A 129923-nucleotide genomic window follows, 5' to 3' on the forward strand; every position below is an offset into this window, starting at 1 on the left:
ACATATGTAACAGGGAGAAGGAGGCGTGGCAGACCCCACAAAGTATATATATTCTTGATCAGGGCGACAAGCTGAGTTGATTTGGCCCTGTCCGTCTGTCTGTCCGTCTGTCCGTATGTATGATTTGTGTTGAACAAATGTATGTGGTCCCTCAAAGGCCAATCAACGGTAAATTTTGGGCAATACAATTTGCTGAGGCAGCAAGAGTTACGCACACAGGCCACAAATGCTCATGCATGTTTCCAGAGACTGCAAGTGTGTGTGTGCTTGCTCGTCGCGAAATCATATTCTTTATGCGTATCAACGCTTTCATACCCTTCCCACGAATAGCCATCGAAACGCTTACATTTTGTTTGCATGAGCGTGACAAACGCTTTTATGATTTCGGTATACACGTGTAGGATTGCCAGATTGTCAGAAGACGACTCGGGGCAGATGACTTGCATCTTGAAAATATGAACACACGTACACGATTCACGCAGCTCCAGCGTTAAGAAGAATATGTCGGCAAGGGGTGATAGAAAAGTGACGACTATTCCATCCGATGATGAAATAGTTAACCTCGAACATGATAACGAACACCCGACATCAGAAGTGGGATTAGTCCAGCCTAACACTAATGCTGACTCACGTTGTGCCGATTTAGAAAAGCAAATCAGAGATTTCAAGGAAATGGTCACAATGCTAAGTACTCCATTGCGGGCACAAGCTAATGCAAAACAAGTTTCTCTGCCAAAATTTAATCCAGATACACCTAGTGCAGATGCCTTCTCCTGACGGTTGGCTTAATTATTGCAGATAATCCTCTACAAGGTAGCGATCTCGTTATGTTGCTTAGTCGAGCTCTGGAAGGCAGCGCTTCACAGTGGCTGGCACAAGTAAGCTTTGCTGGCATGACGTGGGCGCAATTTCTGGAATTGTTCATTCTGCGCTTCGAAGGATTGGTGACAACAGCTGCAACACTAGTGAAGGCGCTCCCAAGGAGGGTGAAAACTTATGCGTTTACAGCGGTCGTTTGGTCACTTCGCTGTGAACCAAATGGAGATCTACGGATGTTGAAGAAAGTGCATCTGTTGTTTTGGCTCATCTTGCACAAATCGACAAGAAATTAAGTAAGCTGCTATTTACCAAAGAGCTAGTTTTAATCTCGAACTTCAACAACAGTTGGCAGCGTTTGCGTTTGAAAAACACAAAGATCGTGCAGATGATTCAGGTTCGACAGTTCCAGCAAAGAAATTCAACTCAGGCATGCAGGTGAAATGCCATTGTTGTGGCAAAAGTGGCCATAAGATCGCTGACTGCCGTTTGAAGAAAATCAAGGAGGGAAGCCAATCTAAAACAAGCGGCACATCATCTGGAAGGGACTGGTCATCTATAACATGCTTTACTTGTGGAAAACAAGGTCATCTAGCGTCGTCCTGTATCAACAGCAAACAGAAGCAAGGTCGTGAAGGCGCTCGCCAGAAGCATGTAGCTGTCTGTTCGGTGGTAGAGCCTCTTGCACAATTAAGAGTATCTGGTGAGACTATGCCATTTTGTTTCGATTCTGGTGCCGAGTGCACTTTGGTAAAAGACTCTGTAGGCAAGAAGTTTGCAGGGAAAAGATTTTGTAATATGGTAGTTTTAAAAGGCATTGGAAATAGTTCCATCTGTAGTACAACTCAGATTCTATCTATGGTTATGATTGAAGAATAGGCATTAGGTGACCTTGCTTATTATAGACAAAAGAAGAAGCATACGAAAGGTTGCAAACGGTTATAGACATTTTGTCGAAAACGGGGTTCACTTTCAACATATCTAAGTGTTCGTTCTTGAGAACCACTAATACCTATCTAGGTTATGAGATCTCGTGTGGACATATTAGGCCCAATGAACGAAATATAGCAGCACTTGTGGGGTTACCTCCACCGCAATCAGTCACACAAGTGAGACAGTTTATAGGACTCGCCTCCTATTTTCGTCATTTCATTCTAAAGTTTTCAGAAATAATGAAGCCCTTGTTCCAACTTCTCACTAAAAATAGTGAATTTGATTGGAAGGAACAACATGAAGAAATCAGACGACAAGTCATAGCAATCTTAACAAGTAAGACTGTACTAACTAGTGCTGCAAATCCATCGATGGAAATATCGATAGTATCGATGGACTTTCTTTTGTTAGATAGATCGATGGAATTTTCTCGATGTCGATAGATCGCTACAGACGCCAAGCCACAAGTAAGTTCATACGTTGATACTCAAATTATTATTAAAATTAGAATCTATTTTACACAAACAATTTGATTTATTTTTTAACATATAGCACATAGATACCTAATTACCACATTATTTAATTGTTGGCGGTTCCTCCACGGAAAATGGAAAAATTTTTGATCCCATCTGGTAAGATTCATACAATTAATAGCAAACACGTTTTTTCTAATTGTTTTGGATTTTAGATAAAAGTGCTTCTTCGCCTGCAGACGCCAATAAGGAATCTTCATTTGCTGTTACGGTAGACACTGAAAATATTGCGCCTCCGAATAAGCGAAAGAAATTTGAGAAATCTCAAGTATGGAAGTTTTTTGAAAAATGCAAAGAAAAAACTTTGTGAAATGCCTGTTGTGTGGGCAGCAATATAAAACGAGCGGGAACACATCAAATATGCAAGAGCATTTAAAGCGTGCACATAATGGATTTTTCATTTCAGTTTTAAGCTCAAGACTTTTGTAAAAGATAGGCAAGCTTTGTTTTTTAATTTTAAGTTAAATTTTAAGACTTATTAATTACAGTCGTACTTTTTGTTTTTATACCCTGAACCCATTGAAAATGGGAAATCAGGGTATAATGGTTTTGTTGAAATGTATGTAACAGGCAGAAGGAGGCGTGGCAGACCCCAAAAAGTATATATATTCTTGATCAGGGCGATGAGCTGAGTCGATTTGGCCCTGTCCTTCTGTCTGTCTGTCGGTCCGTCCGTCCGTCCGTCCGTCCGTCTGTCCGTATGTTTGAACGCGTCGATTTCCGAAGATATAAGAGCTAGAGACTTGAATTTTTTTTTTAAATGACCGTATATACAGCGCGGACGTCGAGTTTGCTTTTAAAATTCGATAAATCATCCCGTTATGTTTTTACCGAGTAAAAACATTCAAGTTCAAATCAGATGCCACTATAGCTAATTGTGAATGATTTTTCTTTTGCTTTAATTTCTCAAATATTCAATATAATATGTAGATCATATGCTGAAAGTTTCATTAAATTCCGTTCAGTCAAAAATTAATAAAAAATAATTAAATATTTGGCCAATTAATAAACGCACGTGCAGCAGCTACAACAGAAACATTCGTTGAATCACATCAGCTGTTAGTTTCGTTTAGTTTTGGTAGATGGCACAGCAGCAGTGAATCTATTTGAGTTTTGCCAGCGCCACTAGCAGGAGTGGGGTGGCCTAGTGTGTTAGCTGCATGGCGCTCGATCGAGAAGTCGCGGTTCGAATCCCGATCGATGCAACTGATGTTAATTTTTATACCCTGAACCCATTTTCAATGGGAAATCAGGGTATAATGGTTTTGTTGAAATGTACATATGTAACAGGGAGAAGGAGGCGTGGCAGACCCCACAAAGTATATATATTCTTGATCAGGGTGACGAGCTGAGTTGATTTGGCCCTGTCCGTCTGTCCGTATGTATGAACGCGTCGATTTCAGAAGATATAAGAGCAGAGACTTCAAATTTTTTTTAAAATGTCCGTAATTACAGCACGCATATCAAGTTTATCATTAAAAATCGATAACTCATCCCGATCTTTTTTTTATCGATAAAAACCCTTATCGAAAACCAGTTATAAAATTATATCTTCTACACCTTTATTGCTAGAGTCTCCAAATTTTTAATGTATGCTTATATGCAATTTATACAATTTCGATTTTTGTTAAAATTTACCCCTCACCCTGAAATTCACCCCCTCACCCACACTTTTGTAAGAAGCGTATTTCAAATACTAGAGACTTGTGATTTGGCAATTACATGCATATTCATGTTATAATCATAATCTAAAAGTTTCATGAAGATCGTACGTCCATAAAAAACGTTATTAAACAATTAAGTTCTCATAGTAAGCGCACACTGCAGCCCATGCGTGTTTATGCGTGGGTGCTTGTGTGTGTATGTGTTTGTGTATGTGTGTGTATGTGTTTGTGTATGTGTATGTATGTGTTTGTGTATGAGTATGTGTATGCGTGTGTGTGTGTGTATGAGTGTCTGTATGCGTGTGTGTGTATGTATGCCTGTGTGTGCGTACGTGCCTGTGTGTGTGTGTGCGCGTGTTTCTTGTGTAAGCTGAAAGACGCGAAAAATTATTGAAATATCTATTGCTCCAAGGGTTCAGGGGATCTCGTAGTCGAGCAGTCTCGACTAGAGCTTTCTTACTTGTTGTGTTTTGTTTTGTTTAAAGCTTGTGTTTTAGTTTTACTAACAAAATGTGTAGTTGTGACCGTCTATATATGTTTCCTGTGTTGATATTTGCAGATTTAATATTTATTTGGTTTCAATATATAAAATTTAGGAGAGTGCGTTGCTTAAAAGCGACGAAATAAAAAAAATGCTACAAAGTGGAGTGTACAGCTTAACAGATAAAAGCGGACGAAGCGAAGTGTGGTGATATTTTGCCAAAATAAAAAACGAATGTGGAATCGAGTTCGATGGCCTTCTTTCTTGCAAAATGTGTTTCTCGGTTTTGAAGTTTTCAGGTAGCACATCAAATTTGGTGAAGCACAAATGCTACAATGTGAACTGTAAAACAGAGAAAACTTTACTATTCGAAACAAATTCTGCAACAAAGCATGAAGCTGTTAATGTTGTTACCAAATGGGTAATAAAAAATTGTCGCCCGTTTAAAATTGTCGAAGATTCCGGACTCAAAAACTTTGCATCATTTTTGATTAAAGTAGGAGCAATTTTTGGTAGTAATGTCGACGTCGAGAAATTGCTACCGCATCCAACAACTATATCAAGAAACATAGGTGCAATATACGACACACACTTTGGCCCGATTCAAGATGAAATTAAAAAATGTAAGAGTTTCGGATACGCCATTACCAGTGACATATGGACAGACAATTTTTTAAAATCATCTTACTTGTCCTGTACCATACACAACATTAAGGATGGAGCTCTTGTTGACCTATTATTAGCCATGAAGTCGATGAAGGAAGTCTCCTGCACAGGTATGTATCGATATTTAATCTATTTGTAAAAGTTTTAAATTTATTATTCTTTGTTTAGGTGCAAATGTACATGCAAAAATCGCCGACGTTTTAAGAGATTTTGGATGTGACCTCGAAAATGACAATCCAGTTATTGTTACTGATCGTGGGTCAAACATGATTAAAGCCTTCTGCAACTTAGAAAAAATTAATTGTGTCAATCATTTATTGAACAACGCCGTCGAGAAATCAATTGAGTCTGTTCCTGAGCTTGCAAATATTGTATCACATTCTACTAAGCTGGTGAAGTATTTTAAAAAATCAGGAGCTAATTCTTCTTTGGGTCTCTCGTTAAAAAGCTTTTGCCCAACACGATGGAACACAGTATACTATTTGCTTAAGTCGGTAGATAGTAATTGGACGCAAATAATTTCAATTTTGAAAGAAAAAGAACAAGAATATAGAATAGAAGGAATCAATAAAAATAATTTAGCTGCCATAGTCTGTCTCTTAGAAGCATTTGAAAACGTTTCCAAAAAACTAGAAGCAGTTAAACGCCCGACTATTCATTTGGTTCTACCAAATATATATAATTTAAAAAAAAAATGTCAGTCCGAGTACAGTGATGTTCAACTAATTGAATCAATGAAGTTTTCACTACGATCTCAAATTGTGGATACAATTACTCCAAATTTATCAAAATATCACAGCATTGCATTGTTTTTGTTTCCACCAACAAATAAGCTAAAACAATTTTCGCAAAATGAAAAGGAAACAACAATAAATGACTGTAAAACTATTATGAAGCATTTTTTAGTAGACTCAAGTTGTGAAACGTTTGAAACTCAAACAGCTAGCGATGAATTTGATGAGTTCATAGAAGCTGCCCAGGTTGACTCCAATAAAGATCAGATTGAAATGGAAATAGCAGGCTAACAAATATAAATGTTCCATACTCAACCAATTTTGACGTTTTGGCATGGTGGAAAATGCACAAACATTTTTTCCCAATACTGCATAAAACAAGCTGCCAAATATTTTGACCTCCAGCCAGAAGCGTAGCTTCTGAGAGAACGTTTTCAATTGCAAGAAATTTAATTACTGAAAAGCGATGTTCAATAGCTTCCAACCCTGATAGAATTAATAAAATTATGTTTTTAAATTCGAATATTATTAATTAATTACTTGAAATACATATATAAGTTAAAAAATCCACAACAAAAAATACATTGCACACATATTTCTTTAGTTTTCCCCTTTCTTTTAACAGATACACACAGCAGAAAACAGCTGACAATATTCGAATGTATTCAATATACAACATTTAATAGCTTCTGCTGCTCAGAGAAACACTTCAGTCGCTCACTCATTCTAATTTCGTTTTGTACAAGTTTTCACTCAATTCAATGATGACTTTGTACAGTTGAATGTGCTTTTTTTGCCATTCATGCAGACGTCTAGTCTCGACTAGAGCTTTCTTACTTGTTTTTGAATGATGGAGCTATTTTCGATGGAACCATCGAGACTATCGATATTTTAATCCATCGGACTCAAACAAAATCGATGGTTTTGCAGCACTAGTTCTCCTGCTGAATCAAAGTAACACTCTTACGAGTTAGAGACATTGTCAGTTTTTAATGCAGTGAAACATTTCCGCCATTATTTACTTGGCAATGATTTCGTACTATTCACGGACTGCAATTCGTTAAAGGCAATCTTCAAGAAAATCAATCTTTCTCCAAGAGTCCATAGGTGGTGGGCATATCTGCAAGCTTTCCAGTTTGAATACCGAAAAGGAGAGCGCATGTCTCACGTAGATTTCTTCTCTCGAAATTTGGTTCCAGATAGCTCTCAGTCTTTTGAGAAAGTTATAAAAAATTAATTAATCTGGCAGAGATATCTGAACATTGGCTCCTAGCGGAACAGCAGCGTGATCAGGAGCTGTCCGCTATTGTAGCAAAGATACGTGAGGGAGATATGGGCATGGGAGAAAATACCAATGAAATTAGAGCAGGTGTCTTGTTCAGAAAAATTCAAAGGAATGGCAGAAATTGTTGAAAATCTATCGATATTAAGTATTGGCAACACTAAAAACTATAATGCCGATTATTGAGATGTCTGGCAACCTTACACTTATATATAAGCGAGAGTTGAGTTTTAGCACGCGTAACGGAGTGTCGCGCATACATATTATTTTTCTATGAATAAACGTTAATATAATTACAAACATATCTACTGTAAACTTTTAGTATGGGCAGTGAAATTTACAACAGGTTATGGGCCCAGGTCGCTGAAACAGATTATTAAAAGTATACAGTTGCTAATGTGGTGTGTCCAGCTAATTCTTATTGTGTGTCAATAAATTAGTACAAAAATGGCAAATAATAATATGTACTCAATCGACAAGTTAGACGAAAAAAACCATGACGTTTGGTGTGTCCAGATGCGTAGTGTTCTGGTTCATTCCGAAGTATGGAAAATTACAAGTGGTGTGGAATTAAAACCAGAAGAGGACAACGGTAATTGGATAAAGAAAGACGAAAAAGCGTTAGCATCAATTACATTGTCAGTGAAACCAAATCAATTAAATTACATAAAAAATTGCCAAACATCGGCAGAAGCATGGCAAAGACTAAAAGAAATTCATGAACCAAGTGGACCGGCGCGTAAAGTGTCTTTATATAAAACATTGTTAGGTCTCCGTTTGTCGGAAGGCGCAAATGTAGTTCTATATGTGAACGAGTTTGAAAGTGTAATAGACAAATTAAAAGTCGGAGTTTCATTAGGTGATGAAATTATTGTCATTATTTTGTTGTCTAGTTTGCCAAAATCCTACGAGAATTTTGTAATTGCAATGGAAATTCGCGATGAGCTGCCGAATTTCACCATAATGCGCAATAAACTATTAGAAGAGGCAGATCGCAGAAATCAAACGAAAAGCGAATGCAGTGAACAGCAAGCATACATGATAAAGAACAAGACAAACCGCGATAAAGAAGGAAAACGAAACAACAACGACGGTAAATGCTTTGTGTGTGGCAAGCGCGGACATTATGCAGCGAGTTGTCGGCAAAATAAATTTAAAGACAAACAACGGAAAGAAGAGGAGACAATAAAGCAAGAAAAACGAAATAAAAACGAACAATCGTTTGTGTGTGTGTCACCGAATATTGCTCTTTTTTCATCGAATCAAAGTGTGAATTGTGACGTATGGTGCGTAGACAGTGGCGCAACCTCTCACATGTGTAACAATCGCGCGCTATTTCACCAATACACAGAAATACACGAAAAGGTGTTAGTTGCAGGAGATCAATCGTTAAACGCAATAGGCATCGGTACAGTGCATATTAAAACCAAAAATTCAAGTTTCAACCTAAAAAATGTTCTGCATGTACCAGACTTACAAGTTAATTTTTTCTCAGTTGGAAAAGGTACGGAAAACGGTTTACAAATAAACTTCAATAGTAAATGTGCGATAGTAAAAATAAAAACCGATAACGAATTGATTGCTATTGCAAAAAGAGACAAAGGGTTATATTATTTTGAAAATATAGTCGAGTGCGTTAATATGACGTGTGTCGAAAACGTAATCAAATGGCACAACAGATTCGGTCATCTGAATATACAAAGTTTACACAGACTTGCATCGAATGAAATGGTACAAGGCATAGATAAAATACAACCAATATCGAACATTACGTGTGTGTCATGTATGAAAAGTAAAATCTGTTCTCAACCGTTCAATGAAGCAGATTATCGAGCAAAGAACTTATTAGAAATTGTACACTCAGATGTTTGCGGGCCTTTTAACACAAATTCGATTGGTGGTTCAAAATATTTCTTGACATTTATCGACGATAAATCTAGATATGCTACGGTCATATTTATGAAAAATAAAAGTGAAGTTTTTGAACATTTTAAAAAATACAAACAATACGTTGAGAAACAAACAGGCGCTAAAATAAAAGTAATTAGAAGTGACAATGGTGGTGAATACGTAAATAAAGAGTTTGACCAATACTTACAGAGTCAAGGCATAGAACGGCAACTTACAGTACCCCACACGCCCCAACAAAATGGTGTGGCCGAACGTTTTAATAGAACACTGGTAGAAATGGCACGTTCTATGTTATTGCACGCAGGTCTCGAAGAAAAGTTTTGGGCTGAGGCATGTGCATGTGCTCTTTATATACGGAATCGTTCTACAACAAGAGCCTTAGAAGATGCAACCCCTTTTGAAATCTGGTTTCAAAGGAAACCTACAGTTAAGCATTTCAGAACATTTGGTTGTTTAGCAGTTGGCCTGGATAAGACGCAAAAACAGAAGTTTAGAGCTAAAGGAAGAGAATATATCTTTGTTGGTTATAGTACGGCAACGAAAGGTTACAGGTTATATGATATAGATCAGCACAAGGTGGTTATCAAGCGAGATGTAAAATTCCAAGAGTTTATGTTTATGGAAAACAAAAATAGAGCTGATTTTTCTGACATGATCTACAAAAATAATTGTCAAGCTGATAAAGAATCGCAAAACGTAAGTGCAGATAAAACAATCAATACTAATTGTTCTGCAAGTCCTCAGATAGATTACGAAGATGCTGAAGCGGAACCTAATCACATGGAAAATATACCGGAATCCAGCAATGACGAGGAGCAATTGCCTAGATATGGTCCAGGTAGACCACGCATCGTCCGAACAGGTGCACCCGGCAGACCGGCAAAGCAGAAAAACAGACTCAATGTGATACAGACAACAGAAGAGGTTAAAGTTCCTGAAAACGTTACAGCAGCTATTAATGATACGCATTCGAGCAAATGGAAGGAAGCTATGCAGGAGTTCAACTCGCTCGTGGCTAACAATACTTGGTCTTTGGTAGATTTACCAGCTAATAAGAAAACTATCGGAAACAAATGGGTTTTTAGCTTGAAGAGAGATGCAGAAGGAAACATTGAACGATACAAAGCAAGACTCGTCGCAAAAGGTTGCAGTCAACAGTATGGAGTTAATTATGAAGAAACTTACTCACCCGTCGTACGTTATGCAACAATACGTATGGTTTTTGCACTTGCAGCCGAGCTTCAATTATACATGCACCAAATGGATATATGCACAGCATATTTAAACGGCGAATTAAGCGACGAAATATATATGGTTCAACCGGAGATGTTTATCAATAAAAGGCATCCCAATAAAGTAGCAAAACTAAATAAAGCTATTTACGGATTGAAACAATCTGGTCGAGAGTGGAACGTCAAACTGGATAATGCATTGAAGAAATTTGGGTTCATTTCATGCAGTAGCGAGCCTTGTTTATACACGAAACTGATGGACAACAATATAAACATCATTGCAGTTTACGTCGATGATATATTAATTGCAAGTAAAAGCAAAGCGGACTTGGAAGCTATCAAACAATATATCGGAAAACAGTTCAAATCTGTAGACAAAGGCGAAGTCAACAATTTTCTGGGTTTTTCGATAGAGCGTACTGAAGAGACTGGAGATGTGTTTGTGTGTCAAACAAATTATATTGATAAATTACTCAATCAGTACAATATGCAAAGCTGTAAGTCAGCCGCTACACCGTTGGATGCGGGATATCAAATTAATCCATCCGACGAATCTAAGAAAGTTGATGCTACAAAATACCAGACTTTAATTGGAAGTTTGATGTATTTGGCAATATCTACACGCCCGGACATATTGCATTCAGTATGCAAATTGTCACAGATGAACAAAAATCCAAATAGCACTCATGAGGCAGGAGCTAAACATATATTACGATACCTATCTAGCACAAAGAATATGAAACTACATTACTACAAAACTGGCAAATCAATAGAAGGCTATACAGATGCAGATTGGGGTGGTAACATAATTGATCGCAAATCTTTTACAGGTTTCATCTTCTTCTTGGCAGGAGCAGCTTTTTCTTGGGAATCACATAAACAAACAACTGTGGCATTAAGCAGCACTGAAGCCGAGTATATGGCGTTGGCAGCAGCAGCAAAAGAGGCGGTGTATCTAAGACGACTTGTTAATGAAATTGGATGTTTTTCTACAGATCTTCCAATATGTGTCTATGGTGATAATTTAAGTGCACAACAACTAGCCAAAAATCATATGTATCATGCAAGAAGCAAGCATATCGACATAAGATACCATTTTATAAGAGAGTTAGTAGAAACTAAAGAAATTGTTTTAAAATACATTGATACATCTAATATGATAGCAGATATTTGTACTAAGAATTTAAGTAAACAAAAACATGTAAAGTTGTTAGGCATGACAGGTTTGAAAATATTGAAAAATTGACATGTAATTTGAAGAAAAGTTTTTGTGTTGAGAAGAGGTGTTGAAAATCTATCGATATTAAGTATTGGCAACACTAAAAACTATAATGCCGATTATTGAGATGTCTGGCAACCTTACACTTATATATAAGCGAGAGTTGAGTTTTAGCACGCGTAACGGAGTGTCGCGCATACATATTATTTTTCTATGAATAAACGTTAATATAATTACAAACATATCTACTGTAAACTTTTAGTATGGGCAGTGAAATTTACAACAGAAATCTATGTTTACCGATAATGCCCAAAGCATTTAGGTGGTCGGTCATAAGCCGTGTCGGAGAATTATTTGAATGTAGATATCGATTGGTAACATCAATAGTTATATGCTGTGAGTGACAATTATGGTTACTGAGTGTAATATTGAAGGGAAAATAACACGAGGACGTATTGTTGTCAGTATGACCGTGTCGAAGAGTGATGGTAGATATCGATTGGTAATATCGATAGTTATATGCTGTGAGTGGCAATCAGGATTACTAAACTTCCTGATTGATGAAGGTAGTCCGTGTCACGTAGTGTTATGAGGTGGAACGTATAGGATCGCCAGATTGTCAGAAGACGACCCGGGGCAGATGACTTGCATTTTGAAAATATGAACACACGTACACGGAATTCACGCAGCTCCAGCGTTAAGAAGAATATGTCGGCAAGGGCTGATTGAAAAGTGACGACTATTCCATCCGATGATGAAACAGTTAACTACGAACATGATAACGAAGACCCGACATATGTAATTTGAATGCAATGATCATAGCAATAGCTATCGATGATTTTCCAATTTTAATGGGATCATGACCTGTTTTTTGTGGCGCACTGGACTTGCAGTGTCGGCCTGGCGGGCAACCGTATAGGCCGCCATATCTCTTCGGTGCCCGCCGGTGACTCCAGTGGCGTTGGCGGCGGTGTTGGCGGTTGTGTCGCCCGCTGTGAGGTATGCGGTAGCTCTTCCAATGTGAACCCTGAGGGGTTCGCTCCAAGTGATGATCACTTCGACGCGGTGCTCTTTGCGACCCTACACCACCTTCTTAGCGTAGCTGGCACTTACCCGTGGGGGTTCCGCCGTCTCCTCGTCCTCAGAGTCATATATGCGTGGACGTGGCGGGCGCCACAACGGCCGCGTCGGCGAGTATCGGCCGTTGCGCACATAGACACTCATCAGCGTTCGATCCTACCGTTCCTCTTCCATCTCATCTCTCATCTTCCTCTCCCAGGCTGGCGTCTGCATGAGTGCCGTCGCGACACCGAGCAAGCCCACGGGCGACCATGGTCTGCCGACGTCCTCTGCGTCGCTGGTCTATTCTAATCCCACGCTGATCGAGCTGTCCGGTGACCACGAGCCAGATGTGGCCGCGCTCGCCTCCCCACTGCACGACGGGTCCAGCTCGAGATATGGGCGATGATGCCGCAACGTCTCATCGGCTGCATCGGCTGAATCATGGCTAATGTTTTTACGATAAACTCCGTTTTATATAAGCTAACGTGGATCATGTGCAAATTGACACTTAGGCTGCAAACATAGTGCGCGCTGAGACGAAGACGAAGATGAAGTCGAAACGCAAGCAATCAGCTTCAAACGCTGCTGTACTGATTTTGAAGACGAATCGCTATTTACAGTCTGTCAAGAATGAGTTGGCACACTGAAAAAAAATTGAATTTTTTGACTTTGGTTGCAAATATCTAAGTCAATAATGCATAAAAATTATTTTTTTCAAATAGGAATATGTTTAATATTATTTCATTAATTTAAATATAACAAGTAAGAAAGCTCTAGTCGAGACTACTCGACTACGAGATCCCCTGAACCCTTGGAGTAATAGCTATTTCAATAATTTTTCCCGACTTTCAGCTTACACAAGAAACACGCACACACACACACACGCACACACGCACACACGGGCATACATACACACACATACATACACACACATACACACACACACACATACACAAACAATTACATACATATACACACACAAGCATATACACGCATGGGCGGCAGTGAGCGCTTACTATGAGAACTTAATTGCTTAATAACTTTTTTGTGGACGTACGATCGTCATGAAACTTTCCGATTATGAATATAACATGGATATGCACGTAATTGCTAAAGCACAAGTCTCTAGTATTTGAAATACGCTTTTTACAAAAGTGAGGGTGAGGGGGTGAATTTAAGGGTGGGGGGTTAATTTTAACAAAAACCGAAATTGTATAAATTGCATATAAGCATACATTCAAAATTTGGAGACTCTAGCAATAAAGGTGTAGAAGATATAATTCTATAACTGGGTTTCGATAAGGGTTTTTATCGATAAAGAAAAGATCGGGATGAGTTATCGATTTTTAATGATAAACTTGATATGCGCGCTGTAATTACGGACATTTAAAAAAAAAATTTGAAGTCTCTAGCTCTTATATCTTCTGAAATCGACGCGTTCATACATACGGACAGACGGACAGACAGACGGACAGGGCCAAATCAACTCAGCTCGTCGCCCTGATCAAGAATATATATACTTTGTGGGGTCTGCCACGCCTCCTTCTGCCTGTTACATACATTTCAACAAAACCATTATACCCTGATTTCCCATTGAAAATGGGTTCAGGGTATAAAAATAGAAAGCATAACATTCAATATGTAAAAAAAAAATCAACAAAAACAAAGAATACTCATAAATAACAGTGTCAATAATGTGTTGGCACACTTACAATCTATGAATCTTAACTTAAAATTAAAGATAAAATATGATTAATTAACATAATTTTAATATTTTGTGTGGCCTCCCTGGGCATTTAAAACATGTTGGAGACGTTTTTTCATAGAAGCTATAAGGTTTTTAATTAAATCAAGAGGGATTTTCTCCCACTCCTCAATTATAGCTGATTTGAGTTGTGTGCGGCTCTTAGGATTCCTTTTTCCAACTTTCTTCTTCAAGTATGCCCACACATGCTCAATCGGGTTAAGGTCAGGGCTCTGGGGGGGTGTGTCAATCACTTTGCCACAGTTGTACAGCAGCCAAGTGCGAACAGTGAGTTCTTTATGCTTCGGATCGTTGTCCTGATAAAATTTAAAATTTGGCTTATTGCCATTCAGAAAGCCGAATTTAGCCGCACTTGCTCTCAAATTTGCTCTCAAAATTTGGAGGTACTGCTCTGCATTCATTGTGCTTTCAATGAATGCAATTTCTCCGACTCCCTTGCTTGATATACACCCCCATATCATCACCGATAATTTGCCAAATTTAATAGTGGGAATAATATTTTTGCTGTCAAGAGCCGTTAATGGCTTGCGCCATACCCTGGGAGGACCATCATTATAGTACTGCATCATTTTTGTTTCATCACAGAATATGACGTCCTCCCAATATTCTGCGGGGTAACAAGCCATGTTAACAGCAAAAGTTAAACGCTTTTCGATATTTGCTTTTGATAACAGAGGCTTTTTCCGCGCTACTCTCGAACTGTACTCATGGCTCATGAGGGCTTTGCGTACCGTTTCATGTGAGACATCTATGCCACATTCTTGCTTCAGCTCTTTAGCAAGACATCTTACAGAAATATGCGGATTAGCGTTCACTTTTCTGAGAATAAGACGCTCTACTCGTCCAGTGATCTTTTTTTTCGGCCCTCCTCCCGTCTTTAAAAGCAGCCTATTTTCTTTTTCGGCCCGGTTTATAACGTTATAAACCGTTCTCCTGGGCACAGAAAACATGTCCATCAATTCTGGAACGGATTTGCCCATCTCGTGGTTGTAATAGATGAGCTGCACCATCTCAAAGCTTAATCGCTTTCCAGGCATTTTAAAAAAATATGAAATTTGTGCTTAAATGCGTAACTAGCGAAAATTGACAATCAAATGGCAAGAAATGTAAAAGAAAACGTTCATAGATGCATAAAATATCAACAGATAACAGTAAAATACCGTTACTTCTAAGAATTAGAGCAAAGCAGATGTGCAAAGCGCTCAGTGCCAACACATTATTGACACTGTTATTTATGAGTATTCTTTGTTTTTGTTGATTTTTTTTTTACATATTGAATGTTATGCTTTCTATTTTTATATTTAAATTAATGAAATAATATTAAACATATTCCTATTTGAAAAAAATAATTTGTATGCATTATTGACTTAGATATTTGCAACCAAAGTAAAAAAATTCAATTTTTTTTCAGTGTGCCAACTCATTCTTGACAGACTGTATTTACTATGTACCGGTGTTTTTTTTATACCCTGAACCCATTTTCAATGGGAAATCAGGGTATAATGGTTTTGTTGAAATGTATGTAACAGGCAGAAGGAGGCGTGGCAGACCCCACAAAGTATATACATTCTTGATCAGGGCGACGAGCTGAGTTGATTTGGAAGTTTTTGAAAGTTTCATGAAGATCGTACGTCCACAAAAAAAGTTATTAAGCAATTAAGTTCTCATAGTAAGCGCTCACTGCCGCCCATGCGTGTTTATGCTTGTGTGTGTATATGTATGTAATTGTTTGTGTATGTGTGTGTGTGTATGTGTGTGTGTATGCGTTTGTGTGTGTATTCATGTGTGTGTGTATGTGTGTCGCAGATCGCAGTTTGTGTCGTGTTTCTTATGTAAGCTGAAAGACGCGAAAAATTGTTTAAATATCTATAAATTGTCAATTAAAATTTTTGAGTACATTTGTTTAATTGGCTAATTGTTCAATGTTTTGTTGTTGTGTATTTTAGCTAAAAAATAACAAAGTAGTTCGTGTTTCGTGGAACATTACTTACAAATAGAGGAAAGTAGTGATTAAGTGAATTGTATACGTGTTGTCTGAACCCTCTATCAGAGACTATTAACCGTTTTTGCTTCTTTTTGCTCCATTTCAAAAAATAACGTTTTTATAGCTAAGTATGAGTTTAAGCGCTCAGAGCTTCTAGACGTATGGGCAAGCAACAATCGCCAAGCAGACGCGGTGAAATTGTTTATGATTGAAAAAATTAATAATAATGTGGATGAAAATGTAGAAAACAGTATTTCTACCCAAGTTGCCCAGTTTATTGCTTTTGTTAAAAGATATTTGCCCAGATGTAACCGTAATCTGCATAGATTTAAAACAACACATTCACGGTGGGTCGAGGGCAAAATATTTATCAACTTAAAAGAAGTTAAGTCCTCGCAAGATAAAGCTGGCCGTAAATAACTTACTTATGAAGAAGCAGGCAGTCGGCTGAAGAGAAAATTAGCTTCTGATCTTGCAAGTCAAGAAGAACACACAACCCAACTGTTTATACATGCTGTATCGGTTTCAGAAAAAAATGCAAAGAAAATGATATGGCATCCGTTCTACGAAAAACAACGCACAGTGAGAATGCGAGTGAGATAAGAAATAAAATAGAAGTCAATTTACCAACTTCTATAGAACCATCTGAAGCATTGGCTTTTCTTATTGAAAACGTATTAACAAAAGAGCAGTAAGGAAACATTAAGTTGATCTATAATCAACACGGGTGTGATATTTTCCCTTCTCATTTGGAAGTAGTGAAAGCTAAGTTGAAATGCAGGCCAAACGGAATATCGATTTGTGAAAAAAGCGGAAGTGCCTAAGTAAGTAAGTAAGCTCTGACTAAATCATACAAAAGATCGTATTCTAAAACTACAAGAGGATGTTTTAGATGTATTTCCCAATGCAACGCACTATAAATTAATAGTGAGCTACGGTTTCGATGGATCAACTGGGCAAAGCAGTTATAAGCAATATTTTCAGAGTGATGAGTTGAATACTCTGGATCATTCCCTTTTTGTTTCCACAATAATTCCCCTAAAATTAACGGATTAACATAACCGAATAATTTGGCTCAATAGAACTCGAGTTGTAGCAATATTAATTGGGTACATGTCATAACGCCCAGTGTCATAAGGCTCATGGGCGCTAAGACACACATTTTTGCGACATAAAGCCCACGGGCGCAAAGACACTTTTAAATGTGAGCTAGCGCCCACTCCAAAAGCGAAATAGCGCCCGAGGGCGCTACGACACAATTGAAGAGGGTCATAACGCCCGAAATTTCTAAAAACTTGCAAAGCTCATTATCAATCGATGAAAGAACCGTACCAAAAGTACCGTTTAATATGTTATCTCTTCTGTTTTGGTGTTTTTCACGTTCTTGGCGCATTTGCTAAGAATAATTGTCATCAGTTTGTCATTAATCTTCAGGCAAAGTGCACTTAATATGGAATATAAATATAATTTTGTTGCTGGCTTTCGAAAAAATTCAATGTTATTGCTTCTACCAAGCCGCAACAATTATTTAAAATTAAAAGTACTTCGAAGAATAGTTCGCGGTATATTTGTCATATTAAAGATTGTAATGTGACCGCGAGCTTGTCCAATGCTGGCGTTTGCACTCAACTGAGTCTCGAGTGCATCCATAATCATTCGTCTCCTCAAGATTTAATAAAAAAGCTCGAACTAATTCGAAAATGAAGAGGAGGATATTGATAGCAATTTGCACTTCAGTCAAATGACTGATGTATTAAAATGTATAATTTGTGTTGACAAACCGAGAGATGTGGTACTCCTGCCTTGCAACCACTTCAAGATATGTTTGGAGTACCACACAAATTTACAAAATCGAACTGCTAACTCTTTATTGCTCTGCCCGTATTGTCGACAAATAGTTGAGAATCACATTAAAATTGTTCAATAAAATATTTAAAAAATGTAATTGTTTTGTTTTCTTATTTTTTAAAGCCCTTTAATCGTGTAATAACGCCCATAAAAAAGTGAAATAAAGTCCGGTGTGCTTTATGTCAGATTTTAAAGTGTCATTGCGCCCGTGGGCTTTATGTCGCAAAAATGTGTGTCTTAGCGCTCATGGGCCTTATGACACTGGGCGTTATGACATGTACCCATATTAATTACCGTAAAGTATCAATAAGGGGAAACCAATATTATATGGGCGGCTAGGAAAGGCGGGGTCAGATCGGTCTGAAACTTAGATATATTTTTATGTGCATCGATACTATCATATGTATAAAATCTCAAGAGCCTAGCCTCAATTTTCGTTGAAAATCGTCTCGCTGTCCCTATGTGCCTTCCTAGAAATAATCATGAAAACGCTAACATTTTGTATGAGCGTGGCAAACGCTTTTAAGATTTCAGTATACCCTTCACTCAATAGGAAAGAGCTGGAATCGTTGCGAATAATTTTAAATTTTTGTGCGCTGCTGCTATTTGAGAGACCACAGAGAGAGAGAGAGAGAGAGAGAGAGAGAGAGAGAGAGAGAGAGAGAGAGAGAGAGAGAGAGAGAGAGAGAGAGAGAGAGAGAGAACATAAAGAGAGTGAGGGAAAAAGAGAGAATAACCGCACTGCCCAGTGGCGACGACCTGAATCAGGTCTGTTGAAATAATGCATTACATACGAGAAAAAAGTAATGCATTACCTATGAACATTTTTTTAGCGCATTTGTAATGTACAAAATAAAAAGTGCTACTCATTGGACAGAATCGAGCTCTTGTCAACTTCGTTTTTGTATGCCCCTTCCCCACTAACCAACAAACGATTTTCGTCTTTCGTTGCATCGTGACGAAATCGCTGAATTTCGTTTTGGACTTTACCGTTTTTTGCATGGAATGCGTGCAAAATTGCTTATGTATGTGTGATGATTTCTGTTTTCGTTTTACCCTTCGCGACGCGACACTTTTCTGATTTTCTTTGTCTATGTCTATTCCTTTTGTGTGTATAGTGTTAATGTATGTGCAAATTGCATATGTGTGATGATTTCTGTTTTCGTTTTACCCGCCGCGACGCGTCACTTTTCTGATATTGTTGAGCCGTGCGGACGTAAATTTAAAGGGAAGTATTATTCTACAGTAAGTTATAAATATACATACATATAATATATATAATAAATTGGCTTGTTGCATTATATTAGTGAAAGCAGTTATTTGACTTAAGTGTACATAGTATACTTTTCAATTCTGGCTATTTATTTGCCAGTTATTATTTTATGTTCAAACGATTATAACCACGTGCAATGTACACACATATGTACATATACATACATATGTAAATAAATACATACATATGTATGTATGTTATTATTTGCATGCATATTAATTAAAACACTTGCAATCAAGCCAATTTTAAGAGTTTCTTAATAATAAATAAGATTAAATTAAATAAATAATATACATATATACATATAAATGTATAATAAATCATATTTTTATATATAAGTGTGCTAATAAGTGTGTTTTAAAGAGGCCCATTTTGAAGTGTGTGTTTCGATTAGTGATATTCTGCAATATGCCTACAAAAAGAGGATTTAGTGATCGCAACACACGCCGACTTATTGCCAGAGAAAGAAGTGAAAATAATGTGTTAGCCAATGAAGGCAGCAGCTTATATAGTTCTAGCAATGCCAATGAAAATGAAATTTTAGAAGATGTTGCCATGCCCATGCCTGAAGGTAATAGCCAGCAAGACGGTAGTGAAAGATTAAGCTTAACAGAAAAACTTCGGGATTGGTATATCAAGTTCTGCCCACCTAGAAGCTGTGTTCGTGGCCTTTTGAAAATTTTTGTCGGTTCAGGAATCGATGTTCCTGGCTCTGTAGATTGTTTAGTTACCCGTCGAGAGAAACCAGTTTTAGGCATCGAGAACTATGTAAAAAGAAACAAGCACATTTTTGAGCAATATCCAAATCTTGAAATGGATGTTGGATTGATAGCCTGCCTCTGTTTGAAAGCTCCTGCATGGGACATTGGCCAATATTAGGACACTTCTCAAATGTTGAAGACAGTGAAGTTTTCATGATTGGAACCTTTGTAGGGAACCAAAAACCTGCTAATCCAAATGTCTTCTTAAATGATTTTGCTCAGGAGTTGCTCAGTTGCAACGCATACAGTTAGACGGGATAAAGGTAGGAACAACTGAAGTTAAAGTTAAATGCAAATTATTTATATGCGATGCCCCCGCTAAAGCATTTATATGTGGGTTAAAAGGTCATTCATCCTTCAATGGATGTATGAAATGCACACAAGTAGGCATAGGCATATTAATTTACAATAATTCAATCAAGGACTGCAAAATTTACAATAATCATAAGATAGAAATAAATAGTCGCAGCCTTTCAATAGCAGCTTTAATTCCGTCCGAGTTCTATAGAAAACCCCTATGTCTTGAAGAATTAAGTATGTGGAAAGCCACCGAATTCAGGCTGTTTATTTTATACACTTCAGTAGTTCTCCTTAAAGATTTAATACCAGAAGATTATTATTATAATTTACTTTTGTTGCACACTGGTTATAGGCTGTTATTAACAAAATCAGATTATAATACTAATATAGATATAATTCAAAAATTTTCGAATACTTTGTGAGCACGTTTGCTCTTAAATATGGCAATCAAAATGTTTCTTTTAATGTTCATAATTTATTGCATATTTGTGAGTCTATCCGAGAAATGGGATATGTTCAAGACTTAACTGCATATAAATTTGAAAATTTTATGCAAGAAGTCAAAAAATCTATTAAGTGTTCAATTAACATTCCGCAGCAAATTTATAATAAATGTTCATTTAAAAAGAGTAAAAATGTCAAATGCAGTAGTACTTCGTTCCATAGGAATAAGGAAGGTCATATAACGAAGTGGGTTTCTATAAAATTCACTCTTTCAATTATAGCTCCCAATAATTATTACTGCATCCCACCTTGTTATCTGGCCACCATAGTTAAATTCGTAGAAATAGAAAATGAAAAGTTCGCTCAATGTCGACGCTTTGAGGATCCTCAGCCTTTTTACACTGAGCCCATTTATTCAAAAACAATAGGTCTTGTTCAAACAAGTACAAAACTGCTAGAACAAGAACTTGTTCCTCTTAGCAAAATTAGTTATAAATACACTTGCTTGCCATATAAAGAAAATTGAGTTTTTATTCCTATTTTACACTCGCAGACATAAGTTTTATTTACTAATCCATGTGTGTTTAAGATATGTTTAAGCAAAATTTTAATGTAAGTCTTTCGGAGTTTGATGACAAAGACGAGCGCTTTGCAAAGGTGTAGGATATAGTGGCAATTAAAAAAACACTGAACAATATAGAAAAAAGGCAAATAGAAATTCTTACTATTCTGAAAAAATTGACCAACGAGGACATTGCATCAGAGTCGCATTGGTTTCCCATATTGATTTTGGGAGACCTACAAAAGGTAGATGAACAAATAAAGGAAAACAAAGAAACTTTTGTAAGTACCTTATGTCTTGTATGTAATATAATTCAACTTAACGATTTCTTCTTTAATGTATACTTGCAGGTGCGTATTCTTCAAAAAATTGCTAAAGGAAATGTAGCTAAAAACTTTGATATAATCATATCAAAGAATATCATCCCTAATTTAAATTACGACGGCTTAAACGGCAAAGAGCCATTTAAACAGTTCAAATATTTGAACGATGCTCTATCTGGTATGTATAAATCATCTTACATGTATTTATAATGACAAAAAAATTAATAATGTTTAATTTACAGATTCTATAAAAACCGAAGGATCCACTAAGAAGACCTATATGACCTATATACAATAAGAAACTGCTTTCGGGTCCAGATAGGTCGACTGGCAAAGCAGAAGTTCGATAATAAGGATAAACTAGATAATAAGACATAGCTTAAGATTTAGATGTAGATAGATTTAATAAAATAGTAATACGACATAGACTATACATTTATTCATAGATGTTAAGAAATAATAAATAATAATTTTTAAAAATGAAAACATTACTCAAGCGTTTCTATCTTTCAATTAGTAATCAATTATTTCTCCAATTACATTGCATTAAGAAGTAAATCATTTTATATAGTGGGAAAATGGGTTGCAGTTATATTGTGTTGTAATGTACGCATATTACTAACCCATAAGCGATTTTGAAAATGTATAGGGTGTTTTCTTCAGACTGCGAAATTTCTGCATTACAAGTGCCGAACGAAACTTCGTCACCTCATTACTTTCTGCATTACAAAATTAAATAATTTCATGCACCCGGGAGAAAAAGCGGTCATTCCTTAAAAAAGTAAGACAGCTTGTAATCGACCTTTTCATGCACAAAGGCGACAAGTAATCCATGAGTAATGGACAAAATAATGGTCATTTCCGCCACTGGGTTCATTGGGAATCTGTTCATTTAGTGCCAAGTCGAAGTGGAGAACAATCGATGTCGCTATCGAATTTATCGAATTTAAGGCACCATCACTAACCACAGAACACATAGACCGGACAAGTACGAGCCCAAACCACTATTAATTCGAACAGCACGTTTTTTTTTTGCAGTGCGCAATGTTTAACACACTATATTGTCAATACTACTAAAGATAACACATACCAATGCATTTCGTCTTAAAGAGAATTTTATTCTCTCCATGATGAAAAAAAATAATAATAATAATAATGCTCTCTTTCCAACAACAACAAAAATATGAGTAATTTACTAAAACGGTATACTTAAGAGATAAGAAAAAATTTACCACTATTAATTCGAACGCTGCGTAATGTGATTTACTACTACTCAAAACAATAATTTAATTAATATTAGAATTAGAACGTCGCCCTTGGCCTGAATTACACATTTAACTCGTTTTGGCATTGATTTTAACAAAGTTTTGCAATGCTCTTGAGAAATTGAGTCCCACATCTCTTGCAACTTTATTTTCAAGTCAGCAATATTCCGTTGTGGCTCATTTCGAAGCTGGTTTTTCATTAGCCATCAAATATTTTCAATTGGGCTTAGATCTGGACTATTTGCTGGCCAATCTAAAACCTCCATTTGATTATATTGCAGCCAATTTTAGGTTCCCTTAGCTGTGTGCGATGATGCTCCGTCCTGCTGACAAGTGAATTCACCGCAATCTGATAGTTTTGGTATTGATGGCAACAAACTATCTTGTAAAATATTAATATATTTTTCAGCATTGAGTGTGCCTTCAATGAAATGAAGTCTTCCTAATCCCTTGGCAGACATACATCCCCATACCATAGTGCTCGCAGGAAACTTTGTTGTTCTTTTAAGGTCTTTATGATATGTTTCTGACCTTTTACGGATGACGCTTTTTCTCGTATCGCCGACACTAACATCAAATTTAGCTTCATCGCTGAATATGATGGTATCCCATTGCCTTTGAGTCCAAGACATCCTTTCCCGAGCCCATTGCAAACGCTTCTTTTTGTGACGAAGAGTAAGCAAGAGTTTTTCCTTGGCCTACGAGTAAGATTACGAGTAAGTTATTGGGTACGATGCACAGCTAATAACAAAAAAAAACTTTATAAAAACCATATCCAATACTTTTTAATTGCAGTCGAGTCCACTCTCGGTGGACAGTTTTGCCAATTGTCTGCGACCACTCAGAAGCCAAATTTCTTAAAGATTGGCGACGATCAACCTTAACAATTTTGGCCAGTTGTCTTTTGTCGCGCGGTGTTATTGCTGATGTTCGGCCTCTATTCGCAATGTTATTTTCAATATTCCCATTTTTTTTGAAAATTTTTATCACCCCATGCACAGACGACTTAGGCAAATTTAATTGCTTGCTTATCTCCGTAAGTGTCTTTCCAGATTTAAAATAATCCCTAATCAAAACTCTGATTTCTTTACAAATTGGTTTACCACGCACCATCGCGATCGTTGCTAAACTTTCACTGATCTGCAGCAATTCTAAAATTTTTTTGCATGCTGTATTGTGACATTATTTGCAGATCATAACTAGATAGTGATTCTGTTACATTAGATTCCGTTACATTAGTTGCTTTTGTTTTGGCTCGGCCGAGATGGTCGACTGTTGAACAAAAGATCCCTCTGTCAGATCTGTCCTGTTTTTAAGGGCCTTGTCCGGAAAAAATATCAAACATCCTCTATCCAGAAATATGTCCTTTTTTTGTGATTGCGAATCGTGTTCATATTTTCCCAGTTGGTTGGTTGTTTTTCCAGTTGATCGGTTGTGGTGTGGATGCAGATTTCTATTAATTAACATTACCGAACAGTTGAACAGAACTTTAGCATAAAATATACTAAATTGTGTACCAATATTTGTTTAAGAACAGTGCCAAAAGGAGTATAACAGTGATAAATTGAATTGCTTAAATGCCTTGTATGTATTATCGATATCGTTATTAATTGCTTTTTGAATTGTGCTCCATGCGAAAAGTGTAATAAAATGCCCAAAGAAACGTATAGGCAAAAATTTCGAGATTGCTGGCTACAAAAGCCAGATTTTAAGTCGTGGATAGCCCGCGATGAAGAAGACTATAAAGCGTACTGCAGAATCTGCAAATGCAGTATTAATTGCAAAATAGACCAAATGTCCCGAATCTAGTCGTCAAGAAGCTGCATTAGCTCTGTTCATAGCAAAGCATTGTGCGATTGAGCCTGTAGATAATCTCACAGAACTGTGCAAAGTGAATTTTGAAGCTCACAATTTAAAATTGCACAGAACAAAGTGCACCAGTCTAATTAAAAAGGTACTGGCTGTGCACTTTAAGGACGATTTACCTTGAAATGTTTGGAATAACAAAGAAAAAACACAAATTAACAAACAAAAAATGTTTATCCTGTTTTCTGTCTTTTTTTTTTTTTAATTTTCATCGTTTTTTTCGTATTTTCCGGACATATTTGCCTTTTTTTCAAAAAAAAAAAAAAAATGGCATCACTGCTCTACGCTGAATCCCAGTGGCGACGACCTGAATGAGGTTGGTCGAAATAATGCATGAAATACGAGACGTAAGTAATGCATTACCTATGAGATTTTTTTTCAGCGCATTTGTAATGGGCAAAATAAAAACGACTACTCGTACGAAAGAATCGAGCTGTTGTCAACTTCGGTTTTGTATGCCCCTTCCCCTCTGATCAACAAACGATTTTCGTCGTTCGTTGCGTCTGTCGAATTTCGTTTTCAATTTTACCGATTTGCGTGTGGCACGCGTTCTTCTTTCGTTTGGTTTTTTGTCTATGCCTATTCCTTTTGTGTGTATAGCATAGCTCGCAAAAAACTGTTAACACTTTTGCGTTGTCTGCAAAAAAGTGTCTTTCACTGACACAGTCAAAAAAACTCAGACAGAAACTGTTTTTGTCGCGTCTGGCTTAGCTCTCTCGCGCTCTGAGGGAGACAGTTGTTTCTGTTTTCGTTTCCTCAAGTCAAACACTGATCGTTTGCTTGAGTTAAATGAAGTAACGGTAAGTTGCGTTTGTATGGGTAATCACGCGCGATTGCTGCGTTCTTTTTATACCCTGAACCCATTGAAAATGGGAAATCAGGGTATAATGGTTTTGTTGAAATGTATGTAACAGGCAGAAGGAGGCGTGGCAGACCCCACAAAGTATATATATTCTTGATCAGGGTGACGAGCTGAGTTGATTTGGCCCTGTCCGTCTGTCTGTCTGTCCGTCTGTCCGTCTGTCCGTCTGTCCGTATGTTTGAACGCGTCGATTTCCGAAGATATAAGAGCTAGAGACTTCAAATTTTTTGTAAAATGTTCGTAATTACAGCGCGGATATCGAGTTTATCATTAAAATTCGATAACTCATCCCGATCTTTTTTTATCGATGAAAAACCTTATCGAAAACCAGTTATAAAATTATATCTTCTACACCTTTATTGCTAGAGTCTCCAAATTTTGAATGTATGCTTATATGCAATTTATACAATTTCGGTTTTTGTTAAAATTTACCCCCCACCTCTAAATCCACCCCCTCACCCTCACTTTTGTAAAACGCGTATTTCAAATACTAGAAACTTGTGCTTTGGCAATTACATGCATATTCATGTTATAATCATAATCTGAAAGTTTCATGAAGATCGTACGTCCACAAAAAAAGTTATTAAACAATTAAGTTCTCATAGTAAGCGCACACTGCAGCCCATGCGTGTTTATACGTGGGTGCTTGTATGTGTATGTGTTTGTGTATGTGTGTGTGTTTCTTGTGTAAGCTGAAAGACGCGAAAAATTATTGAAATAGCTAGCACTACAAGGGTTCAGGGGATCTCGTAGTCGAGCAGTCTCGACTAGAGCTTTCTTACTTGTTGTATGTATGTATGCGTGTATTTACATGCACACGAAGGCAAAAACATTTTCTGCTGAGTTTGTTAGTCAAAGTGTTTCTTGCTGAGAGGCTTTGTGTGAGAGAAAATCGTGTTAGTTTTACGCGACACTCATGTGAGAGCGTCACACGAATGAGTCATCGCATTGCGTCTGAGCGAAACAGATGCTAAAGAAACAAGTAAGAAAGCTCTAGTCGAGACTGCTCGACTACGAGATCCCCTGAACCCTTGTAGTGCTAGCTATTTCAATAATTTTTCGCGTCTTTCAGCTTACACAAGAAACACACACACATACACAAGCACATACACATACAAGCACCCACGTATAAACACGCATGGGCTGCAGTGTGCGCTTACTATGAGAACTTAATTGTTTAATAACTTTTTTTGTGGACGTACGATCTTCATGAAACTTTCAGATTATGATTATAACATGAATATGCATGTAATTGCCAAAGCACAAGTTTCTAGTATTTGAAATACGCGTTTTACAAAAGTGAGGGTGAGGGGGTGAATTTAGAGGTGGGGGGTAAATTTTAACAAAAACCGAAATTGTATAAATTGCATATAAGCATACATTCAAAATTTGGAGACTCTAGCAATAAAGGTGTAGAAGATATAATTTTATAACTGGTTTTCGATAAGGTTTTTCATCGATAAAAAAAGATCGGGATGAGTTATCGAATTTTAATGATAAACTCGATATCCGCGCTGTAATTACGAACATTTTACAAAAAATTTGAAGTCTCTAGCTCTTATATCTTCGGAAATCGACGCGTTCAAACATACGGACAGACGGACAGACGGACAGACAGACAGACGGACAGGGCCAAATCAACTCAGCTCGTCACCCTGATCAAGAATATATATACTTTGTGGGGTCTGCCACGCCTCCTTCTGCCTGTTACATACATTTCAACAAAACCATTATACCCTGATTTCCCATTTTCAATGGGTTCAGGGTATAAAAAGAGAGTGACGCTCAGAGAGAGGCGTGTCTACACAATTTTTTTTGAGTATGATGCGAGAAAGAGAATAAACGAAAAAACGCTCAACTCTCATTTGCAAGCTCTGGTGTATAGTGTTAATGTGCGTAAATACAAGTGCATAATTGCATATGTGTGATGACTTCTGATTTCGTTTTACCCGCCGCGTCGCGTCACTTTTCTGATTTTCTTGTGCTGTGTGGGACGTTAAGGAAAGTATTTCGCAGTAAGTTAAACAAAAATATTTGTAAAATTGGCTTGTTGCATTACAATTAATAATTTGAATAGTAATTGTACGGAATTAAGTGTACACATACATTGTACATTGCAATTCTGGCTATTTATTTGCCAGCAATTATTTCACGGTCAAACGTTTATGACCACGTGCAATATCCAAGGATATAATCCCAAACCTTAACTATGATGGCTTAAACGGCAAAAAGCCATTTAAAGAGTTCAAATATTTGAACGATGCTCTTGCTGGTATGTAAAAATCATCTTACATGTATTTTGAATGAACAAAAATTAATAATGTTTAATTTACAGATGCTATCAAAACCGAAGGGTCGACGAAGAAGACGTACATAGCGACGATTCGCAACTGCTTCAAAGTCCAGAAAGGTCGACTGGCAAAACAAAAATTTGACTGCAAAATTAAAGTAGATAATAAGACATAGCTTAGATAGATTTAATAAAATAGTAATAAGACATAGTTTAAGTTTTAAATATTAAGAAATAATAAATAATAATAATAATAATATTAAATAAAAATTTTTAAAAATTTACACAAAAAATACTGCATTACTGAAGCCTTTCTATTTTTCAATTAGTAATCAATTATTTCCCCAATTACTTTACATTAAGAAGTAAGCCATTTTATATAGTGGGAAAATGGGTTACAGGTATATTGTGTTGTAATGCACGTACATTATTTACCCATAAGCGATTTTGAAATTGTATGATGCGTTTTCTTCAGGTTGCGGAATTTCTGCATTACAATATTTAAAAAGTATACGCATGGGTAATGGAGAGCCGAAGGCAACTTCGTCACAGCCTTACTTTCTACTTTACAAAATTCAACATTTTCATGCACCCGGGAGAAAAAGCGGTCATTCCTTAAAAAAGTAAGGCAGCTTGTAAGCGGTTATTGAATGCACACAGGCGCGAAGTAATGCACGAGTAATGGATGTTATAATGAACATTTCCGCCACTGGGGAGAACCCATGCCTTCCCTTCTGTGTGAAGAGTATACCGAACTTTTCAAACCGTTTGCCATGCGTTTTCGTTATGATTCGTGGGAAGGGTATGAAAGTGTTGGTGCGCATAATGAAAATGTTTTCACGACGAGCACGCACACACACACTTACAGATGCTACATGTACTATGAGCATTTGTATGCCTGTGTGCGAAGCTCGTGCTGCCTATAGCAATTTTAAATCCCAGGCATTTGCATCTGGTCAATCTTGTGAAGTGCTCACATACATATGTGTGTATGTTTGTATATACATTTGATTGTGTGTACGCATGGGATGTGATGCTCACAAATATGGGATATCACTTGTAAAAGCATTTGTGGGCCTGTGTGCCTTTACATGTGCGTGTGTGTGTGTTTGTTTGTATGCATGGGCCATGAGCATTGGCGTGTGCCTCCCTCAACTTAGAATGGTGTGAACGATTTTAGATTCGAGTTGAGGGGCGCGCTTATACATATTTAAGTACCTGATTTTATGTCAATGATCGTGGGTTTGCCTATCAGAATGAATGTATTTTAAAAATGTAGTACCTGTTTAATCCCAGTGGGCAAAATGGGATGCGATTATCGAACCCATGCACTTGTGCATGGTCAAATTGACCATTTTTATTAAAATTGCATCCGTATACAACCCAAACTGACCCTTTTTAAAAAGGGGCATCCATTAGATGTCGTAAATGGTCAAAATACCTATAAAAAGTAGTGGGAAGTGCACTTCTCACTTTAGTTGACACTCAACTTCCGAAACGAATGTTCAGTGCTTATCATATTATTGCGAAACGAGCCTAAATTTATAAAAAATTTGTTTTAAACTATGGCTGAAACAAGGTCTACAATTACTTCCAGTGCTGCTGTAAAAAATGTAGGTGCAAAAGATTTACGAAGAGGTAGTGCAAAATGTATAATACGAACATGTGGTGCGAGCTATAGCAAAAGTTCCGTTAAGTTTCCTGTTAAATGATTTACATTTCCATCAAATGAAATTAATTTTAACAAATCGATTAAGCATGCAATTTATCCAATAATTTCAACCGGAAAAGAGCAAAGATATGTAACAGACATTTCGAACGGAAATATATTGGTAAGCGTAAATTAAAACCCAACGCAGTCCCTACCTTGCATTTGAGTGACCCAAACTTCTTTTCAAATAGTGCAGCTTTCAGTGATCAGGATAATTTAATAGATAATGGAGCAGAGAAAGAGCGGAATGAAAGTATTCAAAATGAATCAGAGGAGGAAGTATTAGAGAATTTCTTGACCTTTGACAACAATTTAAAAAATTAATTGTGGCAAGATTTAGCCGTTAATAGGAATCCCTTTTGCTTAAATTGTATAAAGACGGAACAAAATGAAATGTATTATAGGAAAAAATTTTATGAAAGTGGAGTAGATCTAAAAAAGGTACAGGAAAGGTATATTAAGTTAAAAAAAAAAGGTTTAATGCTTACAAGTGGGCTTCTACATACAGGCGGTTTTCTTGTAGAATTCGCAAGGTCACGAAACCTGCTAATGTCTTCACGAAAATCAATTATTTATCCCTTGTTTCCGAACAATCAAAAGTATTATGCAAAATGATTTTGAAAAATAGCCATTTTTATAATATTGCTGAAAGGGCTTTCGCATAAAATATTAATTTTTACTCTGCCAGAGCGTACGATTATCTTAGAGACGTTCTTCATTTAAGACTCCCATCTAAGAAATCGTTAAATCGATGGGCGCTATTTAAGAACTTATCACCTGGATTTAATCCAGAATTATTAGAAAATCTGCAGAGCATCGTTGAAAAAATGAGCGAGAAGGGAAAATACGCAGTTTTAGTTTTTGATGAAGTCAAAATAAAGAAAGGTCTGCAGTACAATTCATCTCTTGACGAGATACAGGGGTTTGAAAATGATGGCGAGAAGAGAAGTAGGTTTTTAGGTCAACAGGTCTGTGTTTTCCTTATAAGGGGTCTCTTTGAAAATTGGAAATATGTTTTAAGCTATACTGTTTCGGCTAATGGAATTAAATACTCCGATCTTAAGTCTAAAGTTGAGGCCAATACACAGTGGTTGCGCCCATAGGTCAAAAATAAAAAAAAAAAAATTGAAAGATTAACATAATAAGTTATCAAGGCAACACAGAAATGTCTAAACTTTTCAAGTGCATCTCGCTTTTGCCGAAAATCTAACGGTAAGTTCTAAAAATAGCTCTGCAACACAGCACACGTGTTCACATTTGACAAGCTGAACGAAAGCAGACAAAACAGAAGCGCACGCAACAAAAATTCATATTTTTGTTTCTTAACCAATTGTTTGTAAGAATAATGGAATTTAAAGCTAATGGTATGTATTTTTTGTTAAAATTAAGGTTTATGTCATTTTACACATTGTGATTGTGAATTGTGTGTTTTAGTAACATTGATTATTGAATGTTTTTTGTGCTCTGTTTTTCATGTTTACCTAAGGTTTTAGTTGTGTTCCCCCCACACGTCTCCAATGTGGTATATGTCATTGTATTCGTCAATTATTTGTGATTTTAAAGACGCATCCATAGTTTGCAAATATTTGCAGACCATTAAGTGGTAAGAAAAAAAAGGTAGCAGTCTGTGCCATTAAGGTTATGTTTCTACAACGTCTCTGACGCTCAGCTGTTCTTTGTGTTTGTTTTATTTCGTGTTCGCCTTTTTTGGTTGTGTTTTATTTTTTTATTTGTAATTTGGCTTTCTTTTGTCAGGTTCTTCTTATCAATGCGAATATTCGCGAATGTTTATTTTTGATATTTGGTGCGCTCAAAAGGGAACTGGTGCCGGCAAAACTAAAATTGTGCTTGATGCAGTGCAAAAACACATTGAGAACAAAGGCTTCACAACCAATTTATGTGATCTAAAAAATGTTGTAACGTATGATTGTAAGAAAATCGCTGCGTATTGGCTAAAATACAAGCGTAACAAAAGGCAATTATTTAAGTGCCAAAGCACATGGTTGGAAGGGAAAAAAACGATTCCGTTGAGTAAGGTCAATCAATTGGCAACAAACTCAAATCGTGGACGTCCCAGAAAAATGTTTTTTGAGAGTTCAAATAGGACAAAACGACGAAGGATTGCGGAAATTTCTAAATCTAATGAAATTGTAGCTTCCGCTTTATGATCGGCCACAGTACTACCTGAAGCGAGCTCGAAAGTAAATATCATGGAAGTTGTATCGCTTATCATTGAAACCAATTTGTCAAAACACCAATATCTGACTATTAGGAATTTCGTAAATTCTAAATCTCTCTGTGATATTTTCCCAAGCTATGAAAAAGTCTTAAAAGCCAAAGCGTTTAGTTACCCTGAAAAAATCACTGTAAGTGAGTCTGGAGCAGAAGTGGATCTTCAAAGCTTACTGGATCATACTGCATCGCAAATTTTGAAGCTGCAATGCGAGGTCATTAACAACATTGACAACGATTTAGTAAAAAATTTAATTTTAATAGGAAAGTGGGGATTTGATGGCAGTACGGGACATTCGGAATATAAGCAAAAAGTTTCAAATAATAACTTCAATGATTCAAGTCTGTTTGTTACGTCGTATGTACCGTTGCAGCTAGTAACACAATCGGATGATCCCAAAATCATTTGGAAAAATCCCCGGCCGTCTTCCACACGCTACTGCAGACCTTTAAGACTGCAATTTGAAAAAGAAACCACACAGTTAGCTTTAAATGAAGAAAAGTATTTCAAAGAACAAATTAATCGATTGGAGTGCACTGAATGTTTAGTGTCTGAGAGAAATGTTCAAGTTGAGCATAGATTGCAATTGACTATGGTTGACGGAAAAATATGTAATGCTCTTAGTGGAACATCTTCGGCCAAATGTTACATATGTGATGCAAAACCTAGTCAAATGAATGACTTGGAAAATTGCTTGAAGAGAAGTGCAAATTCCAAATTTTTTGAGTTTGGATTATCACCTTTACACTCATACATTCGATTTTTTGAATACTTTCTTCATTTGTCGTACAGGCTAGACCAAAAGCTTTGGAGAATCAGCACCGCAGAAGGGAAAAAAATGGTTTCCGAAAGAAAAAGTATGATACAAGCTAAATTTCGTGATATGCTCGGACTTATAGTGGACAAACCAAGAACTGGAAGAAGCGGGACTTCAAATGATGGCAATACTGCCAGAACATTTTTTAATAACCCGGAAGTATCTGCACAAATTACTGGATTAGATACAAACCTTATAGTCAGATGTGGTACATTGCTTCAAGTGATATCATCGGGATATAAAATTAACGTTGATAATTTTCAAAAGTATGCCCTGGAAACTGCCAAAGAACTATTACAAAAATATCCTTGGTATTATCTTCCACCTAGCGTGCACAAAATTTTGATTCATTCAGCTGATATAATTAATTATTGCCTCCTTTCTATTGGGGAATTATCTGAAGAAGCCGCAGAATCCCGAAATAAGGATATAAAAATGTTTAGAAGCCAGCACACCCGAAAAACATCACGCATTGCTACAAACACGGATTTGATAAACAGATTGCTCTTGAGCTCTGATCCATTTATTACAGAGCAGAGAGATTTGCCGTGCAAAGCAAAGTCAAAACTAATGAATTCTTCAATTCAATTATTAGAAGATTAGTTTAATAAAGAAATAGACCAATATTTTTCTTATTTTTGTCTTTAATTTTGTTGGTTTTTGGTTTTTTATTATATTGTGATTTGATAAAATTTTTTTTGTAAGGCGTATAATGAACGGACCACGCCCCTTTTGTTTTAAATTCACTTCCTAAGGTCTTATTATAAAATAAAAAAAAATTCAGCTCGATATCTCAACTGGAACTATTTTTGACCGCTCTCTCCATACAAGCCCAACCACTGTGCAATATTGGACTGTCACAAGCATTGGGGCTTAAGGTCAAAGCCATTGTTTGGGATCAGGGTTCCAATAATAGGGCCGTTTTTGATAGATGGGGCATAGGCATCAACAACCCTAGTTTTTCTATTAACGAGAAAGAAATATTTGCGATATTCGATGCACCACATCTTGTTAAATCGCTAAGAAATATTCTTTTAAGACATAACATTTCAACACCTCAGGGCACAGTTTCATGGAATATTATTAGAAAATTATATGAAATTGAAACTAAAAATTTGACGCGCCTATGCCCGAAATTGACTCCAAAACATGTCAGTCCAAATTGTTTTGAGAAAATGAAAGTCAAATTTGCCACACAAGTTTTTAGCCACAGTGTAGCTGCTGCGATACGCACTGTTGTAGATTCAGGCGGGTTTGCTGATTGTAAAAATAGTGCTCTTGCAACAGCAATCTTCATTGACAAAATTAATAACCTTTTTGATTGTTTAAGATTGTTAAATCCTTACAGATGAGCTCTTAGGAAAAACAATAATGTCCATGAATATCTTCAGGAAATGAGAGATTATTTTCATGACCTGAAGTATCCACAAAAAGTATATTGTATTGATGGGCTGATTATTACAATCTCATCTATAATTGCTTTAGCGGAAAATATTTGGAACGACAGCAGTGATATTTTCTTTGTTACCACATCCAAATTGAACCAAGACCCTTTAGAAAATTTATTTTATTTAATTAGAAGTCGGGGAGCAACTAATACAAACCCAACAGTTTTTGAATTTAATACGATTATATCTAAAATGCTCTCAATGAAAATTTTGACATCAACTTCTATTTCTGGAAATTGTATTCCAGATGAAGATCTCAGAAGAACCTTTAGATCCAGATGTTGTTGAATTGTCATTAGCCGCATTGCAAATATTCAGAATGTTTTTAATGAAAATGCATTACGATATTTTGCTGGGTATCTTCTCTACAAATTATTACAAAAAACTGATTGCGAAATTTGTTCAAATCTCTTAAGGTCATCGGATGAAATGCAGTGTTCTTCTGAGTATTTAATACTCAATAAAAATTTCCATTACATAAACCAATACCTTAAAAGCCCCTTCTGACCATTTTTATGAGTTAATAAAACTTCATTTTGAAATATTTAAGGAAATTTTCGACAAGAAGCCATTCATAGCAAAACTTAAAGAAACAAATACGAAGGCTCCATTCGAGACTGCTCGATTAGGAGATACCCTGAACCCTCTAAGCTGATATTCTAATCATTCTGCGCATTTATGCACACATACATACACATGCATCCACACGCACGCGTAAGCCTGCGCTCTGCTAACTGCGCAGTAAGCAGCAGCTGCGCTGCAGTGTGGGCAATATTATGAGAATTTATTTGTTGAATAATTTCTTTTGTAGACCTACGATCTTAATGAAACTTTCAGAGGGTAATCATATGGTGAATATGTGTGTACATTCCATAACTTTATATACAACGCAAATTTGAAGACTCCAGGTCCAAAAGTATTCAAATTAGGATTAAAAAGCAAAATCAAATTTTCGATTATTCTCGATAAAAAAGTTATCGGATGATGTATCGAAAAAATAAAGCAAACTCGTACTGCGTATGGTACACACAAGTATGCATGCCAAATTTCAGCTCTCTGCTCTAAGCAGCAGGCTGCTTAATTTTTGACGATAAAGCCCGTCTTATTAGAGCCGATCCTGTGACTTGTGCTAGATATTTTGACTTTCACTATAGACAGATTTTGAAGGTAATGAAGAAGGAAAATGGGGTTTTTAAAGACTTCATTCGCTGAAATTAAGCTTAACGTTTACAATTAACATCGTCTCCAACTGCAGCGAGCCAATATAGATATTCAGTTCATATGAGATCCCTATGCTTGCTGCAGTTACGTCGTTAATTATATTAACAAGTCCCAGGGAGGAATTTCAAAATTAATGCGTGAAGCAGTTAATGAGATTAGTAGGGACAATGTAACCATCAAACAAAAGTTAAATCACATAGGCCACACATTCATTTCGGGCACTGATATATCTGCCCAGGAAACCGTTTACTGCCGTTTCGGTATGCAATTGTTCGAAAGCAGTAACGCTGAAGTATATATCAATACTTTCTTGCTAGAGCATCGGGTTAGGATGCTTAAAACTAGACAGCAGTTAGAAAATTTACCCGATGGCTCTACAGACATATTTTTATTAGGGCTCTTAGAGCATTGTGTTCAGTGCCCAGACGCTTTAGATAATATATGTCTAGCTGATTTTTCTGCTTCTTATAGTTTTAGCAAACAGCAGGGTGGAGCCCGCCAAGAGTCAGTAGATCTGGATGACCCAGAAGCACCAACATCCGATTCAATAGTTTCTGCACTTCGCAATGGTAGTGGTTTTATTAGGAAAAGACGCTCTCCCAGTATTATTAGATATAGAAGATTTAATTTAGTGAGAAGAGACTGCGAATCGTTTTGTAGCAATAATCAGGAGTTAGTCGAAACTAACCGTAGGAAGTATAATAGCTTAGATGATAGTGAGCTTCAGAATGCTCTTAACGACGCAGTTCAGGAAGAGAATGAGGGCAATATTGAAAATGGAGAGGTAGAAGATGATAGCTTTAGAGTGTTAGGATTGCCAGAAATAGATTCAAGATTGAATGTCTTAAACATCAATGGCAGGGATGAGAATCAGGATGTAGATAATAACAATATCCGTCTAATTAAGCTGCCACCTTTGCTTTCGTCCGATAGAATCCAAGATCTACTCAGATCTTGAAATTTAAAGCAGAAGACTTACTTTACACATGTACTGCACAAAGTGAAAAGTAAGTCAACATTTTACGAATTCGTTGGAGGTGGTTCTGGTGTCGGAAAGAGCCGACTGATCACCTCCATTATTCAAGCATTATCCCATATGTTTAATAGTAGGCCTGGGAATAATGATTCAGAAAAAATGTTACTCTGTGCCCCAACAGGTAAAGCTTTTCAAATAGTGCAGCTTTCAGTGATCAGGATAATTTAATAGATAATGGAGCAGAGAAAGAGCGGAATGAAAGTATTCAAAATGAATCAGAGGAGGAAGTATTAGAGAATTTCTTGACCTTTGACAACAATTTAAAAAATTAATTGTGGCAAGATTTAGCCGTTAATAGGAATCCCTTTTGCTTAAATTGTATAAAGACGGAACAAAATGAAATGTATTATAGGAAAAATTTTTATGAAAGTGGAGTAGATCTAAAAAAGGTACAGGAAAGGTATATTAAGTTAAAAAAAAAAAGGTTTAATGCTTACAAGTGGGCTTCTACATACAGGCGGTTTTCTTGTAGAATTCGCAAGGTCACGAAACCTGCTAATGTCTTCACGAAAATCAATTATTTATCCCATGTTTCCGAACAATCAAAAGTATTATGCAAAATGATTTTGAAAAATAGCCATTTTTATAATATTGCTGAAAGGGCTTTCGCATAAAATATTAATTTTTACTCTGCCAGAGCGTACGATTATCTTAGAGACGTTCTTCATTTAAGACACCCATCTAAGAAATCGTTAAATCGATGGGCGCTATTTAAGAACTTATCACCTGGATTTAATCCAGAATTATTAGAAAATCTGCAGAGCATCGTTGAAAAAATGAGCGAGAAGGGAAAATACGCAGTTTTAGTTTTTGATGAAGTCAAAATAAAGAAAGGTCTGCAGTACAATTCATCTCTTGACGAGATACAGGGGTTTGAAAATGATGGCGAGAAGAGAAGTAGGTTTTTAGGTCAACAGGTCTGTGTTTTCCTTATAAGGGGTCTCTTTGAAAATTGGAAATATGTTTTAAGCTATACTGTTTCGGCTAATGGAATTAAATACTCCGATCTTAAGTCTAAAGTTGAGGCCAATATTGGACTGTCACAAGCATTGGGGCTTAAGGTCAAAGCCATTGTTTGGGATCAGGGTTCCAATAATAGGGCCGTTTTTGATAGATGGGGCATAGGCATCAACAACCCTAGTTTTTCTATTAACGAGAAAGAAATATTTGCGATATTCGATGCACCACATCTTGTTAAATCGCTAAGAAATATTCTTTTAAGACATAACATTTCAACACCTCAAGGCACAGTTTCATGGAATATTATTAGAAAATTATATGAAATTGAAACTAAAAATTTGACGCGCCTATGCCCGAAATTGACTCCAAAACATGTCAGTCCAAATTGTTTTGAGAAAATGAAAGTCAAATTTGCCACACAAGTTTTTAGCCACAGTGTAGCTGCTGCGATACGCACTGTTGTAGATTCAGGCGGGTTTACTGATTGTAAAAATAGTGCTCTTGCAACAGCAATCTTCATTGACAAAATTAATAACCTTTTTGATTGTTTAAGATTGTTAAATCCTTACAGATGAGCTCTTAGGAAAAACAATAATGTCCATGAATATCTTCAGGAAATGAGAGATTATTTTCATGACCTGAAGTATCCACAAAAAGTATATTGTATTGATGGGCTGATTATTACAATCTCATCTATAATTGCTTTAGCGGAAAATATTTGGAACAACAGCAGTGATATTTTCTTTGTTACCACATCCAAATTGAACCAAGACCCTTTAGAAAATTTATTTTATTTAATTAGAAGTCGGGGAGCAACTAATACAAACCCAACAGTTTTTGAATTTAATACGATTATATCTAAAATGCTCTCAATGAAAATTTTGACATCAACTTCTATTTCTGGAAATTGTATTCCAGATGAAGATCTCATGTTAGCTAATATAATAAAGGATAGCGGATCTAATCTATCAGTATTTCATGAGCAGTGTGCCACAAATTCATCTGTAGAACAAGAACCTTTAGATCCAGATGTTGTTGAATTGTCATTAGCCGCATTGCAAATATTCAGAATGTTTTTAATGAAAATGCATTACGATATTTTGCTGGGTATCTTCTCTACAAATTATTACAAAAAACTGATTGCGAAATTTGTTCAAATCTCTTAAGGTCATCGGATGAAATGCAGTGTTCTTCTGAGTATTTAATACTCAATAAAAATTTCCATTACATAAACCAATACCTTAAGTTAAAAGCCCCTTCTGACCATTTTTATGTGTTAATAAAACTTCATTTTGAAATATTTAAGGAAATTTTCGACAAGAAGCCATTCATAGCAAAACTTAAAGAAACAAATACAAAGGCTCCATTCGAGACTGCTCGATTAGGAGATACCCTGAACCCTCTAAGCTGATATTCTAATCATTCTGCGCATTTATGCACACATACATACACATGCATCCACACGCACGCGTAAGCCTGCGCTCTGCTAACTGCGCAGTAAGCAGCAGCTGCGCTGCAGTGTGGGCAATATTATGAGAATTTATTTGTTAAATAATTTCTTTTGTAGACCTACGATCTTAATGAAACTTTCAGAGGGTAATCATATGGTGAATATGTGTGTACATTCCATAACTTTATATACAACGCAAATTTGAAGACTCCAGGTCCAAAAGTATTCAAATTAGGCTTAAAAAGCAAAATCAAATTTTCGATTATTCTCGATAAAAAAGTTATCGGATGATGTATCGAAAAAATAAAGCAAACTCGTACTGCGTATGGTACACACAAGTATGCATGCCAAATTTCAGCTCTCTGCTCTAAGCAGCAGGCTGCTTAATTTTTGACGATAAAGCCCGTCTTATTAGAGCCGATCCTGTGACTTGTGCTAGATATTTTGACTTTCACTATAGACAGATTTTGAAGGTAATGAAGAAGGAAAATGGTGTTTTAAAGACTTCATTCGCTGAAATTAAGCTTAACGTTTACAATTAACATCGTCTCCAACTGCAGCGAGCCAATATAGATATTCAGTTCATATTAGATCCCTATGCTTGCTGCAGTTACGTCGTTAATTATATTAACAAGTCCCAGGGAGGAATTTCAAAATTAATGCGTGAAGCAGTTAATGAGATTAGTAGGGACAATGTAACCATCAAACAAAAGTTAAATCACATAGGCCACACATTCATTTCGGGCACTGATATATCTGCCCAGGAAACCGTTTACTGCCGTTTCGGTATGCAATTGTTCGAAAGTAGTAACGCTGAAGTATATATCAATACTTTCTTGCTAGAGCATCGGGTTAGGATGCTTAAAACTAGACAGCAGTTAGAAAATTTACCCGATGGCTCTACAGACATATTTTTATTAGGGCTCTTAGAGCATTGTGTTCAGTGCCCAGACGCTTTAGATAATATATGTCTAGCTGATTTTTCTGCTTCTTATAGTTTTAGCAAACAGCAGGGTGGAGCCCGCCAAGAGTCAGTAGATCTGGATGACCCAGAAGCACCAACATCCGATTCAATAGTTTCTGCACTTCGCAATGGTAGTGGTTTTATTAGGAAAAGACGCTCTCCCAGTATTATTAGATATAGAAGATTTAATTTAGTGAGAAGAGACTGCGAATCGTTTTGTAGCAATAATCAGGAGTTAGTCGAAACTAACCGTAGGAAGTATAATAGCTTAGATGATAGTGAGCTTCAGAATGCTCTTAACGACGCAGTTCAGGAAGAGAATGAGGGCAATATTGAAAATGGAGAGGTAGAAGATGATAGCTTTAGAGTGTTAGGATTGCCAGAAATAGATTCAAGATTGAATGTCTTAAACATCAATGGCAGGGATGAGAATCAGGATGTAGATAATAACAATATCCGTCTAATTAAGCTGCCACCTTTGCTTTCGTCCGATAGAATCCAAGATCTACTCAGATCTTGAAATTTAAAGCAGAAGACTTACTTTACACATGTACTGCACAAAGTGAAAAGTAAGTCAACATTTTACGAATTCGTTGGAGGTGGTTCTGGTGTCGGAAAGAGCCGACTGATCACCTCCATTATTCAAGCATTATCCCATATGTTTAATAGTAGGCCTGGAAAAAATGTTACTCTGTGCCCCAACAGGTAAAGCTTTTCAAATAGTGCAGCTTTCAGTGATCAGGATAATTTAATAGATAATGGAGCAGAGAAAGAGCGGAATGAAAGTATTCAAAATGAATCAGAGGAGGAAGTATTAGAGAATTTCTTGACCTTTGACAACAATTTAAAAAATTAATTGTGGCAAGATTTAGCCGTTAATAGGAATCCCTTTTGCTTAAATTGTATAAAGACGGAACAAAATGAAAGGTATTATAGGAAAAAATTTTATGAAAGTGGAGTAGATCTAAAAAAGGTACAGGAAAGGTATATTAAGTTAAAAAAAAAAAGGTTTAATGCTTACAAGTGGGCTTCTACATACAGGCGGTTTTCTTGTAGAATTCGCAAGGTCACGAAACCTGCTAATGTCTTCACGAAAATCAATTATTTATCCCATGTTTCCGAACAATCAAAAGTATTATGCAAAATGATTTTGAAAAATAGCCATTTTTATAATATTGCTGAAAGGGCTTTCGCATAAAATATTAATTTTTACTCTGCCAGAGCGTACGATTATCTTAGAGACGTTCTTCATTTAAGACTCCCATCTAAGAAATCGTTAAATCGATGGGCGCTATTTAAGAACTTATCACCTGGATTTAATCCAGAATTATTAGAAAATCTGCAGAGCGTCGTTGAAAAAATGAGCGAGAAGGGAAAATACGCAGTTTTAGTTTTTGATGAAGTCAAAATAAAGAAAGGTCTGCAGTACAATTCATCTCTTGACGAGATACAGGGGTTTGAAAATGATGGCGAGAAGAGAAGTAGGTTTTTAGGTCAACAGGTCTGTGTTTTCCTTATAAGGGGTCTCTTTGAAAATTGGAAATATGTTTTAAGCTATACTGTTTCGGCTAATGGAATTAAATACTCCGATCTTAAGTCTAAAGTTGAGGCCAATATTGGACTGTCACAAGCATTGGGGCTTAAGGTCAAAGCCATTGTTTGGGATCAGGGTTCCAATAATAGGGCCGTTTTTGATAGATGGGGCATAGGCATCAACAACCCTAGTTTTTCTATTAACGAGAAAGAAATATTTGCGATATTCGATGCACCACATCTTGTTAAATCGCTAAGAAATATTCTTTTAAGACATAACATTTCAACACCTCAGGGCACAGTTTCATGGAATATTATTAGAAAATTATATGAAATTGAAACTAAAAATTTGACGCGCCTATGCCCGAAATTGACTCCAAAACATGTCAGTCCAAATTGTTTTGAGAAAATGAAAGTCAAATTTGCCACACAAGTTTTTAGCCACAGTGTAGCTGCTGCGATACGCACTGTTGTAGATTCAGGCGGGTTTGCTGATTGTAAAAATAGTGCTCTTGCAACAGCAATCTTCATTGACAAAATTAATAACCTTTTTGATTGTTTAAGATTGTTAAATCCTTACAGATGAGCTCTTAGGAAAAACAATAATGTCCATGAATATCTTCAGGAAATGAGAGATTATTTTCATGACCTGAAGTATCCACAAAAAGTATATTGTATTGATGGGCTGATTATTACAATCTCATCTATAATTGCTTTAGCGGAAAATATTTGGAACGACAGCAGTGATATTTTCTTTGTTACCACATCCAAATTGAACCAAGACCCTTTAGAAAATTTATTTTATTTAATTAGAAGTCGGGGAGCAACTAATACAAACCCAACAGTTTTTGAATTTAATACGATTATATCTAAAATGCTCTCAATGAAAATTTTGACATCAACTTCTATTTCTGGAAATTGTATTCCAGATGAAGATCTCATGTTAGCTAATATAATAAAGGATAGCGGATCTAATCAGAATTCAGAATATCAGAATTTCATGAGCAGTGTGCCACGAATTCATCTGTAGAACAAGAACCTTTAGATCCAGATGTTGTTGAATTGTCATTAGCCGCATTGCAAATATTCAGAATGTTTTTAATGAAAATGCATTACGATATTTTGCTGGGTATCTTCTCTACAAATTATTACAAAAAACTGATTGCGAAATTTGTTCAAATCTCTTAAGGTCATCGGATGAAATGCAGTGTTCTTCTGAGTATTTAATACTCAATAAAAATTTCCATTACATAAACCAATACCTTAATTTAAAAGCCCCTTCTGACCATTTTTATGAGTTAATAAAACTTCATTTTGAAATATTTAAGGAAATTTTCGACAAGAAGCCATTCATAGCAAAACTTAAAGAAACAAATACGAAGGCTCCATTCGAGACTGCTCGATTAGGAGATACCCTGAACCCTCTAAGCTGATATTCTAATCATTCTGCGCATTTATGCACACATACATACACATGCATCCACACGCACGCGTAAGCCTGCGCTCTGCTAACTGCGCAGTAAGCAGCGGCTGCGCTGCAGTGTGGGCAATATTATGAGAATTTATTTGTTGAATAATTTCTTTTGTAGACCTACGATCTTAATGAAACTTTCAGAGGGTAATCATATGGTGAATATGTGTGTACATTCCATAACTTTATATACAACGCAAATTTGAAGACTCCAGGTCCAAAAGTATTCAAATTAGGATTAAAAAGCAAAATCAAATTTTCGATTATTCTCGATAAAAAAGTTATCGGATGATGTATCGAAAAAATAAAGCAAACTCGTACTGCGTATGGTACACACAAGTATGCATGCCAAATTTCAGCTCTCTGCTCTAAGCAGCAGGCTGCTTAATTTTTGACGATAAAGCCCGTCTTATTAGAGCCGATCCTGTGACTTGTGCTAGATATTTTGACTTTCACTATAGACAGATTTTGAAGGTAATGAAGAAGGAAAATGGTGTTTTAAAGACTTCATTCGCTGAAATTAAGCTTAACGTTTACAATTAACATCGTCTCCAACTGCAGCGAGCCAATATAGATATTCAGTTCATATTAGATCCCTATGCTTGCTGCAGTTACGTCGTTAATTATATTAACAAGTCCCAGGGAGGAATTTCAAAATTAATGCGTGAAGCAGTTAATGAGATTAGTAGGGACAATGTAACCATCAAACAAAAGTTAAATCACATAGGCCACACATTCATTTCGGGCACTGATATATCTGCCCAGGAAACCGTTTACTGCCGTTTCGGTATGCAATTGTTCGAAAGTAGTAACGCTGAAGTATATATCAATACTTTCTTGCTAGAGCATCGGGTTAGGATGCTTAAAACTAGACAGCAGTTAGAAAATTTACCCGATGGCTCTACAGACATATTTTTATTAGGGCTCTTAGAGCATTGTGTTCAGTGCCCAGACGCTTTAGATAATATATGTCTAGCTGATTTTTCTGCTTCTTATAGTTTTAGCAAACAGCAGGGTGGAGCCCGCCAAGAGTCAGTAGATCTGGATGACCCAGAAGCACCAACATCCGATTCAATAGTTTCTGCACTTCGCAATGGTAGTGGTTTTATTAGGAAAAGACGCTCTCCCAGTATTATTAGATATAGAAGATTTAATTTAGTGAGAAATGACTGCGAATCGTTTTGTAGCAATAATCAGGAGTTAGTCGAAACTAACCGTAGGAAGTATAACAGCTTAGATGATAGTGAGCTTCAGAATGCTCTTAACGACGCAGTTCAGGAAGAGAATGAGGGCAATATTGAAAATGGAGAGATAGAAGATGATAGCTTTAGAGTGTTAGGATTGCCAGAAATAGATTCAAGATTGAAACATCAATGGCAGGGATGAGAATCAGGATGTAGATAATAACAATATCCGTCTAATTAAGCTGCCACCTTTGCTTTCGTCCGATAGAATCCAAGATCTACTCAGATCTTGAAATTTAAAGCAGAAGACTTACTTTACACATGTACTGCACAAAGTGAAAAGTAAGTCAACATTTTACGAATTCGTTGGAGGTGGTTCTGGTGTCGGAAAGAGCCGACTGATCACTTACATTTTTCAAGCATTATCTCATATGTTTAATAGTAGGCCTGGGAATAATGATTCAAAAAAAATGTTACTCTGTGCCCCAACAGGTAAAGCTTTTCAAATAGTGCAGCTTTCAGTGATCAGGATAATTTAATAGATAATGGAGCAGAGAAAGAGCGGAATGAAAGTATTCAAAATGAATCAGAGGAGGAAGTATTAGAGAATTTCTTGACCTTTGACAACAATTTAAAAAATTAATTGTGGCAAGATTTAGCCGTTAATAGGAATCCCTTTTGCTTAAATTGTATAAAGACGGAACAAAATGAAAGGTATTATAGGAAAAAATTTTATGAAAGTGGAGTAGATCTAAAAAAGGTACAGGAAAGGTATATTAAGTTAAAAAAAAAAAGGTTTAATGCTTACAAGTGGGCTTCTACATACAGGCGGTTTTCTTGTAGAATTCGCAAGGTCACGAAACCTGCTAATGTCTTCACGAAAATCAATTATTTATCCCATGTTTCCGAACAATCAAAAGTATTATGCAAAATGATTTTGAAAAATAGCCATTTTTATAATATTGCTGAAAGGGCTTTCGCATAAAATATTAATTTTTACTCTGCCAGAGCGTACGATTATCTTAGAGACGTTCTTCATTTAAGACTCCCATCTAAGAAATCGTTAAATCGATGGGCGCTATTTAAGAACTTATCACCTGGATTTAATCCAGAATTATTAGAAAATCTGCAGAGCGTCGTTGAAAAAATGAGCGAGAAGGGAAAATACGCAGTTTTAGTTTTTGATGAAGTCAAAATAAAGAAAGGTCTGCAGTACAATTCATCTCTTGACGAGATACAGGGGTTTGAAAATGATGGCGAGAAGAGAAGTAGGTTTTTAGGTCAACAGGTCTGTGTTTTCCTTATAAGGGGTCTCTTTGAAAATTGGAAATATGTTTTAAGCTATACTGTTTCGGCTAATGGAATTAAATACTCCGATCTTAAGTCTAAAGTTGAGGCCAATATTGGACTGTCACAAGCATTGGGGCTTAAGGTCAAAGCCATTGTTTGGGATCAGGGTTCCAATAATAGGGCCGTTTTTGATAGATGGGGCATAGGCATCAACAACCCTAGTTTTTCTATTAACGAGAAAGAAATATTTGCGATATTCGATGCACCACATCTTGTTAAATCGCTAAGAAATATTCTTTTAAGACATAACATTTCAACACCTCAGGGCACAGTTTCATGGAATATTATTAGAAAATTATATGAAATTGAAACTAAAAATTTGACGCGCCTATGCCCGAAATTGACTCCAAAACATGTCAGTCCAAATTGTTTTGAGAAAATGAAAGTCAAATTTGCCACACAAGTTTTTAGCCACAGTGTAGCTGCTGCGATACGCACTGTTGTAGATTCAGGCGGGTTTGCTGATTGTAAAAATAGTGCTCTTGCAACAGCAATCTTCATTGACAAAATTAATAACCTTTTTGATTGTTTAAGATTGTTAAATCCTTACAGAGCTCTTAGGAAAAACAATAATGTCCATGAATATCTTCAGGAAATGAGAGATTATTTTCATGACCTGAAGTATCCACAAAAAGTATATTGTATTGATGGGCTGATTATTACAATCTCATCTATAATTGCTTTAGCGGAAAATATTTGGAACGACAGCAGTGATATTTTCTTTGTTACCACATCCAAATTGAACCAAGACCCTTTAGAAAATTTATTTTATTTAATTAGAAGTCGGGGAGCAACTAATACAAACCCAACAGTTTTTGAATTTAATACGATTATATCTAAAATGCTCTCAATGAAAATTTTGACATCAACTTCTATTTCTGGAAATTGTATTCCAGATGAAGATCTCATGTTAGCTAATATAATAAAGGATAGCGGATCTAATCTATCAGAATTTCATGAGCAGTGTGCCACGAATTCATCTGTAGAACAAGAACCTTTAGATCCAGATGTTGTTGAATTGTCATTAGCCGCATTGCAAATATTCAGAATGTTTTTAATGAAAATGCATTACGATATTTTGCTGGGTATCTTCTCTACAAATTATTACAAAAAACTGATTGCGAAATTTGTTCAAATCTCTTAAGGTCATCGGATGAAATGCAGTGTTCTTCTGAGTATTTAATACTCAATAAAAATTTCCATTACATAAACCAATACCTTAATTTAAAAGCCCCTTCTGACCATTTTTATGAGTTAATAAAACTTCATTTTGAAATATTTAAGGAAATTTTCGACAAGAAGCCATTCATAGCAAAACTTAAAGAAACAAATACGAAGGCTCCATTCGAGACTGCTCGATTAGGAGATACCCTGAACCCTCTAAGCTGATATTCTAATCATTCTGCGCATTTATGCACACATACATACACATGCATCCACACGCACGCGTAAGCCTGCGCTCTGCTAACTGCGCAGTAAGCAGCGGCTGCGCTGCAGTGTGGGCAATATTATGAGAATTTATTTGTTGAATAATTTCTTTTGTAGACCTACGATCTTAATGAAACTTTCAGAGGGTAATCATATGGTGAATATGTGTGTACATTCCATAACTTTATATACAACGCAAATTTGAAGACTCCAGGTCCAAAAGTATTCAAATTAGGATTAAAAAGCAAAATCAAATTTTCGATTATTCTCGATAAAAAAGTTATCGGATGATGTATCGAAAAAATAAAGCAAACTCGTACTGCGTATGGTACACACAAGTATGCATGCCAAATTTCAGCTCTCTGCTCTAAGCAGCAGGCTGCTTAATTTTTGACGATAAAGCCCGTCTTATTAGAGCCGATCCTGTGACTTGTGCTAGATATTTTGACTTTCACTATAGACAGATTTTGAAGGTAATGAAGAAGGAAAATGGTGTTTTAAAGACTTCATTCGCTGAAATTAAGCTTAACGTTTACAATTAACATCGTCTCCAACTGCAGCGAGCCAATATAGATATTCAGTTCATATTAGATCCCTATGCTTGCTGCAGTTACGTCGTTAATTATATTAACAAGTCCCAGGGAGGAATTTCAAAATTAATGCGTGAAGCAGTTAATGAGATTAGTAGGGACAATGTAACCATCAAACAAAAGTTAAATCACATAGGCCACACATTCATTTCGGGCACTGATATATCTGCCCAGGAAACCGTTTACTGCCGTTTCGGTATGCAATTGTTCGAAAGCAGTAACGCTGAAGTATATATCAATACTTTCTTGCTAGAGCATCGGGTTAGGATGCTTAAAACTAGACAGCAGTTAGAAAATTTACCCGATGGCTCTACAGACATATTTTTATTAGGGCTCTTAGAGCATTGTGTTCAGTGCCCAGACGCTTTAGATAATATATGTCTAGCTGATTTTTCTGCTTCTTATAGTTTTAGCAAACAGCAGGGTGGAGCCCGCCAAGAGTCAGTAGATCTGGATGACCCAGAAGCACCAACATCCGATTCAATAGTTTCTGCACTTCGCAATGGTAGTGGTTTTATTAGGAAAAGACGCTCTCCCAGTATTATTAGATATAGAAGATTTAATTTAGTGAGAAATGACTGCGAATCGTTTTGTAGCAATAATCAGGAGTTAGTCGAAACTAACCGTAGGAAGTATAACAGCTTAGATGATAGTGAGCTTCAGAATGCTCTTAACGACGCAGTTCAGGAAGAGAATGAGGGCAATATTGAAAATGGAGAGATAGAAGATGATAGCTTTAGAGTGTTAGGATTGCCAGAAATAGATTCAAGATTGAAACATCAATGGCAGGGATGAGAATCAGGATGTAGATAATAACAATATCCGTCTAATTAAGCTGTCACCTTTGTTTTCGTCCGATAGAATCCAAGATCTAGTCAGATCTTGAAATTTAAAGCAGAAGACTTACTTTACACATGTACTGCACAAAGTGAAAAGTAAGTCAACATTTTACGAATTCGTTGGAGGTGGTTCTGGTGTCGGAAAGAGCCGACTGATCACCTCCATTTTTTAAGCATTATCCCATATGTTTAATAGTAGGCCTGGGAATAGTGATTCAGCAAATATTACTCTGTGCCCCAACAGGTAAAGCTGCTTTCGGAATTAGTGGTTCGACACTACATTCCATGTTCTCTCTACCAGTTAACCAATCTGGTTCTGATTTGAAAGCTTTAAGTAATGACTCAGTCAATAGTTTACATTCAAGGTTAATAGACCTTAAACTTATTATAACAGATTATATATCTATGATAGGCTCCAAAATATTTTCCCAGCTGGACTCCCGTCTAAAACAAATTTTCAAAAATACTTCTTCATTTGGTGGTATATCTGTAATAGTGTTTGGGGATCTACGACAGTTGTCACCAGTAGGCGATCGTTGGATTTTCGAATCTAGCTCCCATGATCCCTACAGTGCAATATACGTTTCTTCGCTCTGGGATCTCTTTAAATATTTTGAGCTCACAGAAATACTGCGACAACGGGAGGATCAAAGTTTTGCTTCGGCTTTAAGTAATATGGCATCGGGAAATATGACACCCGATAATATTAACCTTTTACGATCCCGGATTTGTCAGCCATAGGATTTTCCCGATGATGCAATTCATCTGTTTAGCACAAATGCGGCGATAGGTACATATAATACTATAAAGCTTAACGATATTGCAATGGATCCATTTATTTCCGTTGGCGACGATTTAATTAAAGCTATCCATTTCAATGTAGCAAATAGGGATAGAATTTTAGATTTCGTGGTTAGCTTTAGGTCCGAAACACAGGGTCTATGTAAATCCATCCTTTTAAAAACAACTGCCAAGTATATGATTACGGTCAACGTAGATACTGAGGATGGGTTAGTTAATGGGGCAGCAGGAATTTTGATGCAAATAGATGTCGATGCATCCAAGGCTCCAAATGTTTTATGGATGAAATTTCCAGAGGATAGTGTAGAAGTTCTTGCTCGCTCAAAGTGTACACATTGTACAGAACCTTCATGGACCCCAATTCAGAAAATAGTTCCAAACTTCCAATATAGGAAAAATGAGCAAGCTTCCATTGACCGTAGGCAGTTTCCAGTTGTACCTGCAGAAGGTATAACTATTCACAAAAGCCAGGGAGCTACGTATAGCAAAGTGGTGGTTCTCACTTGCTCTCGAATGCAGCGTGCGGCAATATACGTAGTCTGTAGTTGGGCACAACTGCTTCGGGGTTGTTTATTATTTGAGATTTTTTTCCTCCTAAACCTCCTAAAAATGATGATAAGGTCCAAACCGAAATAGTCCGATTGCGCACTGAAAAACTTCTTCGATCACATTATGATCACTTAGTTGACAGTTCCGCCTTAGATATTTTTTCCATAACACTCAGAGCATTAATTCTCACATTGAAGATATTCGATCTGACAGATTAACGGTCCTATCGTCTATTCCATGTTTCATTGAAGCGTCTACGTACGCAAACGAAAATGTAAATATTCCTGGGTTTAGTATTGTTGTCCGTCTTGATTGCGAGGTAGTACCTAATGCAATCCGACCTAAAAGGGGGATCATCATTTATGCTAGGGAAACAGTTTTAAATAGTATGTCAAGCTGCTTGAGCGTCAAGTAAATAAACGGATCAGCCGCTTTTGAGTACGTCGTGTTTAGGTACAAATCGTTAAGCCTCATAGTTGGTTATAAAATCCCTTTGACAGAAAACTTTTATAATTTTAGATTTTAATTTGTGTTGTAAGGTGGCATTTTCTTGCCCACCTTACATGTTTATAGCCAATAAGTAGACGTGGAATAGCTAGTAAGGTTATATCTTGAAGGTGTATTATTAGAATAAGCGTTAGTTTGTAAGGATGGATTTCAGTGTAGATTTTGGTTTTGTAGTTAGTAAGGTTACATTTTGAAGTCATTTATAAGTTGATAGTAGTTAGTTATTATTAGAATAAGCGTTAGTTCGTAAAAAAAAAGATCGAAAGCTGCGCATCTGCGCGAGCGGACGCGGCAGCGAGAACAGAAAGCAGCAAGATTATTTAGTGAATATAGAGGACATAAGGCGTAAATAAAGTAAGAATATGTATAATTGGAGGAATTTGCGTGTTTTATTCAGATCTGGTCTGTCAACTAATCCCCCAGTTTACTAATCATAACCACCGTAACACTACTAACTGGTAGTTTGAACGAGGACACGACCCGTTCGCCAGAAGGATAAAACTCTGGCAGTAAAACCGCGTGGTCTTGAGCGAACGCCGGCGGCAACGCTGGCCGTTCCTCGAGTGCGCTTGACCGCGCCACTCGATTGCGGCCGCCCTCGAGCTCGGGCCTTGGTCGTCGAGCTCAGGCCACGTGGTCGCCTAACCTATACAACTCCCACCCCCCCCCTCTCCCATTTCTCTAACTCAATACGTCCCGTATCAACTTACAAATTTCTTGTGAGTTATGGCCCTGGGCAGACTGAGACTCTGACCCCGGCTGGAAAATAATGTAACCTTACAGTGTTTGAACAAATTTGAATCGGCTAGGAATTTTTATGAAGATTTAGTTAGCAGAAGCTTTAGAAGGTTATTGGATTTGAAAACGTCTACAACCAATTGTGATTCGCACATTGATTGGGCGTTTTCAAATCTATCTCATGAATATATTAGTGCTAGAACTTTCGAAACAGTTTATATTTACCACAGTGGTATTTTAGTAAGTATTCAGGATACGGAAATTTAGTATAGCTTTAGTGTAAATCTTTTACAATATATATGTATATGTAAGTAGTATCTAGTCGAGCACTCTCGACTAGAGTTTTTTTTACTTGTTATACCCTGAACCCATTAAAAAATGGGAAATCAGGGCATAATGGTTTTGTGAAAAGTATGTAAGTATGTAAGAACGGATCATCGCAGCCCCCATAAAGTATTTATATTCTTGATCAGGACGACGAACTGAGTCGATATAGCCCTGTCCGTCTGTCCGTCCGTTGAGCAAACCGATATCAGAAGATATAGGAGCTAGAGAGCTGAAATTTGGCAGGCATACTCGTGTATACCATAGGCAGTACAAGTTTATTTTATTTTTTCGATAACTCATCCGATAACTTTTTATCGAGAGTAATCGAAAAATCGTCATTGTTTTTTTCAGCATAATTTGAACACATTTAGACCTGGAGACTTCAAATTTGCGTTGTATATAAAGTTAATAGGTACAAAGATCTAGTAATTTACAGATTTTGGATACCACGCCCCCTTCGCCCCCAATTCGTAAAAAACGAGTTTCAAGTACTGGAGACTTAGCCATATGAACACGCCCTGAAAGTTTCATAAGGATAGTCTTATTACAAAATAAATTATTCAACTAAGTTCTCATAATATTGCTCACACTGCAGCGCAGCCCAAGCGCTGTCGCTGCTAACTGCGCAGTCAGCAGAGCGCATGATATACGTGCGTGTGGATTCGTGTGTATGCATGTGTGCATAAAAGAAGTGCAGAATAATTAGAATATCAGCTTGGAGGGCTCAGGGTATCTCCCAGTCGAGCAGTCTCGGCTGGAGCCTTCTTACTTGTTTTCCTTAGTCTAGCATTTTTACTTAGGAGATTCTGGCTGCACTTGGCACTAGTCACGTATTATACACTCACACACACATACAATATTCCACAGCCAGCAAGGCAATTCCCTTCGCTTAGAAGGGAAAAAAATCGAAACGAAGAAACTTAAATTTTTGTGCGCTGCTAGCTTGTGCGTGCATACTTACATTTATGTGTATGTTAGTGCTTAGAAGAACATCGATCTAAAAACGTTACATCGATTTTTTCGAGCCATCGAAAATATCGATGTTGCTAACTTCGATACTCCATATATCGCCATCACTAGACCGATATTTTCCCATCATTTGAAATAAAAGCGCGGGATAAAGCTGTAAAGTAAGTTGCAAATTCACTTTAACAATATAAATAAAATACTAATATAACTCATCTTTCATTTAGGATTTTGGTATTAGCAGTGCTGTGGAAATGGAGAAGCTTTTAAAGGGCAAGGACAATGGCGAAAGTAAATATTATTCCACTGCTTGTGGCCACACAAGTAAGATGCAGCTTTTGAGTTTTAATCTAATGTAACAGACACGTTTTTGACAAAATAGTGTATGTGGGATTATTTTAAGAAGTCTGCGGATGGCATTTCTGCAAATTGTATAAAATGTGGCCAAATATGCCAAACAAGTGGAAATACTACAAATTTGTCTGCTCACTTGAAACGAAAGCATCCAAATTTGAGCCCCACTGAGGAGCCGAAGGCTGCAGGCCCTATCCTAACACTTTTTCAAAAACAAAAAAAATATGGTGCCTCATCAGCCAGAAAAAAATCACTAGACAGTGCGCTTGAATTCTACATAACATCAGATCTTCGCCCATATTGTGTAGATGAGAACAAGATCCACGCTACCAGCTGCCATTGCGAAGAACATTGTTTATGGGAATGCTATTATAATTGATGGATAGACCTCAAGAGCGAGTAAAAGTTATATAATAAACATTTCATAACTGACGAGTTTGAGATGGCAAATGAATATTTAAAGCCTTTATTGAGAAAATGCAAAAAATGGCTTCTTTTAAGAGCAGTACCATTGCTTACACTAAACTCAGGGATAACCCACTAAGCTTAAAACAGGAATGCCCAACAATATGGAACAGTGCGTATCACATGTTGCAAAGATTTTTGCAAACCAAAGATGTCATTTGTAAGTTTTTACTCAAAACTCCAAAGGCATTATCGCCCTTATCTGCTGATGAAATTGCCATTCTGGAATACCTGGAAATGGTTGTCTTCTTTTGAACATGCGACTGGGATCACATCATCGAGCAACTGGGTCACCGTGTCGATGGTCATTCCTATATGCTGTGGCCGTCTTCATAATCTTGAAAATGTCAAATGCAAGCTAGATACAGAGGAGGGACAGACAGACTACTTAGTACGAGTCGCGCTCGAATTCGCGAATAACACCACTCCTGGACCCCCGTTTTAAGAGGGATGAAATTCTTAGAGAACGCACTCTCTATGGTCATCCTCCTCCAACCTGCCAGCACCAAAACCAACACCACCCACTTTTCGACTTTCTTTAAAAGAAAACAAGTAAGAACGTTGCAATCGGGCGATACCGAAAGCAGAAGACTCATTCACAGCCCAAACGCTGTCAACCAGAGTATATAGTGCAATTTTCAAGTCTAGTGCGCAACAAAAAACCGGTCATGATACCATTAAAATTGGAAAATCATCGATAGCCATTGCTATCTATGATCATCATTGCAATTAAATTACATACATATATAATTTATACAATTTTGACCTTTAATAATATATATTTATATCCATATATTGGATACCGGCTTCAAGACAGCATCAGATCAGCGCGACTTTCCTATACATGTGCACACACGATGAGTGTCTATTTTATGCGTACAGACAGAAGCGCCCCTTTTCTCACAGTCTTAGAATTTCGATTGATTTCTGGACTTTCTAGCCGTTACTGTAGTTTTGTCTGATGACGCTCTCTTAATAGGCTATTCTATTTTAGCAACTGGCTGATCAAGCAAATAAGTGGTGCGGGTGCTAAAGGCGACGCAAGTAATGTTAGAGTAGGAGCTTTTGTTATTTTAGCTTTTTTATATTTTATTAATTTTATAAAAATGTTTCTTTCCGTGCTATCAATGCCTATTAAGCCTATTTATGTGTACAAATACATAAATAGATGGCTGACGCATATAAATGCCTCAATATATATGCCGATTGCCACGCCCCTAGTTGTCGTAGACTCCTCATTTTTGGCCAGTTTTTAGAACGAGCAACCGGTAACCTAAATGCAAAATTTAAATTCTTACGCTCAAAAAATGTGAAAATTACAAGGTATTTTTCGATATACCACGCCCTTAAAGAAGCGTAAAAATTATTTTTGGGGCATCGATAAAGGAGGCTACCAGTAACTAAACTTTTGCGGTTTGCCACGCATATATCTGCCATAGCTCGTTGGACTTGGGTGGTCAACCCGCGTATATGTACCAAATTTCAGGTCTCTAGCATCAATAGTGTCCAAAATATAGCCGAATTCGCGCGAAATAGATTGCGTTCATACGGACAGACGGACGGACATTGCACAAAACCAATATACTAATTCACTTTCGTGAATGAGTATAAAAATGCCAGAATGCGTCAAGCCGTGGGTAATATAGGCTCATTTGACAGTTACGCTACAATTGAAATCATGAAGAATTGACAGACACTGAATAGCGGCGAAGTCTTTGGCAATTATCATCACATTCCATACCCACTTTGTTTGTTTGTTTTTTTTTTTTTTTTTTTTTTTTTAATTTTTAATATTTTTTGTATATATAATCATGAATATGTTGAATATATATGTATATGAATAGATAGTTAAATGAATTATATATGTATGTACTATATTCTCAAATTACGAAGAATCCAATAATAATGTATAATAAAAACAAATTATGGATATTAAGTGTTGTTGATAGGTGTCACAGTATAAATACGTTATAAAGTAATTAAGCATATAGTAATTATATTTACAAAATTAAACACGTGATTTATTTATACCATAAAGATTTAAATATATAGAAAAAACTAATCTGCCGGCCCTAGCACAAGCCGACATCTGTCTCTGTCGGGAAACGGAAGGCAATTGTTGGTTTTACTCAATATGGCATCTTTTGTAAGCTACTCTGCGCAATCGCTCAGAGCAACCCTGCAAATCGATGTCACTTGTTAACGATAGCTATCGCAGTTCGTGATGTTTCAGCTTTGCGCAGGGGAATTAGCCGCTATATGGTGTTGGAATAGACTACGATAAAGCTACAAGATTTGCACCCTTAGCGCCATCTACCGGAAACTATATTAAGCTACTGCTACTGCTTTGCCTACAATAGAGACAGCGAGCAGTTGAACATAACATGAAGTGTTAACAAATAAAAATGAGACAAAAGCGTTCCAGCATACGGAAAAGCACGGACTGATGGGGCTTAATTTGACTCAGCTCGTCTCCCTAATCAAGAATATATACACTTTATTGGGTCTGCCACGCTTCTTTATGCCTTTTACGTATGCAGACTTTAACAAAACCATTACACCCTGCTTTCACATTTTCAATCGGTTGAAGGTATAAAAACCCTACAAGAATCGGGCGTTAACTCAAAAGCGTGAATCTTTAGTCGATACACATAAGTACATATGCATAAACCAGGCCTTAACATTGCAATTATTTGCGCAGTATTTATCCGTGCTTAAATGGGAAACCAGGGTAAAATGATTTAGTTAAAATATAGTCGGTTTCAGAAAATATAAGAGCTAGATTCTTTAAATATATTTTTTTTGTTAGTCCGTATATACCACGCGATGGTATATATGCAATTTTTTGTTATCGCAAGCATCCTAAATGAAAATCAGCAATAAAATTATATCTCTCACAAATTTAGAGCCATAGTTTTCAGTAAGGTTTTATGTATATATTATAGAAGCTCGACTTTTTCCCTGAACCCCGAATAATTTATGTGGTTATAAATGCAGAAAAAGTAAAGAATTTCAAAAGCCTTTCGATAAGGTTGAAAGTTAATAGAATGTTTTTCAAAAATAAAGGAGAACTCGGCAGAACTCGAGCCCGCGAAATTCGAACATGACGTGCATCGGATCGAGCAGGGGTGCACTGCTTTGAATCGTGGTAGCGAAAAAGGAATAGCAACTGCACTGCGCCACACGTCAAACAGAAAATGTAAAGCAGTGGCTGAAAATACAAATTCAATTAACAGGCAATGCAATAGAATTCATTAACAATTTTTATTCCCAGAATATGGTAGAATGCTCGCATGCCAACGTAGAAGACCGAAAGGCCACGCCTGTTTATGTTATATTTACATACTCTATAGAATATTTGACATTCAAAACTATAGCTATAGCTATACTTGCAACTGAGTTCTACAAGCGAGTTTAGTCAGATTAGGGTACCCAAAATGTAGCAAAAGGAGATTCTATAAAATTCATCTATATGCAAAGCAGATTGTTACATACATACATACATATGCACTAGACTCATGAGTGAGTGAGCCAAAATGAATGGCTCACTGAACTGAGCCACTGAGCTAGCTCCTCATTTTGGCTCACTATCTCGTTTTCGCTCACTCGCCCATTTTGATTGCGATCCTTCTCGACTCATGAGCTATAAGAAAGTGAGCCAGTTAGCCAAATGAGTGAGTTGGCTCACTTCACTCGCTCTTTTTACCTCAATGAGCTGCTTTTACCCAAGTATAATATGCACATACGTGTTGCCAACACAGTAGATGGCGCTATGCACTTTCAATGGATACACTTGGGAACATTCTAATTATGGAAATTATTTCTCATTGGATTAAACTGTTTAACCGTTAGTTAAACTGAACATATTCCATAAAGTTGCTTAAGATGTAAATAGAAAATTAACAAACAAAAATATATGTCAGCTTGTCTAAAAACTCTCATATCATTAAAATAGACCTCCTCGCGGCTTGAACCTGGAGCTCAATACTAAAGCAGCTGAAATAATAATCAGTCGAAATTATAATAATTTAAATATAATTCGCAAAGAATGCACAGCAAACTCATCAGTTCTTGTTTGCCTATTGGCCAAGCGTTTAATTTAATAATTCGAGTGTCATGTTTATTTACATATTTATTTTATTTTTATTTATTATGTACTTATTATTTAAAATTTGAAGCTCTATTTATCTGATTTGCGATAAGGTTCATAATAAATCAAAAAAAAAAAAAAAAAAAAAAAAAAAAAAAAAAACGGGAGCATATCTTCTGATATTGACGCCGTCATGTATACGAACGCGCGGACGGACAGATTGGATTTCCCTGATTTTCCATTTTCAATGGGTTCAAGGCATAGCAAAGTTACTAAGCAATTAAGCTCCCACACTGCACCTAATGTGTGTGTGTGCGTATATGAGTCTGCGTGTGTGTGTGCCCATGTGCCGTTTCTTGAGTACGTTGAAAAGGAGTTAGATTTATTGAAATATCAGTTCCTGGAAGAGATCAGCGGATCTCGTAACCGAGCAGTCTCGTCTAGAGCTTTCTTACTTGCTTTTATCTGAATAATGTGGGAATAAATGTTAAGCATGTTGCTTGACCTTCAAATGTCCACACATAATGTGATAAGAGCGAGTGCTCTTGCACATATCGTATAAAATGTATATGAATACCCTGTATTCATTGAAAGAGTTCATTGTGTAGCTCATACTAGATATATTTCTGTATACAAATTTTACTAAAATATAAACTGAAATTTCGTTATAGTATTATGGGCAATTTACCGTCATCCCACCACTTTCACACATAAAGTGTCTTAATTTCCAGGGTAGATTCTAGCCGACTATACCATGTGATCTTCATAAGTAATTATTTCTTTTTTGTTTCGACTGATAAGCCAAAAGTTTCCCACAGTAGCGAAATAATAATAATCCAATGAGAATATTAGTGTATACATGTATATACATAGATATATATGTATGTACTTGAATGTGAAAATGCCAACTTGAGCTATGTGAATATATTGTAAAAATATTTATATATGTATCTGTGATAAGTTGTGTGGTTAACAGCAACAATAACAGTTAGAGCTAAGAGAAATATTTGATTAACTTTCGAGTACTTATGTGCATGTGTGTGTGGATGCAACAAGCTGCATGAATACCTATGGAACTCGAATTGAGTCAACCATCGTCATTCCTGCATAAGTTCGCACTGACTGCTCTGTAAGCGGGCTTTCGTAAGAAAATTGTCAAGTAAGAGTAATTAGTTAATGCAAATGCGAATGCCACTTCGATCGGCTGGTACGTAAATTATAACTACTACATTCAATATTTAGTTTTAGATATTCTTGTAGCATTTATGATAATTATGATAACCGCACAGCCCAATCTGGAGTTTGATAACAACTATCGTTTTGCCTTAAAAAAAAATAAATACATAAAAAAAATTAACATAAATACAAGGACTGTTTACTTAGTATAAAACAACAAAAATAAGAATTGATAGGGCACCTAAGAGAAAGATATAGAGACTGACAACGAGAGAGATAGAAAGGCAAGAGAACGAGAGAGAGAGAGAGAAAGCAAGAGCTTGGAGAAAACAAAACAAGCTAAGGGCAAAGAGCATTCAAAAGAGCGGCCGAGGCCAATTGGCCGCACAGAAGCAAATAAATTGGGCTCCACCCAATGACAGTCGGCAATGGGCTCCACGGAAAAAAAGCAAACACTTGCCTGAACCACCGTGACCTACAAAGCACAATCACAGGCGCACACAGGCACACACATGCACACAGCGTCTAGCCAATCAGAATGCGTTTAAGACATAACGGTCTGCGCACAATGCACTGGCAACCGCATGCCGATTGGCTAGCGCTCAACGCCGACGCAGACGTAACGGCGAGAGAGTGAAACGAGCTCAGCCGTTGAAAAGGCAATTGCTGAATAAGAGCGCAGAGTGCAGGCAGCACGCAGTTAAAGAGCGCAAGAGCGAGAGAGCCGTTGGAATTAATGTTCGCAGCTTATCATAGCAGCAGCAGCAGCAGCAGCGACAGCGGACAGGGTGTTGCGGCGGCTGTTTACTGTTGCTGCCGTCGCGCCGATAGTGATGACGATGAGTGAATTTTGTGCTCGGCTCGGCTGCCGGCTGTTCTATAGGTTAACTCGCCGCTGGTGGCCACGTTAGGTGTCAGTAACAATTTAGTTCGACACGCGGACGCACCTGTTTCTTTTTTTTTTTACATATTTTGTTTGTTGGCAATCAAATCAAATAGCAAAAAACCAACTGCACATGGCTCTTTACGAATTTGCCATTGTGTGTGTGAGTGTGTGTGTGTGTGTGGAAGTGTAATGATTTATTAATTATTACTATTAATATAATTATTATTGTTGCAATATGAATTAGGCTAAACAAAAAAGCGCCAAAAAGAAACTTTAGATTCAAAATAAAAAATAAAAACAAACAAAAAATTAATAAATACGTTAATCAAATAAAATTTGAAATCAAAATAGCAATAAACATTTACAAAATCAAAAGTTTCTGGTACTTTTAACGGAAACTGTTGTTGGTAAACCAAGTGATACTGTTGTTCCAATTAGAAAGAAATAGGAGAGTAAAAACAATGCTCTTGTTGTTGCTGTTGTCAAATGACACAGCACAAAAAAGAAAAAGCGCGAAAATGTAGTCGCAAATGAATGTAATGAATTGATTATGATCTACGCATGTGTGTGTGTGTTTATCTGTGTGTGCCTAATGTTGCAATAGCCATGGAAGTCAAGAGTTAAACATCCAAACAGCAGCAGAATCAGCAGCAGCAGCAGCAGCAACAACATCATCAACAGTAACAACAGCAAGATCAACAATAGTCGTCATTAAGTCATCGAGTGTTAATTTGTGACTAATTTTTTGTTTTGCCTGATTATTAAATTAATCAAAATAGAGGAGAACAACAACAGCAAGAACAACAACAACCATCAGCTGCTGCAACTGCTTGAGGCATCAGTTATCGATCCACAGTGATAACAGCAACAGCAACATAAACTGCAATTGAAAAATACAAATCTTTAAATAGAGAGAGCGAAGCCCGCACAAATCACTTGTCGTTCGACAAATTGGCGCCGCAAAAAAAAAAAGGGAAAATACAACAGCAATAATTGTTGATTTGATTTGGATTTTGATTTTGATTCAGTTGTTGACGCCCACACCGAATGCATTTCCATTTGCCCAGCGAGGCGGCAACAGCAACTGCAGCAACAACAACGACGATCGTCAGCGACCTCAACAGCTACTATACGGGCGCAATTGCAATCGAAACAGGAGCTGTCCCGGCTGTGGCACCCGTCAGCAGCAGCAGCAGCAGCAGCATCATCGACGGCGGCAGTCGCAGCATGGTCACATCATCAGCATCGCCAACGGGTACGGGCTGGTCAGCGCCAGCGGAATATAAGAGCGCCAATACGGCTGTTGCTGCTGCCACCGCTGGTGGCTCAGCCGCCGCGGCGATCATGTGCGAGGTGTTGCCGTCGAGCAGTGCCAGTGTCGGCAGCAGTTCGCCAACAGGTGGCGCCAGCAATGGCACCGCCAACAGTGCCAACAGTGGCAGTGGCAATAAAATCAATATCAACAACAACAACAACAGTAGTAACAACAATAATAATAATAACAATACTAACAGTCGCAACAACAACAACAGCAACAATGGCAACAATGCAGTACATCAGGATTTGCTATGGATGGAGCGATTTGTGCTCGAACGACAACAGGAATATCCCGGCGAATTGGGTATGCATCATACAAAATTTATATATATTATAAAGAAAAAGAAATACAATATGCAAGCACATAGTGTACCGATATTGACTTCGACTTTTGCTCTATATTGTCATAAATATAAATTAAATTATTTAGTTCGACTTCGTTGATATTTTTATCAAAGATCAGTTGGTATTTTCGCTTTTAGATCTTTCTAGTTCTAGCAAAAACGAAAACCTTTTTCTATATAGTTATAGAAAGCATATTATTAAGCTCGAATTGTTCTTGATACCTCTAAAGGGAAAATAAATCAAATTCGGTTTTTAATAGATTTCTCTCATTTTAAAATTCTAATAGAAGGCATTTAACTTTCGTTTTTCCCAAATGTAACCCCAATTATTAGATATATTTATTTTCAATCTACAAGGACATATTATATTATATATTTGCTTATACAAACTGTGCAAGTTTGCTTTCGATGCTTTAGCGCGTGGCCAGGATGACATTCATAAGATATCGAAAACTTTTAGGGCTTTAGTGTATATCAATGTTCGGTGATGAGTAAATTGATATCAATAATTGTTATTGATATCAACGCACGAGTCTTGGCTGCTCTTTTTTCTGCTGCTCTTATTTTACTTCTTCCTCTTCGTCTTCTACTTTAGGCGCTCGTCTTTGGTAGAACATTTCACTGAAATCCATATATGCCTGATCGTATCAATGACCCATATGAAATCTCAGAGCTTGAGAAAATCATCCTGCGTGGAATTTAGTGAAAGATTACCCTGTTCCCTATAAGACTTGGATGCATTTTTGGTCGATTGCTTCTTCTCTTTCTTTTGCTTTTGTGCTTATGCTCTTCAGCAGCTTGATTATGACAAATTTACGAACGTAGAAGGATAGCTAGCTGATAAACAAATTGATGTGATGATATGATATGGTAGGATGTGCTCTAACTAATAAATGTTAACTATCATATACCTTGTACCAGTATGTAGGTATTAGATATTGCTTATATCATATCCGTAATTATTGTGTTGTTAGCCAACAGGTACTGTAGAGACACTACTGTTAAGCTGTAACCTCAGACGTTAGATACCCTGTAATAAGATACCCTCTAATTAAGAGTGAATAGCTACCACTAGTTTTAAAGTTTTCTTTACCACGACAAAATTTTGTAATATAATTTATATTTTGTAATTCACTAAATAGATGATATTCCGCAGTTTATTATTTATCTCGCAATATTATTAAATATTAGTAATATAAATTATATTATGAAATATTATTTGTCTTATTAATCTGTAGAGAACAGAAAATGTTGTTTTTTTGTTTGTTTGCAAATTCAAATAGTTCGTGTAAAATATATGCTGTATTGGGCGCACATTTTAGTGAAATTTATGGAACTATGAAACTGTAGAATTTACGATTTTATGCGATTTACGAGCGCGAAATTATTTTGCATATATCTATACATATGCGTGTTTGTGTATGGATATATGTGTGTATGTATGTATCTGTGTATGTGCATATGCATGCCCATGTATATATATCTAGTTTGTAGTTCTAAAATGCACAATAAGTAATAAATACACATAAACTTACAGCAAGATGCAACACAGACATTCTCGAGCATAAATACAATCATTTATATGCTGAAGCTATGAAGCATGAAAGGATGGCAGTACTATAGAATATTTAGAGTCAGAGTTGATATAAAATTAATAATAAAACAGTGCTAACTGAAGCTTTCGGCTTGATGGAATATCAAATCGCGATATTTGGTAAACTATCTCATATGTATGTTTGTATATACCTCTATATACCTATAGACTACTTTATATACATATATCTACATACATATATGCTGCTTGAAATTGAAAATTCAATTCAGAAATGATTTTTAGAAATCAGCAACTAGATGTCTGGTGACCTTCTGCGTAGATTGTTCAGGCATTGATTGACTGACTGTCAGATGTTGCCCCACAATGGGGCAGTTGGCAAGTGCCAACTGGTAACTGTTAACCGTTGGCTGGCAACTGACGGTGTCTTTGGCACTGACCACCCACTAATTAATTATGAAGCGCCATGGTGGAACGGTTAATGCAGATGGAAATGATTGATGGTCAAATGCTGCCGCCAAATAACTATCAATTATTCACCATATTTTGGAGATATTATAAATGAATCCATAAATTGATTATACATTTTTGTTTATTGCTTTTTTTCTGATTTTAATTTGCAATTTGGATTTGATTTAATTTTATTTATCATTCTGCATTGCAGTGCGCACCAGCAATCCGTACTTCCTCTGCTCCGCCCTGCCCTCTCACTGGCGCTCGAATAAAACTCTGCCGCTGGCCTTTAAAGTGGTCGCCCTGGCGGACGTCGGCGATGGCACCTATGTGACCATCCGGGCGGGCAACGACGAGAATTGCTGTGCCGAGCTCCGCAACTACACAGCCCAGATGAAGAACGGCGTGGCCAAGTTCAACGATCTCCGCTTCGTCGGACGCAGTGGTCGAGGTGAGTTCCAAATATGTAGATGCGTAGAGCGAGACAGACATACGTAGAGGGGTCTCCATTTACCAAATCTCAGAGGTGCGCTTCTGCGTATATACCTCAAAATTAACTGGAATATACATGGGCAGATTATTTGAATACACACCAGTACATGTGCCAAATGTTAAGTCGTTCACTTTGTAAAGGAGAGATCAGGGAGGAAAATGACCAAGCGAATAATAATAATAGATATGACAGCTGCACTTGAACTTGAGTCAACTACTGACATAATATGCAATATATTGCTTAGTGCAGTGGAAGTTTCATTCAGATATTTTGGTGAAAACTTGGAACCTCATGATTATCTATGCATTCTACAATATAGGAGGCAAGAAAGTTGACTGATACCCAAATGGAGATTCTTTCACATCAGGTCACATCTGATAAGATTAATTTCTAATGGCCAAAAATAAAAATAAAGCTTCGTCCTTTTAATTCACAAAAGACTCTTCGACTTGCAGTCTTCTTGTCTGGCAACGTTGAGCAAATTTCTTATTCAAGAATCCGAATTTTGGCCAAGGAACGGAAGTTGTTGCTGGGAGCGGAAGTGCTTTGATTGAGCGGGTTAAGTTTGTGGCATCCGTTGCACAATGCGTTTCTGACTTTAGCTTCAGCTTCAGCTTTGTGATTATTGTGAATGGGCCCAAACACGCAGCAAGGATCAATGTCCAGTCGTCACATTAGGCTGCTGATCGTGCTGTTGCTGCTGCTGTTGCTGCTGCTGCTGTTGCTGCTGCTGCTCTTGCTGCAGTTTGCGCTGGCCCCGGGGCAACATGCAACAACTCGACAACAACGACAACCACTCGGGTCGACAGTTCGCGAATTTGGCTGCAGTCGGCTTGCTCACACGAATACCTTGAGCTGAGCTGCGCTGAGCCGAGCTGAGCTGAAGCTGTTCTTTGGGTGTCACGCAATGTTATAATCGATTTGAACCCAACATTATAATACATAGGGATATGGTCATGAGCTGGTACTTCAGAGTCCCATTGCATAGAATTTTGCAGAAGCAGCAGCAGCAGCAGCAGCAGCAGTTGGCTAATTAGCTGCAACTGTTGCCTGCCTGACTGCCTGCCAGACGGACAGACGGACAGGCGGCCAGAGCAGGCAGCCTGCATGCCTGCCAATTGACGGCTCGTGCCGCAAGGGGCAGCTAATAATTACTGCCACAACAGCCGAGCAACGACATCGACAACGACGGCGGGCAACAGGCATGCAAATAACAAGCTAATGATGTAAGAATGTAAGCGCTGACCAAATTGTCAACGACAGCCCCAGTGTCGTTTATTTAATAGCCGAACCGAACGCCCAACGCCCCCATGGCCAATACAACGAGTGCCAGAGCGAGAGGGCTATGTAAATGGCGAGCCAGGACATCATGCGGTGTTTTCTGATTAAATGACAAAGCTCATTTCGTCCAGCAAACAAACAACATTCAAAGTGTGTGAGCGCTTGTTTATATGTATATGTATATATAAATATATGTGTGTATATAAATATATATGTGTGTATATCATATACATACATATTTTTAAATACAGATTTCCAAAAAAGCCTGACATTGTCACGCGTCATAGATTTATTTAACTTTTTTTGTTGTACCCTCCCTTTAAATGGTTTTCAATATTTGGCCAACAACTGTTTGATCGCAATCTGGTAATCTGGCAATTGTTTTTGGCCTTTATTAGACCGCCTATCCGTCCGGCCATCTCTTATCAGCCCTAATCTAATATCAAAGGACAAACAACCGAAAGGATTAAAAACGGCAAATGAGTGACACGCGCCGCAGCGATTCCTCGCCTAAGTCCCATAAGTTTCCTCTGTATTTCGTTAATTAAAAGGTTGAATAAAAAAGAAAGACAAATGAAGCTGCGATTCGTTTAAGGAATGCCAACTCCTCCTCGATGCTATTCTAGAATTGCCTTAATAAGTCTCTATGAAAAAGTTTTGCATAGGCTTAAAGTTTATTAACAAATCGTTCGACGTCTTCATGATATTAGCCATGTTATATCTTCAATCCGAACATTACTCTCGTTCACTGAAGAACTATAGAATATGTTGGTTTGTTGGTCTCTCTGCCTAAATAATTATATATAGAGAATGTAGATAGTTAAAGTATACCATGAACGTTTGTAGCCTCGGCTTATGTTAATTATATAGATACTAATAATAATATGGATATTAAATGAGTGTATCTATTGCAAACTAAGCACGATGAATGATATGGCATGAACCGCTGTTAGGGCTATAGACTTGATATTTGGATTATATACAATACATATATCAAAGCGACTGGTATATACATACATAAAAATATGCATATATGTGTATACAAATTTATATAAATATAAACTAATACAATATTATCATCGTGCAACAGCAACTTTATTCTTTGGGGATGAAAAAGAAAATGAATAGCGAGAAAATAACCGAAATTTGAATACAGTTTTATGTACAAAATGATCGACTCTATTTTAGATAAAAAGTTATATCTACATGCTGATTAGTTTAAGAATTACAGCCAACAAAATCATGAAAATATATGTTTAAATAGCCAAGGCGACTACAAATGACATAAAATATTAAACTATTGAAGATATCGCTTAAAACAGTATATTTCCTAGTTAAACTGTTGAATTTCAAACCTAGGTTACACGTAATACGTGACTAGGTCATACAGACCAACTGATAAATTGTTATATGCACATCTAATATAATAAATTTGGAAATAACTATACCATAAATAAACTGTAGTATAATACATGAAAAATCAAATTTTTAGGATTATTATCATTATTTTCATCCAGGACATCATGACAATTGACAAATATACAAGGTTTTATTGTCCCAATCATTAAAACATTTAGAGCTAGAAACAATTATAATACTACTAGAAACAATATACAGTCGAGTCTTGATAATTTGTACCCCGCTAAATCGAGTGTGTCCCTAAATCGAAAAAATTCTATCTCCTAGAAAAAAATTCGTCCTCGATAAATCTGGATAATTTGAATTTCTACGTAAGTCGAATCAAAACGGATCCCTTTGCCATTTCGATTTATCGGGACTCGACGGTATTTAAAATGAATATACTCATTTAACTTGAAGTGAGCAAGTGTAATAGAAATAAAATGCATTTAAGCAAACATTCTATATTCGTAGTAATAATAGTAGTAAATAATATGTAGTTAAATGAAAATCTATCGCAACGAACTGAAACATACTAGAGTTACCAGAATAGAATCAGTGTTTCGCCTATGTGCAGACATAAATGGTCAGACTTGTACACGGCTGGGACTGGCTCCACTTTTAAATTGATCGTCTTTACCAATTACTAGAAATTTGGCTCTGATGCGCTGAGTTGTTTGGATGGCCATTGTTCAGCTGGGGCTGATGTTGATAACTCATTTAGGTTGTTGCATGCTTTGTTTTCCTCACGATCGGGGCTGAGAGTGTCGAGAGTCGAGAGCGGCTGCTCATTATAATTTCTATCACTGTTATTATTATTATTATTTTTATTATTAGTATTATGTATTATCATTTACATTGGGTCTTTAGCGGTCATAAGTAGTGCCATATTTTATCCGTACAACAAAAGGCAGACGCGTGTTCGCTTGTTGAGTTGCGGCTGATTGCCTTGGCTTCACTGCTCCAGTTTAGACCGCCTTCTGCCTTTGCCTCCTGCTCCCAACCTGTGCCAGGTAACACAAATGCGTCGGTGCGCTCCATTGAATAATGACAACCAAAGAGCAAGTAAAACCAAAATGTCTAGGAGTCTCTTTAAAAGTTTTGGTATTCAGTTTGAATTTTATTTATTTTTTTCTACGGGTTTTCGTGTCATTATGTTTTTGGTTTTTGTTTCTTTTTTTTTGGAGCAGTTTGATTAATTTGGCTTCTTATTGCGATAGATTTGACTTTCAAACGCAAGCTCAACTCGAGCTAATGAAGACATTTGAAGCCAGCGTCAACGACCACGTAGCACGCCAATAGATCTAAATGACAGGGAGTCGAGAGTGGAGCTCAGTGATTGGAGAGTCGAGAGTCGAAAGTCGAGAGCAGCGAGTCGGACTGGTCGAGGACAAACGCTTTCTAACTGATGAGCACAGTTTATGCGGCATACGTGAAGAGTTATAAAAACAAACAGAGTTGGGTTAATGAACTTAAACATCACTTGGCTTAGGTCTGTCCGGCTCGTTGCCTAAACTGTCCTTAATTAAATACCATTTTGTCGAGTTGTCCAAGTGCAAGTATCAGAGCTACTGCCAGCCTCTGACCCGACTTGCGTTGCTGCTGTGTGGGTGCACAATGCATTCTCCCACTTGCCCCATGGCAGGCGGGCGGGGACTATTGCAATGGTTGCGACTGAGGTTTTGCGGTTGCCAGGAAGGATTGATTTTGGCTCTGTCTACGGTACCGAATTCGACTCTCTCCTCTCACTCGCTAGCTTTTGGCTGTGCAGCAACAAAGTAAAAACAATGTTGCTTTAGTGGCTATTTAAATATATAGTATGAATGTGTGCATAAACTGGCTACCTGTGCGGCTTCCAGTCTGCAGCCCCCCCCCTCGTCACGCACTGCAAATATCTGTTCATTAACCACCGACAACAAGTCAGAGTGCTCTAGTTGAAATGCCCTGGCTGGCAGATACCCTGCATCCTGCGCAAATCCCCAGTGTTATATGTACTGCAGTTTCGACAAAGTATGATCTAGAGAAGATACTTAACAACATTATGCTTACTAAACTTAGGACTAGACAGTGTGTGAATATATTGAAAATAGACATGCATCTAGGATGCTGTTTTAATCGATATATTTGCTTTTTGGATAAAAGATATCATACTTTAAGTCTCTAGCTGTATGTAGACAGAGTTAGATAGATGAATATATAGATCTTATTGATCTGGTGCCAAGATTGTTAGGGCATGCCACGCCTGGTTTGGCATGCTAACTTCACACATATGCACAAAACCAATATACCCTGTTTGCACAACGGGTGCAGGGCATACAAATGGGGGAATGCATTTATTAAATTGACAGTCAGAGCGCGCAGCAAAAACGGCAATTAATGCGTATGCCATAGTCAGTCGAAAGTCGAACAGACTCCCGCGCCCGATAATCGATTACAGACTGCGGTTGGCAAATCGATAAACTTATCACCGTTCAGTGTGCAGCGTGCACCGCTTACCATTAGAGCAGACGATGCGGCGCGATGCGGCGCGTCGCGACACCCGCTTCGACCATAAATAGTGTAAACATGGTCAAGCCCACTCAAAGAGCACAATGTTGCCCCGTTTCGCGCGCCCAGCCGACAGGTTTCAACAATTTTATGGCGTTTGCTGTTCTTGTTGTTGCTGTTTGTTTGTTGCCATAAATGCGGTGCGGGACAAACGCTTGGAGGTGGCCATCAAGGAAGGATCAACAAAATTTATGTCGAGCTCAAACAAATTGCGTCATACTAAAAAAAAAAAAAAAGAATTAGCTTAAAGTGCTAAGGATAAGATAAGCGAGCCGATGCAGATATACCCTTTTCCAGTGACAGATACGTATATGGATATAGATATCGACTTAACTATACATACGAGTGCAGAGAAAGATATAAATCGAAATTCAAAAAATTGCACGCTTCGATATAACTACAGTTTTTTTTGTGAATGGTATCTTACAATATTTTAAAAGTTTAGACTAAGAAATAGGCCTTTTCTACTTAGATATTTATTTATAAACATGATATATGGCATATACGACAACATAATTATTTGGGGGAAAAAAGCAAAGAAATAGAAACCCTATAAATTCCAAAAATATTTCATATATATGATATAGTAAGCCATAGGGCTTTATATAAAGTTAATCCGAACTCATGGTGGTAAACTACAAGTATCTCGAAAATCACACTGTATAGAACTTTTCTGAATTTAGCATTTACAACCTATATATGTATATGTAATATTTACAATTCGATTATACTAGCGCTTCTAAGAAATCTTTCAAAATATTATCCAAACTCGAAGATCTTTTACCAAGTGGCCAACGTAGTTGAGAATTGCAAGGGCATATAGTGCATCGAGGGCAGTCGACAGCAGACCATTCTAAATACATTTTGGGAGGAGCTGGAAATTGATTCGGTAGCCAATTAGCTGTCTCGTAAATCAATATACGACTTTTAATACCCAATGTTTCTCTTTCGCCCTTCTCAATGTTACAGGAAAGAGCTTTACGCTAACAATTACCGTTGCAACAAGCCCGCCGCAAGTTGCCACCTATGCCAAAGCCATCAAAGTGACAGTGGACGGTCCCCGGGAGCCGCGCTCCAAGACAAGTAAGTAGCACGGAATCTAACTGAAACATAAGCACAAGCCGCACAGGCCGCACAGGCGGGACGGGCTCAGGTCACACGCTGGGTTTTAGGATAGCATTGGGTCTTAGGCCGCATTAGACAAGTGTCTAATTGATGTAACTGGCTTAAGCCGTATCGGCCAATTGCACACAATGCTAATCACTCATAATCCTCGTGGAAGTCGAGAGATTACCTTCAGTCTTCTGTCCTCAGGCTTCTGCCTTCTGTTGCATGCCGTCAAAATATTTGCGTCAGATTTTGACTTGAAAATTGCTCGCAATGCAAGATCTTGTAAAGTGAGCGCCGCCATTTTGTTTCGAAGACCTTCTTTTTTTTGGAAGGTGTTTGAAAAGTGCAGCCGGTTTACCAACACACAGATGGACAGGCAGATAAACGTACGTACGTACGTACGTACGTATGTATATCTTAACTCAAGTCATCTGAACTCGACTCAACTCAACTCAACTGAACTGAACTGAACTGAACTGAGCTGCATTGCTTCCTACGGTTTCTGAAAAAATTGCGGTTTTCAAAGAAAAACCTTTTTGCAAAGGCGGCAACGATGTCATATTGAGTGTGTGTTTCTCTCTCTCTCTCTCTCTCTCTCTCTCTCTTTAGTTTTGTGTAATGCATATACGAGTATGAATTAATTTTTTCTTATTTTAATATTAATTTTTTTGTTAATGCATTTTTAGGTCTTCACTGACAATACGTACTCTACATACGAGTTAACTTAAGTATATGCATTATAAAATATGCTGCGGCTTTACCTTGAGTATGTGTTCATTCCATACGAATGATCGAGCGAGGGTGGAATGAGAAGTTAGGCGGTAGTATTACAATAAGGATGAAACAGTAAATGGCTTTAAGGTGTTCTGCAGATAGCTGCAAGTATCTCACTTTAATAATATATAGAAATCATTTGGGAATTCTAACAGTTTTAGCAGTTAGCCTATTAAATTAATCAATTTTTATAAAAATATTAAGGAAAATACCAAAATTTTCTCTAGAGGCCTAATGTAGCTAAAGACAAGACATGTGAGCTGTGCTCAAATAAATAAAACCTGATATAGTTTTGTCATCGATTTCACGCAGAGCAGTCCTTCATATAGTTAAAATAGTCATTTTATGTGCTATGTCTTTAGCTCTCATATATTTCATACTCTACTAGGCTAGCGCACTATAGACTTTAAGATCTATCAGCTAGACTGACAGGCGGAGCAACTTGACAATCGAAGTATAAATTATGAATGCGAAGTCTCATGTCAAGAGCAAACTTTGAAAGTCAACTTTGAATGTGGCATAGCGAGCAGCGCGATTTATGTTCAAATATCACATAAACTAGCAGCATAACTTCTAGCTGCCTAAACTAGCCCTATGTCCTAAAGGTGCTAACGACGACTGGTGGTGATGTCGCGAAGCATCGTCTGTAACATTGTTGTTAACTGAAGTGTTGTGAAGGTGTGAAGTATTCGCAGACATCGCTGATCTTTGGTAGTGATCATGATGATCGATCGACTTTCGTGCTAACTTATAAAGGCTGGAAGATTTTCCTAGCAATTATTTCTTACCTCATTTGGACATGACTTGACCCAAAGCAGTGTCACAATAAATCTTGTGACCTCAATGAGATGACAGATCTAAAAATTTGCTCAGATAACTGGAACTGTTATGAATTACTAATTCCATATATCGTACCATACATCAAATATCAATATATATAACACATGCAAATTCTGTTGCCATATTGTGCAGGTCCAACAGGCGGTCCTCAGTACCGTGCTCTCGGCCTGGGCCAGCGACCATTCATCGACGGCTTCCCGAAAACGTTTCACGAGCTGGAAACGCTGCGACACTCGGCAAAGGTTGCGGCTGCTACAACGGCAGCGGCGGCTGCTGCGGTGTCGGTTGCATCGGCTGGCAACGCGCTGACCACAAACGCGAGCATTGCCCAGCAATTGGGTAGCAATTACTCATCGTCAAATAGTACAATAAATTCGGATTGCCAGGGCTACAAGCCTAACGCACCACAAATTCAAGGTAAGACATAATATAGGCCCAAAGAGCTGACCCACTCCCCAAACCAAGTTTTCCACTCTCAAAGAATTTCCTTTTAATGAACCTAACCAGTCTTAATGCTGACTGCATTTGCTTCCGTGACAACGTGTAACTCTGTTGTCCGCGTGCGTATGTGCATGTGTGCGTGTGTGTGAGCGTGCACTTATTAGATGATCAAGAATTTGGTCGACTCGACTGGCACCAGGCGGCCTAAACGTTTTAATTGAGTTAACGAACGGCCGCTCGCAGACGCAATCGCAGTCTCGATTTATTTTTAGTATTTATTACTTACCTCTTAACATAATGCCGCTAATTTATTTATTTTCCTCTACAAAACTTAAAAATAGTTCAACCCCGTTGATATCGATCATTGTCGCTGGGGCCTCGTCTCGCCTTACCTTGCATTGCCGTGCCTTCACATAGAATATAACTATGTTATAATAGTACTTCCATTTAGATTCTTGAGTCTGTGCTAGAGAATTCAGATTGTGCTTTATACTATGTGCAGGTATTACCCAGCCCAACTCGACTAGTCAAATACCTTGTACTCAGTGAGAAGCAAGCGACTAGAACTTATTATAATAATTAGTTGGAAAACAACGCTATCTGCTCTGCTGCCTGGTTTCATTAGAGTCATCCACGATTATCGATACTATTTAAGCGCGAAGAGTTATCGATAATTAGATTCAAAAGTGGTTTCCTCTTATAGAGACGCAGACTGGCGTAAGAAGTCGATTAAAATGATATATACAGCTGTAAGACATATATCGATACATAATGCTGATCTCTTTGCAACAACTATGAATATAATGTTCGCACCTATAGATACTGGATTTTATGAGCTACAGAAAAAACTTTAAGTAGACTATCGCTGTAAATGTTTGTTGATACTAGGAAAACGCGACAAGTTATCGATAAATTGCATACTATAGCAGATAAGATTTGCATATGAATCGGAGTGAGGCAAGCCTCTGTAGTCAGAGAAATAGGCACATGTATAGATTAATACAAAGGCAAGCCGTCAAAGATGTTGCGAACTAGCTAAAGCTTAAGGCATATACATATATGCTTGTCTATGTATGTGGCTGTGTATGTGTGCCAAGAGGTTATAGATCAGAGTGCACAGGGTATGTAAATATACGTTAATTCCACTCTGGGTCGCATCAACTTAAAATGAGGCAAAATTATTGCTATTTAACAGAAGTTGAGCAACTGGCTCACAGAGTGGGGAGCTGAGAAGCTGGGGCGCTCGGGACTGGCGACTGGACCGGCACTGGTTATGGGTATGGAGGGCTGAGTCATTGTGGTATGAGTCAGGGGCTAGTTGGAGCCTAGACGAATGTGAAACAGAAACTGTGATACGGCGACTAAGTGTTGCTTATGCTAATTAATTTATGATTTTTTTTTTTTTTTTTTTTCATTTTGCATTTTGTATGCCACCAAAAGAGAATCGAGTCGAGACGCGGCATCGAACTGCCCAATTACAATAAATATGTATGTATGTACGATGCGAATAAAGTGACACATCGATATCGCCGTCGTCGTTGTTGCCTGTTAATTGTCGAAAATAACAATAACAACCAATGCTGACGACAACAATAATAACAACAACAGCATTCGTGGGGCATTTGGCAGTGCAATCGATTTCGTTATGTTTGCTTGCTAAAATAAGCCAAAACCGGAAATGCCCCAAACGTAGATTAAAAATCCCACAGCGCGTTTTTGGCCAGCGTTTCGTGGTTGATGTATACAATATGCACATATACCAGCACACATACATACATATATGTATATACACGTATAAATATGCATATACATGTATATCTGTAGATGTATATATGTATGTACATTCTGACTTTTGTTACTGTTAAAAGGCTAAGCCATTAATATTTTAATGTGGCGCTTAAATTGTTAATTTACGCATAATAATAACTTGGCTAAAATCGCCGTTTTTTTTTTTGTTTTTTGTTAACGGAAATCAGCGGGAAATTCCACGAAACGAAACGAATCTATTGGAAACTCAAATGATGAATTATTATAGTTTAAACTGGCCTTAGAATTTTAATCGATAATCACAAATGATATTATGGGACTTTTAGCTATATATGTATATAACTATATATGTATATATATATATGCATATATTTTATATACACTTTTATGATATACACAAATATAAATACGTTAGATTTTTGCAATCGCTCAGTACGTACCCTTGAAATGTCCCCTTAAGTAAATATTTTTTGATTTTCCCTGAAACCATAAATCTACCGGTGAAGATTTCCTGGATTTTGACGATCTTAAGTTTAAAACTCTGTGTAGTTTTATTTAATTTAACTTTGAAATATATTACTTACGATGACTTGCCACGCCCTCCAGGGGAGGAAATCGCAATATGAGCAGCTTATTTGTTAGCATAATGTTGATGCTACAATTCCTTTTGGTAGATCACGCCTCTAAAAGGGCGTAATATTTGTTGGGCCCGAATTGGGGTATACATATGTATGTGTAATTTTTAATTTGTAAAGAATCTCAACAGCACCTTAGGTGCCGAACGAAAAATACTTCAGTCGAAAGTGCCCGACTGGCAGATACCCTGCACCCAACTGTAAACTGTTGTTTTAATCTAACCCTACATACATACATATATATAGACACACAACACTCACACACACAGACAGCTTATTCAGCGGCTATGACAGTTATTCAAGCCACCCTCTTCATTATGGAAATTAATTTATGGAAATAATTTTACGTGTAGTCTTCCGTGCATGAAGGTTCAAGTTTATTTTAAGTCATCGAGTTTGTTTTTTATATTTTTAGATAAATTAGGGAGGTACTTAGAAATGAAAATCTACGGAATCGAAATGAAAAATAGTAATAATGGTTGAAATTAAAGAAAACAGGATTTTTATCGATAATATCATGATGAGGTATCAAAAAGAAATTTTAAATTCATCGTGCATAAAATAAATGGGAGTATGTCATTTTATAGAGGTGTATATCAACGTTTTATATATAACATAAGTACAATGAATTATACACAAATAAAAAAGAGCACACAATTTATAGTTACCTTAATAATAACATATAGTTAATATTAATATACATATATTGCACATAATGTTAATATTAGTATTATCATTAAATGTTATTGTCCTGTATTTAGTGCTCATCGCCCTACTACTTGCATGAGCTTATCTATATATAGTAAATATATAGTACTCAAAGCATGTTATCAGGTCATGATAGTTCATATATGTACGTATATAATATATAAACCATACGTAGTGGCAACCCATTCTGAAATTATCTTGAGCATTGTTTTCAAAGACCCATAGAGTAGATTTGAATAGAACCGCAACAGATAGAGACATTCCAAGTCGGCCATGTTGCGATTTACAAACCTTTTTTTCTATTTATGTATTTTATTTCTTAGAGATTAAAATGAATCTAAAATTAAAACTAGCTTAAAAATAAAACTGAAGCACTGGCAACTGTGGCTTGTGTGTGTGCTTGTGCGTACAGTTTATTTAGTTTAAAGGAATTGAATGGCTTCATGCTTGGCATTTTTGTGTTCTTGATGCTGGCAGAATGCGTGGAATATGTAAATGCACATCTGTTTGGATTTCCAGATCGATGGGTCGAGCGGCATGCTGGAGTTAGCACTTATTTGGCACATTTTTAAAACTTTATTTTAGTTTTTACTGAGTGTGTGTGCCCAAGCCACAAATCAATCCAAATGCGGTTGCGCAGCTGTTGGCTATGGCCGAGGCAACACCAACACTAACACCAACACCAATACCAACACCAACACAAACATCAGCATTAACAACATCCAACATTAAAATGCAAATTGCAAACGGCAAACTGAAAACTGCAAACTGTAAGATGCACATCCAGAAATGCGTGCCGTGTATTGTGTGCTGGGTAACAGTAAAGGCGAAAGAGCAACAGCAACAACGAGAGCAACGCATGCAAAAACAACAAAAATGTCAACCATCGCACATTGAAATGAAATCTTTTTGGCCCATAAAACGCCAACTGTGGCCAAGTTGGTTCGCCACCAAAACCCAATCCCAAACACAAACCCAAGCCCGGACCCCAACCGCAAATTCACTTCCGTTTCGTGCCGTTTGTTGTTTACAACAACGTTGCACAGCAAAGTTGCTGGCACTTTTTTTTCTTTTCTTTTTTTTTTTTTTTTTTTGGCTTTTTTTACCATCCGCCATTTTGCCCGAAGCCCGAAGAGGAGACTAAGCAGTGCCGTGGAGCCACTTTAATTAACAGCAATGGCACTTAGCCACCACCTGGCGGGTAGCTGGTCGCTAGGCACTTGTATTTCGTGTCGAGAAGCTATGCTCTGCTCAGCTCTTCTCTTGTCTGCTCCTTAATGAGCTACAAGATGGCGCTGACAAACGAAAGCTGTGAGAACCTGAAACGGGGTCGCTGCCAATCCGAGCCCGAGCCCGAGCCCGAGACTGAGCCCGAGCCCTGGGCCGGAGCTTTAACTGCTGCCCAATGCCCTGCTGACGGCGATTATTGGCCAACTGTGGTTTTATAATCAGCTCGCCGAGTCTCTTCTTCTTCCCTTTCCTCTTCCTCTTGCACTTCCTCATGCTTGATTGCACTCGAAGCGGATATGAAGAATATGACCAAAGAAAATCGCAGATATCCGGCCAGCCAAACGAATTACTCATTGATTTGCGCAACTTACGCCTCGACGAAGAGCTTTGGCTGCAAGTACCGAGAGAACATGTTAATATCTTAAATTAATATTGAAGCAAACGAAACTCTTTCAATACAGACCTGCTATAGGCTTTTAAGAGGAAAACTGCTAAATGAGTAAGCCTGCCTGGTCAATAGAAGTCATATGATTGATTATAAACTCAAACTTTCCATTTAAATAATGAAAATAACACTCATCGAGAAATTCCTTAAAGGAAACGGTTATATAGCAGTGGAGCTAAATAAGCAAGTAGCAGGGCATATTTTTGATCGATTTTAATCTAAAGATAATATTTAATCGCATGAAGTCAACTTATTCAAATATTTCACAAACACATTAATTTAAATCAAGTAAGAACGGCACAGTTGGATGTTACCAACTGCAGAATACTCAGTCACATCCCATCAGCAATTTTGTAGCTCAGTTTTGAGTTTCTAGTTTTTTTTAATACTGCAAAATTTTGATGCTTACGCTCAAAAAATATCAAAATTGCAGGGTATTTTTCGATATGCCACGCCCCTAAAGATGCGTAACAATTACTCTTGTTTCATCGATAGAAAAGGTTACTAGTAACTCAACTATCTAAATTTGAAGCTTCTAAAAAAATTGTTTGTAAACTTTTGCGGTTTGCCACGCCCCCTGTGGGTGGACACATAACCGACATGCCCCGTAGTGGCAAATCAGATGTGCAAAATTTCAATTCTAGCTTTAAAACTTTTGGACATACAGCTCTATCCCATATGCCACGCCCCCAATTGGCGTAGACATATATCTGCCATACCTTGTTCATAGTGATGGTCAACACGGTTCTACATACCAAATTTCAGGCCTCTAGCTCTTCAGCTAATATGATGGGTGGGCGGATCCGGAAAATGTTAACACTTTATAAATCAGAGATTTACACGAGTATGTGTTCCAAATTTCTATAGCTTCAATAGCGCCGAAAAAGTATACCATAGCCCTGATAAACTCATATTATTAAATACATACTATCTATAGGTTTTGCAAAAGCTCACTTCCGTTTGTTATTAAACTGAAATGGCTTAAGCCTCAGATAAATATTAAGTGTTGAGCTTTTCCTTTCGTGAAAGCCAATAGAAATAACTGCTAAAGTGGGCTATTTATATAAATAAATATTTAACATATCTGAATATTCAACATCTGAAATTTCAATATTGTTGCACGCCATCGCCATTGCATGTTTGAAAAAAAAAAAGAAAATATTATTATAAATAATCCCAACGGCGCTTGAAAAAGGACCGGGATATCTTCTAGTGGATATTTCTATGGCCATGGAAAAGCATATTTTCTAATGTCCGAGAGCTAGAATTATTCGAAACATTTGACACATTTGATTATATGTAAATTATGTATTCATAGACACACATATTATAATATTGTAGTATCTGAATTTCTCCACGCGTGCCTATTATATAGAAGGCCAATCAAATTGCATTGCGTATACACAGCGAGGCCGCAATTATGCTCAATGCAAGTGACATTAATGGAGGCTTTAGCCAAGGAGCAAATAGCGTAAAATGCGTATACTTGCCCCTTGCTATTTACCCCTTGCCACTTGCCCCTTCCCGTGGCACTAGCTTTTCTGCACGTGCCTGGCCGAGAGGCCTGGGTGAGGGCAGCTTGTCCTTAGCCAAAGTCATTATTCGTTATGCGTCCCAGACAGTTTCGCTTCATTGCATCTCCCCGACGAGCCGTTGCGGTAGTTGGGCTGGGCCCTCTGATTGCCTCGGCTTTTGTTCCAGCAATGCAATTTGCGCCTTAATTGAAACAATAAAATGTGATAAGTGCCGGGTGAAAAGTTTCTCGTATGCAATTTTCTTAGCCTCCCCCCACTCCCCCCGCGCCATTTAGGCCAAAATACACACATCAACTGCACAGAAGTCGGCAGTGGGAATGGGAATGACACGAAGATTGCAAATTGCAAATGGGCCCAAGATTGCGAGTGGCCCTTCAACAGGTCAAATGAGTGAAATCAAATATAATTACCCAAATCAATTATTTATCAAATAAACACAAATACTTGTACTACATTATAGCATTAAGTATTTATAAAAAATATGATTTTATATTTCAAGCCAGCAATTCATGTACATAGAGAATAAGGGCAATTTGAAGCTAATAAAAATTAAAGTTCATATTATATTTAAGATATTACTGACTTGTTGTAAGTTAACATAGTATATGCTCATATATAGCAGACCGGGATACAAGTTTAAGGTAGTGTATATAGGGACGAATAATTGATTATATTTCATATCAATCCGTCAATCTCTCTGCCATCTGTGTACTTATTAGAATTGACGACATAGATCGTCATAGATAATAAACTCATAGAAGAAAGATTGATATATATTGAATTAGATTCACCTAGATTCACTTAGATTTACAATTTCTTCTATAAAATTATTTAAATCTTAGCACTTCCAGATAGAATATGTACAACAAATCCAATTAGCATACAAGTAATCGTCTAAATATTTGATGAAATGGCTTTATCTTAGATCATATACATAGATATATAGACAGATATGTATATATTGTTTTAGATAACGGAATCCCAAATATGGGCAGCTCGGGCAAGTCTTGTGCTTTGGCTTTGAGCAAGATTCTGGCTTGTTGTTGTTGTCAGGTATAATTAGTGGAATTATTTGCTTTCATTGTATTAGTAGATTAGGCAGGTAATAATTGCGAATAGTTGACTTTGCACGGGCTGGCGCTGCTCACGGACTCGTGCCCTGTTCCTAATGAATTTGATTAATTAAAAGGCATATTTGGCCCCGCTTCTTTGGCTGGCTGAGCTGGCTCATGGGATACTTAAAGTTCTGTTTCTTTTCCTTTTGCTGGGCCCGCTGGCTTACGTAATTAATCAAAATATGCGCGCGACGTTGTGTCAAATATCACTGATGAGGCAGGAGGCAGGGGCAGGAGGCAGGGGCAGGAGGCGGGAGGCCGAAGCAGGGGGCAGGATAGCAGGATGGCAGCGAAACAGGGGATGGGTGGCGACCACCCGCTGCTTTTGTCCTAGTTGCCCTGGGCATGCCTTGGAATTTTCTTTTGCTCTGCCAATTTGTTAACCCCTTGGCCATGTCGCCAGGGGTGAAGGACGCACACACACGTGGGTCGCGCCGCGTCGACGTATATGAAATTATTTTTCAATTATCCATTCCGCCTGTCGCCAGCCACGCCCACGCATGTTTGTGACAAGTGCAGCTGTGCGCCGGGACATGGGGATCGCGTGGGGAGTGGGGAACGTTCTCCAGATGGGGGCTCGCTAATAAATTGGCTTTTTGCCAACTTGCTCAGCTCGCTGCTAACCAACTATTTCTCTTGCAGAAACCGATCTGATAGGCGCCGCTGAGTGGACAGGCTCGGCCAGCTCCGGTGCTAACATCGCGTATCCGGTGGGCGTCGGAGTGGGCGTGCCCTATCATCATGCCCACCACACCCACTCGCACTCGCACTCGCATTCGCATTCGCATAGCCACGCGGCGCACCACCATCACCACCTGCAGCATCAGGTGGCGCTTCCACCCCCACCTCCGCCTCCGGCTGCTGCTCCGGTGCCAGTGCCGGTGCCGGTGGGGACGGCGTCGGCCATGAACCACTATAGCAGCGCCATGAGCGGCTATGAGACAACCACGCTGGACGCGGCCAACTACCACATATCGACGGTGCTTCCCGAGATGCACGGCTTCTCCGCCGATCCGTATCAGACGGCCGCGGCCAGTGGCTACTGTGGCACCAGCTCCAAGTCAGATCTAGAGACGCTCAACGCCAGCTACGGAGCGACGCCCACGGCGTACAACAATGCGGCGGCCTGGTCGAATGGCTACAACAACTACCAATACGGCAGTTGCTCAGCAACGGCGGCCCAATACGGCGGAGCCGCTGGCCATGCCACGGCGCCGCCACCACCTGTCGTGCTATATCCACAACTCTACTCAACGGTCAACCAGAACCAGATACATCTGCACTTGCACAGCAGCGAGAAGCTGGAACAGTACCTGGCCACGGACCAACAGCTGACGATCAGCTCGCTGGCCAGCAATCGCTCGAGCATCGAGATTGGGCTGGGCACTGGCCTCAGCGGCGGCGTTTCGCTCGGCGAACAGGATCAGCAGGCGGCCGTTGCCATTGCCGAGCAGGCGGCCGAGGGCGCCAGCCAGAACAATTATCATTTGCATCATCATCATCATCATCAACAGCAGCAGCAGCAGCAGCTCGAGGCGCAGCGGCAGCTCGAGGCACAGCACCAGCAACAGCAGCAGCAGCAGCACCAGCAGCAACAGCAGCATCCAAGCGATGTTAGCAATGAGGCGGCACGCGAAGAGGATGTCGGCGACATGACGCAAGTCTGGCGTCCCTATTGACCCGATCTGATGGCAGGGCCACTCCAAAGAACTCGCGCCTTTCTGCACATAGAACTGAACTGAAAACCAAAATGAAAATGCAATTTCTGCGTGTATACTTTCTACTCTTCTTCTTCTTTATGTTTTTATCTTGCCTATGAAATTTAGCACGATGCAGAAATCATCTGAACATATTCGAATATCAAATATCAAATTAATCAATTTTTTTTTTTTTTTTAACATATGTATATCGATAAGAACTGTAAATAGTTTCCATATAAATAAATAAATAATAATTGTATGTATTGGTATGGCACATTAAACGTTTATATTGAATACTTAGTATGTACAACTAAACTCTTAAGTATTTTTTTTTTTTTTTTTTATAGTATTAAGTGTAGATTAGTTGCGTCATGTGGCAGCAAAATGTCTGATGCGATTTTTGTTATTTTGTTTAAGTGACGCCGAAGCAGCGATGGAAGACTATTAATAAAGTTATCGTATTTATTTAAAATAAAATAAATGAGCGAAAGAAAACACAATTTATTAAGCAATGATCCAAGAGCCAGGCCCCCTCTCATGTCTCATGGTGGGGCCAGAGAGAAAAACAAAGCACAAAACCTAACCACACTCGAATGGAAAACAAGGAAAACAAAGAGGTAAAAATAACAACAATAACTACAGTTAATTATGCACATACATTAAACAACAATAGTTATAATAGTAATAAAAAAAAAAAAAAAAAGAAAAACATCAGCAACAATTGCGAAAATCATGAATTTTATGCGAAGCCTTAAGAGTGAGTGTTAATAAATTATGATTCAAGCCAGAGCGAAACACACACACACACACACATCCGCAGACACTCTCTTAGCCACTTAGATTTGGGCTACCAACTACAATTCCCTTGCTTGGCTAAGCTCCCTAACTCCAGCTCCATGGATCATCATGGGTCGTGCAATGTTTTTTTTTTTTCTCTGTGTTTCTGCGGTTTTGCCATAGCATAAATAAATTGAACACCCCGGCGCGGTTGCTACATCCGAAAGATGCAAAATCATAGCCCCCCTCCTCACGAGCCCCCTTCTCATATATAGGCTGTTTGTGCCAAATGCAACAAAAGCTGAGCTGCAAATCAAGCCGGTGCAGTCAATTGTTAAATTGCAAAAGGCAATGCCATTGTCGGCGTCAAAACTATGCGAAGCCCCCCTATATCGGATTAAGAAACTGAGGAAACTCTAGACAGTGCGAAATGCCCAATACCAGGTAGTGCTTGCTTGCTCGCTCGCTGCCTGACGGCCTGGCTGCCTGGTCTGACTGCCGGCAAAGAAAGTAAGCCGAGCGTTAAAGATGCCGACGAACGACAATCGAGCGATCGAACGATCGAACGATCGAAGCATGCGCCCCCGAAAAGGGGCAAGCAGACAACAAGAAGCCTGACACACGCCTGGCTCAAGATTCTGTTGCAGCTGCAGGCGGGCAGCAGCCTCAGCCTCAGCCTCAGCCCCAGTCTCGGCTTCGCTCGGCTCGACCCGGACCGTAGCTCAGGCGTTTGGCTCCAGGTTTTTAGAACGTGCACGTAAATGATCTGGCTGATCGTCAGTTTCATCGCTTGTCGCTTATACGAGTGCCCGAGTACATTCAATCAGCTTGCGGTGGCAGCGACTCAAGGCCCAGCGCAGAACTTTGTCAGCAGTTTATGATGTGCGACTTGAATTACCATACGAGGTGGCTCGAATGCTCCAGGTCCAGGCTCAGACACTAGGCTATTGTTCGCAGTGGCTAATTAACTTTCAGCTGGGCCTACGACTCTGCTACAAGCATTGCCAGCCAACCAGTCAGTTAGTCAGCTAGTCAGTTAGTCAGTTAGCCAGTTAGCCAGTGTATCGGCCAGTCAGCTGAGCTGAGCTTATCTCGAAACTTGTGCGGTCTCATTGCCAGCTAGCCCGCTAGCCAGCTAGCCAGCTACCGTATTATTTAAGTAATATGGTCTTCGACTGGGTGGTCCCGTCACAATTTTGAACACAACTCGCAGCATAACGCATATTGATGTCCATAAAGCAAGAGCCAGGTTTTTTGAGTCAGCATAGTTTCTGGAATTCAGGTCTGGAATTCGCGATAGAAGAACCCATAAATTTGCTGGACTTATGAAGAAAACAAATCAAGTTGACGCTTTTGAAAAGCTTTCTCTAATATTAATTCATGTATATTATTTTATTAAAATTAATTCATTTATTTTATTTCATTTATTTATTTATTATTTTATCATATAATAATAATATTTTATATTTAAATAATAATAAATTTTCGTAGTTTTAAAAATAGACTTCAAACACAAATTCGGAGAATCCATAGTGTTATGAACACGAATATCAATGAGACTCAACTGTAATACACACTGTAATTCAGACTCTCGAAAAATTCATCAGGAAGATTTATGTACAGTCATATTTGGCTAATATCTTCTTAAATTAATCAGGAGAATTTCGTCCGAAAACTGTATGCAGACAACAATATTATATAACAATATTTTCATATTATCTTAAAAAATCACAATGTATAATATTTTTGTAAATATGAGTCAATTTTGTAAATCCTAGAGCTTTGCCTAAAACTATTTATTTGTCAAGCAAAATACATTTTTTTTTTTTTTTTTTTTTTTTTTTTTTTTTTTTTGTTGGGCTGAGGTAGGAAAAAATGCTTTATGCACCGTCAGTCATGTCGTCACTTTGACCGGTGTGTCGGACTGCATAACTGCTTACCGACTAAAAAATCCTCCTCTTCTGGGGCTCAAATCCACCTTGGAACCAGGAGATATCCCGCATTAACCTTCAAGGTGGAACCCCATTGTGTGCTCTAAATGAGCGTTGCCCTCTGTGTGCCTGCGTCCAGGTCATACTTCTTCCGCCGCAGAACCTTTTCGGCGAAGTCATAGACTTTTTTCCAAGCGTCTATGCTGCTGCACATTTGCTGTACTAACGTCTCTACTTTGACTTCACCTACTGTATCTGCCAGGTCGATTCTTTCTTCCGACCATCTTTTGCAATTGAAGAAGGTGTGTTCTGCATCGTCCATTGCATTTTCGCAGTAAATGCAGCTGGATTCGGCAGTTTTCCCCATTTTATTTAGGTACTTTCGAAAGTATCCATGTCCGGAGAGTAGTTGTGTCAAATAGAAAGACGTTTCACCGTGCTTTCTATTTATCCACTGCTCCAGATCGGGGATTATTTTAGCGGTCCATCTTCCATACCTTTCGCATGACCATCTCGCCTTCCACGAGACTATGGTTTGCTGTCGTATGCTCTTTGCCGCATGTTCTGAGTATTCTCCTCTTTGCCGAAGATTCCATATTTTTTTGCGCTCTTGGGCAAGCAAGTCAACCGGTATGACTGCTGCTATCACAGTCACGGCCGCCCCGGAGACTGTGCGGTACGCCGATGTTATCCTTAAGGCTGCTCTTCGTTGCACAGCTAGCATCGGTTTTCGCCTTACATTCGCCTCTAAGGTATCCGCCCATACTTCACTGCCATATAGCAGTATTGCATTTGTCGCTTCCATGAGGAGTCTCCGTTTTCCTGCCGTCGGGCCGTCAACGTTTGCCATCAGTCTACTCAGAGACCCCGTTGCTGTCGCTGTTTTCCGCGTGGCATACTTCAGCTGTTCCCAGAAGGTAAGTTTACTGTCCAGCCTAACGCCTAGATAGTTCACTGTCCTCTGCGTCCTTATCAGGTTTCCGCTTACTCGCATCTCTATTTCGGTTGGGATCTGCTTCCCCGTGAACAGAAGTAACTCTGTTTTATGGGTGGCAAGCTCCAATCCTCGAGAGCTGAGCCATGTCTGTGTGCGGATCATGACTTGGGTAAGTCTCTTTTGGGCCTCTATGGTGTTTCTGGCAGTAATGACGGCTGCGATATCATCGGCATAACCAATAAGGAAGGTGTCTTCAGGCATTTCCAGTCTTAGGATGTCGTCGTAGCTGATATTCCACAGGTCTGGTCCCAGGATTGACCCCTGTGCAGCTCCTCCAGTTACTCTGTATCGTTTTGTTCCAGTTTGCGTGGAGTACAGGAGTATTCGATCCTGCAAATAGCTCCTGATCATATTCATGAGGTACTCCGGTATCTGGAAGCGGTGTTCCAAGGAAGTAAGCATATCAGTCCACCTTACACTATTAAAGGCGTTTTTAACGTCCAGCGTTGCTAACAGAACAACTGGGCGCGAGTATGCATTTCCTCTTTGCGTAGCTCTGGCTGCCTGAACCACTTCATCGATAGCTCCCATTGTGGATTTTCCAGCTCTGAACCCATGTTGCCTAGGGCTAAGTCCTCCAGCAGCCTCTACTGCTGCGAGTAGTCTAGGTCTTATGAGCTTTTCTAAAAGCTTCCCAGCTGTGTTTAACATACACAATGGGCGATAAGCCGAGGGTGTATTGGGATCGCCTTTGCCTTTGCTAATGAGCACCAGTCTTTGTTCTTTCCACGCTTCTGGGAATATCCTTTCTTTTAGACATGCGTTATACATCCTAAGTAGAAAAGTGGGACGTCCTGATGCTATCACCTTCAGTATTTCTGCCGGTATATTATCTGGTCCCGGCGCTTTCTTGTTCTTCAGGGAGAGAGCTGCAATGTTGAGTTCTTCCTCGGTGAAATCTGGGACTAAACCATCGAGCTCTACGGGTGCTCGCTCATGCGCCTCGTGGATGTGTGCTGGAAATAGTGTTTCCACTATGTGATCCATCGTGTCATCATCCACGTTTGGCACTGCTCCGTAGTTTCTCAGCTTTTTCATGACTATCTTGTAGCCAAGTCCCCAAGGGTCTTTATTTATATCTTTGCAGAGCTCTTTCCACTTGTCATGCTTACTGCGTGTGATAGCAATCGACAGTTCTTTTCTCGCAATCTTGGCTGCTAACGCTTCCGTCGTGAAATTTCCAGAGCGTCGTGCCCTTGTTAGCCTTCTTCTACATTGTATGCATACTTTCCTTTTTTCTGCAATATCGTGGTTCCACCAGTACGCCTGTCGTCTACCTCCGTGTTTGCTGTGCGTTTTTGGCATCGATACGTTACACGCTCTTTCCATAGCGGTTAGGCTTCTTTCGACCACTTGCTTCGACGTCAATGTGCCGTCGAACTGTCGTTCTCGCCTATCTAATTCAGCTAGTAGTTTGCCTGTATCCACCTTACTTATGTCCCATCTATGAGAAGTCTTTCTTGAGTATGATGGGTGGTTTTGCTGACTGGTATTTTGGAAGTCATATGATATATACTCGTGATCACTTCCCGTGAAGTCATCGAGTATCTTCCAGTCCTTTATCCGATCTACGATGTGTTCGGATTCAAAGGTTACGTCAGGTATTGTGCCTTCACATCCCGGCCTATGGAAGGTAGGTCTGCTTCCTCGGTTTGCTACCACTAACCCGGACCTAGCGGCCATATCCATAATTTTTCGTCCTCTAGAGTTAGTAGACGACATTCCCCAGTCCACTGCTCGTGCATTCAGATCGCCTGCCACAATGAAGGGCTGCCGTCGATCCACGAGGAGATCCTCGATTGCATCGAGTTTATTCTGGAAGGTGCTTATGTCATCGCTAGGGGTTAGGTAGCAACTGACTACTGCGACTTCTCTGAAGCGTGCGTAGACGTAGCAGTTTCCCATCTTGCTTTCTAGTGGCTGTTGTCCACTACTACTGGGGATCCATATGGCCGCAGTCTTGGTGTCGTCCTCTAACCAAACTCCGTTCTCTTTTCGCTTATATTGCTCACTGATGATCACTACATCTATAGCATGTTCTGCTACTATCTGTGTCAAAAGTGCATCTGCCGTTTTGCTCCGGTGTAGATTACCTTGGAGAATTTTCAACATTTTGCTGTAGTTTGTCGTGTGCTTGGGCATTTCTGCGATCCCGGCATGTGATCGACAGAAGTACGCCCCGCATCCGTGCAAATGCAGCATTTTGGTGGTTTTTTGCAGTCTTTCATCTTGTGACCTGATTCACCACATCTAATGCAGATGCCACCACCACTTCTGTCCGGTCCTGTGCAGTTGGTCTGCAGATGGCCGACCCCGAAGCATCTGTAGCATCTGCGGATGGGTTGACACATCCTGGGCCTAGCCCTGACAAAACCAATTTTAATGTCTGAGCTCAGCAACGTCTCCGCTAATTGGCTTTCTAAAGTTACAAAGGCCCTTACTTGCTCTCGACTGTTTGGGGCAGTGACTTTTATGCGCAAGTCCACTGATGAATTATCAAGGACTTGTCGCACTGCCTCAGCCACCTCAGACTCTACAGTTAGTGAGTCTAGATCTCGGATCTCCACTGTCGCTGTAGGCTTTAACTCGGCTACCGTGGCTGTTTTTTTAACGGTAGCCTTTAGTTTTTCAACTAGTTCTGGATGTAACTTTTCCCCTCTGCTCAGTTCTACAAGGAGTGCCCCGGATCGGGTTTTCCTTATGCCTCTCACGTTTGCCTTTTCGTCCTGTTGGATTGTGCTGCGTATGTTTCGTAAAACATCTACGTAGCTTTGTCCACTTTCAGGTTTTATGAGGACTGCTTCTGAACGGGGAGGTTTCTTCTTCTCTTTTTTTGCTGGTTGTTTTACTACTTTCGGCTTTTCTGCGGGTGCCGAAGTAGTCTTTTCCGCTCTTTGTTTCAAAGTCCCTTTTCTGGTGACTTTTTGCCACAAGTTCTGTTGTCCCTTGCAAAGTTTTTTGCCGGACTCAGACTCTAGGGGGCTAGGGGCTTGTCTCTTTTGAATGGTAGGTGTTTCCACCGTTTCCAAGATCCGTGCCTCTGCTGCTGGCTCTAATTGCTTCTGCTTAGTTGCTTCAGCTTCCAGTTTCTTCCAGGAGTTCCTACAGTGTCCTAGGATATCGAGTAGTTCGTCTAGGTCGGATACCCCGCTTTTAACATCCAGACTGATGTTTTTTTGTTTAGCGACAGCGGTCTTTATGCGCCGCAGCGCCTGGCGACATTTTAGAATGGCATCCTCTTCCTCGGCCCGGAGTTTCAACATGTACTCATGCCTTGGAGAGATTACCGCCTCTGCAACAGTGTTTGGGACACCTACTTCAGCGGCAGCGGTTTTTGGAGTTTCCTCCACACTTCTTGGCGCCTGCGCTACAGGGCTCCTTTGCATTTTTGAGCTTTTGCCAAAGCCCAGCCGTGGGTCCGTGAAACGGGCCTCGCTCTCTTCCAGTGGTGTTCCACTGATTGTTTTTTTGGTTGTTGGGGTCTTTCTAAATTCCATTTTAAGGGGTCCCGACTCCAAGCCGCTATCTTAGATCGGGTGTACAGTTACTCAAACAATCCTCATGGTTATCTGTGCATAGCAGGGAGGCCATGCGAGGGTTGACTTTGGTCCTTATGGGAGCCAATGTTCAGAGCCAGGATCTTGCACAAATTAAGGATATATATCAACTTAAACCTGTACCACCAATGAAGAATCAGTTGGTGACGATCTTCGAACGTACTTGGAGGCCTGCCAGGGTTTTAACGGGACGGAGGCAGCTGCAGCATTGACCTAGGAGCCATTTCCGCAGGATGTCACTCCTGCTTACTGAGGTCCTAGAATGCGACAGCTGTCAGCCCAGGGGCAAACATTTCAGAAATCGTGTATTTTTCGAAGTCAGGGGTCGGTCAAAGATTTCACTTTAGTAAGTTCTATCTTTCTATTTCTTCTAAAGTCGCTGCACACATTAGTTCACGATTGGTCGGCTGCCCAATCGCTATCCAGTGGGGCCGATCGTGGAGGCTGTGTGTCAACTTGAATTACCAGTGACAAGGATTGCTATTGAAAGTCTCTAGACGAGCAACGTAGCGTTGCCTTGTTTTCGTAACCCCATCCCACCAAGCAAAATACATTTATGTTATAACTTCTCCTAATCTCACTAGTTTCACCAAAAACCCACAAAATACGTATATAAAACTAAATGCTAGCCAATTCCGTTGAAAACTGAATATCATTTGTTATATATTATATATTATTATAAATTATTGGAAATGAATTTGATCAATAAATAAAGAATAGGTTTAATGTATTTAAAACCAAACAAGTTCCAAGATCAGATAAAAAAATTAGAGATTAAGTATAACCAAATTTCCAAATTTATATAGAGAGGAAATGAGACGCGTATAGATAAATATAGAAACTATTTCCTCTGGAAAATTGCAGGTAGTTGCGAAATATACTGGGTAAAATCTCGTATAAAAACAGCTTAAAGTGATATAATTGGGAATGCCCGACTGGGAAATACACTGAGCACTAAGCGATTGATGGCATTACAAAATTTATTTATTTATACAAAAATAATATGTGTTTATATACAGATATATAAGTCAATAATAAAATAAATAGAATTAAAAAAAAAGTAAATAAAAGTAAATTTTAACTGAATAAGCAAGACAGAGTCATAATCTAAGCGTATTGTAGTCGCTCACAGACAGATAAAAAAAACATAGTCAAAACTATTATTATTGACTTCAAGCTTCCGTGTATGTACAAACATAATAATACATACATATACATATGTATAGTACGCGATTGTGTCCCTTTTAGTCCATTTGAAATGAGTCCGGAACATTTTAATACTTTGTGCTCTATCTCGCTCTGACTCACGCAATACATTCCCCTGTAACAGAAGCTTTCACAATCAACACAATAAGTCCACAACGAGGTGATGTAAAATATTATGCGTAGAGTGCGCGCATTTAGCAACAACGAAACAGAGGAACAAAACCAAACAAATAAAATGCTGCCAGACAACAAAAAAATAACAAAATAAGAACCAACAACAACGAGCAGCAGAGCACAGACAAAATTGAAGCTCCACCCACAAAAGTGTTCAGCAGTGCAAACAAAAAGAAACAGAGAAAAACGAAAACAAGAAAGAAAAAGCAACAACAACAAATATCTTTAAAACACCTACAAAAGGCCCAGCAGCGAGTGTTGGCTGCTACGTTGCCACCCACCAAAGAGAGCGTCCAGCTTAATACATGTCAGCTTGCGCTGACTAAGAGAGCGATGCAAGAGAGTCAGCGCTAATGAGGAAGCGAGAGAGAATGAGAGAGGGAGAGGGAGAGATGTTGCAGCAGTCGGGGGTTGATGCGTATCAAAAGGATTATCAACAAGCACACAGACACACACACGCATACGCACACCCAGCCGCATACATTTCGCCTCTATAGCGTAGTCCAATAAGGAAGTTGAGAGTGCGCGTAATCAGCTGATTGAAAATAAAACTAGCCGAAAATGACCAACTAGCAGACAGTTTATCTCTCTGTGAGCCCTAATATAGTTACACACACACACATGCACAGCGCATTAGGCTGTTAAACTGTTCCAAAGGAATTAAGTCGAATCTTTATGACAATTTGTGGACTTGGTAGACAGAAATGCGTATTAATATTTATAAAAATATATTATAGTATGCACAAATTTTAGTAGACAATTAATGTTATATAAATGTATATATTATCAATATCACTATATCATATTTGTAATTATACTATTATTATACTTGTGCATTTTATGAATACATTTTGTATTTACCTATGTAGAATGAATATGTACATACATATGTAAAATAAATATTGCAAATTCTGTTGCTTTGATACATACATATATAAATTAAGAATATATAAATATTGACTGCTAGCGCAGCTTGTACATTTGTGCATATTTGTGAGTTTAGCAATGTTTTTTTCAGCAGCTCAGTAAATTTTAGTATTTACAACTTTGTCTACCATATTCAGTAACAGTTTTTAGTTGAAGTTTAGAGAAATCTTAAGTTAACCTAAGACTTGCGCTGTTTTAAGGAATATATGCAAAATGTATTACAAATGCTTAACTTGATTTGAAACTTATATGCGTCAAGTAAGATACAATATTCCTTGAATATATTTTAGCATTTGGAAAAACACATAGACTCTAACAGTATATATAGACTAAAACACCCGTTTAAACTACTTTAAATATATGCTGGCTACTCCCGTATAAAACGTGGCACCAATTCGTGAAGTGAGAAATAAAATGTATATAATAAATAAAGATTTACTTATATACATATACATATATACAAATTTAAATGCCAACAAACTAATTAATCTATATATTCGATTATATGATAAAAAGCAACACGAAATTTCCCATTAGACAAGCAGCTGATCAGCTACAACACACAATTCGTACGTCAGCAGCCAGCAATGCAGAAACAGCAGAAGCAACGACTCTGGCCAATTCGCCAGTCTCTTAGAAGAGGCCGAGAGAGAGAGAGAGAGAGAGAGAGAGAGACACGCACAGAGACAGAGAGTGAGAGCGCGTTTCTCACAGTTGACGAGTGTGTCATTAAGCGCTTATTCAGCAGTCGAACGCCGCGCAAGCTTCACATGAAACTGAGCATGATTCACACTGGATCAGTCGCTTTTTGGCCAGTTTGTTGAACAGCAGCCGCAAGCCATAAGGCCAGGCCCTGATGTCGCTCAGATATGCCTCAGCACAAGCTGCCTTCCATCAGACTGACAATAATAATAATTGTGAATACGTGTGCAATGCGACCATAGAGCCATAAAGCAGCACTCGATTGATATGTATTATATATATGTATATGTATACATATATGTATATATTTATTTATTTATATTTACATTAGCCATATTAAATAAGTGAATTAAACTGGTTTCACAGCAGCCGTTTGACTCTGACGTCGTTATCATCGCTGACGTATTTATCAATAAGTCTGCATATACGTGTCAATGTATATATGTAGATTATATATGCATATTATTAGTATATGTATATATATATAAATTAATAAATATATATATTTTTAAATTTTGTATGCTAATGTAAACTTATTAAGAGGCCGATTAAGACATCGGCCAACTGGGTTCCTGTTGAGTACGCTGCGTATGAGTAATATTTAAAGTTTTTTGAATTTTTATGACTAAGCATCGATATTAGTCAGTTGCATTTTGGATCAGCTTATTTACTCAGCATCTATGACCAAAGTTTGTTTCTAAAATAATTTATGCTGTACAGAAGAATTTTCAAAATATAAAGATATACGCATATTTTGACTTATTTGGACATTTTTCGATGCATAGGAATACATTTACGTGGCCTTTTATGGAAGTCCATATAAATAAGCTATACGATGTGAGAGTTTAAAGATGAAATCTTCTTTATTTCTGAATAGGTATTTCTTACAACGAGAGTTACCCAATTAGATTAGTACTTACAGGGTATTAGAAGAATATTCGAAGATATCACTTCCTCCACAAGAGAACTTAAACTTTCGCTTTCGCTTTTGCTTTAAATTTATTCAAATTTTAATATATGTATGTATATGTAACTCCTATGGTCATCTTGTATAATGCTTTTAATGGGCAAAGAGAGATAGCTCAAATTCAATTGATAGCAACTGGGTACAGGGTATACGCACGCCTGACATACCCAGCTAGGCAGTTCAGCTTGTGTGTTTGGCTTTGTTGTGTGCGCCGCAACAATTTGGCTGTCAGAGGTGAGACGGCACGCATATAAAACGATCATTTGACCATTGATTGCCACTGACAAATCACCACAGGATTGAAGTCTGAGGTCTGCTTTGGCTTGGCTGGCATTGGTCTAAGCAAAAAATGCAACACCTGGCCAGCCAGCGCATTCGATTTCGTATGTAAATTTTTGACTAATTTTCAAGCAAAAAGCAAGGAAATTATACGTCAAATCCAAATCCAAAGCTTGGCCTGAGCAAAATCAGGTGGCAAAGTGGCGTAGCCAGCGCTCGCCAAAGGGACCGAGGGGGCTAAGGGGCTGCGCCAGGACACGGCTAATGAGTTGTCATGTGTCAGACGTGCATCAAACGCAGACAGCGAGTGGCCACAAAAAGTTGCAACAGTATCAGTCCATCTAATAAATATTGGAGTGGCGTGTGCCATCGACTGCCGATCAGAAGTTTCATGAGAGAAACGAATCAAAGCAAAACTAAGAACATTATTTAGTTCCATTCACCAGTGGCTTAGAGTGAATAAAAGCTCCAAAGAATTCAACATGTATTCTATATACGTTCAGGTAGAAACGGAGGGAATTCCAAACTCAAGAACATTAAGTGTTGAATAGCTAAATCGACTGCTTTAGTTTGCAGGAGAGAAAGTGAAAGAGATCGAACTATGGAAATGTGTATAAAAATGTTAGAAATTCTAAATTAAAAGAATTTAAATAGACCAAGTAAGAGTGCTCTAGTCGAGACTGCTCGACTAGGAGACACCCTGCACCCTGCCAGCTGATATTCTAATCATTCTGCACTTCTTTTATACACACATACATACATATGCATCCACACGCACGCATAAGCACGCGCTCTGCTAACTGCGCAGTTAGCAGCGACTGCGCTGCAGTGTGGGCAATATTATGAGAATTTACTTGTTGAATAATCTTAATGTTGAATAATCTTTTGCTTCAAAAACTTTGAGATCTTTTAAGGAGAAAATGAAATCCGTATGAATTAAAGTATAAGTAAGTATGAAATGAAATAAATATAAAAACTTATTGAAATATCTAAAATTGGTGATAATTTCCCCAATGCAATAGACGGATAATTTGGCAAATGGATAGATGTACTAACAATTCGCAAAACTAAAAGGATTTGCAGTTTTTGAAATTGCATTATTGCCTCAAATAAATATAAATCAATTTCATGCATTTATTATATATATAGTGATATATTGGTTATTTTGAAAATACGATTATTATTATACCCTGAACCCATTGAAAATGGTAAATCAGGGTATAATGGTTTTGTGAAGAGTATGTAACAGGCAGAAGGAAATATCGCAGACCCCATAAAGTATATATATTTTTGATCAGGACGTCGAGCTAAGTCGATATAGCCCTGTCCGTCAGTCCGTCCGTATGAGCATACCGATCTCAGAAGATATAAGAGATAGAGAGCTGAAATTTGGCATGCATACTCGTGTCTACCATAGGCAGTACAAGTTTATCTTATTTTTTCGATAACTCGTCCGATAACGTTTTATCGAGAATAATCGAAAAATCGACATTGTTTTTTCAGCATAATTTGAACACATTTAGACCTGGAGACTTCAAATTTGCGTTGTATATAAAGTTAGTAGATACAAAGATTTTATTTAATTTACAGATTTTGGATACCACGCCCCCTTCGCCCCCAATTTGTAAAAAACGCATTTCAAGTACTAGGGACTTGTGCTTTGGAATGTACACACATGTGATTACGCTCTGAAAGTCAGCAGAGCGCGTGATATAAGTGCGTGTGAGTACGTGTGTATGGATGTGTGCATAAAAGAAGTGCAAAGTGAGTGGAATATCAGCTTAGAGGGTTCAGGATATCTCCTAGTCGAGCAGTCTCGACTAGGCTCTAGTCTTACTTGTTTTTGTTTTATTTTATTTTTTTTATTTAATTTATTTTTTTTATGCAATGGAATGATCGCAAAATGTGCAGATATACAAATATATATAGACTATACATAGATTATATTATAAAGAGTTTATAAACAAAGCACCAAAACGTGAAGAATTATGAAATGCTCCGATTGTGATTAGCTCTAGCTTAATATAACTTTAATTGAGCTAAAAAGAAAACCATCAAATATAACAATGCAAGAAAAAAGAGAATATTGACTCGACACCGTTTTTGCTCAGGTCTGCGTCAGGTCATTCGGGGAAGGTTTCAGCCTATTTATGCTAGACATCGAAGGTCAGGGTAACTGGTCGAGAGAGCAGAGAGAGCTTCTGTTTTTTTTTTTTTTTTTTTTTTTTGTTTTACCTGCGAGCTTTGATTAGCGGTTGCAGTTCATTGCCTTTTCAAACTGTTCGTGTTGAGTGATTGCTGATTAGTGATTAGTGTCCTCTTACTGTTGTTTTTGTTGTCGTTGTTGTTTCTGCTGTGGTTGTTGCTGTTGCTGCTGCTGCTGCTGCTGCTGCTGGTGGTGCGGCACCCACATCATTACAGCTATTTTATTAGCCTTTTGATTATTATTTTAACACCAGTTTGTGCTGTCGCTGTTGTTGGCAGCAACCGCATGAGCTTTGTGTTGTTGTTGTTGCGATTGCTGTTGCTGTTGTTGTTGGTAATTACTTATTAAATATACTACAATATGCACTGCACATGCACATGCCTGCGTGGCAAGTTCAATAAAATGCATAAAAAAGTGCTACAAATTAATTTGTCGCTTGCAGTTCATTTTGATGAGCTATACCCACTAATGAATGTGTGCACCAATGGGTAGGTATATTTGCTGAGAGGGGATTTTGAAAGGTCTTTACAGATACCCGGAGAGATATTTTTAGCAGTCTGTCTGTCTGGTGCTTATTTGCTTGCATTGCAGATAGCTAGATTCTTTAACTACCGACAGCTTTCTCGATATATGTATATGCTATGCCCAACAATATGTATGACATCGATATACTCATATATTTCCTACAGATGTACGGCTAAAGCTAATAGGTTTTTCTGGTGGTCCTGCTCTACAAGTCTAAGTAGAAAATAATATTTAAAGTCAATCTATAATTCAAAAACCAGAAATAAGGATTATTATATCAGCTCTAAGTGATCCTATTCTCTAAAGTATACTACATCAGCAAGGGTATCTTCTAGTCAGGTAGCGCCCAAAACTTTAGTTGTTATTCACTAACAGAAATTTCGCAAATTGCGAAAGTGAATATCACACTGACCCTAAAACGCGTCAGAGAAAGAGAAGCAGTAAGACAGAGAGTGAGAGAGAGGGAGAGAGAGAGAGACGAAAATTATATTATTGATACTGCTTTCAAATTCGAATTGCGAGTGTTGAGCTTTGTGCATTGCATTTTATTGCATATTCAAATCGATTCAATCTTACGCCAGATACCGTTCGTCAATTGACTTGTGCGAACCCCCGGCTGTAAACGCAATCATAAACAGTAATGTGACGAATGATCTAACTGTCAATATCGTAAAAACAAATTGTCAATATCGTATACTCGAAGCTTCGATGCCCTGGCACTGATGATTCTGGCTTTTAACTTTTCATTGCTAATTAACTGAAAATCGGTTATATATCTAATATATTTAATAACAAAGAGTACCCTAGTCGAGATCCCTTGAACCCTTACACTCTAAGCATTCTGCGCTTTTTTTATGCGGTATCTAAAATCTATAAATTACTTAATCGTAGCATTCGTCCCAGTAAATGGAATTGAAAATAAATACGATAAATTCTTACTGTAAAATATAAAATTTGATGTCTCTATCATTTGCAAACTAGGAAACCTCTGCGTTATATATTATCGCAAAACTCGCTGACATAATAAAAATTTGACATAATTAAAAATTTAATAAATTACATCCCATTAATATAACTATTGACAAAAAAAAAAAAAAAAAAACTATTTAGCTGTGACGAAAAAACTTTCAAGTCTGTACATTTTCATTGAATACTATTTTTATTAATTTCTTCAATTTTTTGGCACATCTTTTTTATACAATTTGTTTTTAATTGCCATGGTAAATATGTCAGAATAGCCAAACAGCTCGGTTTTATTTATAATTGTTATATGAGATAAGTCATAGAAAAAAAAAACATTTTACCCTGATTTCCCTTTTTCAATGAGCTCAGATAATAAAAAAAAACTGAATCTTGAACTTGGAATTTAAAAGAATATACATAGCATAGCATAGCAAAGGAACCTATCTAGATACACATATCAGAGTCTTTATTAGGCACTCCGTGTCGAACCTCTTAGATCTCTTTTACCGCAATTCAATAAGCTCAACATTTGAATTGTCAATGAGCATACTAATAAGTACAACTTTTACTGCATTGTCACTTAAAATTTACCAAAAGTATTGCCCCACTTAAAGTCATAATAGTCCACATACAGGCTAATATGCTCATTTGCGCTCGTGAAGAGGTTCGAGCCAATAAATTTTGATAGCCCATTGAATAGCAATACTGATACAGTCATACGATGTCATATGGGGCTGGTGGGCAAAAACAATAGACAGCGTGTGGATGGATGAATGAATGGATGCAGTGAATCATCATCAGCACTACGCTTGGCGATATGACAATTTCGTGGTAATCTCGTTGGTTAAAAAGGCAATGTGTGTGTGTGTGTGTGTGTGTGTGTGTGTGGGTGAGTTGTGCGTATCTCGTGCCGTTGTCACGCCAATGGTCGCACGTAAACCAAACCAAACAGCTGCCCTGAACCTGAACTTGGACTTAATTAGTATGCAGAAGCGCTTGCTGCCGCCAACTGGGAACTCCAAAGATTTGCCGCCTTGAGCTTTAATGCCCGTTTAACATAGTTGCTGACGGAAATGGAAGACCGGGCCACTGGCACTGCTCTATGCCTAGAAGTTGACAGATTAACAATTAGCACAGGATATTACAGGCGACCGCAAGGCCTCTGCTCATGCCCATACCTCTGCCCATGCCCATGCCCATGCCCATACCCAAGTGAATGGGACTACACTTGTTTCGGCTGATTTTGTGCCCAATCTCAATAGACAGATGCAAATGTGCATGAGCGGGGCGTAGCTGAACGTCGAGAGACCAACAGCCAAAACCGGTATTGTGAATCATGGGGGCTTTTCGATTACGTTTTCACAGCTGGGGAAATATAAAAGTGGACTGAGGGGAGCTCGCAGATGCGCGTTTATGTTTGCACAACTTTTGGCCCGGTTCGCTGCATTCGCAATCAAAGTCGAAGTCGTTGCTTTTGCTTTAGGTTTTTTACCCATTCGACTTTAGTAGAAGCGTGCGAATTCGCCGAACTAATACGATTCGTTCGTGGCGATGGGGGGAGGAAGACGAAATCGATGCAACCTGACCAACTGACTGAAGGCATTTTTCAAATTGAAATGCATGCTGAAAACCGCAAGGTTCTTAACTACCTCTATTTATTGGCTTACATAATAGATACGCATGGCAGTCGCACTTTGGCCCGTCAGGACATGGGACACAGGACTCTGGCCATTGCTCAGCGTCAGTGCTGTCAAATTGCCACACACCGGATGTGCACTGCTCCCATCGACCGACCACTTGGCTCGGTAACCGGCTAGCTGACTAGATGGCCGGCTCAGACAAGAAGCCTACAATTTGATTATCGCAATGAGAATTGCAACATTTGGAAAATCGAGGCAAAGGCAACGGTCCAGGGACCTGTGCCCCAGCCACCGAGGCCCACAGCTCTTGGGTCCTCAATGGGCACACACACCGAACAGCAGGGGACATGCGTTTCAGCGAGGGCTGCTCTTAACTTTTTCATATGCCAAATCGAACATCTTTCAATTGTGGGTGCTAATTTAAATAAATATTAAAGTAGAGACAACACATCTATGTAATATATTAAATAAACAACGAGCAGCCCTGTTCAAATCTATCTATTAGCAGCCTCATAGTTATAGTCATTTACTCAGCAAGCCTGCGTGATTTACTGGAAAGTGTGTTTTATAAACACTTCAGATTTAATCCATGCATGGTTAGACAGCCACACAAATACTTACACACATACTTAACCATAAAATACACAAAAATGTAAATCACAATTTAATATTTATCAGCCACAAAAATGCCATACCAAAAAATGAATTTGTCTTACAAAAACAAATAAAAATAAAAATATTATTTCATACATATTTGTAAATTGAAAAACAAAGCTATTTTAGTTAAATAGGTAATATGAAATTTTCTAATAAACTTAAATTACATTTATTTTATGAATGTCGGATCTATAAAAATATGTATCTCTGCCTGTAAAAACTTGCCAGATAGATTCAAATGATTCTATGAAACAAAAGTTACTTAAAATAAGGACAGGCAGAAGGACAGCTTGATAGTCGTGTTAGCTGTTAGTGCTTATTAACTTTATATTATAGAAACAACTTCTGCTTTCCTCCACATTTTACATAAAGTTGAGCTTAAGAATAGCAATACTCACGTAACAGTTGGGCAGCCCTCGCATGTAAGATTTCCGTAAAACGGCTTTTTGGGGCACAGAACAAAAGATTCACTGCGTAGTCCACTTGTTGTGGCTGCTGCTCGATTCCGTTCCGTACGGTGCGGTACGGCTTGTTAGCCCCAACTTCGAATCAAGAAAGGGCCCCGCCCCCCAAACCGATTGATGCTGGGGGCCTCGCAGCGCGTTGCATTTGTCAACATATGTAGCTGTCTGTTTTAATGGTCAATTTCTCACTCTAAATGGCTTGATGCCAACCCAACCAGGCACGGCTCGGTAACAGGTCCCAGGTCCCAGCTCACAGTCGCGTCCTAGGTATCATGCCTCTGTAGCTGGTGCCACTTTGCACCCTTTTGCATGGCATTGTTAAGGGTTGTCCGACTAACCCACTTCATTTGTATTATGCACATATAATATATATATATGATATTTAAAGCAACAATGGATGAATTATTTGTTAGAGGGAGTATGCGAGGCACAAGTATAAAGGATTAGCTAAATGAAGTCGCTAAGAACTGATTAGCTTGGGGCTCATTGTAATACAATAAAGGGCATTAGACAGTCGATGTTTGGACCCAATTGATTGCAAACTACGGCAGACAAGAAAATGCGTACGGAAAACATTTTGCGGCCTGTGCCTGGCCAACGTCGCTTCACTGACTCACTGCACTGTCTCAGTTGGAGTCTAAGGCTCTGGCTCCGGCTCCGGCTCTGGCTCTGGGTCCGGGTCTGGGTCTGGCTCTGTTCGGGTGTTGTAGCAACATTTGGTGACTTCTGGCAGTGGCCGTTGGCCAATGGCCGGAAGTGCAACAGTATGCAGGATGGTCGTGGGAAGTAGTTAGACCACTGGGATACAGCACGGACGACGCTGGAGTTCAAGTTCTAACTCAGATCCGAGCATGTATTCTTCTTCTAATGGCACCAAATCATTTACAGATGTCGCAACATTTTGCATAAAAATGTCATACGACAGCGTCACATGGAATCGCAATGCCAATGCCAATGGCTGGTGCTCCGATGGTACGGCGGAACACTTCCATCCCTTTCCATAATGGCGGCAACTTAAACGCCTCTTCCAGCCAGGAAATGCATTTTCATTTAGCAGCGGAAGTAACTGCAAATGAGCTTTTAGTTTTTGTCTACTAGCCGCCGAACCTGCAATTTGCCAACGCATCCAAATGCATCCAATTTGCGCACCGCTTCTACGGCTGCCCCACCTGTTGCGACTGGCCAATAGGCAGAGTCTGGATGAATTAGCATTAGTCGACGATACAATTTAAGCTTTGCTATTTTTACGGTTGCGTATGCAAAATTAGATTTTTAATCAAATTACCTAGAAGTGGGAATTAGTTGGCTCCGGTAGCCTACGACAAGTTGCCGTCGATCTTCCCTTTTCCCTCTCTCTACCCGTACACCCCATTCTCCCCTCCCCCCTACACACACGTAAGCTTGATTGACATATGCGGGCAGTGCAATACATGTGCATGTGTGCGTGTGTGTGTGGAAGTGGGTTCCGATATGGAACACTTAGTAATATATGCTACAAAGGAAACTCTATTTTGGTACATCAAGTTGATTCATTTCGTGCTTACAACCGCATAACAAAATCATTTTTAATTTATTTATACAAACGCAGCAGAGCTGATTTGCTACAACTACACTGCCTTACCCCGCCTGCCCTGCCCTGCCCCTCACGACAAACAAACGAAGCTCAATTAATCAAAAATCAATACACTACTAATCGAAGCGTTGGGCTAAAACTCAAAACTTGCAACTAAAGTAGATTTTATTATAAGAGCTAAAAAAAATTGTATATGCCCACATATATTTAGCCCACCAAACATATTGGATTGTGTATTCAACGTGCTGCGGAATTGAGAGAATCTAACTCGGGCTGATTGCTCCACTTGATTGGTCATCTTTGGCCATCAGCCAGCAGCCTTGCTCCTACCGCCGGGCCTTTGCGAACTCATCAGCATCGCCAGACCGTTTAAAGTAGACGAAGAGATTCCCGCTGCGCGTCTGCCATCAGTGGGGACGATTTACAAATGGCCATAACGAGTAAATATGTCAACTGCAGGTGACCCCAAAAACAACGGCGGCGGCGGCAGCAGCAGAAGCTGCAACTAAGAGCAAATCAAGGTCTAGCAGGCGCATAGGTTTGATTGGTCAATACCCTGTAGTCGAGTTTAGGCAAGTGTATAATGAGGATTTAAGGCAGTTAGTGGCTACCCCATAAATAAATTCCTCATCCTAGACTCCATGCAAGTGCATAACCTAAGCAAGATAGTACAGACTACGCGATACTCTGTTCAGTGTTATTTATGTCCAATATGAGATATATGTTGGAGTAAATTTAAGTTTAGCATAATCGACCACAGAGTTTGTATATTCTTGACGATATTATCAATATCATATTATTATTCAATTTTCACATTTGGAAGCTTCCAATATAGAGAGCTTGGCTTGCTTTAAAATTTCCAGCTTTAACTAGTGAGGAGAACCAATACACTCGATATGTAATGTACTACAGAGTACGACAATACAGTTATTGAACAACAAGTGAAAAAATATCTGAGATGCATACGAGTAGGAGAGACCAATGACGGATCTGTATAGGGACAACCTTGAAAAGCAAAGACTTCAATGTTTTGCGTGAAACAGGCAGACAAGTTGATTTGATATCGAATAGAACTACAATTAGGTATACAGTTCGACTCGGGAACTCTCCTATTCCTCTGCATGCTTACCCTAAATTCGTTATACCCATTTGTGCAAATACAGCCCAGAGTAGCCAACAACAACGAGAGCAGTGAAAAAACGCGTGGAGGGTGCTGGGCTGGTGGGGCATTTGCGGATGGAGTGGAGGGCGGGTGGGGTCGGTGTCTTCCACAGGCCGTTTGGGCGGACAGCGATGCATGTGTTTCCGGTTGCACTCAGCGGCAAACGGTTTCCAGTGTAAATTGGTCAACTAAATTATGCAACATCAGTTGCACCAGTAGTCAAGCTGTCAGCTCAACCACCCCCGCCCCAGCCCTAGCCCAGCCCTATAAAGTGCACAGCATCCAATGCAATAGCAACAGCAACAGCTGAGTGAAATTTGCATTTTATAAAATTTTAAAGCAACAATCCATGTGTGTGTGTGTGTGTATGTATGTGTGAGTGACTCCGTTTGTTAACTTATTTTCATTCCGACCAAATGGAGCACTAAAAAGTTTTAACCGTAACCTGACCCATTTGTATTAAAATTTTAATTTTTACAAATTTATTTTTGGTTATTTTTTGCCTCTTAAATTCACTTTGGAATCATACTCAAGCAGATATATTTCTATAGAAACTCTTCTATAGTACGATATACAAATAGCATAAGAAATTATCCTATGTCAGCGGTATATAGGACTCCTATGTCAATTAAAAATATTAAATGGATTTTAAAGATTTGAGGAGATCCCCCGAGCCGATATTCGAATCCTATATGTTATGGGAGCGAAATTATTCAATAAGTTGTCTTGAGGGGTAGATTTTGAGCAGCTATCCGAAATATTATAAATAAATCTTTATGTAGAAATTTTTAACCTCTCATCATAAATCCTAATATTTTTTCTTTTTTTTCCAATTGAAAAACCATTATTGATAGTGGTTTCATTCATTACAGAGTTTTCCATTTAAGGCCTCTAAATTTGCACCTAGTACTTTTTGTCAGCAAATTTTTTTAGAATCGGGCTTTCCTAAGAATTCTATATAAGATTCATTCATCCATTTAGCCAAAAGCTTCCACAAAAGTTTCGATTTTTGCAACGCTTGAGAAATGGTCAATCAGTCATATAGACACGGTTAGGTCGAATCAGCTTGTCAATATAATTGTTAATATACATATGTATCTAATATACACATATGTATATATTAGTGATTTGGTTTACTCTTTGATATCAACAGCATACCTTGTATAATCGGGTTGTCCCTTTGTATTATATATTTAATATAAAATATTCGCATAGTATAATACGAATATATTTATAAATTAAATGTAGATTTTTTCGATATTCACTTTACTTAAAATTCTTATCAATCTATTAACAATTGTACGTAATAAACGCCTTGAGCCAGAATCTAGCCAAATTGGAAAGCTGCAGCGTGGGCGTGGGCGTGGGACTTTTGTTGTTCATCTTCAGTTGCTGAATGGCTGCGAGAGGTGGGTGGCTCCGCGGCTGGGCGGCTGAGTGGTGCGCTTTTGGAATGCTTCATAAAGCCAGAAACATATGTTCGTGGTCTTTGTTTGGTGGTCAGCCGTGTGCTGGCCTCTTTAACCGCTGCATGTTTGTCACTTGCGACCACGATGCCCATTTCCGTTGGCCAGTCGCCATTTTTTATCGCTTCTGATTGTTTTTGCTGTAGTTGCTGCTGCTGTTGCTGTCGCTGTTGTTGTCGCTGTTGTTGTTGTTGTTGTTGTTGTTCTTGTTTGCTAGTTACACGGAGTTGTAAAATGTGTGGCAATTGATTGGCCATGGCCAGCGGGCGGAATGGACATAATTTAGCGTGGCAGCGACTACCGAAAAGTGCATTTGCAGATTGCCTCTGTCTGGATGGATGGAACAAATAATGGGAAAACATAATGCAAAAACAGGAAATAAATTATTCTGCCTGCTCTCGATATGTATGTACATCTGTATGTCTCTATATGTATGTAGGTATGTGTGTCTGTATGCATTCCAAGTGGAGTCCCCCAGCCCATCATATCTATGGGCCTGACCCTAAGCTAAAGCCAAAGCAAAAGACAGAAGCAGTCAGTGTAATAATAACAATCAGCAACATTTTCCTTCTGCTGCTGCTTGATGATGATGATGATGATGATAATGATGATCTGCTAAACATGAATCAAAATCTTAATGATTACAGTGGTGAACAAAAATTTGATATGATCGTATGTATGATGAATTTCGAGGATAATATTGAGGCAGCAGTACTCTCTTTGAAATTCACTTTATAACTGCTATTCGGAAAAGAAAATAATAAAATAGAAAATCCTTGGTTATTCAATTAATCAAGTATACAAATTTCAATCTAACAAAATCGTTTTAGTGTAATTTAGCACTTGCTTTCGCCCATAGAAGAGTGTTTCGAATGACTCTAAATCCTTAACACATACATATATCAACAGTTCCGAAGCAGTGAAAGGAATCTTCTTCTTGATGTTATTATAAGCTTTTATAGATGATAGATGATGATTCTCGAACAAGTCTAACCTATGACCAGAAGTGCAGGTATGTATGAATATGTATTTCTGTATGTATGTATATGTATATATGCAAGTATTTTTACCTTTATGTTCACCTCAAAACTGGTTTCTGATTTTCTTCTTTTTCAAATATTCCTACACAAGGGCGAAAAATAAAAGAATGCCACACCAATGCTTACTCAATTAGGCCGGGATAGGAAAATTGAAATAACTGTAACGTGTATGTACATAAGTATGTATAGATTGCATACAAATGCAAAAGTAAATTAAAAATATTTATGTATTTTAATTTTACCTAAATAATACTTTGTTATCTAAGTAGAATTTTTAAAAACACAATCCAACTTGATTTTGTTGAGCAGTGTCATCATGATGATCATTGCTGAATTGTCTGGGCTAATTTTGTTTGATTTTGATCGAATTAGCGTAAAATTGAGCGTTCGGCAACTTTAGGTAGTCCACGGGTCGCGCTCAGTTGGCGAAGGTCCCGGCCAGTCCGGGATCTCGGGAATGGGACGTGCGCTGGTTTGTCAAAGGCGAAGTTCAGATTGCACTGGCCGCGTGCGTTGCATTAAGAGGCGTTGCAGCAGATGATGATTTGCATGGCCATCAACATGTTTGCTGGCTGACGTTGGCAATCCGATCTGGCGCGTAATTGGCCAAGTTATTATGCGCTTTCTGCTTGCTCCTTTGCCAAATTGATTTTGCTTCGTGCCTCATCAGCAGCGACAATTGCCCTGGCCCTGGCAAGTTCATCATGCTGCCGCTGCGCTGCCATTGCTGCTGCACACGTAGCCTCAATGCCTCAGGTTTCGCATCGAAACTTCTTTGGACTTTGCCATTTTAATGCTGAGCCGCTGCTGCTGCTACTGATGTTTTTTGCGGTTTCACACTTTGGTTAAGGTTCCATGCCCTTCGCACTCAGGAGCCAATGGGCAATGGGTCAAACCAGCAGCGCTGCGTCTTGCTAGCCACACTAACGACTGCTGTTCCAGTTGTTTGGTTTAATTTATTAATTTGAAGAGCACAAACAAAAAAAAAAAATTAGGTTGTATAAAACTATTACAAATATGTTGGTTGGGCAGTAGAACTCAACTGCTTACATAGATCATCTTAATCTGGTATCTTATCTACTTAATGTACTTGTCCATAAACTTTTTGTGGAAGTCCGAGCGCAGAGCGTCGTTAACGAAGTGAGTTTTCTTTTCTGGAGCCGAGCGTGCGCAGTTTTTGAAGACAACATCATCGTCCCAACGACGCTTTATTTTCAGATCCCCGCCATTGCCAGAGGTGCGTCCAGCAGCTGATGCCGCTGTGCCGGGCTCATAGTTAATTAGTGGATTGCCCGATAGAATGTTCTCCATGCGAATGCGTTCGTCCTCCTGTTTCTTTTCAGCTTCACGGCGTGCCGCCTCTTGCAAGCGTTCCTGTTTGATCTTCTGCAGCTCGGCTAGCAGGGCCGCATCATCATCGTCCGAATCGCTTTCCGAATCCGAGCTGTCATTGTCCAGTGGCTCGTCTGCATCGAGATTGGCAGCATGTTGTTGCTGCTGCTGATGTAGCTGCTGCTGCGACAGGCTGTCTAATTTGGTACGTTTGCTTGCGCTGCTCCCGCTTGCATTGTTCGCCTCAATAGCCTTGCGCACAATGGAGGGCAGCGCCTTGTTCGAGTTGTTGCCAGAACGTAAATCGCGCTCCCGTTCCTCAAGCTCCTTGCGAAAATCACGATTGCGTATCTCCTCGCTGGTTCCTTGACCAATTTCTCTGCAAGTGTTGAGATAACGTTTACAAAATGTTTATTATGTTAACATATTTATGTGGTAAACGTTGAAATGTATGCATATATCAATGTGTGTACATATGTATATGCGTACCTGTATTTAAGTTTGGTATGCCCAGGCAAATCGCGACTCGAATACTGTTTGCTAAGTGCGCTTAAATCTTTTTCACCACGTCCAGAGCCACCTCGCGCTGGATCAAATGTTGGGCGCGCTGCTGTAGTCATTTTAAATCTCTAATTTATCCAAAAGAAAACAAACTTTATTTAAAACAATTCTAATTCAGTGACTACTATTAATTTGTTCCTATTTTGATGCGTATCAGCTGCGTTAGTGTTGAGTTTCGATAACTAATTTCTATCGATGGGCTGAGTAGCCAGACGTGATTTCCAGTTAATCGTTAGATTTGCCACCAACATAAATAGACTGCTTAATTTATTAGTATTATAATAACGGACATAAAATATGTTGTAAAATGTAATAGTGTTGTTGGTGAAATCTACAACGTCTTCTGGTGGAAAGCAATACAAATAATCGAATCCAAAACTATCGATAGCTAACAATATGGCAGTTCCCTTGATTCAGCGTTGCCAGAAGCTTATGTGAAACCACGCGAAATTTCACAAAACAAGTAAACATGCCACTGGAGCCCCAGCGGTATAAATACTATAAAACGCAGTTGGGCGATTCTTTGCAGAGCGCCACAGCTCTTATTCGTCATTATTACACCACATTGTGCTCTCAAACATCACAGCTAATTGTCCAAGCAGATCGCATTTGGGAACTGAGTCAACGGCACCGTTTGCTTGCTGGGTAAAGATGCCGCTTGTCTACCTTTGCATACTAATTGACATGAAATTCCCGCAGCATAAAGGAAGCTGCTGCCGCCACCCTACTCTCAGCTTGTCATGACGCATACCAACCCATATACCACTGCATGTTAGTTCTGAACCCTTAATAATGCCAAGGAAAAGCCAAACTGTTGATGTTCATATATTTTCAGAAAGCAACTACAGGAAGCAGTGTTTGCGCTCTCTATTCATGTGACAGACTTCGAACGTGAATACCAAGCTCTGCAATCTGAGCTCAACCAAGCGGACGAGCTGCGTTGCTGTTCACTAGCCAAATGGAACGCTTGGTTAACACAAACATTGAGGGTATTACAAACGCAGGTCAAGTTCTTGGAGTTGGATTCACGTGCACTACTGCCTGGGCTCATCGATACCACAACAGTCAAACAGTTTAAACGCGATCTTGAGGTGACTGCACACTACAAAGCCAGCATTTGTTTGGGCTTGGCCGAAGCCGATCGACGTTCTGAGCTTTTGCCTCCGATTAATGGAAGGACCAGCACCACACAATTTATTTAAACAAAATAAACGTCTAATCTAATATCATACAATCTATCGTCTTCAACAAATCAATTTCTATGCCGATTCGCGCGGTAGTTTCCTGCTCCTTGTCGCGGATCGATGATGGTCACAAGATCACAAAACAAAAACAAAAAAATATAAGCATTGGATTCTTTTTTTAAGCACTGCAATACTTGAAATTTATTCAAAACATTTGTAATTTGGTGTTGTGTGATTCTGTCTGTATGTTGTTTATGGTTTCCATATCATAATTTTTTTCTCATAATAATTTCCTCCAAGAAATTGCCAAAGGCAAAACAACACCTAAAACGAGAATGAAAAATCGATCTTTCTATATTTAAGCGGGTTATTGGGTATCCAGCTTTACTCACATTCCAAACAAATCCCAAGCAAGTTGCACTCTTAGCGTAGACGTCTTGCTTCACGTTCAGATTCGAGCAGCGTCAAGATATCACCCTCACGGACGGGTCCCTTCACGTTACGGATGATTTGACGGTTCTGTTCTCCAAGGAACTCCACTTTGACTTGGGTACACTGGCCCTGGGAGCCGGTGCGGCCAAGAACTTTCATGACGCGAGCCCAAACAACTGGTTTGTCCATGTTTTCTGTGTAATTTCAGCGAGTTTCTTTAGAGAATTCACGTGCGAGTTGCGTTTCAATTGACAGACGCAAACGAAAAGGAAGTTGGCTGCTTCTCGTTTTGACAACGTGAAGGTGGCTGCCGTAAGCCACAGTGTTGCTTTGACAAGATTGGCATTGTACAATTGTCAAATTGTGTATATTCGCATTCTGCTCCTTATTGGGCTACTAATGCAGCTAATAAATATTTTATTCAAATAATACAATTAGTATAATCTCACATTTTGCGATATAAATAAAAAAATACTCAATTTGGACATTTGACAGATTGCCTTTCTTAACAGTACTGCCACTAAACACAGTATTGTCAAAGAGCAAAATAAAGAACAATTTTCAGTTGAAAACTGGGCAAGACAGTTCAACATTAGCATTTATTTGAATTTCAAAGGGCAAGTTTAATTGATAAAAAATAAGCAAAATACATTTAAGTGGGTATTTTCACTGCTTGCCAGCACTTTGTGACGAGCCGTGGCAACTCTAAGCTGTCATTTGACGCGGCACCACGTAGACATTTGACAAGTGAAAGTCGGCACAATTCGTGTTACTTCGGCTGCGCGCATTGTTGCTGGTCCCCCATTCGGTTAGTTTCGCTCATACGCGTCGGCTGCTAGTTGTTCAACGGTGCGATTTCATTGCTGTCTTTATTTTTTTTTCGTACATTCGAAACTCATCAGTGATAGACACAAAATTCAATCAAAATGAAGAACCTAATGTTCTTTCTGCTGCTCGTTTTGCCCACCATCATTTGCACGTTCAATGCCCGTAAGTATTGCATTTAATTGATGTATTTGCCGACAGCAGAAGCAGAGAGGTGGCCGCGGCAGCGGCAGCTACGTGGCATTTGGCTACGGCCAATTGATAAGTTAAGGAAGAGTAGGTACAACTCTTTGTATGCACTTTTTTATGAAATTTGCATATTTCCTCCTAAATTCTAAGTATTGGTGCTACTACTGCTGCTGCTGTGAGCGGGAGAAAACTGTTGAGTTGGCACCGTTGAAACGACTCGGTCTTACTCTCATTCATGTTGTGCGTTCTATATTGCAATGTTGTTGTTCTTTTTGTTGCAGCAAACAAACTTGGTGCCTATGCAGCCGAGGCTGTTGAGGATGATTTAGTGGATGTGGATAGCGAGGAGGGCGCCGTGACAGGCGAGGATGCTGAGGCGGATGATGACGCGGATAGCGGCAGCACCAGCACCTCACCCAATGCGGATACCTATCTGTTGTTCACGAAACCACTGCACACACCTGGCCAGCAGCTGGATCTGCCCGGTGGCAAGCCTGTCGAGTTCCTAATTGGTTTCACCAACAACGGCAAGGAAGAGTTCATCATTGAGTCGGTGGAGGCGTCTTTCCGCTACCCCATGGACTACAACTACTTCATCCAGAACTTCTCCGCAGTGGCGTACAACCGCGAAGTGAAGCCAGGCATCGAGTCAACTGTCTCCTACACATTCATGCCATCCGATCAGTTCGCTGGCCGTCCTTTTGGCCTGAACATTGCTCTGGCCTACCGCGACGCCAACGGCATCCAATACAACGAAGCTGTCTTCAATGAGACTGTGCTGATCTCTGAGGTGGACGAGGGCTTGGACGGCGAGACTTTCTTCCTGTACGTGCTGCTCGCTGGCATCGTGGTCCTGCTGCTGGTCATCGGCCAACAGTACCTGCTCGGCAGTTCCGGCAAGCGCAAGCGTGCCGCCGCCAAGAAGGTCATCGAGACCGGCACTGCTAACGACAGCAACATCGACTACGACTGGGTGCCCCAGGAGACACTCCGTGCGCTACGTAAGTGTCGCATCTAGATATATGCCTTATACAATATGTAGCTTATCATCTGACTATGCTCCCTCCACACAGAGAAATCTCCACCCAAGTCGAAGACGCCAAAAACATCGCCCAAGCCAGGCAAACAGGCCAGTCCCAAGGCAAACCAACAGAGCCCCAAGCAGCGCAAGGTGAAACGCTCCGCGGGCGACGACTAAAGACTGCACAGCCTGCCAAGCTACATCTACACACAACACACACCCACATATACGCATACATTCATAGAAGAACACCCTCAACATCTGCTCGCAGTCTAATATTATGTTTAATACTTTTTTTTGTCGGTCAATCGCAATTGACAATGTAGAGATTGTTAGTGTTTAACTCGCAAAGTACGACGAGGTGACAGCTAAGGGACCGTGCTGATCCAATTTCCAATGATTCTAAAAGTTAGTGAATTGGTTTTTTTTTATTGTAATTTACTTTATCTATTATTTCTTCGATTCGAACTGCCACTGCTCCATAACATACTCTTTATAAAAAAAAAAGGTCCTAACTTTATGCCGCGCCGTATAATTGTCTTCGTTTGTTGAAGATCCCTGGACGCGTGCAAAAACTTTCAATTATCAATTATGCGATAAACGAAATAGGCATTATTATTTTCTTGCGTTAATTGAGAAGTCAATGTTTATTGAACTTTTGTCTGTCTGCATATGGGCAGAGCACAACAAACGTAAAGCGGAGCTTTTCCCAAAAATAAATGAAAAATGTGAGAAGTTATAAATAAATTAAATGTACTTTGAATCTGTTGTTTTATTTGTTACAAAGGAGATAAAAAGCCCTGAGCTCCTAACGGATAATGTTATATTTCTACACGTCGATCACACATAATCAAAAACCCTTTTCCTAAGCACAGTAAAAAAAATAATTCAAAAATCACAAACATATATGTCAATTAAACTGTTTAGTTTGTGTCTGAATAGGCAAGATTAAAATAGTTTAATTCAAATATTTTTCATTTAAGAGTTTGCTAAAAATATTAAATAATGTTACATTGCTGTTATTGAGACCATTTTGAAGTGAGTTAAACAAAACTAAAAATAATATGTAATCTGTACAGATTATATAATAATATCTTTAAAATAAAAAGCCATTCATTAATTTAAATTCCTTGCTTATAAATATCCTTATATTTTACATTTTGTATTTTTTTGGTCGGTTATGTGGAGGAGTTCATTAAGTGTGGAGCGGAAACTGCTGTTAGTTTACATACTGTTATCTGTTAACTCAGACTATTTGGAATTGCAAAAATTACTCGTTCGCAAACAACACTAGCAGATGATACTTTCGATAGATGCGCACAGTACTCGATACTTTCGATAGCAAAACAATAAAGATTTCGAACGATTGACGATGACGAACGTATAAAGAGCAATATTTAAACAAATTAAACTCATCATAAACGAAACGAAGTATACAGTGCAGTGCGTCCGTTGTATCCATAATCGATTACGTGCATTTACGCCACCGGGCGACTCAAAGTCGCGGTCGCCGCCAACATAGACCGTCACGTCGACGTTCTGCAGTCGCCGAGTTGGAGGCCATCTAATATTTGACAGAGGCGTAAAGATGACCGCCTCGGACAAGTATACGTATCAGCGGACTGTGCTCTGCCTAGCGCGCGTACTGGCTGGCATACAGCCCACCCCATGGGACAAGGTCGGTGCAGTCGGGGGTGTTGCTAGCTGTTGACAATGTCTGTTTGATGGAAAGCGAAGGGCGGGTGGGGTGGGGGCGTACTGGCCGCAAATTGGAAATCGAATTTTCGCGCAACTAAAGTTGACCTTGGGCGCAACAGACATGCGTATAGTGATGACGTGCCTCAGAGTCCATAGAAGAGATCTAAAGAACGCGGGGGGAGGGAGGGTGATGATTTATGTTTTTAAGTGTGTCATTATTGACTGACTGCAGCTGTCAATCTCTAATATCTCGTTTGCCACAATAGGTGCAGACCCTGTTTCGCTACTGCCCGCAAGAGAATGCATCTGGCGTGTTTTGCCTGGACTCCAGAGCACAAGATGCAGTCATCGCATTGGGCATTTACTTCCTGGAAGGCGGCTGCCAGCATGAGTCACAGATAGTGCCGTATCTGCTGCGTCTGGCCAAGAGCCTGCCCAAGGCAAGAATACACGATGAACGCCACAGTAAAGTAGAGCGTAAGTGCAACTCAATATTCCCCAAATGATATTTAATCCACTGATGACCATCATACCATGTACAGGTGTGCGGATACCCGCAGCAGAGAAGTTCAGCTTCTGCTTGAACACCCTGCTCTCGGACATAGCAGCCAAATGCCCGGAGCTGCGGGAGGAGATCATACTGAACCAGGTCGAAACACTGGGCACGCTCGCCAACATTGTGAAGCCCAGCAAGGATTCTAGCAACTCCACGCCGTCGCCCTTGGTGCTGTGCAATGCGACGGTTCCGCTGCTCTTTGGCTTGGCTCGCTCGATGGGCCGCTATGCCAGCAACAATCCGCCGTTGCTGTGTCGCATATTTCCACCCGAGCAGCTGCCCACGCAGCGAGTCAGCGCCAGCAGCGCTGGCAGCAGTGGCTCATTCAGCAGCAGCGAACGCCTGGCGAGTACCCAGTTTCGGCCCATCATACCTCGGTCGATGTCGGGCAGCCTGGCCCATAATAGCGCCCCGGGCGATGAGAGTCGCATGCGTTCGGCGGTGAGCAAACAGAAGCCGTCGCTGCAGAGCTATTTCTCGGTGCCCTACGATCCACGCACGCACTTCTTCACGCGCTACGGCTCCAGCTTCAATCAGTTCCCACACATGCGTGTCAACCTGTGCGAATCGCCTGGCAAGAGCGGCCCAAAGCCGCTGTACCGCGTGCCGCCGTTTCCCATACAGCATTTGCAGACCATCTTTGCAGTGTCCAAGAAGCTGCTAACCAAAGATACGCTCGAGTATCTGGATGAGCTGGGCAGCGATATATTCTCGATGCACTTGAAGAATGGCAACTGCTACAAGAGCTTCTCTGAGATGCTGAATCTGGTGCTAGTCACACTGCTGCGCGAGCTGTTGCAGCATCAGATCGACCTGCCCACGCCCTTCACCAAGGACGTGCAGGAGTTCGTCAAGCGGCTGTTCCTCAATGGCCAAACGGAGCTGCAAAACAAGCAGCAGGACCAGGAACGCGAGCGTCGCGAAGAGAACGGCATCGCCGTCGTCAACAAGTACAAGATCAACGTGATGGCCAACGCAGCCTGCGTGGACCTCCTCGTTTGGGCCATACGAGACGAGACGGGTACGTTAGCTAGCTCAGCACTGACTTGTGATTTCTACTGCGATATTTATTATCTAATACTTGGACAGGTGATGAGAGTATTCGTGCGGTTTGTCTGAATTCAATTTGCGCTTAGATCTTCAATCTCTTTTCAATTCTCACAAGACTTAAAACTGAGCAACAATTCTCTATATTTGAAAATCAAAGGCAAATTGGAAACAGGGAGAAGACAGCAGAACTAGAAAAGACACGATAGGCATGCAGCAAAAATGGCTATATATAATGCAATATACATATATTAGTATGGATATATGTTGTATATGAGCAGTCTTAGCTCAATACTTGACACTAAGCATTTCTATGTGAATCTTTGCAACTTTTCTAATTCAGATACAGAGTCTACAATTTTGCTTAATCTAAAGGGTTTGCTCCTTTTACAATTAAGACCTTACAGAAACTATGATCTCTAGGATATTATGGTTTTAAAGATTCAAAATCCTCTGTAGGTTGTAAATCCTTTTCATTTTTATAACTCAGATCCAAAAGAGTTTTATATCTTTGTTACTTTTATAATTGAAATCCTAAAGGTTCTAAAATCTTTAGACTTACATTCAGGAAAGATATCATAGTATGACATATTTTCCCAGATCTACGCTATAAAATCTTAAAGTGTAGCTTCTGTATAGATTGTTTAGCTTGCAAACACTCAAAGCTCAATCGATAGATTAGCCTAAGAATGAATACGATATACGATGTCTTTAAGGATATTTATACAATAAATCTGTAGACACTAGCTCAGTATACAATAGTATATGGTATAGATCAGTGTCTACGCATTGGTTTGTACTGTCTGAAGGTAGGTTATTATATATGTACATTAGTTTCTACTACTAAAAGATGGGCGATTCGATCGAAACAAGGGGAGATATGGAAATGAAAAGATATAACATCCAATAATATTTTTTTTCGCATAGGTCAGACAGCGCATGTTTTATCCATATACTGCAATGATTTCCATTTTAATTATGATTATTTATTTTATTAATTTACTTTATATTATCACACTGTTAGGGCTAATTATGTGGCTTCGGTGCTCCGAGGATAAATTTGATTTCTTTAGTTGCTTTCTTTTGAGTTCCGATACGGAATATTTTTACAGTTGACGTCGACTATAACGTGCCGTCCTTGCAAAATGGCTTGCATTTTTTATTGAAAAAAGGTCAGGAGCTGTTCCTGTCCCATCCTCCATCTGCCCCATCCGCCACCTTCGCCCCGCCCGCTTCCTCAACAGTTCCAACTAATTTGTTTTCTTTTCATGTTACTTTTTTTTTATTATTTTGTAATCTTTGTGTTCGTGCCCGTCGGCTCTCACGGCATGCACACGAGTATCATATAATTTGAAAGGGATCGCAAGGTGATTCCGGAAAGATCATTTGTTCATTGCATGATGCTGCTCCTCTACTCTCCCACTCGTTGAGGTTGTTCTCGTTGTTTACGTTTATATATTCCGCAATTCCATTGTTTGTTCCTATTTATTTATACCGTTTTCTGCCCATCTGCCTTTCACGCACACCCACAGAGGCGGACAAACTGTGCGGGCGCTTGTCACAGAAGCTGAATCTGGTGCTCAGTCACAAGATCGTCATGGACCACATGCCCCTGTTGATGGTCTGCTTGGAGGGCTTGGGCAAGCTGGCGCAGAAGTTTCCCAACATTGCTGGCACTTCGATATCATATTTGCGCGACTTCCTCGTCGATCCCAGTCCGATACTGGGCAAGCTGCACGCGCACGCCATGCAGACGATGGCGTTGCAGAAGAAGGAGAAGGAGCTGACTCCCTTCAAAATCGTTGTGCAGCATTCCGATTCGCGCTCGATTGTCGACATCTTCGGCGACAATCAGAAGCAGACGGGCACTGGGCGCAGCGGCTACGCGGCATTCGAGGCACTGCGTGATGCTGCCATCGAGAATCTGTCGATTGCTCTGCGAGCAGCCCACACGCTCGACCAGTTCTGTGTTCCCGCTCTGGTGGCAAACGTATCAAATCGCCTCTTCACGGCAGAGAAGCACGAGAGGTAGTATCACTATTGACATACATAAAGAAAGCATTTCCAAGCTAATCTGTTCTGCTTCTTTAGCGAATCGACGCTAGTCAGCCTAAACATCATTGTAATGCTGGGCCATGTGGCTGTGGCGCTTAAGGACACCTCGAAGACCACACAGAACATACTGCAGTTCTTCATACAGCGCTTCTGCAAGGTGCCGTCGGAGCAGAATGCGCTGATCGTCGATCAGCTGGGCTGCATGATCATATCGCAGTGCGAGACGCACATCTTCGATGAGATCATGAAGATGTTCTCGCGCGTCACGGTGCAGTCGGCGTCGCAAGCATACACCTCCGACCCGGAGCACCGTAAGCAGTACCACCATGTCTCCGATGCTGTGGTCAACGCGCTGGGCAACATTGCGGCCAACATACAGGGCGACTCAGAGATGCTGGAGCTGCTGGGCAAGCTGCTGGAGCTATTTGTCCAGATTGGACTCGACGGCGAGCGCTCGTACGACAATACGCCGGGTGCCCAGAAGGCGAGCTCGCGTGCCGGCAATCTGGGCATGCTTATACCGGTCATCGCTGTACTCATGCGCCGTCTGCCACCCATTAAGAATCCGCGCCAACGCCTGCATAAGCTCTTCAGAGACTTCTGGGCCTACTGCGTGGTCATGGGCTTCACAAACGCTCGTCTCTGGCCAGCTGATTGGTATCAGGGCGTGCAGCAGATCGCTGCCAAGTCGCCGCTGCTCATTTCCCAGACGGCCCACAAATCGGATATGCGCGAGCTCAACTATACGCTGGCCATCAAGAGCGACTCGGTCAACGAGCTGCGCAGCCAGATCCTGATGCTGCTGGAGAACTCCTCCGACAATGTGGCTGCTTCCATAAACAAGCTTAGCTTTGCCCAGTGCACGTACCTGCTCAGCGTCTATTGGCTGGAGATGCTGCGCGTTGAGAACGCGGACGAACCCAGTCTGGAGCCCATCCTGAGCTACCTCTGCGACACGGCGCTGCAAAAGGACAAAACCGGCATCTGGCAGTGCGTCAAGTGGTAAGGCGATAAAAAACAACTACCCTACAATTATACGGAGTCGGCTTGCATTTGGAGTATGAGAGATTAGATTCTAGCTTGCTAGTCGATCTCCTAATGCCCTCTTTGAGAAACATTGCTTTGGCTAAATGGGATTTTAAATTAGCAATCAATTATTCTAATTGTCTAAAGATTAATCAATTTGTACCTTGCTACTTTCTGATCTTTCTGGTAAGGTCTAGTAGAGTCCACTCCAAACTATACTTCAAGATTGTTAAGGTCTTATCATAATTTAAGTTGCTCTAACGACTTTTTATAAGTTGAAGCCATTTAGAATGAAAGTACGAGTACAAGAACAGGCTAGACATATTCTTGATGTGAACGATAAGATGATTTATATCGGACATCTGTCTTTCCGTCCTATGATCTGCCTAATCCAAATGAAGAGCTCACATGAAAGCTTAACGAGCTACAACATCTGATTTTTAGATACGTGCTCTACAGGGTGAATACTAAATTTTTGAATGTTTTAGATTCTTAATGCTTAGCCTTATTCTGTCTGTCTGCGATTGCCGCATTGCAACGTAGTGAGTGGGCGTATTAAGTAAACCCTAGCAGTTTATCAGGCTAGGGTATTCAAAAGGGTATATTCCAAATTTCTCTGACTTGAATACTGGTAATAGGGTTTGCATTCATGTGAACACTCGGACTGACGGACTATCCGCCAAGACGGACTCTGCACAAACCAATATGCTCATTTTGCTCTCGTGAATGAGTATGAAAGGCAAGTGTCTTATCAAAGTTAGACTAAATGTAACAATATTACTAGCTTCCTTATATGGCCTTGTATATACATGTGCAGGGTGCATCTCCAAGTCAGTCACTCCCGATCTGATTGCTACTCTAAAAATTTCGTGAGTAATGTAAATAATTCCCGTTTGTAGTGTGGCGGACCAGGTCTTCGAGAAGTTCCGTAATGTGCTGTACGCTCACGACGAGATCAGGGAGAAGGTGCTGGAGTCGCAGGCCACGCTGCTGCTGGTCTACTTCAATCACATACACAAGCAGATCCAGCTGGTGGCGGATCAGTATCTCTCGCAGCTGGTGGATCGCTTTCCACATCTGCTGTGGAATCGCCGCGTGCTGTGGTGCATGCTGGACATCTTGCAGCTGTTGGCCTACTCGCTGTCACTGGACCCCAACGAGGAGACGCCGACGTTGCGGGTCGTTTCGACGCCGTACACGCTGCAGCTGATGGACTCGCTGCCGGCGCGGGAGCTGCGGCTGAAGGACTTCGCGGACCGTTGTCAGGGCATTGTGAACGAGGCGATGAAGTGGGCGCCGCGCTCCACGCGCTCCCATCTGCAGGAGTATCCCAACCAGATACCCACGCCTGTGCTAGCCCACCACAGTGGCCTGGCACTGGCATTTGACTCGGTGGTGAACAGCAGCACTCTGCACCCGGGCAATACGCTGAGCACGCTCAGCAAGCGGCCCAGCTGCGTCAACTCGGACACACCGCGCTTTGTGTCCGTGCTCTGCCTACGCAGCAAGTACGCCGGCGAAATCAGCGGCCTGCTCTCCGTGCTGAGCGAGCAGGACAAGGTGGGGCTGGCCGACCGACTGGTCAGCGACGTGTGGGGCGCCTGCGCCGAGAAGAGCGATGCCAGGCATCGCGGCGCGCTGTGGCGGGCCACCGCCTACCTCATCATATGTGCAGAGGTCGATCGCAAGCTGCTGCACGCGGTGGCCAGCTCGCAGCTGGAGCTCTTCACGGAGTCCGCCATGGAGACGGCCGTCGAGTGCTGGCAGTGGGTGCTGACGGCACGGCAGGATCTGGAGCTGTGCTTCATACAGGAAATGGTGAGCGCCTGGCAGACGACTTTCGAGAAGCGCTTGGGCCTGTTCGCCTGGGAGGTGGAGATCACCCATCCGCTGGCCGCCTACGAGGGCTGCAAGCTGGTGAGCAAGCCCATCTTGATAGCGCCGCACCTGATCTGGCTGCAGCTGCTCTCCGAGATGGTGGACACGGCCAAGTACTGCAATCGCGACAAGGTGGAGATGTTCTGCCTGCTGCTGCATCGCTGCCTGCCCATACTGAAGAACAGCCGGCAGAATCGGCAAGTGGCTACCGTCGGCTGCCGGTTCAAGCTGCTGCAGTGCGGCCTCTCCCTGCTCCAAGGCAATACGATACCCAAGTCATTGGCGCGCAACATCTTGCGCGAGCGCATCTATTCCAACGCCCTCGACTACTTCTGCGGCCCGCCCACGTGCCCCAACCAGAGCCGGGAGCAGCTGCTGGAGGACATCCTGATCTTGCTCAAGTTCTGGCAGACGATGCGCAGCGAGAAGAAGCATCTGGTTACCTCGGAGGTGGGCGACTATGACATTACCAGCACCTCGGTCAGCTCCACCCAGATGCTAGCCGTGCGCAACAACCCGGAGACCGCATCACTTATCAGCGGCGGCGCCGACTACGCGCGCTCCATGAGTGCCACGGGCAATACGGGTGGATGGTACAACACCATTCCGCACTCGACGTCGACCTTGTCGAAGCGCTCGAATCGCTCGAAACGGCTGCAGTATCAGAAGGACTCCTACGACAAGGACTACATGAAGAAGCGCAATCTAATACTCGAGCTGCTGGCCGTCGAACTGGAGTTTCTGATCACCTGGTATAATCCGAACAGTCTAACCGATCTGATAGTGCCAGGTAAATACTACATTTATTATTATGGGCATTATGCATATTCCCTCCTCTCTCTCTCTCTTTCTCTCTAATGTACTCAAACTATGTACCATGAAATATTGCTCTTTCTGTGTATGTTTTGTCTCTTTCGCTCTTCATTTTGTGCGCCATCTCTTTTCATACCATATTCGTCAATTCAACTGCTTTATTTCTTTTCGCTTTTATATATAAATACAAACCTCTCATCTCCTTGAGATGATTAGGAAATATATGCGTACTTCCTCCTTTCCTTCCCATGGCATTCGTAAATGTTGCACTGACTGCAGCTACTACAACAACAAGTTCTCCTGCCAGACCTATTTGAAATATGTTTTAATCTTGAAATCCATCTTTATCTCATTTACCTCTTACTATTCATTCGCAGGCGAGGAACAGATCACGGAATGGCGGAATCGCCCATACAAGCCAAATGTCTGGCGGGACTATGCGCGCTTGGCTTGGTGCTACAATCCAGCTCTGGCCGTGTTTTTGCCGCAGCGCATCAAGAACGCGGAGACCATTGACGAGGAGGTGTCGCGGTTGGTCTGCTCCGACCCGATCGCCGTGTGCCACATACCCGAGGCGCTCAAGTATCTGTGCACCACCAAGAACCTGCTCCAGGAGAGTCCCGACCTGGTCTACATACTGTCCTGGTCGCCGGTGACGCCCATACAAGCGCTGTCCTACTTCTCGCGGCAGTATCCGTCGCATCCGCTGACTGCCCAGTATGCGGTGAAGACGTTGAGCTCATATCCAGCCGAATCGGTGCTTCCATATATACCGCAGCTGGTGCAGGCGCTGCGCCACGACACGATGGGCTATGTGGTTGAGTTCATCAAGAACATATCGAAGCGCTCGCAGATTGTGGCCCATCAGCTGATTTGGAACATGCAGACGAACATGTACATGGACGAGGATCAGCAGCATCGCGATCCCAACTTGTACGAGGCACTGGATATGCTCTCGCAGAACATCATTGCCTCCTTCTCGGGCGCCGCGAAGCGCTTCTATGAGCGCGAATTCGATTTCTTTGGCAAAATTACGGCCGTCTCCGGGGAGATTCGCTCTTATCCCAAGGGCAGCGAGCGGAAGAACGCATGCCTGGCGGCACTCAGTCGGATCAAGGTGCAATCTGGCTGCTATTTGCCATCCAATCCGGAGGCGATGGTGCTGGACATTGAGTACAGCAGCGGCACGCCCATGCAGAGTGCTGCCAAAGCGCCGTATTTGGCACGTTTCCGCGTCTATCGTTGTGGCATTACCGAGCTAGAGACTCGCGCCATGGAGGTGTCCAATAATCCGGTGAGTCATTGTATCACTATCTCGCTCTCTTTCATTCTTGCTTGCTTGCCCTTGCCTACCGCTCACACTCACTTGATTTTGTACTCTCTGTCTTATGCATGCGCAGAACTCGCAGGAGGATGCCCAGATGAAGCTCGGCGTGGAATCGTGGCAGGCGGCCATCTTCAAAGTGGGCGACGACGTGCGCCAGGACATGCTGGCCCTGCAGGTGATCACCATATTCAAGAACATCTTTCAGCAAGTGGGCCTGGATCTATTCCTGTTCCCATATCGCGTTGTGGCCACAGCACCAGGCGTAAGTCGAGAAGGAGAGAGAGAGAGAGAGGCAGAGATTGATATTTATATTTATATTTGCAGTGCGGCGTCATAGAGTGCGTGCCCAATGCGAAGTCGCGCGATCAGCTGGGCAGGCAAACCGACTCCGGTCTATCCGAGTACTTCCAACATCAGTATGGCGATGAGAGCTCCAAAGAGTTTCAGGCAGCGCGAGCCAACTTCGTGAAGTCCATGGCTGCTTATTCACTAGTTGGCTATCTGCTGCAGATCAAGGATCGTCATAATGGCAACATCATGATCGACAAGGATGGTCACATCATCCACATAGGTAAATATATATAGAAATGTTTTCTTTGCCTCTATATTAATGTAATTCTTGCCATAGATTTCGGCTTCATGTTTGAGTCGTCGCCCGGCGGCAACATTGGCTTTGAGCCTGACATGAAGCTGACTGACGAGATGGTCATGATCATGGGTGGCAAAATGGAGGCGCCGGCCTTTAAGTGGTTCTGTGAGCTGTGCGTGCAGGCCTTCCTGGCGGTGCGGCCCTATCAGGATGCGATCGTGTCGCTGGTCTCGCTAATGCTCGACACTGGGCTGCCTTGCTTCCGCGGCCAGACGATCAATCTGCTGAAGCAACGCTTCGTGGCCACCAAAAACAACAAGGAGGCGGCCGCCCACATGTTGGCTGTCATACGTAACTCGTATCAGAACTTCCGTACGCGTACCTACGATATGATCCAGTACTATCAGAATCAGATACCCTATTAGTGGATTGGTGGGACGAATTTCGGATTTTGGGATTTGGTATTTTTGGGACTTATGTGGGATTTCATGTTAGCCAAATGCTGTATTATTATAATAATATTAATATTGTTTTTTATGTATACTATTATTATATTTTATGTCCTTTGCGTTTCTGTTTTGTATTTAATAGCTGTTAAATTTTTCGAAGGTTTTACGATTCATACTAAATCAATTATAGGGCAATATGTTGTACAATGTATTTGTTACCTACATATATACGTATACAAACAAACATACATATATACTACTTATATACGATACTAACGATAAAACACTGGCCCCATATTTGCGAGTTGGCCAATATATTTCCATATACAGAACATACTTATTGAACTACTTGTAATCATAACCACTGTGTAATTGTAATATCCACATACATTTTCTCCACGTTTCGGAGAAAAGAAAAAAAAAAAAAATTATTCAAATTGCGTTTAAAAATTTTTGTTCTGTGTAATTTGAATCTCGCGCTTCGATTGAGGTCTGTTTATGTAGCTTTACAGAGCGACTCACATACTTGGCAGAGGTGTTATCGAATTATGTTAAGGCACAGTTGCTTCGTGTTCAGTGTTGGAAAGCGTTACATCCAAAAGAAGAAGCACACGGGCTGACAGCTAGAAAGAATAGCAGCGAAGAAGCTAAAAGTACGCCTACAATATCGAATAATTATCGTGCAATGTTCTTTTCATTATCATTCGTCCGTTTTGGCACTTCATTCGTCGTTTAGTTGCTTCTCATACACGAACGAACGTGAACGTGGTACGCGCGGCGCATATTATTTTTCGTTTAGTGAAAGTGTAAGTAGTGTTGGCTCGCTGTGGTTGTTGTAGAAGCAGCAGCAGCAGCCCAAGCAGTAGCGACGTTTTGTGCACAATACATACACGGCCGCCATATTAAAATGGCATAAAAAGGTAGTCGATAAAAATCGTACGCATAATATACAATATTTCTAAAGTTCTGGCCCAAAAGTTACAAATACACAACTGCAACATGACATGAAACTGCCAAGCAACGTGTGTGTGTGAGAAGAGCGAAAGTAATTAGAACGAAAACGAAGCAAACGCAAATGAAATGTACGAAAATAAAGCAAAACCTAATGGCAATAGCAGCGAGAAGTGTTGCGCGTGAAGAAGCAGCAGCGCATAGGTAGAGCGAATAAAGCGAATAAAAAAAGAAGAGAAAGAAACTCTATTAATTGAAGCAAAACCGAGCGAAAAGTGACATTCATTAAGAAAAACTGCAAAAAATAGACGAAAATCGGTGTTAAAGTGCCACTAACATACATATGAAAATCTTGTACAATATCTGTTGTACAAACAGCGATTCTTTTTTTTACTACTATACAACGAATAAAAAGTATATACGGAAGCAAGGTGTATAGCGAAAGACGAAACGAAACGAAAAAAGACAGCGGGTCGCGCTCTCTATATATGTGTATGTGTGTGCGAGAATGTGTGTGTGTGTGTGTGTGTATGTGTTTGCTTGAATGTGTTAGAGCGTGTGTGTAGCCGTGTGCGTGAGGCGGCGGCGGCGGCAGCAGCGGCCGCAACAGCAGTAGCTGAAAGAAAGCAGTGAAGAAATATGTATGTGAAAAAGAAAAGAAAGAAATGATAGCAGCGCAAAAACGAAAGAAAAGTTATACATCCTATACATGCACAGACGTACTATGCATGTACATATATCGTACATAAATAATAAGCAATTCTAGCAACGAATTTTTCTCTTCTCTTCTATTTATTTGATTTTTTTTGTTTTTGTGGTCAGTGAGCAGCGAGTTGAATAAAACAATCAAAGTAGTACACACACACACACACACACACACACACACACACACACACACATACATACATACATACATACATACATACACACATGACACATACATTCTTACTAATGCAAAAGAAAAAATTGCGTTACACAAGCAACCCCTTTACCGTTGCGCCGTCTCATCCTTGCTTCTCTCTTTGAGAACTAACAAGTGCCTTAATCAGCGTACGTGCGTGAGTGTGAGACAGTGTTCGTGAGCGTGCGGTATTATGCGTTTGTGCCATTTAATATACTACCATATACATATATATTATATGCAATAACAAATTTATTATTGAGCAGTCATATTTTTTTTTTCTTTTTGTTGAGTGTTTTTTCTTTACGTAGACGAAAAGAGAATTATTAAGTCAAAATTAACCAAACATTGACTATGTGTGGCCCACTGTGCGCAGCGGCGGCAAGTGTTATGCCGATAGAATGAATTGTGAAACACACGAAAATGAGCCACACACACACTCACACTTACACATTTATTTATTTTTTTATTGACATGCATTCGGACTGCACATGAAGCAAAGTAGAATTATGAATTGAGGGAATAACGTGAATCAATTGTGATACGTTATTTATCTTGTTTACTGCCAGAACTAAACATTTTGGTGTATATAAACACCGGTGACATTACGCTAATTAGCTCGTTTCTGTTTTTTAATTAATTTTTCTGTATACTGTAGTGTGTATTTGTATAAAGATGTGACTTGGCCAATCTGAATTTTTGGGCAAAGTTCAAGGTTATTCAATGCTCGCGTGCTTGTGACCCACTGTGCAGCATGCGGCGAATACGCTGGGTCGGTCAAAGGGATTTCAATTAAATGAAACGACTTCGGAGCGAATTTATTGCTGTCCGTCAGTCAGTGCAGTCATTGTGTTGCAAAGTGCAGTTAGCTAGCGAGATGCACACACAAGCACAGTTACAGCTAAGCACATGCACATGCATGCACGCGGGCAATGTAATGTAGAGTTGTCAGCTTACTGTGCACGTGTGCACGAGAGCATGAGCTAAATCAATTGCGAGTGGGAGAGTGCGAGTGCGAGTGCGAGAGAGAGTGTAGTGAGTGGCCCGCTGCTTGACAACGGCGTTGTTCTGAAAACATTTTCTTCTGCTTTTTTTTTACCATTTGCAATTTTTCGTCCAGCTACAGCTGTTTCCATGCACGTTCGTCGTTCAATATGCCTGTATATGTGTGCGTGCTTGTGTGTTTGCAATATGAGTAGGTTGGCAACACTTTTACGCCTGCGTTGTCCTTCGCCTGCGCGTGACATTCCGATACTTTGTACACATTTGCACGCCGCAAACTTTTATCGATTATTCAACGGAACAGCCTGCTTTGGATCCTCTGTTTGTACCCTATATACATATGTGTGCGTATGTTTGTAAGTAGAATTTTTGTTCGGCATTTTCATAGTTTCCTTCAAATCGATTGGAGCGCCACGACGACGTGGAGCGTCAGTGTTGTAAAGCAGCACTAGTTGCGTACATTGCAGCACTGCCAATTGGTCACCCAGCCTAGGGATGTGGGCAGATGTGGGCTGCCTCTGCCTGGCTGCAGCAGCAACGGCAGCAGCCAACGCCGAATGTAAAATTCAAGCGCTCAGTCAACGCTGACGCCGCCGCCTTGACGCTGGCGTCCTGTGCTGCGCGTGCTTTTCGTGTTAATCATTCGGACGAACGTCGTCAGTCACAGCCCGCAGTGGAAGCTCTCGGAGTTGATATATATATATAGATATATTTTTTTTTTCCTTATCGATGTGAAAAGTGCTCGTGAAATTTAGCGCTTATTGTTGTGGTTGCTCGATTTGTGAGCCAGTTAGTCAGCCGCTGCTGCTGCTGTTGCTTACATAATTGGTGCATTTCATATGCGTATGCCCAGGTGTAAATGTATGGTGCCAAAATATTTGCGGTATTAGTCGAAGCGGCGCACAAGAGCTGCTGCTCAGTAAACTTTTCGTTCAATTGCTTTAACTTTGCGAGGTAAAAGCTAGGCTCCTTGGGATGGGACATCATAGAACCTTGTAAGCGAATGCATATCCCCATACAAGTTGAAAATTTAAATATGTAATAATCATTTGACTATCGATAGCTGTTAAATTGTAGCTTTCTTCTTAACATTCCCAATATTCTAATATTTACTTATTTTAAAGTTCTCAATTTTGGTCTGACTGTTTTGGAAGATTAGTAATTAGATAGTATTTAGTATATAATACTACAAACTCCATGAAAATGTATTTAAATCCAATTTAAAGCACGATTTAGCTATGATAATTTATATTTAAAGTTTCGATTACAATTTGAGGACTTCCTTCGATTTGCTTCGACCTGATAATTTATATATTTAATGTCCAACCTGTTAAAAAAAACTTTTGAGGCAGGTAATTCGACATTGTCGTTGCGTGATTCTCATATTCACTCGTTAAATATAATATTAAACGAGAAGAAAGCCAGTAAGAAAGCTCTAATCGGGCCTGCTCGACTACAAGATCTCCTCAATTCTTCGATAAGCTGATATTTTGATAATTGTTCGCTACTTTTCTGCTTACTAAAGAAACAACGCTTGCTTACACATAAGCACACTCACGCATAAGCAATTTTTCGAAAATAACTGTAATATGTGTAATCAAAATTGGCTAAAAATAAATGCGAGTCCATATGTATTTAAAATTAGGGCTTACCAAGCCCCTTCTACCTGTTACATACTTTTAACAAAACCATTATACCCTTTCCAAGTTGCAATGGATTTAATCTATAACAAATATATTTTGTTTTTCATTATACGTAGGCCCAACGACAAATGTTACCTAGATATAGAATTCTCTCTCTCTTTGTTTTGCACTCTCCCTCTCTTTGAAACAGCGATCAGCTGTTCGCAATCGCACGAAATATTAAGTCGCCATTTAAATTGTGCGTTCCCTCGCTTATCGGGAGCTATTTGGTGTTTGATATCTACTGATAGAAACCGCAAAGCTTCTTGTTGCCCCCTGTCCAACCAAGGAAAAACAACAAAACATAGGGTTCAAAATTCGACACACTTGATACTTGTCAGTTAGCGCCAAGGCTATGATATGTGGAATTTTTTTTAACTGTTTCACAAATATACGATAGATTTCTATTCAGTTTTCCCATTTATTCGCATATCTTTTACTGTAGAGAATGTATTCTCTGACAAGTAAAACGCCCTTCAATTCAATTAAATTCAAAGAAAAGGTAAAAATGGCCATTAATTTGTAGTGTTTGTGATATATCATATTATTAAATTTACCATTTTCCAACACTATGGATGTAATATATATGTTTACTTGCTTTGTTGTAAAAGTGAAATATATAGAGATGCAATCTAAGAAGTTTGACCCACTTTTCAACACTGTTAGAGTAAATACTCATCACCTACTAAACGCCATGCGAGCGTGTAAGTGTTGTAAAAAGTTTTCTCTTAATCCCTGATGGTGGCAGCATTACTACTACTGACAAATGTATTGTAGTCATAATTCATAGCTTACTTTTCGGCGCTGGGCAGAGGCTGCATCAGATTTTCCTTTGGGCGGCATGAAAATGTTCGTCCATTTTAAAATGGCATGCAAAATGTTGTTCGTTTCGCGCGTGTGTCAATAAATAAGACGACTGAAAATACGTGCTAAGAGCAACAAAAGCGAGAAAGAGAGAGAGAGAGAGAGAGAGTAGGGGGAAGAGGAAGATGAGAATATGACACGAGTGCAGAGGCGTTACCCCAACCACCCACATTTAGCCGCTCTCTAAAACAAAAAACAAAAAAATAGAAGCAGAAAGTAAATTGAACAGAGAAGAGAACAGGCTAAATTGGGGGAAAGGGCAGTTCTGTGTGTGTTTATTATTTGTTTTTATATATTGGCTGCGTCTTAAATTCAATTAAGCAACTACAGCAAATCGAACTGCCAAATATAAACGCAAACATATACACACAGTCTATCTCTGCTGCCTCCTCTCCCTCTGTCTCTCTCGCTCTCTAGTGCTCTTTTAGTCTCTCTCTCTCCGCAGTTGCCAAAATTCTGTCCATGTCGCTTTTAACCTTCATGGATTTATGGATTGGCTTTGGCAGCCTGCAAGTATTTATTCAGTAGGGGCATAGCATACTTTTCAGAGTATGTCTATGCAGCTGGCGCTGTCGTCGACCCTTCTTACCCCGTCCTTCGCATTATTTATCGGTTTATCTGCTTGTTGGCCATCTCATTTAGCGCATCGATTTTATTTTGGCGCCAGAGCAGCCGAGCCGGTCAGCAATCGATCTGTGTTTTGACATGAACTCGAATTGGAATATTAGCATATCGCAACAATATGCTAACTAAAGCATACTAAAGAAATACACTTAGAGAAAATAAAACTGAATGAAATGTTCTAATTGTCTGGCAGCCATTTCAAGTCCTGTTGAAAATGAGCTCATGACGGTGGCAGCGTTGCGATGACACTATTGTTGACTTACCAATATATATATATACACGCCTACGCGCACATACATAAACACACACACACACACACACATTGGCTTTGTTTTATGGGTCAAATGGCTGCCGCAATACAGCGAAGATGACGTTGTCTTTGGCTACGGGGCCACAGCGAGCAACGCCATCATTCTTACGGCTGACGACGCACACACACGCACACAGACACACAATGACACATTTAAGCACTAACCTACACATACAAAACCCGAGTCAGTTATCCAGCAATGCCAACGGCTTGCAATACCGTTGTTTGTTTTATGTATTTCTGATCAAATATATTGAATGTGACCTCTGTGTGTGTGTGTGTGTGTGTGTGTGTGTGTGTGTGTGTGTGTGTGTCGGCAAGTCATAAATTTTTCGGTGACTTACCTCCCCCTTCACTCTTGCACTCCCACTTTAGCGCATTGTTGGTGCTCTAGTTAATTTAAAATGGTGTCATTGCCAGCAAAGCTCGTTTCCCGCTCGCTCTTTCGCTCGTTCCTCTGCCTGTCCCTCTCACTCTCCCTCATGTATGCATTTAATGCACTACTCTGGCTGGCAATTAGCAAAGGCACTCAATTGCTCGCCCCAATTTGTCTTTCTGTCCGTCTGTCACACACACGCACACACAAGGCCTGAGCAAGCTTAGAGGTAAATTGAATCTGTTCGTGCACTTTTCTCATTTTATAGCATACGCAGTGGCGCAGTGGGCTCTGCTGACGCCGCTGCTGCTGCTGCTGCTAAGAGACTTGCCGGCGTCAGCTGTCAGCGGCGGCCTTTTGAAACGGGGTCAATCAGGAAGGCTATTTAGCACAGCCACGCCCGATCCGCTTAGTGCAACCGAACTGACCAAAAAACAAAAACAAAATGCGAATATTGTTCACTCTTGTGCAAGAGAGAGATTGTAAGAGTGCATTTGACGTTTGTGTGTTTGTGTGTGTCAGTCTGTCAGTTGTGTGTTTGTGTTTTAGTGCTAGCAATTTATTTTCGTGACAGCCAACAAAATAAAAAGTAAGAAAACTAGCCGCAGCAGAGCACTAGCAGCATTGTTTTTGCCTCGCTTTAGGTTCTATTCCTTTTGCCGCTTCCTTCTTTTGATTGCAGTAAAGTTGAAGCGCTGCCAATAATAAGAAGCAATCAGCAGAAAAACAGCAACAACGAAAATAGTCTAACATAGCGGAGCCTGTGGTGTATGTGTATAGCGATGTGTGCATGTGCGTCAGTGTCAGTGTCTGTGTGTGAAGTCTTGTGCAATTCTGCAAAGCAGTCGTCACAATGGCAACAACAGTAAACAACGTATGACGCGTGGCATTGAAACATGAGCAAAGTAGAAAACGAAGAAGGCAAGCGCCGATTTTGCATAAGTATCCGCGTGTCTGTGCGTGTGTGCGCGCGAGTGTGTGTTTGACAGTGTAGAAGAGAGAACCTGACAGCAAATAACAGCAACAACGAATCACGCTAACAGTAACAGTAACAGTGGACTGCAAATAGTAACAGCGCCAGAGTCAAGGGGATATTCTGACAGATAGAGAGAGAGAGAGAGCAAGAGATTATACAGCTGACAAAAAACACGTGACGCGAGTGCCGTATAATATAAATTTATTTAAATATAAACTTTTTTGTGGTTATTTGTTGATTTTCTTTTCCTTCGTTCTTCTCGTTTCACATATGGATGCTATATATATATATATATATATATATATATATATATATATATATATATATATATGTATATGTGTGCGTGTGTACTTGGCATTGTTAATAAAATTTTCAATTCTTTATTGATTGCTTGCAGCCGTTTGACAGTTACAATTTAATCGTATTGACGAGTGTGTTGTGTCAGTGTTAGTTACCAACAAAAGAAGCGTGCGCCAGCCAGCCGAAAATTTGGCCAACACAACCACCATCCAGTGAGCGAAAGCAGCAGATAAACAAAGTGAACTAACATTTGTAAATGAACAACTAAAAAAGCAAGAGAGGAAATCGTAAAGCTGATATCAAAACAAAAAATAAAAACACATCAGTTAAAACAACAAAACTATATATATACATTTATATACATATATGTATATACATATATGTATATATATATATATACATATATATACATATATATATACATAACAAATAAGCAGCTGTAAAAACGAATCGAGTGTGTTGTATTATTTTTTTTTTTTTTTTGTAACTATTTACGATACGCGCTTCCAACTGGCGCACCTCGTCCTTCGTGTTGGCCCAAAGGAAAACTTATTCAACAAAACTTGACAACAAATAAAACAATTTTCTATTGTATTGTGGAAAGCGAAGAAGAGGAAGAGAACTGCTACAAAATAATACAAATCAAAACATAGTTAGCGTGGTGGAGATATTAGCAGCAACTGTCTGAGATAGAGAGAGATTGTGAGGCAGTGAACGCGCGCGAGAGAGAGAGAGAGAGGGAGCAGCAACCTCACCATGAGCGGTCGTCCACGCACCTCCTCCTTTGCCGAGGGCAACAAACAGTCACCAAGTCTGGTGCTCGGCGGCGTCAAAACCTGCAGTAAGTACATAACGATCCATAACATATATATAAATATCCCCCATAT

The 129923-nt window shown here is 39.5% G+C and overlaps 6 protein-coding genes and 5 long non-coding RNA genes across 11 annotated transcripts; 8 read left to right on the forward strand and 3 right to left on the reverse strand.

Moving 5' to 3' along the window:
* The first annotated feature begins 802 nt into the window (after positions 1-802).
* LOC149268124 (uncharacterized) lies at positions 803-6350 on the forward strand. Its single transcript, XR_016270831.1, has 4 exons — positions 803-2216; positions 2302-2381; positions 2438-5203; positions 5262-6350. It is a non-coding gene; the product is annotated as an uncharacterized LOC149268124 (long non-coding RNA).
* Positions 6351-6780: 430 nt separating this feature from the next.
* Positions 6781-11711, forward strand: LOC149268125 (uncharacterized). The gene is made up of 2 exons (XR_016270830.1): positions 6781-9149; positions 9210-11711. It is a non-coding gene; the product is annotated as an uncharacterized LOC149268125 (long non-coding RNA).
* A 6835-nt stretch (positions 11712-18546) lies between these two features.
* Positions 18547-22214, forward strand: LOC149268126 (uncharacterized). Its single transcript, XR_016270834.1, has 3 exons — positions 18547-21751; positions 21821-21971; positions 22036-22214. It is a non-coding gene; the product is annotated as an uncharacterized LOC149268126 (long non-coding RNA).
* Positions 22215-27083: 4869 nt separating this feature from the next.
* Positions 27084-28257, forward strand: LOC149268127 (uncharacterized). The gene is made up of 3 exons (XR_016270910.1): positions 27084-27801; positions 27864-28058; positions 28122-28257. It is a non-coding gene; the product is annotated as an uncharacterized LOC149268127 (long non-coding RNA).
* Positions 28258-53933: 25676 nt separating this feature from the next.
* Positions 53934-85702, forward strand: lz (lozenge). Its single transcript, XM_018013883.2, has 5 exons — positions 53934-60791; positions 63048-63287; positions 69525-69638; positions 71412-71696; positions 79798-85702. Exons 1-5 carry the CDS (start codon positions 60218-60220, stop codon positions 80832-80834), a joined length of 2250 nt encoding a protein of 749 aa, XP_017869372.1. The 5' UTR covers positions 53934-60217; the 3' UTR covers positions 80835-85702.
* LOC149268128 (uncharacterized) lies at positions 54768-79802 on the reverse strand. The gene is made up of 2 exons (XR_016270936.1): positions 74072-79802; positions 54768-74013 (listed from the first exon to the last, which is right to left on the reverse strand). It is a non-coding gene; the product is annotated as an uncharacterized LOC149268128 (long non-coding RNA).
* Positions 85703-105004: 19302 nt separating the features above from the next.
* Positions 105005-106173, reverse strand: c12.1 (spliceosome-associated protein CWC15). Its single transcript, XM_018013770.2, has 2 exons — positions 105890-106173; positions 105005-105779 (listed from the first exon to the last, which is right to left on the reverse strand). The coding sequence occupies exons 1-2, from the start codon at positions 106018-106020 to the stop codon at positions 105146-105148; spliced, it is 765 nt and encodes a 254-aa protein (XP_017869259.1). The 5' UTR covers positions 106021-106173; the 3' UTR covers positions 105005-105145.
* Positions 106174-106260: 87 nt separating this feature from the next.
* Positions 106261-107845, forward strand: LOC108617907 (uncharacterized). Its single transcript, XM_018013772.2, has 3 exons — positions 106261-106606; positions 106661-106732; positions 106797-107845. Exons 1-3 carry the CDS (start codon positions 106431-106433, stop codon positions 107161-107163), a joined length of 615 nt encoding a protein of 204 aa, XP_017869261.1. The 5' UTR covers positions 106261-106430; the 3' UTR covers positions 107164-107845.
* Positions 107316-107766, reverse strand: RpS28b (Ribosomal protein S28b). The gene is made up of 2 exons (XM_018013773.2): positions 107538-107766; positions 107316-107469 (listed from the first exon to the last, which is right to left on the reverse strand). The coding sequence occupies exon 1, from the start codon at positions 107764-107766 to the stop codon at positions 107569-107571; it is 198 nt and encodes a 65-aa protein (XP_017869262.1). The 3' UTR covers positions 107316-107469; positions 107538-107568.
* Positions 107846-108315: 470 nt separating the features above from the next.
* On the forward strand, positions 108316-110375 carry l(1)G0320 (signal sequence receptor subunit 1 l(1)G0320). The gene is made up of 3 exons (XM_018013769.2): positions 108316-108567; positions 108873-109592; positions 109665-110375. Exons 1-3 carry the CDS (start codon positions 108504-108506, stop codon positions 109787-109789), a joined length of 909 nt encoding a protein of 302 aa, XP_017869258.1. The 5' UTR covers positions 108316-108503; the 3' UTR covers positions 109790-110375.
* A 527-nt stretch (positions 110376-110902) lies between these two features.
* On the forward strand, positions 110903-121169 carry Pi4KIIIalpha (phosphatidylinositol 4-kinase III alpha). Its single transcript, XM_018013768.2, has 10 exons — positions 110903-111290; positions 111577-111787; positions 111853-112887; positions 114446-114941; positions 115005-115970; positions 116894-118662; positions 119063-119979; positions 120086-120274; positions 120337-120583; positions 120641-121169. Exons 1-10 carry the CDS (start codon positions 111201-111203, stop codon positions 121024-121026), a joined length of 6306 nt encoding a protein of 2101 aa, XP_017869257.1. The 5' UTR covers positions 110903-111200; the 3' UTR covers positions 121027-121169.
* Positions 121170-129923: the final 8754 nt, after the last annotated feature.

This window comes from Drosophila arizonae, chromosome X (assembly GCF_054131065.1).
Source record: "Drosophila arizonae isolate 15081-1271.41 chromosome X, UAZ_ARI_1.0, whole genome shotgun sequence".
NCBI classification, from domain to species: domain Eukaryota; kingdom Metazoa; phylum Arthropoda; class Insecta; order Diptera; family Drosophilidae; genus Drosophila; species Drosophila arizonae.

Excerpts from the sequence above, each read along its gene's own strand:
- c12.1 (XM_018013770.2), bottom strand. The coding sequence starts at position 106,020 with ATGACTACAGCAGCGCGCCCAACATTTGATCCAGCGCGAGGTGGCTCT. Across the intron at positions 105,780-105,889 it reads CATACCAAACTTAAATACAG|AGAAATTGGTCAAGGAACCA; the intron begins GTACGCATATAC and ends CAACACTTGCAG.
- LOC108617907 (XM_018013772.2), top strand. The coding sequence starts at position 106,431 with ATGCCACTGGAGCCCCAGCGGTATAAATACTATAAAACGCAGTTGGGC. Across the intron at positions 106,607-106,660 it reads CGGCACCGTTTGCTTGCTGG|CATAAAGGAAGCTGCTGCCG; the intron begins GTAAAGATGCCG and ends AAATTCCCGCAG. Across the intron at positions 106,733-106,796 it reads CAACCCATATACCACTGCAT|AAAGCAACTACAGGAAGCAG; the intron begins GTTAGTTCTGAA and ends ATATATTTTCAG.
- Pi4KIIIalpha (XM_018013768.2), top strand. The coding sequence starts at position 111,201 with ATGACCGCCTCGGACAAGTATACGTATCAGCGGACTGTGCTCTGCCTA. Across the intron at positions 114,942-115,004 it reads ACGGCAGAGAAGCACGAGAG|CGAATCGACGCTAGTCAGCC; the intron begins GTAGTATCACTA and ends CTGCTTCTTTAG. Across the intron at positions 119,980-120,085 it reads TGGAGGTGTCCAATAATCCG|AACTCGCAGGAGGATGCCCA; the intron begins GTGAGTCATTGT and ends ATGCATGCGCAG.
- lz (XM_018013883.2), top strand. The coding sequence starts at position 60,218 with ATGCATTTCCATTTGCCCAGCGAGGCGGCAACAGCAACTGCAGCAACA. Across the intron at positions 63,288-69,524 it reads CGTCGGACGCAGTGGTCGAG|GAAAGAGCTTTACGCTAACA; the intron begins GTGAGTTCCAAA and ends TCAATGTTACAG. Across the intron at positions 71,697-79,797 it reads TAACGCACCACAAATTCAAG|AAACCGATCTGATAGGCGCC; the intron begins GTAAGACATAAT and ends TTTCTCTTGCAG.
- RpS28b (XM_018013773.2), bottom strand. The coding sequence starts at position 107,766 with ATGGACAAACCAGTTGTTTGGGCTCGCGTCATGAAAGTTCTTGGCCGC.